General features: G+C 43.6%; 3 protein-coding genes across 3 annotated transcripts; 1 reads left to right on the top strand and 2 right to left on the bottom strand.

The window, feature by feature from the left end:
- Nucleotides 1-21731: 21731 nt before the first annotated feature.
- On the bottom strand, nt 21732-32737 carry QRSL1 (glutaminyl-tRNA amidotransferase subunit QRSL1). Its single transcript, XM_054393081.1, has 11 exons — nt 32704-32737; nt 32266-32425; nt 30875-30973; nt 29061-29157; nt 27708-27884; nt 25183-25358; nt 24954-25066; nt 24054-24246; nt 23516-23633; nt 22593-22798; nt 21732-22127 (listed from the first exon to the last, which is right to left on the bottom strand). Exons 1-11 carry the CDS (start codon nt 32725-32727, stop codon nt 21916-21918), a joined length of 1575 nt encoding a protein of 524 aa, XP_054249056.1. The 5' UTR covers nt 32728-32737; the 3' UTR covers nt 21732-21915.
- A 271-nt stretch (nt 32738-33008) lies between these two features.
- RTN4IP1 (reticulon 4 interacting protein 1) lies at nt 33009-49299 on the top strand. Its single transcript, XM_054393101.1, has 9 exons — nt 33009-33264; nt 34739-34890; nt 35726-35794; nt 36035-36159; nt 38703-38751; nt 39673-39809; nt 41871-42054; nt 43907-43999; nt 49183-49299. Exons 1-9 carry the CDS (start codon nt 33009-33011, stop codon nt 49297-49299), a joined length of 1182 nt encoding a protein of 393 aa, XP_054249076.1.
- Nucleotides 49300-51886: 2587 nt separating this feature from the next.
- On the bottom strand, nt 51887-93781 carry CRYBG1 (crystallin beta-gamma domain containing 1). Its single transcript, XM_054393147.1, has 22 exons — nt 92322-93781; nt 87371-87421; nt 85468-86932; nt 85204-85380; nt 83721-83768; nt 83483-83601; nt 81958-82120; nt 80878-81017; nt 77878-78004; nt 77535-77570; nt 76748-76890; nt 76274-76400; nt 76034-76179; nt 70012-70138; nt 69807-69839; nt 65164-65273; nt 64761-64890; nt 60918-61057; nt 59328-59451; nt 57495-57653; nt 54482-54644; nt 51887-51975 (listed from the first exon to the last, which is right to left on the bottom strand). Exons 1-22 carry the CDS (start codon nt 93071-93073, stop codon nt 51887-51889), a joined length of 4569 nt encoding a protein of 1522 aa, XP_054249122.1. The 5' UTR covers nt 93074-93781.
- Nucleotides 93782-144179: the final 50398 nt, after the last annotated feature.

Raw genomic sequence — 144179 nt, forward strand, 5'->3', positions numbered from 1 at the left:
CTACAAATCCCTTGGGACTAGGGGCAGTGAGCAGCATGTGGAGTGAGAACCCACTACAAATCCTTTGGGACCAGGAGCAGTGAGCAGCATGTGGAGTGAGAACCCACTACAAATCCCTTGGGACTAAGGGCAATGAGCAGAATGTGGAGTGAGAACCCACTACAAATCCCTTGGGACTAAGGGCAGTGAGCAGCATGTGGAGTGAGAACCCACTACAAATCCTTTGGGACTAGGGGCAATGAGCAGAATGTGGAGTGAGAACCCACTACAAATCTCACTGCAATGTTCTGTTGCAGAAGCTTGGCTGAGAGCAGACAAGGGGAACACCTGCTTTGAGAGACACAGGAACCAAAACTTAACTCCCAGAAAATTAATATTTATGCCATAGTAGTATCATCAGTGAAATGCAAGCTCTTAGTCCCCCCAACAAGGGCTAGATAGAGTTAAAATGCAAGTGCCTCCTTCCTCAGCCCAGTTAATTTAAGTGAGCTCCTGAAACTCACATACCATGCCTGCAGACCTGAGCCAGCATAACAGCTTCTACTTACAGCTGCCATTATGTCTGGTTTAACCTAAAAAATGACAGAACCTCAAGTATTGATGTTGCAGGAGGCTAATCTTGCTGAGCCAAAGGGCCTGTGGATTAATCAGGAGTTCCATGACAAAGAGCAAGCAGAATTTGCAGTGAGGGAGGTCCCTAAGAGGATTCCCATCTCCAATGGGATTTGTGCAAGAAAAAAAATTACACAAACAGGTTAAAATGATACCTTTAGAAACTGAGTGTAAGACTTGTTGGAACACATCTAGAAAATGAATTCCCTGGTTAGGCAGGGCCAGCAGCCATCTATTCCCCATAGCTTACCAGGCAGGTCTGTGTGCAGGCTGAATTCATCGTGGTGGGCTCGAGCCCACACCTCACGAGCCGTTGAATTTGTCTGGGCCATGACGAAATGGAGGATTTAAAAGGCAGCCTCCCTCCTTTTCCCCTCTTTTTCTTTTTAAATCTGTGTATCTGAATCTCTCAGCTGCTGATGGAGGGAGGGTAGAAGGGCTGTGCTGTGTGGCTGGGTTTCAGCTGTGTGTGATTGCATCTCAGGCTGAGACATTACATACAGTGTCTAATCCTGTGAGCCATAAAATCTCACCTGAATGCTGCCATTGACGAAGCCTGCAGGTAAGGGCTGCTTGTGTGAATAACTGCTTGAAGGACCCAGCCCTCTCGTTTCAGTCTGCAGGAAAGTTTCCTGGCTGTGTTTTGTGTAAAAACACCTAAAAATCAGATGCTAATAACGCTTCTGGCAGACTTGGTGCTGTAGTGTAGGAGGTATTGCTGATATTTGGCTAACTGCTATGGCCTTGAAAAACAATGAAGGGATTAAGATCCTGGCCAGGCTCCCAGTGGAGATGATAGGTTTGCACTGGGAGCAGAAGCTGCTCCCAAATATTAGTGAGGTTGTACCCTGGGAGTTGGGATAGAAAACGGAGGCAGTCCCTGCAAGCCCTGTGAGATGCAGTGAAGCTGACCTTCCAGTCTTGGTTTTATGCCCTAAGGAGAAGAAGGTGGGAGGCAGAGAAAGGGGAAAGACTGTAGTTCATAAACTTGTGTTAATGATGTGAGTCATTCCTCCAGTGTCTGCAAAGAAGTAATTAATTCATCTGCCAGGAATAAATTAACACTGTAACTGCTTTGCTGCTCTAATTACCTTGCAAGCTGAAAGGAAATGAGGGCTTGTTGCTCCTTAATAAGTTTTTCTCCAGTGAACCCCGCTTCAACCATTGGCACTAAAGGTAATGGAGATGAGGAGAGGTGTGTGGAGTGACAGTGGTGTTCTGCTCCATGTAGCAGAGTTTGTTCATTCTTACAGAAGCTGGAAGGAGGAAAATGTTATAACCTGAATTAAAGAGGTACATAGATACAGGTGGAAGAGAAATATCTCAAGATAAGATACTTGCAGAGACTTTTTCCTTGTTCTGTTCTATAAAAAGAAGATTTAATTCTCCTCAATTTTTTACATATTCTTTCATTCTCATTTTTTTGCACATTCTTTCATTCTCATTTTTTTACACATTCTTTCATTCTCCTAATTTTTATTTACATATTCTTTCATTCTCCTTAATTTTTTACATATTTTTTCATTCTCCTAATTTTTATTTAAATACTCTTTCATTCTCCTAATTTTTATTTACATATTCTTTCATTCTCCTCAATTTTTTACATATTCTTTTATTCTAATTTTTTTTTTTTTACGTGAGTATGAACTATTGACAATTCAAGCCAATAGATAGATGTTTTTGTTGGGTTTTTTGTTGGTTTATTTTTTCTCTTTACCATTCAAGACTATATTCTGTGCACAGCCTAAGCAGAGAGGTAATTCACTTCACATCATCATTTGGAATTATGTTCCAATGCAGCACTAATTTTTCTTTCATTGAACATATTTCATTTTTTTTTAATGCACCTAAAGAAAGTAATATTAAACCAAATCCATTCCTAGGAGAGCACATTTGAAAGTTCCAGCTATCCAAAACTTGAATTCTGTACCTGTCTGCTCTTATTGTGAGGTTCTACATGATGCCACAAGTGTGGCTGTGGGCACCAGCTGTGGAATCTCTCACTGGCTGCAGCATAGGCAACCTGATTTGAGGAAGCATTTATCACACAATAACCTTTATTTATCACACAATATTCCTAGGCATTCCTCTATGCAGAATCAAACACTCTGAGCTCTGAACAACCTGATCTTGTGGCTCAGAGCAACCTGATCTAGTGTGAGGTGTCCCTGCCCATGGCAGGGGAGTTGGAACCAGATGATCTTTGAGGTCCCTTCCAACCCTAACAATTCTACGAAACCCTGGAAGTTTGGACCAGATGATCCTTGAGGTCCCTTCCAACCTGGTGTTCTATGAATTCTACAAATACTGTGTGATTATAAAGACCTCTGCAGGCAAGTGTTGTGGGGTTTAATATTTTTCAGCTGCAAAATCCCACAGGATGAAAATGTCACAGCACTAAAACGTTGCAATGTACACAAAGGAGAGATGAGCTTATTTGGAGACAATAGCTGAAGAAGAAAGCATCAAGAAACTCACACTGGGAATATTTGTACCTGCAGCTTCCCACTCAAACCCAGTATTTACTGTGAAGAGGCTTTCAGAGGCTGTCTAATGTGACAGTTGGTTGGATTAAGTGCCAATTACTCATTAGTCACTGAAATGTCTGACAGTACATCAGTTTCTTAGCAGTTGTACAGCTGGTTAGGGAAAAAAATAATCAATAGAACACCTACTCAGCAGAATTGATTGGGTTTTGTCAAAATTAAAACGTTATGTGGAAAAGGCTCTGATTCAGTGGAAGCCACAAACATATTTTTCTCCCAGGACCACTGTGCTTGGTGAAAGAGATTGTTGCAGCACTTCTGCCCTAGGCTGCTTCCCCAGGTGAGATCCTGGCCAGGTGTTCCTTGCAAAATCAGTCCAGGGTGGGTGGGGAATAATAAGCTTGATTGTTTGAATCTGGTTTAAATTGGCATGAGGGAGTGATTAGGTAGGAAGACCCTGGGGAAGAGTAGTTTTTTCTACTTGTATGTCTGGAGAGGACAGCTAGAAGTGTTTCTTGGTCAGAAGTCTTGCCTCCAAATTGCAAGCAGGAATGAAGGTATGTCTGTGTGCCCCTGTGGGGGGGATTTTTTTGATTAGTGGAAGATCTCTGGGTTGGTAGGGTTTATAAAGTGGTATGTTTAAAGATTGGATGTTAGGAACAAGTTCTTTACCATGAGGGTGGTGGAGCAGTGCAACAGGTTGCCCAGTGAGGTAGTGGAGGCTCCATCCCTGGAGATATTCAAGGTCAGGCTGGCCAAGGCTCTGAGCAACCTGATCTAGTGAAGGATGTCCCTGCTGACTGCTGGATGACCTTTGGAGGTCCCTTCCAACCCAAACTATTCTATGATTCCATAAGGAAGCTCTGGGTGCTGTGCTGGGAGTTGGATGATATCTCCTCATCATATCTGGAACGGTAGCTCCCTTCCATCAGGACAAACCCCATGGGGACACTTTTGTATCCACTCTAACATGAGGGCTGAGATGGGCATCAACTGATTCTCTTGGGAGAATGGGGCAATAAACCAGAAATTTTATGAAACTAGGAGATGATGTTAGTAAAGCTGGTCAAAACCTGGTAATTTGTTACTGCTGTTTGCAGTGTTGGTGGCACTGCACCTGGCACACTTTTAATTAACCAACTTGAATTACCTCAGGCAGAAAGGTGTTGTCAGAGCTTACCAGCCTAGAAGGTGGTCATAAGAAAGTTTAATGGTGAAAGCAGAAGGGCTACAGCAGAAATAAAACACACAGAGCTGTTGAAAATGCTTCCATAAGTATAAGTGATTATTCATTTATAAAAAAGCCTTGACTTCAGTAACATATCTGCTGTATAGGAAAGGCTGGAATTTATATAAAGGTTGCTCTGGGACTTTAAAGCTATTAGAAAGACTTGTGAATAATTACTTGCAGTAAATATCACTGACCTCAACTCATAAGGGCTGATGTACCTTGGCTTAAGTGTTCCTAATAACAGGTCTTAAAATCCAGATTTGTCTGCTTTCAAATGTTCATAATATCCTGAGAAATGAAGTCTTAATTTAAGAGTTTGTTGGCTTAAGATAATCCAATCCATGCTTTAGAATCTCTTTTTCCAGAAAAGCAATAAAAGAAATAAATTAAAATAGGGGAAATTAATGATGAGTTTTGGAAGATGGGAATCATCTCCTGACCTCTGAAAGATGAATTAGATTTTCTCTTTTGTCTTCTTGTAGCACCATTCCCTCTGCTGTGCAAAAAATGGGTGCAGGGTATTTGTGTGCCTTTAGCTCAGGAGACAGACAGCAGTTGTTGTAGTGCATGGAGAGAGCAGAGCAGGAGGACCTGGCTGGAAGAGCTCAGATGTACCTTAGGATGGAGGGCTGCCACTGCCAGCCAGCCTTTATCAGTATGGGACATGCCCTCTGTAACAGAGAGATTGAAAAGAAGACCTTGTAGAAAAAGAGGCTGTGGTGCTCCCTGCCAGTGTGCTTGTCCTGCATGAGGAGCAGTGCACTACACAGGGGCCCCCATCACAGTGAGCATAGGGAAGGGTTCATCCCACATGGCAGGCAGCTGACAGATCAATGAAGAAGCAGCCCCCAGACCAGCAGGTCTTGTGCATGCAGCTGAAGAAAGCCAGAGCTGTGTGGCTGGAAGGCTTGCAGGATCTGCTAGGGCTGATCTGAGCTCAGTGGGAGAAGGTACCTCCATGTACTGAGGGTGTCAGCCTAGCCACTGCTTATTTTCAGGAGCATCCCTTGCTTCGTGGTGTGAGAGTGGTTATGGGTTGAGGATCTACCTTTGGCTGTCTTCTCTCAAGGCACTTGTCTGTAGTGTGAGAAGCCTCAGAGTTTGGATAAAACCAAGAAAATCTGTCTTCTTCTAAAGAAAAAAAATCTATGAAAGCAGAGCTGAGGATGCCAGACTTGACTCATGACATGACCACATTACACTGTGCCTTTAGTGTTGCTCCTGCACCCTAGGTAAAGGAATCTTCTGTCAGGAGGAGAACTTCTGCGAGGTTCCTGCTAGTGACTATGTAAATATGCAATGTTTTATTGCACAAGCCAGTTCAGCCTCTCAGGAAGTGTTGTGCTAGAGTCTGATGGCATGCCAGTCTGCTCAGGCATGGCATGGAAACTTCTGCTCAGGAGTCATAACAAGGCTCTCTGGAAATGTTCACCTTGCAGCCTGTAAATAGGTGAGGCTCCCAGCCCATCAAGAGTTCCTGGGGTACTGGCACTTTCTAAGCAGGGGGGGAAGCTGTAAAATTGAGAGTTTTGTGACTTGTCATGGAACTGGAAAGAGAAAAACTTTGCTTTTAGGGCTGTGGAGAAGAACTGAGCATGAGCTCAGAAAAGACATGAGGAGGATGCTTTGGGATGACCTGGAGCAGAGGGCCCAGGGAGGTTGTCTGAAGCTTTGTGTTTGAAAGCTGAAAAGCCTGGCTGGGTGAAGGACAGAGCAGGGCTTTGCTTCTCAGGAGAGGTTCTCTGACTCTCTGTCACAGTGAAAGAGGGCAGGGTGACCATTATTACTGATTGAGACACCAAGTCTTTTGAATTTGATCAGACAACAGCTTGCAGTCCAAGAGATCTGAAATATTATTTAGCCTGAGATGGCCTTTGAAAGTCCCTTCCAGCCCAGCCTATTCTGTGATTCCATTCTATGATTATTTTCAGCCCAAAATATGCTTTCCATTTATTTACATATCTAAACCAGCTGTAGCTATGAGCTCTAGGCAAGTGGTTGGACTTGATGATCTCAAAGGTCTCTTCCACCCTTGGCAGTTCTATGATTCCAGAGCTGTGTGGAGCCTGATGTGCCTTCCTTAAAGCAACTTGGCTTTGTGTGGTTTTCATTTCAAGCAGAGAAGTGCTGGTGGCTAGCAGTCAATATCTGGTGCTGAGATCTTCACCGCCTTTGGCAAGATGTCATTCTTGGAGCAATGTCCTTCTGCCTCAGGACCAGGCTTTCACCCTTTTGTTTCTCTTTTTCAAAAAGCATGCCCAAAAGGATGATGGAGTGACCAGGGCAAGCACGTTGATGTTGAAACGTATTCTAAAGCATTTTGATGTCATTCATTAGTCAGAAGTTCTGTGCTTTCAGCCACATCTCACCAGGTGGCACCTGGCTTAACTGACAGTGTTCTGTCAATCCCCTGTGATTTACTTGGATGCTTCAGCTTTTGGAATGGAGCTGAATGGCCTTGCAATTTTCTCAGGTCCTACCTAGCAGCCTTCTTTGGCACTCGGGTAATTCCCTTGCTTTTGTCTCTCTTCTAAAGGTTTTAAAATTGACTTGTTCTTTCTTTCTTTCTTTTTTTTTTTTTTTGAACAATGATATTTTGATGATCCTTAGACTTTGTTTCAATTGCTTAGTGCAATTTCTGTTGCATTTAACCAGTGACAACTGCAAGATTGCTCTCCTTCTGTCTTTGCAAGCTAGCAATTATTATAAGCAGTTATAATTATTGGGAATTATCTTACAGTGTAAAGAAGCAAAGGCAAGCTCAGAGCACCAGAATCGTTGCAAATGAGTGGAAGTTTACTGATTGATTTATAAATAGGGAAATTAAAGCTAATTTAGAATGGCTTATTTAATCCCTAACAAATGTAGGCAGTGACTTCCTAATGAGAACAAATATGCATATTAAATAGAAGAGTTCAAAAATAGAGCACAGATGTTCAGGGCTTTGTTGGGTGACCAGTCTGGCTTTTTTTTTTTTTAGCCAGTGGCTCCAAGCTAATAACTAAATAAGCACTTTCCACAGTGTTACAGCTGTAGGACCTTTAATGCTGGCAGGGGAGAGCTTAAAGAGATGAAGGAAGAAGCTGCCTTTGCCTTCAGACTGGCTGCAGGCTGTGGTGTGGCTAACACAAGGATTTTGGCAACTGCTGCTGCTGTGCTCTTAATTGGAGGCTACACTGAAGCAGAAATTCAGATCACTTTGGATTTCCATTGTATGATCTCTCCCTGCTGGAGATTCATATTGGAATCTGACACTGTGGCTGAGAGAACAGGGTCTCTCTGAAGAGCTCATGATAGGCACAGGGATCAGGCAGATAGAATGCAGGATGCAGGAACTGTTCCCTGACAATTAGTTGTTTGAGCCACAGCCACACCAAGACTTTCCTCCTCTTATAGGCAGCAATAAATCTATGAAGATTAAACTATCATTCCCATCTTGAGTTTTGCCAAGCAGTTGCACTGAACTTCCTGATCAGCATTTTTCTTGTCACTGTCTGCAAAGCTTGGTTTTATAACTCCTCTTTCTTTAAGCCTGAAGGGTGCCAGAAGGATTGCACCTTAACCATATCAGGATGCAAAATCTTACTCTTGCCCAGTGCAACAGAACAACTTCCCAAAATGTTTATTGGCAGTGACTGTGTAGTTCCTTGGGACTGCAGCCTTCACACTGGGGAGAGTATGGAGCCTGCTTCCTCCTGGTGTCTCCAGGTGGGCACACCACCCCTAAGGTGCAGGGAGGAGGTGAAACTGGGGTGGCACTGTGTCTCTCCCAGCATTAATCCAGAACAGAATGAATAAGGCATTACTGAAGCAGATGGCAAAGCCCAGCTTCTGCTGCTCTGCTCCTCTACACCTCCTGCAGGTGTGCCTGCATCCTTTGATATCCTTAAAATCAAAGGGAGCTGCTGAAAAGTTAGCCTAGGACTTGCTGAAAACCTCATCAGCAGTCTTTGCAGGCCAGGTAAGATTGATAGCTGGGCATGCTCCTGGTTTCATCTCTCTTTTTGTGATCAATACATTTGCATCAGAAGCTGCTGGTGCCTGGAGGTAGGGAGCTGGGTGCAGCACAGTGCACACTCCTGCATCTCAATGAGCTGTGTGACCAGAATAGAGCAGCCAGGTGTGTGGGATCCACAAACCCTTAGAAACAAAGGCTAGGAGTGTTGAAAAGGATCTAATTGTTGAGACCTCCAAGTTGAACAGCTCTGCAGCTTTTTGGAGGTTACATTTCCAAGCCCTTGTATTTTATGAGCAATGCTTAGGCACGGTAGAAGTGGCCAGGATATGAAAAGAACAAACAGTTCAATGTCAAAAGCAAATCATGTGGCTGCAAGTCAGCCTGCTTGCTCACCACACTGAAATTGCAGCCAAGATACAGCTGGAAATTCCCACTTGGGGCATTAAATTGGAAACTGTATTGCCCTGAAAACAGAGCAGCACAGGGGGAGACAGCCATCCATGACAGCAGGGAAACTCCTGTGTTCTTCAGAGGCTTTCAAGAAGGTGGAAAATCAGATTTTGAGATGAAGGTGAAGCAGCAAAGGTACCTTGAGACTTCACTGCAGTCCACTGAGAACCCTGTGTTGGAGCCAGCTATTGCCCATGCCACACTGCCCATGCCTGCTTCCTGCAGCAGCAGCTGCTCTTCCACTTGGGCACCACAGTCCTGCCAGCTGTACCCAATGTCCCACCAGCATGCAGGGGATGGTAACAGCAGGGACTGGCCAGGCAAAGTCAGTGGGGGCTTGGTGCCAAAGCAGAGGCTGGCAGAAGCAAGCCAGAAGGGCCCAGGGAGGGTTTTTCTGCAGGACTCTGTCCATTCTCCTTGGTGATTTTTGGCAAAGATGTCCCTTAGAGTGGCTTTAGCAGAGGGCTGATGAGATGTAGTGATCCCTCGCTGAGGTTGTGCTGTGCTCAGGGCAGCAGGACTCACTGCTTCTTTCTCTCCTGTTTAACAGTTAATGATCTGGAAAAAGAAACAAGGGGTAAGGTGACATTGGCAGCTGCTGGGGGAGACAGGCTCTCTGTGGGAGCTTGTGCCTGTCTGGATGTTGGTGGCCAGTCATGATGTGTGCTGGGGAGGCAGGTCTGCCCCTACAGCCACCTAACCTAGGGTCTGCACTGGCCCCACAGTGCCCTGGCAGCTTGGCTGGGGCAGAAAGGGCCTTCACTTCCTGCCCTGGATAAAAATGACATGATAATAGTTAGAATATTCTGCTTCTTCAGCTCACAGGACTGAAAACAGAGGCAGAGGTGGCAAGGAAGCATAGTTCAGTTTTACCCTCTCAAAAATATCTCCAGTACATTTATAATTTGGAGTTGGCTGAAGTGCTGGGAGATTAAAGGCTTCACTTTTTGTCCCTGAATCTAAGTGAATGCAAAGCTCTGATTTAAGAAGACATCAGCATGAATCCCTTCAGCCACTGTCTCTTTAAAACTCACAGTGGCAGTGCTGTCTGGAGAAGGTAAAGGCTGTGTTTTGTTGGCTTTTCAGTTGCACAGCAGAGAAGATGAAGCTCTTCCTGCTCAAATTCTTGATGGTGCACTGCAAAATGATATGATAATTATATTACATCAAGTACCTGTTCCCAAAGTCAGCAGCTCAGGTTTGCTGAGCTTGCAGCATGCAGAGGGCTCCTCTCCTAGGGATGCTCTTCTATTCCCTGGTGGGATGGGATCTTCTGGAACCAAGTGTGGCTTTGGCACTTCACTTTGGGGATAATCAGAAGCTATCTGCATGGTCAGACCTTCTCCTGCTGCTGCTTCAGCCAAACCATGCACCTATGGTCTCCATACTAACATTTCTGCTCCAGTGCCACAGAATCATGGAATGGTAGGGGTTGGAAGGGACCTCTGGAGATCACTGAGTCAGTCTCTTTTGTACTCACTTTGCTCCTGAAGAAAGGTTCTACTGCATGTGGTTTGGAGGGGTGGTAAAAGTATGTGGGTCCCTAGATTTTGAGAGGATAAAAATGTCGTTGGTCCAGGTGCTTCACTTCAGAAAGGTGAAACCATAGCAATTCAGAGTTCTCAGGTTCCCTGTGTCCCATCATGTGAGACACCTTAGGTCAGGTTACTTGATATGGAAGGGCAAAATGCTTGCACAACCATCACGTGCAGGGCTGCTCAGGCACAAGGACACTTGGGCTGGCATGTCTGTACCTCTGTACTCACGGGGAAGGACCTGGGACTCAGTGCTTAGTGATGCTGCAGTGGGGCCAGGAGAGGCTGTGGCACAGCCAACACAGCTGAGGCGTGCTTGCAGTGCTGGAAGAGGAGCACAGAACTGCAGCCATGGAGCTGAGCAGGCCTGGGGGTTCAGGCATAAAGTTTCTTTACAGCACATGTGGTACTTGCTAAGTGAGGAGATCTTTGCTTGCCAAGCAGAGTAATCCATTCCAAACCCCTGATCCTCAGCTCAGGAACAGTGTCCATGGAGGCTGCTGAGAACTGCCTGCATCCTCCCTACCTGTGCCCATAGATTGCCTCACCTGAGGGGTCCCTGGCAACCTCAGTAAAGGAGGTGGACAAGGCAGGCTGGTCAGGGCAGCTCTTTGGAAACACTTAGGAGTTTTAGGAAAGGTATTGCCCTCTCTGTGAGCTGGAGGAGGCAGCTTAAAATGCAGCAGGAACCTGTTCTGGTTTCACCTTTCATGGTCCTTAGGACATGTGCCCAGGCCATGGCTTATTCTTTGGAGGATGTCCAGAGAAGGGCAATGAAGCTGGGGAAGGGTCTGGAGAGCAGGTCTTGTGAGGAGTAGCTATGGGAACTGAGGGTGTTTAGTCTGGAGAAGAGCAGGATGAGCATTGCTCTCTCTACAACTCCCTTAAAGGAGGTTACAGGGAGGTTGGGGTTGGTCTCATCTATCTATCTATCTATCTAGTGATAGAAAGAGAGGAGATGGCCTGAAACTGTGCCAGGGAAGGGTTAGGTTGGATATTAGGTAAGATGTCTAAATGTCTTTACAGAAAGAGTGGTCAGGGACTGGAACAGGCTGCCCAGGGAGGTGGTGGAGTCACCATCCCTGGAGGTGTTGAAGAAACACATGGACGATGTACTTTGGGACATGGTTTAATGGCTGTGGTGGTGTGAGGCTGACAGCAAGACTTTATGACCTCAGAGGTCTTTTGCAACTGAAACAGCTTTATGGTTCTGCTTTGGCCTGTCTGGGTAGATAAAGTGCTCCAGGCTCATTAAGATGGGTACAGTATAAAGCAAGTTTTGCAAAGAAAAGTAACAGCCCTTGGTAGAGCCCCCAGTGTGCTGGCACAACCTGAGCTTTCAGGCACTTGGGTCCTTTTCCTTACACAACCACAGACATGGTTACTACAACACTGCAGAGGAGCTCAGGAGTACATAGCTGTTCCCATGTGGAAAAGGAATTGAAAACAGACTTGTATACAACAGGTAACCAGCTCTGCAGTGCTTTGTTGTATTAAAAACCCCAACAAACAGAAGTAAACCACACAAACTGAAACAACTGAACCCTTCCCCAGCTCAGGTCAGCTTTAAATCAGACTTTAAAACCTTTATGCCCACCCTGGATGTATTCCTAACACATGACTCTGCAAACAAGTCCAGGTCCTCTCTCTCCACTCCTGCAGGGCAAACAAAGGCACAATCTTTTTTTCATTATTGATATGCAAAGCTGCTCCTTTGTTTTGCTTGCAGACTGATTTCCTAAGGCAGGGACACCTGGATGCTTGGTGGCAAGCAGGACCTGACTTCATGTCCCAGCTTTAATGCTCCTGACTGCTGTGGCATAAGGTCAGGGCAGGCTGGGAAGTACAAGCAGCCACTCTGAACATTGAGGAGTTTCTGCATGGTTATGAGCAATGTGTTCACACACTTGCTCTCCTGATGCTCCACGGTTTATGCCATGGCTGGGCTTCATGCTGTCCAGGAGGTCCATCTTGCTGCTTCACTGATGCTCCATAGGAATTGTGGAGGGTGAACCTGGAACGTTTTGGCCACTAACTAGACAGAGAGGACTCTGTTTCCTCACTGGTTTTGGCAGCACCACCAGTGATGCAACAGCTAAAAACCTCATTGTCCAAATGGCTGTCCACTGCTTGGTGACCAAGCAACCCCCTGAATTCCATAAGGTAACTCAAGCTTTGCAAACACCACAGACATAGTCCAGCTGCCAGCTTTGGCCATCAATGCTGTAGTGATTTACACTTGATTCATGTTCTCACAGATGCAGATCTGGAGGCAAACATCCAGAACAAAGAGAAAATCACTTAAATTTTGGAGGACTGGGGGATCCTGAGCTCCATGGAGAACTGGTGACAGAGTAGAAAGTCCTGGATGTCATTCAGCCATGCTTATTAATGCAGCCTGGACTTTTGTACTCAGTGCCTATTTTCTAGCCTTATTTATCTCCTTTTCTTTCTTCTAGCAGACCTGCAAAGAAATCTGTTAGACCCACAATAGCCTTGCAGTGGCATTGGCTTTGAATTCAATGAAGTTTCTCTAGGCATTTGAAATAATGAGGTCATTAAACGTGAGATTTGTGTTGGGCTGAGCAAAGTGAGTAAGAAGTGGTTACAGAGAATGCAATAAGCATCTCCTAAGTAAGAAAATGCTTCAGATGTGGAAGAGGAAAAAATAATCCAGGCTTTTACAGTGGCTGTGTAGACAAAAGTTCCTTTAGGACACTCAACTGAGAAGTTGCTTGTTTGATCTCCCAAGATGATGTGAGATCGCTCATCAAAAAATGCTGAGCCGTTAGGTGTGGATTAGGAGGGAATCATTTCTGTTCTGAGAGTAAGGGAATACTGCAGCTGAGATTTTCATTCTGCAAAGACACATAAAGGGCTAGCAGCAGAGCATTGTGCTGCTGTGCTGGCGAGGTGACAAGATCTGGAAGTGGCAAGCATTAAATAAATAGGTGGAAGTGCAATTACTTGGAATATGTTGCTTTTCCCTTCCTTTTCTTTCACTATTTTTTCTCTCTTTCCTCATTGCTGTTAAGTACTAATTACACTAAACTTTGTATTGCCATCTGTAAGATTAATTGCTCCTGGTTTTAAAGCCCAACCTGTGAAAGGACCTTTTTACAAGGTGTTGACAGGAGATTGCTAAAGCCATTCTCATTTGGTGCCCAGCACAGCTGTGATAAGACACAGCACTGCTTTCAAGAATGGGCTTCTGGTGATTTGTGCAAGGCAAGGATCCTGATGAAATTTTATATCACACTAGAAATCAAAGGACAGGACTGATGCCTGAATTTATGTGCAGTAAGACAATTCCAACCTTTAAGTGACCTCTGATATTTTTAACACCAGGTTACCTATAAAACAATGAAAATGAAGAGCAAGGATATGGCTAAACACAAAGAATGATTTTGCTTCAAAAGCTCATTTCTGTCTACCCTGCTCTAAGGTGCAAAACTACTCAAGGGGCAATGTTTTGGGGTTTTTTTAGGGAGGGAGAGAGAAGCAAAGCAACACACAGTCAAGCATTAACCAGAGTAACAACAGAAACCACTTGTGCATGCCAAAGAAAGGCTGCAGGCATAAATTGTTTAATGTCTCCTGCCTTTGGCTGTGGGGGAGAAGGGACACTCCTCTTCTTGCAGGGTTTTTGGTCAGTGGGCAGCTCCTGAGGCTGATGGGGGAAATTCTGCTGCCTCTGGCCTTTGTGAGAAAGGGACTGACAGTGGGGAGGGTGGAACCTCCAGCAGCCCTGGCATGAGGAAAAAGCGAAAAGGGGAAACAAATGAGCACTCATTTAACTCCAAGCCGTGCCCTGCTGAATAAAACCAACCCCAAATGCCGAAGGGCAGCATAAGGAGAAATTACTTAGCTACTTAAAGCAGTGCAAGGGGCCTAGCTAACAAACAGAGGAACTGGAGTTGCTCATTTCTGAGCATAAATTCAACAGAGATGGCATTGCTAGCTGGAATGTGATGGATAATGTGTGGTGACTGAAATCTTTAAATCACTGCTTATAATCTCTTAAGAATGGTTTAGTGGGCAGAAGGGGGTAAGAAATGACACACTGTGACCAGAAAAAAAAGAAAAGAAAAAAAAGGGAGTGTGTGATTTATTTACTAGACAAGAAGAATGACAAAGAAATTGATCTAATGGATTGATTTCCCACGATGAAAAGTGCAAAATGGAGTATGGGAGAGAGCTGCCCCCTTTTATGGGGGAAGAGAAGTGGCCTTTTCAGTTACTGTCTATTATGTAGAGGAGGAAAAAGCAAGCTGCATGTTTGGGAAGGACATTAATCTAAATGACATATGCTGGCAGTCTCATGCTGCCACACTGAAGCAGCTTCAAAACCACTGAACATTCATAATTTGTTTTTTTCTTGGCTAGGATTGCAGCAGATAGCAGGGAAATTCTAGATTAGACTTTTCCCTCTGAAAGAAAAAATTAGCAGTACAATAAATAAATGAAAATGTGTATAACTTGATTGCATTTGTTGAAGGCAAACAAAATCCACATCAGTAGTTTTAGCTGCTGCAATTTCATGAAGTGCAAAAGAATTCTGATCTGAGTAATTTGGGGTGGCGGGGAGGGAATGTAAATGGTAATTAGGAAAGTCTGAGAATATTTTACAGATTGCCTCATGAGTCATAACTGGGGGAACAAACAAAGGTACAGTAGTTTCAAGAAAAACAACAACATCCTGGCTGGAAGGGAGCTGTTACAACAGCAATCCCCCTCTGCATGAGTGTATATATAAGAAGCAGAAGAATGGGAAAGCTGAGAACGACAAATAAAAGACACAAACTTCTACCTGGAAAAGCTGATACAGCTCTTTGCAGAGGGTGAAGGACTCAACACTTGAGATAAGATATTAAACACTTGAGATAAGATATTAAACACTTGAGCTCTAAGCATTCTCAAACAAAATCAACCTTCCCTTCTCAGCCCAGCTGTGCTCCTGCTCACCTGCCAGTGCCATTGGTGAGGCAAAAGCTTTGTCACTGACAGCAGAGAAGGGACCAAAAGAGAGCTGTAATGGGGATGCTGTAGCTAAATGATATCGTATCTGTAGGATATCTTCCCCACTAGTAATAATTTGGGGGAATGCTAAATTGCAGCTAAACGTCTTAAAATTCCTACAGGGATCTGAGGGGTGGCTGAGAGGCTGTCCTGAGCCTTGGCATGGCCACGAGGGGAGCCCCAAGGAAGGAGAGGAGGAAGCCAATGTGCTGGACCTGTTGGCATCTCAAGGGACACAGCCAACCGTAAGTCTGTTGGGTCTTAGTTAAAAAGAAAAGGAACTGTGATGGAGGAACTGTTCCAATAATGCTCTGAAAATACTGTAATGAGTGTCAACAGGCTGAAGGAAAAATGCTTCCTGTCAAACCAACCTGAGAGCTTTGTGATGTTGTTATAAGAGGTGGCTGGTGAAATAGAGAGAGAGAGTGATTTTAATTTCTTTTTTTCCTTGGATGGTACTTGACACTTGTGTAGGTAGTGGGAGGGATACAAGCTCAGTGCAGCACACTGGAGTGAAAAGGGCCTGCTTCAGCAGAACAGCAAGAAAAATTATTTATTGCAGAGGGATGCAACTGCCATCCCCGAGTGTTGGCTTTGTCCTTGCAATGTTTCATCAGGCTCCTGGAAGACAGCCTCGGGTCTGATGGCTGCTCAAGCTTTCAGAAGGAGGTGCCCTGAGTACAGTGCTAAGTCATTTCTGAAAACAGATCAGTTCAAAAATACCATCTTCAGTTTCTCTGGGCAGCTGCTTCTCCTCAATAAAGCAAATAAAACTGTTGCCTCCTACCTGTTGCTAAAGATCAATACATGGAAAAACAGAAAACCATAGCAGCTGCCATGAAAGTGGCATATGTGTAGGGACCTGGCAACAGCAGCCTTATGGAAACAGTTAAGACCTCTCCGAAGGCTCTTTATGAATAATGAAACTCATTTTCAGATTTCATCTTCAAGTTTGGAGAGTCCATAATTTTTCAGAAGTGTTTCTTGCCAACCTTCTTTAATGGTAATTACAGACAAAGGGTAGTGCTTGCAGCAGGTCCTGGGAAGAAAAGACTTCAAAATGGAATAGATCAACAGAATAATTAAGTGGTATTAATTTTTTCCCCTATTCCACCCCATCCTCTGTGCTAGATGATACTGAAGGCAATGACAGGAATTTCTGCCTATAAGAGCTGGAGTCTGGGATGATTGAAATTCTCATATCTCCAATAAGGCTGAAATCTGCTCTAAAAGTGTTACTAATTCAACAGTACCTTTGTTCCAGTAACAGCAGGCTGAGTGGAAATGTGATGTTTGTTTAGTGAGCTTACTCATGAGAGCCACAGGCAATTGTTCAGAGCATGTCTGTGCCTTCAGAGTGAAGCATGGCAGGAGAAGAAAGCTCTGAACACCTTTGGTAGGCCAGCAGGCACATTGCTGTGTTTACTGCTGGCTGCTCTTGCCAACAGCCAATTCCAGCTACTGCAAGTAGAATCAGTTTTCTCCTCAGTTGTGAAAGGTTTCTTCCACCACCTCTTGGCTATCAATGAGAAATCTCCTCCACCATCTCTTGGCTATCAAATGGATTTCATGTTTATTGGCCAAACTCATTAGGAGATCTTGCTTTTAAATGAAATAAATATTTAAAGGAAGTGAAGTGTCAGACTGGAAGGACAGGAGTTGGAGATGCTCCACACAAAACCCACAGAGGTTACACAAGGAGGAGCAAATGGTTTTCTGCAGTTCCTCTATGCCATTACTTGTCTTAGAATCATAACTTAGAGTCTTTTAAAGGAGAAAGGGAAATAATCTGCTTAACTACTGTGAAGTTAGGTGTTTTCTCCTTCAAAATGGCATTGCTTGACATGCTGGATGAAGAAAGCACAGCACAAACTTTGCAACACACCTGTGCCTTCCCCTTGTTTTTTGGAGTTGTTAACTGCCACAGTGCTACCCCTGCAGTAACTTTCGACAGCAGTAACATCTCCCCTGCTTGATGCCATTTTCCTCCATGCTTTATCCTGGCAACTCTTCCAGGGAGAAGCCTTAATTTTAATCATTAAACAAAATCCTGCACTTTGTGTATGAACAAGCAAGCAATGTAGTGCCCCCCTCCTCCTAGCCCCAGTTGCAGTGACCATCTGGAGACTTCCCTGTTCAACTCTGGATGAACTTCAGCTGAAGTACAAGGCCCAGTTTGGTTCCATACAAGCTGTTCCAAGCCTCATTGTTGCTATGAGCCGTTTGTCTTGGTGACAAGGCTGCATTTTGCCTATTGAAGGCTTGGGTTTAGTGATTCAGCGTGTTCCCATTGTTCACAACTGAGTGTAGCTCATTCAGGCTCTTACATTTGCAGTGTTGTGGATACCAAGCAAAAAAAGGCAGCTCTTGTTCACAATGGCTTATTATCCTGGGATGGGTTTTTGTTGGTTTTAGGGGGGATTTGGGATGGGTGCACAATAGATGCAAGCTCTTTTCAGGGGCAGGTTCTTTTCTTGGTATCCTTGCACAGTGTTTGATGTAAGGAGGCTCTGTTGGCTTGTAGCCTTCAAAGCAAGCCAGCTGTGTGTGGTAGTTTTAGGTATCTGCCCTGTGAGATTATTTAGAATTTATCATTATTTTCCTTTTTACATCCCATGGTAATTTATTTACATTCTACTGCTTTCTGTTCAGGATCTGTGGGAAAATTTTCTAGGCACAGCCTAAAACTACCACACTGTGGAGTGAGTGAGGACTAAACCCCCAGGTTTTTGTTGAGGGTGACTGCAGCTCCTCAGCCTGTATCTAGCTGGTGTCAACATGCAGTGCATCAGCACCACTCAGCAGGGCAGAGGTGAGATCTACAGAGGCCACACAAGCTGGATTTTACTGTCCTCTAAGTCCATTGGCAACAACAGCTTGGGAAATGATTGCAGTGAGGGTAAAGTTATGGTGGTGGTAAGTGGTTATTTGAAGGACACATTGTTTGTTTCTGATGACACGAAGCTGGGAGTCACTGTCCAAACAGCAGCCAGTGGGACTCCACAGGGAAAAACTGGAAACCACTAATAATTTGTATTGCAGGGATGAGGAGGAGTGCAGGGTCATGAACTTAGAGGCTTACTAATGAGCTCTCAGCTCATCCCAGGAATGCTTATCCAGTGAAAGCAATGGAGGCAGAGAAAGCCCTGAGTGCAGTGGTTAATCATAAATTGGCTTTTGAGCTACTGCTGTGGTGTAATGTGGCTGAGTAAAAGGCAAGTACAATTCCAGACTCTTCTGGGGAGGACTTTTTCAGGAGTGGTGGGGAAATATTAATGGTGTTGCACTTGTAGAAAGGCTGCAGCTGGAAAGGTCTTTACAGTGCTCCTCACCCATGCTGGAAGGCAGATGGATTCAGCTGGAGCAGGTGCAGCCAGCAGCTCCAGAGATTAGCACAGGACACTCTACAATACAGGAGTAAACTGGAAGAGCTTGACTTGTTTGTCCTAGCATAGAATAAAGGCTAAGGAAGAATGCAACTGTGCTTCATAAATACAGCAGAGAATGCAACAGGAGGAGTGAGGAGGAATATTTAAACAAAAGAACAACATTGCCTTGAGCAAATAGGTGTGTGTGGCTTGGCTCTGCTTACAGCTTCTAACAAAAGGTTCTGGAACACCAACAGCAGAAAGAACCCAAAATAGTTTTTTGCTAGATTTTAATAAGTTTATGTAGGTGACTGTGTGAAATGGTTACCTGTGAAGAGGAACGGAGCTCAAAGATCCCTTTTGGTGTGTTCCTAGGCTTCCTGAGGTACATTGCTAACGTGTTTCCTTTTTGATCTTTGTTAAGCACTTTGTGTCTGTGCCAGGCGCTATGTGTGCCTGAATGGGACTCACTTTGGCACCAAAAACTTGCAAGTTCAAGTCTTAAACACCCTGGTGCCCCTATCTTGGACTAAATCAAACAGACTCTAGTTCAGAGAAGGACACTTCACAAGGTACCCACCTTCCAAAATGTCAACTTAGGAACATGAAACTGGGGCCTCTCCTTCATCACAATACTTTTGCTTCCTCGTCTCACAGTCTTTATCTTTTCCATCTTCCTCTACTACACCTCTGACTGCTTGAATAAGTTACAAGTTTCTGTGACTTAATCCTTGCCCTCTTCCGTGTGTTTTCTACCTCCTGATGTTTCACAGCCTGCCTAGACAACCTTTCTGTGCTTCACTGTCTCTGCTGAAGCTGAAGCATCCCCTCTTGGGTGGCACAGTGAAGTGCCCAGTGCTCTCACTGCACACACCACACTGCAGGAGCTTCTCTTCTCATTGGGATTAGGGCAGTCAGAACCAGCTGCTGGCCCAGTTCACAGCACAGTGCAGGCTGGTGCCCAGTTGTGACCACTTACCACCTCTGTTACTGCTCCCTTCTTGCTGTGTCTTACACCTGCCTACAGCATATTTTCATTCAGTCTTTCTGCCCTCTTAAGAATTCTAAGTCCATTTGATCTCCCACCAGCACAGACCCTCCTCTGAGGAGTGGCATCTAACCCAGGAGCCCCCAGTGCTGCCCTGGGTGTCTGAGCTGGCATGCAAGGTCCTTCTAGCCACAACAAATTCAGTTCCCAGGGCTTTGGAGGCTGTTTCATCACACAGTGTGCTGTAGCAACTCTCAATAGCACTTAAAACCTTATTGTAGGGGTATCAGCCAGAGCCCAGGCTATAAACTGCAGGCAAAAGCTGCCTGGCTGGGTTCCTGTGTTTGCTCTGAGTGTCCCCCACCACGGAGCTAAAACCACCTTTTATGGCTGTTCAGCAGCCAAGGGGAGGATGCCCACGCTGGGTGGGGAAAAAAAACCTTTCTTGTTTACAGAAAGGTTACCTTGGGATCCCTTAATTGCATCTGGATATTAGTCAAGCAGAGGTGTGGTAAGCCAATTTAGATGATTATGAGTGGTTTTAATTTCCTGCCTCTTTCTGACATTCCAGTAATTGGTTACCTTCTTTATTTGAGAGACCTGCTGAAAAATAACAAACTCAGATAAACATTTTTTACTCCCCTGACTTGCCCTTTTTTTTAAAACCAGTTTAAAATGAAGCATGACTGCTCCATAATCCTAGCAGTCTTTTTCAGACAGGCTCTCTACATCCCTTCATCCTTCTTCAGCTGTCCATCTCCTCTGAGTCCAGTTGTATTGCCCTGTATTCTGGGGAGCAGAGCTGAAGGAAGAGGGGACATCCCAGGTAGGCTACAAAGCCTCTGCACCTCTCCCCACTGCAGCTTTCCAGTCAGGTTGGTTCCTAGCTGAATCATAATAGTGATAGAACCACAGATAGGCTGGAAAAGACCTCTAAGATCATCAAGCTCAACTGCCCACCCAACACCACCTTGGCTACTAAACCATGTCTGTACATTTTTCAACACTTCCAGGGATGGTGACTCCACCACCTTCCTGGGCAGCCTGTTCCAGTGCCTGACCACTCTAGCAGCAAAGAAATTTTTTCCTAACATCCAATGTAAATGAAGTGATAGCACTATGCAAGTGCTACACTGAAGCTGCAGGAACTATTAAGTGCCTGGCACCTGAAAACTGAGAAATGTGAAAACAAAGAAGTAGCAGAACCAAGTTAAATTTTGGGTTGAATTTCTCTTTACCATGTGTCTGTTAAAGAGGGTGAGGGGGGGAAAAACCCAGAAACTGCAACACTGGATTGCAGGAACATTCAAAAAGCTTCTTAATCAAAAGCTCTTGACATTTTCATCTCAAACAGCAGTTTTGCACTATACAATGTCCTCACAGTTTCTCATTACCTGAAGCAACAATTTTGCACCCCCAAACACTTCAGGAGAGTGCTTGTTTGCTAAAGCTCTAGCTTTGTTTCCTGCAGGAAACACTGGAATTATCTGGGTACACTGTGTGCTAAGGTTACACCTACCCCCTGCTGTGGCTATGCTGCACTGCCATAAAACTTTTACTCTGTTATTACAGCAAATTGTTTTTCAAGGCAGCTGTACGAAATGTATAGGCAGGGGTTTGTTTTTCCCTTTTCTTTTTTTACTCCTAGATCTTCCATCTCCCTGGAAACTCCTCCACTTCTGTAACAAGGTGGTTTTGAGAATCTAATTATCCATCAGAGCAACTTTACTGTTTGTAACCCCAGAGCCATGCTAGTTCCCAAGCTCTCACCTCTAGCCTGGTGAAATTCCAGCATTAGATAGGGGAAGGCAGCAGGAGCACACAGAATTGTTTTGCTTGGAAGGGACCTTTAAGATCATTCAAGTCCAACTGTTAACCTAGCACTGAGTACTCATCAGAGGATGCTGGAGGTTGGGATCAGAGCCCTGCTCTAAAAAAAATTCAGGTTAGATCTTCACTGGGCCAGACACCTTAAGCACATTGGAGGTGGAAAAAGGCAGCTTCATGTGGGTAAGATACATCATTCCAGCTTGGTGTTTTTAGTATCAGTTAGAAATGGTTCTTCATAACACAGAGGAGTTTATTTAACGATTCACTTTGCCTTAATTACACAGTAACAAGCTCTCATGATTCCACCCTGCATTTGGGCTTCTTAAAATGGATTATTTAAAAAACAACAACAACAAAAAAAGAAATTAACTGCAGGGATGCACTTTCTGACCATCTCTTCCACAGCTTTCCTGCTTTAGCTGACTACCAAGTCCTGTGTTATGAAAAAGAAGCAGATTTCTGATGCTGAAAGACACCATGGTCATGTCTCTTCACTTCTTCTAGCTGGATCATGGGGAATTTCACTTCTTTTTCAAACCATTTGGCTACAGTGAGAAGCTGCTTCTCCTGGAATGAACGGCCAATGAACTGCAGCCCAACTGGTAAGCCTCTCTCTGAAAGAGCTGCAGGAACGTTTATAGCTGGCAGGCCTGAAAGAAAAAACAGACAAGTGCCAAGACTTACCATCACACAAATCCAGCTGGAGTAATTTTTGTAACCATTCTAAGTGAACAATAGAAAAAAGATCACGTGGAGTAAAACGATGACCTAAAATTCAGCCAGTGAACTAAAGATACTACTTGGAGGACCAGGAGAAATGAATTAATTTCAGGAGTTAGCATCCTCTGAGGAAAGGATCAACTCTCTTAAGAAAGAGGTTTTTGGCCTTCTGGACTTGAATGGACTCATCTGCAGGCCCTATCCAGCTCCAAGGTGCCTCACTGAAAATCTAGTCTTACATTTAAAATAATTTCATAGCTAAACCATGATTGTAAGAGCTAAACCACAGAGGTGAAATATCCTGACTCTAAAGAGGAGGTTAAATAGCTGAAGGGAATGGAGATCACAAACAAGTAGGTAGAGGCAAACACAGCTGAATGACTGTCTCTGCTCACCTGCCATGTTTGCAGCCTGTGTCAGGATGTCATCCTGTGCACTGCGGGTCCTGTTGTCTTCCTTGATGAACTCTGTGTATGGTGCTGCCTGGCTCAGGGTGGTAGGAGTGAGCAGAACATCAACACCGCTCCCAAAAACCTTCCCAAAGTCCTGGGCAATCAGCCGCCTGACTTTCTGTGCCTTGACAAAGTAATTCTCATAGTTCCTGGAAAGGAGTGGGGAGATGAGGGTCAGGATCCAATGCCAAGAATCACAGAATGCATCTGGTTGGAAGAGGTCTCCATGCTCATCCAGTCCAGCCTTTGACTCAGCCCTGAAGCGTCAACACCAAACCATGTCCCTAAGCAGCAGGTCCACGCAGGGGTGGTGACTCCACCACTGCCCTGGCCAGACCATTCCAGTGTTTCAGAACCCTGTCAGTGAAGAAATATTTCCTAATATCCAGCCATAACCTCCCTCCTGGCACAGCCTGCAACCACTTCCTCTAGTCCTGCCACTTGCCATCAAGGAGGAGAACTTCATTTCTTAGTTGTTGTGAAAAGGACAAGGCCAGGACCCTTGGCTGAAAGATCTGAATGTTTGATGTACCAGAAGCTGTCACCAAACCTGGTGTTTGTGCTATGACAGCAATGAAGCTGTCAGAGCAGGAGGAGATGAGGACATACTGCTGAAGGAAGGTGAAGGGAAACCAAAAACCTAGTTTACAATAATGAACTAAAAGTCAAAACAATGCTTTTATGACCTTTCTGAAACTAAACAGCATATTGAATTTCACTGCTGGGCAGCACAGCAAAGCCTAGAAACAACAGAGAACTAAGCAGGCCTGGAAAACAGGCATTCAGCATTTAGGGTTGTCCAGCAAGACACTTAAATCCTGTCAAAAAGTCTCACCACCTGTGGAATTTTAAGATGCTGTGCTTACTGTTTCAGCAAGAAGTAGTTCCCTGAAAGGATTCTTCCCCTGACAACAGCGTTGAAGCCCTCTCGCCGTGTGGCAGCATACATACTCTCTGTGGACTTGTTCGTGTCAGAACGGTGTCCTGAAAGGAAAAAGCAATTTGGGAATTAATGTTTTTTTGTAATCCTTCAGATTTAACAGCAGAAGGAAATGTTTTACATTTACTGTGCTGGACACAGTAGCATACAACAGGCCCCTGTTTGTTGCAGCCTGACACACTGCTGCTCTGGGAAAAAGAAAACCACCAAAGCACATTCCTGTTTTGGTATGGGAACATTAAATAGATTTTAAACCCAGACCCTCAGAAGTCTAAAAGTGAAGTGCATGACCATAGGTATTTATTTACCAACTTTTCTAGGGATAGGTTTTTACTCTACTCCATCTTGAAAAATAAATGCAAATATTCAATCATGAGAAGCATATCTATTCAAACTAGTCATTTTGAATGGCATCCAGCAATGCTCTTACTTGCCTGAGAAAAAGGTTTTTTCAAAGGCCTTACCATATTCCAGTCCATCAAATCTGGCCATATTTGATGCCACTTCTGCTGTGCACAGCACGTGATAGCAGACAATCGAGTAACGAGTGTGTGGTAGACTCACTTCAACGACTTTAGCACCTGCACTCTTGAAGAGATCAGCAGCCTTTGACCAGAGAGCCAAAATCTCACTAGAAAGCCCTGGTGCATGATATTCCTTGGAGAGAAACAAGAAAGGGAGTAATATTGCATACTAGTTTACCTCTGACGGCAGCCAAGATGCAACTCCTCGTTGCAAATTCCCTTCCTTGTACCACTCTACTGCCTTTAAAGTTCTGCTTCACATGAACAGGGAGCCATTCAGACAAGTATCTCAAAGCACTGCACAAGAAGGCACTAAGAGCAACTTGGTTGTGCCTATAGTGGTGACTGATCAAAGAGCAACAGAGAGAACCAAGAACTGAAATTCCCATTTCCCTTGGAGCTTCCTGACAGTGCTTGCTAAAATGACAACATGTTTTAGAGAAAGCTTATGCTCACTCCAAATTGCCTGCACAGGCAACAGACCACATACTGCTCTCTCCCAGGAGCTGCTTGTGCTGTCTTCACTGCCTGACATCATTGAGAGACTGGGAGCTAGTGGGCAGGACACAAATATTTTTCGTTTGGTGTCCTGTCTGTTGGTCGTGCCCACAGTTATTGGCAAAATTTGTTTTCTGAAAAAGAGTGGTCAGGGATTGGAACAGGCTGCCCAGGGAGGTGCTGGAGTTACCATCCCTGGAGGTGTTCCAAAAACATGTGGCCATGGCACTTGGGGATGTGGTTTAGTGGCCATGGTGGTGCTGGGTGGACAGCTGGACTCGAGGCCTTAGAGGCCTTTTCCAACTCAAACAATTCTATCATGCTGTAAGACTTAAACATTACCTTTGGAATTCCTATTGAGAGCTTGCTAACATCAGGCAAATTGGGTAGTTCAAATGGCTTGAATTTGTCCTGAATTGTGGTAGAGTCTTTAGGATCATGTCCAGCAAGTGAACCTGAAATCCAACATGACACAGAGAGAAAACATGCAGCGAGCAGCCAGGATTCCATTCGTCTTGAGACAATGCTGCCAACAGAGTGTTGCACAGAAAGACACATGAAGCAGGAATACCTAACACAAGTGCTGCATCATCCACACATCTCGTTAGGATTCCTGGCACATCCATGGAGTTCACTAGAGGAATGAGACCATGGCGAGAGATCAGTCCATAGGTTGGCTTTAAACCTACTACACCACAGTGAGCAGCAGGGTTTCGGGTGGATCCTCCTGTGTCTGACCCTAAGGCTCTATGGTTTCAAAAGGATCAGCATTAGTGAAAGAATTCAGAACATTTCTAAGTAATAAAAATGTAGGGCTTTAAGGATGCAAGGATTTAAAAATGTGTGAATTCCTCTAGATTAGAATCACACAGCCTAAGTTTCAGTCTGCTCCCTGTGCTTGCTCTTATTCTTCTGTTCCACTTTTTATCTGTTCTCTGACTTTCCTTTGGGCCTTTGAATTAGCCCCCAGCAGAGCCCAGCTCTCTCCACACAGCAGAGCTAAATACAATTTAGGCCCTCAGAACATCATCTTCTGCTTTCTCTGTTGTTCTGTTCCAATTCTGTGGACTCTGAAGTTATGTTCCATGCTATTTAGAGTGTGATTTTCAGACATCGATATCTTAATTATCCAGTAGCCAGTACACTAGGAAGCAGCATTTTCCAGTCCACAAGTAAGTAGCAGCAAAGTGTATTTTTTACCCTTATCAGAGCATACTTTCCGAAGTCTAGAATATTTTTCCTGTTCCCAAACCTACAAAACAAAGCATCAGAACTCTCAGTTTAGAGTAACTTAGAGGCATTTTTATGGTTGGACTTGATCTTGGGGGTCTCTTCCAACCTTAATGATTCTATGACTTTTAGAACACAGTATTTTTTTTTTAAGTTGTCTTCTGGTTTGGGGCTTTTTTGTTCTTTCACAGGTTAAACTTTGTTCTTTCTAAACTGAATTTTTTAGCTCAGAAAAAAAAAAGTAATGGAACTGGAAATTCACAGTGAAATGAAACCTGCTCCTCTCTTGTTTTTAATAATTTTAACTCAAGCATCACTTAAAAAACAATCACTTAAAAAATAAGACAGAATTAATCCAAATCTTTGCCAAAAAAAGAAATTAAAGTTCAGGAGGAGTTATTACTTTTATTGAAGGGAGTATGTGGCTTTTCCCATAGGCATCTGTTTTTGAGGTAGCTGAACCAATTCAATTGATTTTGCTCAAGATTTTTTCAAAGCTTTTGTGTCCTCAGTTTTGTAGCATTTCTGTACATCCAAATCTCAAATGGAAAAGACAAAGGCTGGCAGCATTCCTGATGCTTGAAACAAACTAATAAGAATGGATACAGGCAATAAAAGAGCTGGATGTAACACCTCCCTGACTTGACAAAGTGCTGAGCAGTGCAAAATGGGAGCTCAGCGTGCCCAGCAATGTAAGAAAAAGTGCCAGACCACATCAGGATCAGGCCAGTCTGCCCAGGATAAGGACCAGCAGTCCTCAGGAATGGCTGCACTGAGTTCATTTTCAACAGCATTAAAACATTAATTATACCACAGCCTAGCAAAGGGCAATGAGATGGAGAGAAGCATCATGTAAAAAATAAATACTAAAATAATAAAAAATAAAATCAAACAAACTGAGTTTTCTAAGTGAAAATATAGTATTAGAAAACCCCAAACCCCCTACAATCAACATTATCAACAAATACTTTAGTAATAATTAGCTTATAAGATACAGTCTATGGGTAATCAAGAGCAAATAAAAAGCATCCTTAAACAGCTTCCAGTTAAGAGCACAACTAAAATCATCTCTCTAAAAGGTGCTCCACTATTCAGCTCTAAAAACTGCAGAAAATAGAAGGTGTGAAGTTTTGAGGGGCAGATTTAACAGTTGGATAGGGAAGACAATAGAGACAACTGGTTTGTTAAACAGTATGTTGTTATTCCATGAAGATAATAATTGCTGTAAAAAAAAAAACCCTCTAAGACTCTGCCTTGTTTTAAAGTCTTTAAAAATATAATGATCAAGCCACAAACAAACAAAAGAAACCCTAACCCCAAAAAAATCTAAACTTGTCTTCTGACTTTTTAAACCAGACAAGACTGCAAGTGTCTATTTGTGGCTCTTTCTGAGTGCTTTTAGATCTCAAACTTTTTGTATTACTAACTAAATCTTCTGTATTACTATAACTCTGCTATAAAAAGAAAGGAGAAAAAATGAATTACTGTTGCAAATTAAGTGATGTCCTCACCTGCTGGATTACATTTTCAGCTTGTATTTGTGCACTGAAGCTGTGTCCCAAACCCCATGCTAACTTTAACAAAAGTATGTGGGAATAACAGAAAGATCTGCCACTCCTTTACTGCCATTATCATTTTATTTCATGCTGAATGACACTTAAAATGAGTAAAGCCTAAATTTGCCTGTTTGATTTCAGCATAGTTTATTTGTTACATGTCATGAATCCAAACTCTTGCATGCCAGAGCCAACAACTTTCCCCTTTCAAATTAGATGATGAAATTATAACCCCAGAATATGATCAAATTAAAACCCTGCAAAATATTTTGAGACACTTAATAAAAAGCTGTTTTGAAAAGCCTCTTACGCAAAACAGGTGAAAGACGACACAGCAGCTGCACTGCCTCCTGAGCTCCCTCCTGCTATTACCCACTCAGGCTCTTTGTCCTCAGAATGGGATTTTGGGGCAGATTTTTCCTTGTACTGCCTTGAATAACTCCAGGGGTTTCTGACTGGTCCAAATACCCCATCTGTGCTCCCAGATCTAAAAAAGACAGGACAAATAGAGACAGAAGGGACAGATGATGACACACTGCATTCACCAAGATTTTCTTTATCCCATTCCTCATCCCTCAGTCTAGAAAACTCAGCTACAACACACAAAGACTTAAACCCTCCTGCAGTTAACTTCAATGTTACACACAGCTGTCAAGTTAGTAGATCTTCATCCCTTTCTGACATAGGACCTGAACAGTACATCTGATTTCTGCTAACACCACTGAAGAGAATGTCACCACAAAGGCATGGAACTGATTTCAGCTGTGTACCAGTAAAGCTGCACACATGCTTCAAAACAAAGGTCTTCTGCTTTCCTAACCCTGCATTTGCAAGAGGCAAAAGATGACCCCAGTCTTGTGGAAAATCATGCTGCTAAAGCTGGGGGGAGAAAGCCCTGCAGTAGGAGGAACAAGCACTTCTCTGTAAGACAGACAAGATTACTCACTCTGCAGTCCTCTCCTGAGGCCACACTTCGCTGGTTCAGAGCACCAGACTGGCTTCTCAGAAACCGGTTTCAGTCAGCTTGTGGTCAGCAAAGTGTGAGCAGCCACTAGAAGTGGGAGTTGGGGGGGGATAGTTTCCTTCTTCCTCACAACCTCCACTTCATGTTCCCCCTGACTCCACTGTCATTAGCTAAATCATCAGCCAGAGTGGGCAGCTGACATAGCAGGTGAAAATTAACCTTACTGAGACATTGCTTCAGGGCTTCACCCGCTCCCCCCTCAAGCTCAGGGTGCAGCTGTGTTGGTGGTAGCATAAGAGACCAAGCAAACACAGAGGGATGAGGCCAGTGGTGGGATAAGCCTTTTCAGGAGAACTCTCTGCTTTAATAATGAGCTTAGACCAGTTGCAATACAGCATAGTATTTTTTTCTCTGTTCTTCTTCTTTCCCCACCTCTTCTTCTGAAGGGTCTCTTTGACATAGAGATGACTTTATCCAGACAAACAATATTTTCACAAATCCCAGCACTTAAGTAATTTACACAACAGTATAAGTGCTCAGAGAAAAAGCCATGCAAGTCTTGTACTCTTCAGGGTTAAAGTATTCATTATTTTCTGACCTCACAGCAAGAGGAGTTAAGGACTGCAGGCAGATCAGAGCAGATGGTGTGCATTCTATTTAATGTGCAATCACACACTGGAAACAATAAACATCACTCACCCCATTGCAAATTCATCTAGGTTTGTTTTTCCTACAAGCACAGCTCCCTGATCCAGTAATTTCTGAACTACTGTAGCATTGTAAGGAGAAATATAACCTGAAAACAATCAGAACAGTTAAGAGTGATTAGTGAGATACTGATTTGTACAAGTAGCTACTCTGAACGCTTCCAAGTTGGCATCATTTCTGCATAAGAAGTCTCAGTTCACAGTGCCAAAATTCTGCTTCAGGATAACATGAGTAATTTCCAAAATGCAGCAAAAGTAAACCAAATGCTGCTTTGTTTGTAATGTTTGGTTTGTTTTTTCTTCCTTCACAACTCAGTACCTCTGGATTATGTATTTCTCAAATGTGGAGCCAAGACTTCACACACAGATGTTACCACAGGGTAGCAAGTTCCTGCCTCCAGCCAATTTGCAGGAACTGTCTAAAATAAGAAAAAGAGAAACAGCTCTTTACGGAATAGTGCTAAACTATCTTGAACTGCCTCCCTCTGCCATAAGAAAAAGGAGCAGATGGTTAACCACAAGCTGAAACAGTAACCTGCTATCCTCTGATCAGACATGTGCACCCCTGACCACTTAGACCTTGCACGAACTAGGATGGGAACCATGACACTTCCATGAGACCTTAGGAAGCACCCAGGATCTCATGTGAATATTGAAAGAGGCTTCTCCACCCTCAGTGGGAACAAGGACAATATCCCTCCTAATAACTCTCAGATATTACATTACAATCAATCACAACAGGTCTGAGACTATGCTTTAAGGAGAAGTAGCTCAGGTAAAGTAAGACATTAATGGCAGAGTCATCTTTCCTTTCTCCTGTTGTTAAACACCATCATCAGGTTAGGGTTCTGCTAATCCACTAGAGCTAACTTCCACAAAACTTTGCAGTTTTACTCTGTGTAGAATAAAACAGATATGAAGAGGGACTTTTCATATGGGTGTCTGGCAACAGGACAAGGGGGAATGGTTTGAAGCTGAGGGACAGCAGGGTTAGACTGGAACTTAGGAAGAGGTTCTTCAGTATGGTGGTGGTGAGACTCTGGAATGGGTTGCCCAGAGTGGCTGTGGATGCCTCCTCCCTGGGGGTAAGGCCAGACTGGATGTCTTGGGCAACCAAGTCTAGTTGAGAGGTGTTCCTGCCCATAGCAGGGAGGTTGGAGTGGATGATCTCTGAGGTCCCTTCCAACCTGAGCCATTCTGATTCTGTGAAATGTTTTCTACTTTTGCTTTTACTATGAAAAAATTCTGACACCTTGAAAATGTTCATGGCAAGTTAATGGAAACAGTGAGCTTAGGAAATCTCAACAAATTAAGACAGCATTATAGAATGTGTTTGTGTTACAGGAACACAGAGTCAAGAATTGTTAAAGTCTACTCTTTTTACAGCCATATGAAAAAAATGCTTAAGTCAACAATTATCAGCAGAACAACAACAACAGCAAAAAGACTGTTTTGAATTTTGTAAGGCAAACAGTGTTGGAACAGTACTGACTGCTCTCCTGGAGACCTAAAAGTAACCTGAAGCAAAATGCAAACTCTAGAAGAGTTCTACTTTAGTATATAGGCTACAATAAACATTGTGTTGTTAAAAGCATGGAACTGCATGAATAAAGAAGATACTGTGTTTCCACAAGAAAAAAATGCATCTGTAGTGCCAGATGAGCTTGGCAGAAGAAATGAGAGAAACATTTTCTCAGATGAGCTCAGATCCTGTTTTGAAAATACTTCAGATTTCTAGAAGACTCCACAAAACCTTTAAAGAGAAGAACAAGAGCTCTGAACTTTACTTTAAAAGCTCTACTGTACCTTTTAGCATGTTTGATGCACATGTTGTCTCAATGCCAGCTGTATTGAAGTTGTCTTTTACTGCAACAGGAATTCCATCTAACACTCCCAAGGGCTGACCTGCATTGGGAATTATTCCAGAGACAAGAGCAATGAAAGCAGTGTGCTCTTCATACAGAACCCTATCAATTACCATTCATCACACATCTGAGTGTTTACTGGAAGCACTTGATGGTTGTCAGTTACATTTTCAAGTACTACATTACATTCTAACCATAGCACTGAACACAAGAAGGATTTTTTTTGAGTGTGGCAGAGCTGAACAGGCTGCCCAGAGAGGTGGTGGAGTCTCAGTCTCTGGAGACTTTCAAGGCCTGCCTGGATGTGTTCCTGTGTGACCTGCCCTAGGTACTGCTGCTCTGGCAGTGGGGTTGAACTGGATGATCTTCAGAGGTCCCTTCCAACCTGTACCAGTCTGTGATTCTGCCCAAACCAGACCTGAACCTGCAAAGCAGAGCTCTGCAAACGTGTCCAAGCCCACAAGAGAGGCAGCTGCTTTCATATATGGAGTGCTTACCTCTTCAGCTGTGACTATGCAATGCTTATTTCAGCTACAGGTGCTGCGTAAATCTACTGCATCCCTAGGCTAGGAGCCACAAATTCTGCCTGACATACACACTAGATAGGGCCTGATTAATTACTTAATCAGAGAAAATTTTCCCTAAGTGATTGATTCCACCGTCGAGCGAATAAAGAAAATGCCTGTGTCAGGAAGCAAAACATTTGGCTGGCAATTTTCTTAAGCTGCCAGAGGGCAACAAGTGTCAGTCAGGAAAGTAAAAAAGCATCCCAGCTGGGTGAAAATTACCCTTTTTGCCTTCCAGGGAATGCAAAGGTAAATGTGGATGGTAAGCTTTCAGATGCTACAAACAACAAGGCTGAATGCTGTTCTGTTCAACAACTAATTACTGCAATAACAGCGCTGCTTCAGTTTCATTTGATTTGTTAACTAAAAACCTAACAGCTGAGCAAGGTCTTCGCCTATCCTTGTCAACAGGCCTGCAAAAGACCGCTGCATCTTCATGTTTGTGGTAGCTGTTACCTACCAATTAAAATAAAACTGCTGAGGGCAAGATGAGGTAACCAGCAGCAGTGCGTTCAGGCAACACTGAGCTCTTTCATTCTCCAGTGCCTCGTTTGGTCCAGGTTTTGCCTCTGATTCTTGAACTGACGATACTAATGGGTGCGAAGCATACATCCACCAACATGCACCCACAGCAGCAAGCCTCAGCCCCTAGCAGTCAAGCAATAAGAACATACACCTGCTTGGAAAAGAAAACGCTTTTCATTTAGCAGACAGCTCCTCCACCGCAGCTTTTTAAGGGCTAACATCAATCACAAAGAAACGTTACCTCTTCTGAATCTTTTCTCTGATTCTTCTGCCTGCTTCAAAGCAGTTTCTTCCGTTACGGTAATGTAAGCGTTAAGAAACTTGGTGCTTTTGATGAGGGAAAGGCACCTCTGGCAGAGCTCCGTCGGAGTGATTTGTCCTTCCCTCAAGGCTGCCGAGACCTGAAAGCGCAACGTCCCTTTCACAGCCAGGTGGCAGATCCCGCTTCGGGGCATTGAAGGAATAAAGTGCGATCCCTGCTGCCACTTCAACAGGGAACCCCGCTAGAAATCCCTCTCGACCCTAGGCTCCGCTAACGTCTGGACCCCGCCGCCCCGGGCTGCAGGAAGCGGGGACACTGCGGCAGGCCCGCTCGGTTCGGTCACCTTAAAAGCTGCTGCACCACCGCCACCCCGCTGGGCTGCGACAGCTGGCAGCGGGAGTGCTCCGCTCTACTCACCTCGCGGAGCGAGGCGCGCAGCATAGCGACCGGCTTCTCCCCGCCGCCGCCTCACGCCAGCCGGCCCGCAGCCACCTTCACCCCGACGCGGCAGCTGGGCGCTGCCATCTTGCCGCAACACCGAGCGGCACCATTGGCAGGGGCCGCTAAGAACGCGGCCGCCCATTGGCCCCGGCTGCCGCTGGGGCGAGTATAGGGGTCAGGCCGGGCTGTGCTCCGGGGTGAGGGTAGCAGCGCGTCGGAGCCGCAGCCTGCGGGGCGCCGGCTAACACGCCGGCTAACACGCCGGCCTGGCTTCTCCGGCCATGCTGTCGCGGGGCTTGGCGAGCGGGCGGACGCTCTGCGGAGCGCTGCGGGTGAGCGGGCAGCCGCCGGTCCGCGGCCTCCGCGCCTCTCCGCGGGCGCGGTCCGCCATGCCTTCCTGGGTCATAGACCGGTACGGCCGCAACGACGTGCTGCGCTTCACCAAGGACATGATGTTCCCCATCATAGACTTCCCCAACGAGGTCATCATTAAGGTTCACGCTGCGAGCCTGAACCCCATCGATCTTAGTATGAGAAGTAAGTGCCGAGCCCGAGCGGCCGGGGCCGGGCTGGCGTGATGGCAGGGGGTGTGCTCCGAGTGTGACTTCCACGTGGCCCCCAGCCTCCAAACCCCTGCGGACACCGGCACAGGCCTGCCCCGGTCGCAGCTGCCTGGGCAGTGCCAAGAGGGCTGCTGCAAAGTTGCCCTGAGCCTTTATTAGCAACTGGGGTGGGGTGGGGGGGAAATCCGTTCCAGAGGAGAAGGCCACAAAAAGCCATTGCCTTTCTGGAGCGAAGTGTGTGTGTTGCAGGGGTCAGACTAATTCCTGTCCTCCACAGGCTTGCAGCTCCTAAGTTGGTTTCCTTTTATTAACATAACCATGGTGGGGTTTATTTCCTGGCCACCTACCCCATCCCCAGCATCTCTTCTGACCAAGAGATTAGCACCTCCCCAGGCAGCACTGTCTCCCCCAAGAGGTGCTGGATTTTCCTGTCTTTGGGGTGAATGAGGCTGAAGGTCAAAGGTACTGCAAAGTTGGCACCTGTGATCTAATCCAAACCATGCTGTTCATTGCCATGCTCTTCCTTTCTGAATCGGTATAGATTCATAAAATAGTTTGGGATGGAAACGAGCTTACAGGTCATCCAGTTCCAACCCCCCTGCCATGGATAGGGACACCTTCCACTAGAGCAGGTTGCTCAAGATCTCATCCAACCTGGCCTTGAACACCAGTGAGGGGGGCATCTGGGTACCTGCTGTCATTTTGCCCAGGAGATCTGTCTTTCACTGACCAACTCTTTGTAGTTCTAATCAGATTTTTTTTTTTCTCTTTAAGTTTCAAGCTTTAAAACACAAGAAGGAAGTGGTGGTAGTGGAAGAGCTTGTGTTTCATGTTGAGCAGTGATCCTGGCATATCAGTTCAGACTCAGTAGTGCCTGCAGAGACATCTGCAGGAAGCCTGCCAACACAGCTGTAATTTGTGCCTGGGCTCTCAAATAATTCAGAAAAATCTTCATACATAGGTGTGAGTTTGATCAGGGGGCATTTGAGGGTTCTTGTTGAACAGCCCACTTCAACTGTTGGGCTGCAACTGGTGTTCTGGGTCAGGGTGGAAGTCTTGGAAGTAACCACATTTTCATACTGCTTTGAAGTGCCTCTTTTTGTGCTCTTTCTTTTCAGTATGGGAGGGAGGTTGGAGTAGATGATCTCTAAGGTCCTTTCCAACCTAAGCTGTTCTATGATGTTGCTGCTGTTGGAAAATGGAGGATTTCCAGCATTTTTAGTGGACTTCATCTAAATATTTTTATAATAAAGAGCCATCTCACGGACAAACGAACCAGAAGGAAACCTGCTCTTCATTTGTAAAAGGATAAATTACTGCAGAGTTTTTTGCATGCTGAAGTTCTGACAGAAATGAAACACAGGAGGTACAGGCAGTGCTTTCTGCTTGGAATTGTCCAGTTAGTAAGTGAGAACTCCTTGTGTTGTGTCCTGGTTGGTGTGTTGCAGGTGGTTATGGAGCAGCCGCGTTAAACATGAAGCGGGATCCCCTGAAGCTCAAAAGCACAGAGGCTGAATTTCCACTCACACTCGGTCGAGATGTCTCTGGTGTCATTATGGAATGTGGGCTGAGTGTGTCTTATTTCAAACCTGGAGATGAGGTGGTAGCACCAATCTCTTTTTCTGAAATGTATAGTTAAAATGCACTGTGAGATGTTCTTCTTTTCCTCTTCAGAAAATTCTTTTTTTTCCCATGTTGGTGCCCACTGACTGAGGCAGTAAATTCCAAGAATGCTTTTTCCACTACCATTTTTTTCTCTGCAAAACATCATCTTTCTCAGATTTGTTTCTGCAGTTTATTTTACCTTCTGTTTGTTTGGGGTTTTTTGTGTTGTTTTGTTGTGGTGGTTTGGTTTGGTTTGGGTTTTTTTGTTTAATTGTTTGTTTGGTTTTGGTTGTAATTTCTTTTTTAACATTTCAGTGGTAGCAAGAAAGGAGTTTGTTTATTTATAAGTGCACACTGGAGATGCTTCATTTTTGGCTGAAGATAGAATTCTAACAGGAGGGGATTCATTGGCTTTTTTCTTTAGTAATTTAATTAGGATGAGAACTGGGGCATAACCTGAGAACCACTTTGTGAATCCCACCATGAATATTATTTTCTTTCAGCTTCACCAGGTGCTTCCAGTTTTAGTACAGCAAATTCTGATCCTCACCCCTGGCCCCATCCTTTCCAATCTGGGCTTTCTGGGCATGGAATCAGTTGAAGGGTTTTTTAAATTCTATCTTCTGCACAGCCTGGTACAATTTGTTTACGTAGCTCTGCAGTCCTTCATTTAGTCAGTCTGGCAATGAGCTAAAACTGGTTTCTGATAAGCAATAGTGAAAACATTCTGCCAATTGGGAAAAATCAATACTGAGGACAACTTTGGTATGCAGGCATGGAATCATGTGCGGAGCCACAACAATTGATTGTTGCTTTCTGTTTGGTTTTAGGTGTGGGCAGCAATTCCTCCGTGGAAGCAGGGCACTCTGTCAGAGTTCGTGGTAGCTAGTGGAAACGAGGTAAACCTTCAGAAATGTGGCTAGCAGCCAAAAACCCAAAGCCCTAAAGACTGGCTCTGTTTTCCCCTTCACTAAGTAACCAAGTAACTTATTTCTTGGATTGATTGAGGCTCCAGCTGGTTATGAAGATAGGTGAAAGTGTGGGATACACAATCCACACTGCAGGGGAGCGTGCTGAAATATTCCAGTGTCTCACACAGCATCTGCTGTGTGACTTAGACATGGCTGATTCTCTTTCAGGTGTCTTTTAAGCCAAAGTGTCTCACTCACATAGAAGCTGCCTCCTTACCATATGTAGGCCTCACAGCGTGGTCTGCAGTGAAGCAAGTGGGAGGACTGAACCAAAGTAATTGTAGTGGGAAAAGGTAAGTAAATAATTCTGGTGCTAAAGCTTAGTGTTTTATACCTGGTGAGCTGCTTCTAAGCAGTGGCCAACAGTTACACCACCCTTGTACTGAAGAACTTCTTCCTAAGATCCAATCTCACCCTGCTCTCCCTGAGCTTCAAACCATTCCCCCTTGTCCTGTTTCTAGACACTCTTATGAAAAGTCCCTCTCCAGCCTTCCTGTGGGATCCCTTGAGGTACTGGAAGGCAGCTCCAAGATCTCCCTGGAGCCTTCTCTTTAGGCTGAACAACCCCAGCTCCCTCAGCCTGTCCTCAGAGCAGAGGTGTTCCAGCCCTTGGATCATCTTTGTGGCCCTCCTCTGGACTTGCTCCAACATCTCTGTGTCCTTCTTTTGATGAGGATTCCCTCTGAAGTGCTTTCTTGAAGTCACAACGTATGGAGAGAGTTTGAATAATTGGGAGGCTTTGTAGAAAATAGCTCATGTAACATAGGAACAAACTGTACCTGGAAGGTATTTCTACCTGAAGAATCTCAAAGGGGAAAATAAAAAGAAGTCCTAGCCAAGCAGCTCCCCCAGACTGAAAATGTTACCTAAGTCCTGGAGCAAAATGTACATTTTAAAGCAACAGCTTTCTCCAGCATGTGTAGTGGAAGAAATGCCCTTTAAGCAAGAAGTAGAGCTGGAAAGGCAGTTGGACAAGGTTTTTCTGAAAGGATTTATTGTGGCTGTCCTTTGTAAGGCTAAAGATGGGCTTAATCCAGTATCTGGAGTGCAGCATCCTTGAGCCTTTTCAAGTGTAATAAGATCTAAATAAGAATGTTGCTTCAGGCATCTGTTGTCAGCAGCATGGTTCTGAGGATAAGTCATTTTTGGCAGATCTGAAAGCTGCAGGCATTGTGGTTTCAGATTCTTAATCTGAATTCTGCAGCTTGGATCAGTGAAAGAGGAGGGACTGGAATCTGATCAGTTACAAAAGAGGAAGCATTTTAAAATGGATACTGTGACCAAAGCCAAGTCTCTTTGGTTACTTCAAAGAATTTGTGTAAACTGAGACTCCAGATTGTGTAGTGCAATTTTGCACTGTGAAAAGCAATTTCTTTTAACATCCAGCACAGTGAGATTTAGAACAGGAACACCACCAGTTTCTGAAGATAATGAAATTTTTCTGGCAAACAGAAGTTCTGAGGGACATGATGTTCCCCAAATCTATGCCAGGACTTGGATCTTCCTTTTGCCCTGGAATTAGCAAATGGCTCCAGAGTCCAAGCACTGTTCATGATTTCAAGGCTTTCTTACTAATTCACTGTGTGAAGTTCAGTTATTCAGTAAAACACCCAGGTGAGATCTGTGAGCAGTGGCTAGCTGGCTGGCAGTAAGGTGCTCACACAGCTAAAGTGGCATTTGGTTTTGTGACATTCAGGGTGGTGTGCTCAGTTCAAATGAGCTCTCACTCAGAATCTGGTGAGAGGCTCTTGCACTTTCTTGTTTGTCTGTCAGTTTGCACAACGTGGCATTTCCAGGGTCTTGCTGAGATGTGCTGAGCTAGAAAAATTCTACCTATTTTCTAAAGAAAAGGGCAGATAGCTTAATTTAATAGAACTAAAACTTATTTATGGTGAGGCTTCTTCATTGTATTTTTGTCTTTCTTATAGATAAATATTATGTAACACGGAAAAATACATTCTGAAGTTCTCAGCCTCCCTTAATAATGTGATGCTGACCTACTTTTTCTTACAGATTAACACCCATCTGTGTAAAATGTTGGTGAATTGGATTTTTTTTTTTTCTTCAGGAGACCTCAACAGTGGAATCTGGGAGAGAAGTCTCTTAACTGTTTCCCCAAACTTAGCAATTCTCTTTGGAAAAGTGAGGATAGGGACAGGGTTTGGGGATGAGAAATGCTACGCCTGCAGTTAGTGGAAAGCACAGGTGTGGAAGTCCCTTTGGCTGTGCTGAGATGATGCTATTGGCACAGCCAACATGATCAGCAGTGTTCAGTCACATTATTGCCTGCTGAGGAGTCAGCCACTAACACTGGACAACAAATGCAGCCTATTGCTAAAACTAGCTGGTGTCAGAAATGTATAAGAAGCATGTCCTGGTTTTGCTGGGACAGAATCCCAGCCCAGCTGTGGGCTGCAGGCCATCAGCAGCTCTGAGTCAGCCAGGACAGCTGACTGGAGTTGGCTACAGGTGTGTCCCAGACCATCAGCATCACCCAGGATATAAAGGGGGAAGTTTGCTGAGGGGTGGTGGTTTCTTCTTGTGCTCTGCTTGGTCCTGGGGGCTGCTTTCCTGTTTGTTGTGGCTGCTGTACAGTCACTGGGGTGAGTATAGCTTTACACGTTTGTATTGGTGTTAGTTTTGCTATTTCATTAAATCCATTTTCATTTCAACCCACAGCTCTCTTCTCCTTTTCCTGATCTCCCTTCCCTGCTGGGGAGGGATCGTTTGGTGATGCAACTGCTCCAGTTTAGCCCAGGATACAGGCTGAATGTAGGCAGCATTAGAATGCATAGGAACTGTAGATTTAATGTATTTAATGTGTTTTCTCTTGCAGAGTATTAATATTAGGAGCTTCAGGAGGAGTTGGTACATTTGCTGTACAGGTAATAAACCCCAGCATGCCCAGGATGCATCTCCAAACTATTCAATATGAAAAAAAATAATGGGAAGGAGTAGTGAAATGGCAAGGTACTGATCCATCTGATCAATGTGAACTACTTTCAGAATTATTGCTTTCCATTTGTGCTGTTGTATTAGTTTAAAACAGAAAGCTGGGACTTTCAGAGGAAGGAGCTGTGAGAGATTGCATTTAACAGTTTGGTTGCAGGAAATCTCTGTGTGATCTGTGTGACTCAAAAATCTGTGGCTTGTTTTCATTATGGAGCAGAGCTGACTGAAAGATGAATAGGGGAAGGACTTAGTGTATGAGTAGAAAACCTGATGGAGAATGTAGCTGTTGTAGATGGGCAAATGGTGAGAGAGGCAGCAGTGTGTGTAAAGCAGTGGCTTACATCAGCCTTCCTTCACTGTCTTTGCCCTGCTGCCCTATTCTCTGTCCTCATTCCAGTAGCTCTAACCTCTGGAGTCAGCCTGCTCTTTTACTGATCCTTTAGTTGTGGAATGTCCTTTTTTTTTTTTTTTTTTATGCTTTCATTTAATTTTGGGGGGTTTGATTTTTAACTGCTGTCACCTCATGTTGCAGCATCTTTCTGTTGTGGCTGCCCCCTCCCTGGGGGTGTTCAAGGTCAGGTTGGGTGAGGCCTTGAGCAACCTGGGCTAGTGGGAGGTGTCCCTGCCCATGGCAGTGGGCTTGGAACTAGATGATCTTTAAACTCCCTTCCATCCCATAGAAGGATTCTATCCATCTATGAACCATTCTATCAATCTATGAATCTCCCTGCCCTCTGCTAAAGGTGCTCATCTCTTACATAAACAGAGTGAGATTTTTGGCTTGTTCAACTGTTCTCAGCATTTCATTAAATTTTAAACTTTGACTTTTTTTTTTTTTTTATTCTTGTTTTTAGCTAGTGAAGGCCTGGGGTGCTCATGTGACAGCAGTTTGTTCTCATGATGCCAGCACACTGATGAAAAAGCTTGGAGCAGATGAGGTGATTGATTACAAAGCTGGAAATCTGGAAGAGCAGCTGAAAGCCTTGCCCTTGTAGGTGTCTGTGTTGCTCTCAGACCTCCTGCCTTTTGATTGCTTGACTTCAGTCTATCAAAACTCCTTTTATTTGGTGACCTCCTCCATTTTTAAAGCATTACTTTGTAAAGCAAATTCACCCCAGCCCTTTTTTGAATGCAGTGAGTATCCCAAGCCCAGATTTCATTGTAAGACTAAGCTGGTTAATTGGGCTTGTGGAGGCAGGCTCAGCCTCACTTGCTTCTCTTCAGTGGCACTGATTTGAATGGTTCTGTCAGCTTTCAACCAAGACTTGGAGCATTTACAAAGCTTGAATGAATTAAAATGAGTCTCAGAAGTCCTGTGTGAGGTTAGCAAATGGTAAAACTGATCTTCTAGAGGGATGAACTGTGTAATGAAGCAGTTAAATGACTTGCCTGAAGGTCTTTAGCCACTGTGCAACTCAACTGGGAGTAAATTTTTCTTCTGTAAGGTCAGGTATGGCTACCTCTGATAAACAATCACACTTGTCACAGCACTTATGTTTAAACTAGCTTGGGGGGTGGGTTCTCTAGAACTGAAGTATTTTTTTGCTTTTGTAATCTTTCCATCTGTTTAAACTCACTCTACTGTGACATGTATTTGAATATGGTATTTATGTTGCTCTTTTTAGCTGGACTGAGTTAACTTTCTGGGAGAGGAAAGAAGCTGTTCAATCTGTGAAAGAATCCTAGTGGTGGCTGTGCTGAGAAGTCAGGAGCTGTGTAACTAAGTGTGGTGTGATTGTCAGCTCTGAGGGGAGCAGCACTGTATGGGCAGGATGTGCAGCAACTAACCTTGCAGTTTGCAAGCAGTGCTGAGTTTGTCTTTGTGCAGTTCAGCATCTTCAGTGCTAAACACTCATTCTAGGCAGTGATCCTTTTTAGGAGGTTGCAACAGCAGTGTCCTAGGGTGCAGTTTTATGATACAGCTAAACTGATCAGGAATACTGAGGGAGATGTTCTTATTTCCAGCCCCTTTTCAGTTGTACTGACTCTTCAGCCTCCATTGTGAACTAGTTTGGTTTTTTTCTGGAGCATTAGTTTTCATTACTTTAATTTCTCCTGCTGGCAGTTAACTGTTAGGCTGTCTGAACTTTAAGATGAAATCACATCTTTGAAAGACAGGCAGGAAAAATTTCCAGAGGTAAGAATTTTTCCGTTTAATTTGCATGAAGTATTTTCCCTCTATGTTTATAGGCTATTTGGCTGAGATGTTTGTGTCTATACAGATCTGCTGCAATCTGGAGATTGCTGGTAACTTACAGATGAAAATGAGAATGAGCTGCATCTAGCAGAAGAGATGCATAGCTCCCTGTTGCCCTCCTCAGTTTTTACAGGCTTACATGCTGAGGTAATGAGAAGAAACACTGGAACTGTGGCTTGTTGCCAGAGGCTGCATATGCCCATTCCATGGAGGAGAAGGTTTTAGACCCTTTTCATTGTTAGGTTCAATCTGGAATTAGGTAGATGTGAAGAAAAGAGCTGACAGGAGAGGTAAAATGGCCTCAAAACAAATAAGGTCAAAAAAGACTTTTAGAGTGAAGCTGATAATTAGCTCACAGAAAAGATCTGAGGAGATAAGGGTGAGTAGATTAATTTGTTGGCAAAACTTTGCCACTTCCACCTGAGCACAGCCTGTACAGGAGATAGTCCTAGTCAGGGTGTGAGTCCAGACTGGTTGCCACATGTACATATGTGGTGTTCAGGGCTAGCACCAGACCTCAAGACTGTTGCAGCAGTCTCAGTGGGAGGGCTGAAGAGCCCTAGAAGGCTTTAAGCAAGTTGAGGATGTAGTTGTGCATCTAAGAGTCTGCTTTTTGGAGTCTAAGTTATCTAAGCAGCCTGTGTCTGCTGTGCACAGGGCAATGACCTCTCACTGCACAGTGCAGCTGGGGTTTAGCAGAAGCCTTGGGACTTTCTTGCAGACAGATTATTGCAGTGCAGCACCATGTAAAAATGGGAACTCCAGCAAATTTCTGATATGAATTAGCTTAATTATGATGACTTTTTTTCCCCCCTCCATATCGTGTTTTAAAACCTGTCCTTTACATGTCTGCAGATTTGATTTCATCCTTGATAATGTTGGTGGCTCCACTGAGAAGTGGGCTCTGGATCTCCTGAAGAAGTGGTCAGGAGCAACCTATGTTACCTTGGTGACACCTTTCCTGATCAACATGGACAAACTTGGGGTGGCTGATGGCATGTTACAAACAGGAGTCACTGTTGGTTCCAAAACTCTGAAGGTAAGTGACAAAAGCTTTTATTCTTTAAGATGATTTATTATTCTAGTGGCTTCCTTCATGGCTTGGATCCTTGTCCTGTGGCTCATCTAGAAGCATCTGTTGCAGCATTAAGTGTACTTCAGATGCATTTGTATTCTTTCTTGCACTGAAAAGAAACGTGTGGGGTGGTGCTGATTGGGGTATGTGGTGGTTTGGGGTGCTTTGAAGTTTGGATTCCTTACTGTGCTTTTCATGGTGACCTTTTCTGTGTGGGCTCCCTGGTGAGCCCTGCTGACAGCTCGTGTTTCTTAGTCAGCAGAGCAAATCCCTGCCTCATTGAACCAAGGGTAATTTTGCTACTTGCTTTAGGCTGGTCAGGCTTTCTCTCAAAACATTGTTCCATGACTGATTCTCTTTATCGTGTTCCAGCACCAAGGAGTAATAAGTGGTTGAGGGGTGGCAGGGAAGTCTTTCATCTCTTTCATGCCCATGTGTCTGGGTGGTGATAGTGATTTTTTTTTTTTTTTTTTCTAGTTTTCCTAAGTGGATCTTAAAGCCTTCTGCTAGTGAGGCTTTGGGGAACTTTCCTTTCTTCTCCCAACATATGTGCTTGCTCTCCAAATGAATGCTTTTCAAGCAGTTGCTATGGTATTCCTGTGATGGCATGGCTGAATGAGATTTGAAGACCTGCAGCAATACTTTGAAAGGAAAGCTCAAAAGCAGCATGAAAAGGCTGGGAAGAAATACCACACTCCTTTTGCTCAGTGTATGTGTGTCTGATGAGGAGCATTGGATGCCATGCAGTAAAAAACCTCTCTGGCAGGTGTTGGCTCTTACTCCTCTAACGACTCAGAGGAGGTGCTCTTGACTTGTGCTTGTGAGATCTTCCCAAAGTGCTTTTCATGTCAGCTGCCATCTGTCAGTGGATGGTGATGACTTTGCCAGCTGTGATGCTGGAAAATTATTCACTGACATGGAGGTGGAAGGTTCTAGAGGTCACACTGCTGGGTTTATTTCACCCCCTTTGTGAGTGTGTATAATCACACAGCAGCATTTCTCCCTGGTGTAACAGCTCATGCTGGTTCCAGCTGCAGAGTCAAGGTGGTTGTTTCACTCAACTACCTGACCTGTGCAGGGCAAGGGAGGTGATTCTGCCCCTCTGCTCTGATCTCATGAGACTTCACCTGCAGCACTGCATCCAGTTCTGGTGCCCACAGCATAAGAGGGACATGGAACTGCTGGAGCAGGTCCGGAGGAGGCCATAAAGATGATCAGAGGGCTGGAGAACCTCCCCTGTTGGGACAGGCTGAGAAAGTTGGGGCTGTTCAGCCTGGAGAAGAGAAGGCTCCAGGGAGACGTTTGAGCAGCCTGAAGGGGGGTGCAGGAGAGCTGGAAAGGGACTTTTTACAAGGGCTTGTAGTGATAGGATAAGAGGGAAGGGATTGAAGCTTGAGGACGGGAGATTTAGTTTGGAGATTAGGAAGAAATTCTTCACAGTGAGGGTGGTGAGACACTGGAACAGGTTGCCCAGGGAGGTTGTGGTTGCCCCCTCCGTGGAGTTGTTCAAAGCCAGGCTGGATGAGGCCTTGAGCAACCTGGTCTGGGGAAGCTGAAACTAGATGATCTTCAAGGTCTCTTCCAACCTAAACCAAGCTATGAATTGGACACAAAATCCACCCTGGTGCTGTTGTGGTCGTACAGCATCCCTCTCTGCACATTTAATCCACACATTTAGGTGACTACTTTTTTTTCTTTCAGACACTGGCATGTAATTTCCGTGTCTTTAAGTTCCTTCTCTAGTGCTTCTGTTGACTTTAGCTTCTCTCTGTGTTTCTTCTGATGATTTTAGATGTGTTTGTGATCTTTCTTGCAGCATCTCTTAAAAGGAGTCCATTATCGCTGGGCATTTTTTGCACCGAGTGGGCCAAGCTTGGATGAAATAGCAGCACTGGTTGACGCTGGAAAGGTATGGAAATCCTGGGTATTTGTGCTGGAAGAGGGAATCACAGTGGGGGGATAGAATGTTACTAGAGCCAGGGGAGGTTTAGGTTGGATATCAGGAAAAATGTCTTTACAGAAAGAGTGGTCAGGGATTGGAACAGGCTGCCCAGAGAGGTCGTGGAGTCACCATCCCTGGAGGTATTCAGGAAACCTGTGGCCATGGCACTTTGGGGACTTGGTTTGATGGCCCTGGTGGTGTTAGGTTGATGGTTGGACCTGATGATCTTAGAGGACTTTTTTCAACCCAAACAATTCTGTGATTCTATGACCCTGTGACTGCATCCAACCACAACAGCTGAACTGTACTTGTCTAAGAATCATCAATGCCCTTGTCTTTGTTCTTGTCATTGCTGTCCTGATTCTTAAGCAGTCGCAACTTGTTTTGTGTTCTGCTCCTAGCTTGTATGCAAAACAAATGCAGAATATGCCTGTGAAAGCCTCTTGGGAAACACTTGTTTGGGCAAGAGAGAGAGGGCTTAAGCTGTGCTCTCTACCTGATGAGCAGGCCAGGTGAAGAGCTGTGCCTGTTGGAATGCATGTCATCCATCTATGGATGTCCTGCTGTAAGATGATCATCAGGACAAAGATGTTTGCTTGGTCTTTTATTCTCTGTGCAAAGCCAGACTGTTGGTCTGCACAGTCATCATTCTAGCAGCATTTGGCTCTGTTTTGTAAAGCATTGTAAGCACCTGAGCTAGCATCAGGGTTTTTTAAGGCCCAGATGTGTTCCATTTAGCCAGATGTTTATAAGACTATGATCTTTTGTTGTGTAGACAGAAAAGCTCTCTGAAGTGGACAGCTGGTCCATTCAGAAGAGTGGCTGTTTGGAAGGAGACAGCGGAGAATTACTGGAGGAAGTGTACCATAAACATTTCTTTTCATAGTTATGGGAAATTGTGTTTTGAGTAGAGGAGAATAAATGAGAATTAAAAAAAAATCCTCAACAAATAAAAAGCATCACAAAGCAATAGAAGTGTTGCGAGAAGACTTGGGGAAGCCTTCAAAGTGAGGTCATGCAGTTGAACTTCTTAGTTTTGAGTGAATACAGCTCTAAGTAGTTCAGATTGTAGTGCTTTTGAAATGTCAGTGAATTGTCTTTCTGCTACAGACAGCTTGGAACATTCTCCATGTCTGCCATGTCTCAGTGTTTCCTTCTCTGCAGTTAATTCCAGTCTTTGTCTTTCTGGCTGTGCCAAGGTATCTTAAGGTACCTGAGGTGACTTGCCCTTGGCTGGTGCCTGCTTTACTCTCCCTGTCTGAAAGAGGACCCTAGGGTAGCAATTCTGTACTTAAATGTCAACAATTACTCGAGATCATGGCTCCTGCTCCCTCTTGGTCACTCACACTTGTTCTGAGGACCAGCTTTCCCCAGGCTGGATTGCAAAGCTTGCACCTTTTAGAAAACAAACCATGTTTTCTTCTTGCAGTGCCTTTGCTTGCCAGGTTGCTTGGCTAAAGCTCAGGGATGTTGATCAAGGAGAGGTTGCCAAAAGCTGTGATGAGCTCTTTTCCAAAAGGAACCTCTCTCCACCCCCAGAAATGTGTCTGTTAAAACACATCTGCTCCTCTTCCTGCAGGACAGGGTAGCTTGGTTATGCTCTTTATGGAAGTGCTGTGTGATTCCATCAGTAGCTTCTTTAAAGAAGACAAATGGGAAGTTTGAGATAGGTTTGAGTACGTAAATTCACATAAACCACAGGGAGGGCTGTGAACATTTCTTCATGTAGCAGGCATTTAATCAGCTGTGTTGCCTCAGCCTGCTCTAGTGGCATGTTCTGTAGAGCACTGGCCCTAGTCTTCTGGGCTCTGGTCCCATGGAGCAGGAGGGAGCTGTGCCCAGCACAGCAGTGACATTGAGGGGTCATAGCTCTGGTTTTGAGAGTTTAATTTGCTGAGGAGACCCTAGAACCTAATGTTGGTAAGTCTGAAGCTCAGCATGCAGTGTTGACCATTGTTACAAGGGGAAGGAAGGATGAAGAAAGGGATGGATGGGATTAAGATCCAAAGAACATGGAACTTGATTAGAGCAGAGGAGATGCTCAACTCTAGGGAAGAAATAGCAGAAACAGCAGTGTGCCAAAGGAGCATTTTCTCCATGAGATGCCAAAGGGGTAACTCTTCAGCTACAGGCCAGGGGCTGTTCTCTTGTTGACTTTAAAAGGAGACTTGCTGAAGGATAGTATCAAGCTGTGTGTTGGTGCTCAGAGACCACACTTGGGCATGGTGGTGATTTCTGCAGGGAGATAGCCTTTTTGTTCTAACTCAGCTAGCCAAAAGGGCAAGCAGGTCTTTGCCCTCAAGAGGATTGTGCTGTCTGGTGGAGCACATCCCAGCTGCTGTCTGTGCCAGTGTCTTTCCAAAGCAGGTGCACAAGCTGTGGGCAGACTCAGGGGAGGCAGGAGCTGGGAGGGAGGCTCTGCAAAGCAAGGCTAACCTGCAGTTTGGACAGGGCCACCCCTTACAGACCTGGGGGACAGCCAATGCACTGTCATTGCCCTTGGAGTGAGAGCACTTCTGGTAATTATTTTTTTTTCTTCCTGCTTTGGGTTTTTTTGTCTCCTGAGAGTTTAAAGGCCCCAGCTCTCCCTCCAGTGGCAAGGTGCAGCTCCACACCCACTGGAGGGAGGAACTTGTTGCTACTATGGAGGTTACTAAGGGACTAAAGATAGATTTATTTTTTTTTTTTACGTAATTGTCCCCCCTGATAAATTCAGGCTGTGCCCTTGCTACCACAGAAATGGGGACCTCCAAGAGTGGGCTTGACTTTGCCACTAGTGGGGCTCTGTTCCTGCTGACCAGTCAGCTCCTGCCAGTGACTGTGTGCTGCCTACTGTGTTCAGAGCTGGGCTGGCTGGGATACCACTTCTCTGCTCCATGGAGGAAAGCCTTCATCAGCATCAGCAATTGCTCTTTTTATTTTTCCAAACACATGAGTTCATTTCAAGAGTCGTGAGATTCATTTCTATAGTGTGTCCTGCATCAGAGAGGATGAAGAGGAAGAAAAATACCTTTCAGGCCCAATCTGTGTTCAGCTAAAGATTTCAATGCGGGGTGCATGCAATCCTTTCTCTCCCAGACTTTAGCTTAATCCCTTTTTCCCTGAACAAATAGGTGTCCTCTGGCAAGGAACTGATGGGTGGCTGTAAATAGGCAGTGTTTTTATTATCCAGTTAATCTCCATTTATTATCACACATTCACCAAACAGCAGACGCTCTCCTACTTGTTTGTCTGGTCACAGGAAGAAATTTTATCTTAGTCAGTGGATTATGGTAAAGGCTGAGTGAATCATTGTGCTGGAACAGGGTCAGCCCTTTCAGGGTGGTTCAAACAATGGGGCTGACCAGCCAGCCAGATAAAATGTTTAATGCTCTAGATTGTCAGGATCATCAATTTCAGTATTCATGCCTCTCTATAGCACTGCCTAAAGCCAGTGTTTAAACGGTGCTAGAGGTTACATGGATGTAGGGATGGCCTTTGAGTGTGTGCTAGCTGCTGAGCAGGGTTTGGAGCTGGGAGGCTGAATTCAGGGCTCCCCTGAAGCCCTATGTCACCACTCTTCAAATGCAGTGTTGGAGCTCTCCCTAATAGGCCAAGGGTGTAATGCACCTTGTTCTGGCAGGGTTAGAAGCTGCAACCTACCAGCAATGGCTGTAGCTTGCCTTGGTCCTTTTTTTTTAACTGCTGCAGGTGTCTGAAATGAGCTTCTGCTTGCCCCTTCACATCCCTTGTGCTGCTGCACTGCTTTCTTCCCTGAATACCTTTCCCTTTCTCTCAGCCTCTTGCTCTGCTGGGGTCAGCTGTGTCCATGCTCCAGCAGGTTGAGTTTCTGTAGTCCTTTCTGTTTTTTTCCTTTAACTGAAGCACAGCTTTGTGTGGAGCTGCCTTTAACAATAAGTACTTGTACAAGTGCTGCACTTGTGCTTGGCTCAACAAGGTTACTCACTTGTTTTTACCCAAGCTTCTGCTATGAAAGCAAGTGTTTGGTCTTCCTCAAAACAGTGGCTGCTGATCAGCAGCACGTTCCTCCTGCTGATAGCCACAGCAGCTGCAGTTTACTCAGAGGCTCAGTTGACCCAAAGCCATTGTCTCATTGTTTATGCTGCCTGGGGTCCATGTCCATGACTTTGCTGATGCCATTCTGTGCTGGATGCTGACCAAACATGGGTTTGCCTTAAATTTGATCATTGACACTTTGCATTTCTTCCTCAGTTGAAGAGCAGAAAGTGTTACACAGTATTTTTGTGGCTTTGGGAGGAGGTGTGGTAGGTTCTTTTGTGCATGGATCTTACTTTGGCCTTTGGAAGGCTGACTCAGAACTTGACAACAGAAAAGGCTCTTCCCTTGGACCAGCAGTGACAGGTAGCTTTGAGAAGCAGCTGGGCTTTCTTCTGCCTCTGTCAGTGATGGCTAAAGCAAATGCTTGTAGGGTTTTCAGGCTCCTTAGTTATTAATGGGAACAGCAGAGAGGGTAATTTCACCTTCATTATTAAGAAATGAGACTAAAACAATCCAGGAGACTACTCTACAAAATTAATGCCAGGGTAGCAGTTGGTGCAGGCTGGGCTCACTGATGTATGGCTGTTGGAATAAAGAGGGGCTGAGTTCTTGAGTGTAGCTAAATGACTCAGCAACAGATGTGGACTTCTTTGTATTTCATTTGTGGCCAGGTCTTTTAAGGGTACCAAAGCAAGTCCTGATGCAGTTAGGCATAGATTCATGGTAACCTTAAACAGCTGACCTTTTGAAACTTCTTGGGATTAACAAGAAAACCAGTAGAGAAACAGGAGAGGAAAAAAGAAAGTTCTTCCTTCCCTCAGTGTTTCATTGTGGACAACAAAAGTTGAACCACAGTGTCAGCTTTTAAAAAGACTTAGAGCCTTGTGTGGTGACTAGAGCCCTCACCTTGGACTCTTAGAAACAAACTCTGCTAGCAGAGATGTTTCAAAACCTGGACAAAGAGCAGCAGAAAGCTTTCTCTTGCATTCAGGTGGGTATCTGAACACAGTTAAAATCCAGTGGCTGCATCACTGGCAACTTCTGCCCTAAATACTATAAAGCAAGCTCCCCCTTTCTTCCTAGAGGTCTGAAGGGTGACAATGATACATGATTTTATTCCTAATGCAAGACACTTGTTCCTTGTTCTGTAGATTCAACCAGTTATTGATGAAGTCTTCACTTTTTCTGAAGTTCCAAAGGCCTTTCAGAAACTGGAAGGAGGACATGCACGTGGGAAAACGGTGATCAATGTAATTAGTAAAAAATAAAAGTATCCCTAACCTTTCTCCTGCACACTGTCAGTCCTTGCTGGTAAATTCCACTTGAATGTGAACTGGAACTTGGTACCTGTTTCATCTTTCAAAGCTCACACAGGATGCATACTTTTTTTTTTTTCTCCAGTCTTGTTTTAGAAAAGCCTCTTGGATTCTTTCACAGTCTGCCTGTCACTAACTTTTAATTCACAGACAAGAAATCCTAGTGGCCCTTAGGTGACAACAATCAGACTGAAGTTGTGGCTTTTGCAGAGCATCCTCACTGTTGGGTAAGAGGAACAGCCAGATCCCTTCTCAGGAGGTGCTGTTTTCCAGAATTTTTAGCTAACTCCTGAAAAGGTGAGCACACTTTAATTGTCCACTGTCCTTTCTCCCTTGGCCTTCCCTGCTTCTCTTCACCTTGGTTAATACTGATTATTCCTCAGTATAGTTCATGCTCAGAACCTGTGAGCTTCTCCTCTAGTAAGTGGTCACATTGCTGTTTCTAGATCAGCACTTTCATCCTGATATGGCAAATCTTTCATGGCATGACTAATCTGAGTAGAAGCATGGAACAAAATCAATCTGTAACTGCTAATTATTCTAATTACCTACCCCCTGGCACAGATTCAGCTGGTGACAGTGTTGATGCAGGTAGGCTAGACATGCTCTTGTCAGCAAGCAGGAGACTCTGTTCCTGCCATGGCCCTGTCACTGCTGGTGGGGGTGAAGTGTCTGCTTCCAAACTTACCATTTTTCCAGGGATGGTCTGCAGAGTGGTCTTCCCTGCAATTACACAGGTAAGTGGTAACCTCTTCATTCAGAGCTGCACACTTTCTGGGCAGTGCTTCCATTAGGGGACAGAAGAAGCAGCCAGGCAACCTGTGGCCCCATGTACAAAAGCATGGGGCCACAGCTGCCTGTCTAGGAGCATTCAAGAACAGGTGCTTGTCTAGGAGAAGCATCCATGCCTCAAGCCACACCACATACTCACTCATGAGCTAGCTGTTAGAGCAATTATGGACAGAAAAAAGGCACCAGACAGAAACAAAACTAAGTGGAAAAGGTCAGCTTTCTACCTTTTAAAAAGAATTTCCATAAGAAGTTACCTAACTTCAATTTATTTGTAAAATGCTATATTATATATAGCAAGAGCACATCAATATGACAAAGTACCACTGTTTAGAACCAGTAACAACACATTTCCTAGGAAGAACTAAAAGCAGCACATTTCAGAGCAACAAAACTTCAGTAGGTCTGTACAGAAGGAAGAAAATGAGTAAGGCACTTCCTCAGAATCCTTTGATGCAAGACAATAGTAGTGAAAGTGTTGTTTTTAAACAGGCTTAACTATGCAAGACAAAGGCCTGGGTGCTCCTAGGAGCAGCTTGTAGTAACACTGGTCTAAGCCAGAACAAAACACAGCAGCATGGTGCTAAACTTTGTTTGTATTTTACCTTTCTGCCAACATTATTTAGGAAAACTTAACAAAGCCTGGTGACGAGCAGGGCAACAGAAGAACCTCCTGTGGCCATCAGTGTGTCTTGGCACAAGCTCTTTACTAAACCAGTAACACTTTGAACAGGCACAGCCCTTGTGACTGGGGACCTCTCTGGGCTTGCCTGTGCCCCTTTACTAGAGCTGCTCTCCAACATCACCAGCAGTCCTTGGGAGTCTGACATTTCCACAGTGACCACAAAGGGCAGTGGCTGAAACATCACTAACCATAGCATTGGTGCTGTTGCTGTGTCTTTACTTTGCCTGAGAGTTTTTGTTTTCTGTAGGTTTTGGAGCTCAGGAAGGCTGTGCCTGCTGGAACTGGTTTTAAGAGGTAAAAATTTTGTCTTGGCAAAGAAGTAAACCCCTGTAACTCAGAAAGTTAAGACAGCCTTGAAGCTGGGCAAGTTCTTCACATTCCAGCCCTCTCTAACAAACACCTCTTAATTTACATCATCTCTACATGAGAAGATCTGTATTTTTTCCCCCTTAATTTAGGACTTACTCTATTAGCACTAACTATATTTGAAGCCAGACATTCAAAATTCTTTGGTTGTGCTGTGTGCTAGCAGCCTTTAAACTTTCAGTAAACATAAGTGTTTCAGTGAAACAAATATATTAATTTCCAGTAGTGAATATTTCTCTGTACTACAGCCAAGTTGCTCTACCCACATACACACTGCACTCGAGTCCTTTATAAAATAAGCTCTTAGTTAATTTTTTTAGCCCTTCTGTCACTTGAAAGCAAACCACCTTTTAAAAATAATTTAACTTTATGCATATTGACTATTCTGGGTTAACTACTCACTGCCACAGGTGTAACTCCATGGGGTCTCTCTCACCTTTAGTTCTTCCACTCTAGCCTGAGGCACACTACCTCTCTCTGGTACATTAAGCTGTGATGATGAAGGACAAAAAAGAACTGGTTGAGAGAGAGTCAAGGGTTTATAGGGATAATAATTGTGGAGGTGAAATCTTTCTGTTGCTTGTTCTTTTCCCAATTGCAAAAAGATGACAAAAGCTCCCATGGCTGATCCTGGATGCCTCAGAGATGGCAGTGCCTGCAATAGTGGCTCATTCAAGTGTCACCTGTGCTCAGCTGGGTTTATACAACCAGGGGTTCCCAACACTGTGTTAACTTCTCTTCGCTGACTGTGTTGACAACGACGTGGTCACGATCGTACTGCGCACCCCCTGCAGAGAGAGGGCAGAGGCCAGGTTAGCCTTGGGAGCAGAGAGAAGTCCTCCAGGGTTCATTGGGATCACAGACAGCTACTCCAGGCTTCATTCATTCATTCATGTATGTTTGAAAAGACTCAGGGTCACCAAGTCCAACTGATCACCCTACTTGACAAGGTTCACCCCTAAACCATATCCCCAAGCACCACATCCAAATGACCTTTAAATGCATCCAGGGTTGGCATCAGGGACAGGTGCTCCAGGGTTCAGGGCAACTCTACCAAGTGCCAGTGTGGACAGTTTCTCTTCTCCCCAAGGCCCTTAAAACACAAATTCATTTCTAACACTGCCTGCTTTTGGAATTCATTTTCAAACAAGCCTGCTCCTCTCCACATCCTTCAGCACCTCAGCTTTTCCAGCTGGGTGGGAAATGGAGGCCATACTGCAGAACAGCCAGGTGTAGCTCCTTTGAGCCTGCCACTTCCCCCAATCACACTTGGCTGTTCAGTTCCCCTGAGCAGTTGTCACTTTGCTCTAAAGATGATGTCTCTGTTGAAATGAGCCCTGCTGCTAACAGACAATACAAGCATGGCCACACCAGGGACAAGCTCTGGGACTCATTTCCTCTTCACCATGGTAATCTAGTGTTGTGAGCAGCTGCATCACAAGCTGCCATACACAGAGGCTCACACCATGTTGAGCTGTTTCTTCTGGCAGCTGAATGTACCCCAGTGCAAAATAACCTCCTCTCTTAGAGGGGCTTCATTTACCCACATGCTGCAATGCCGAGCATGTTCTCATAGAAGAGCACCATTAGTATTCTGACTCCAGAAATGTTCAACTAGAGCTGAAAGGCAGAACTGACAGTTTTTCCTCAGATCCAGTACAGACTACAGAAGTGTAGGACACGTGCATCCCATCTAATACAAGACATCTGCAGTAACAGGCAGCATTCCCACTGGAAGCTGCCGTCTGAGCCAACCATTGCTACAGAGCACCAGGACACTCCTATGGACACTTTCATTCTGCACCCCTATAGCCTCACCCTCCCCAAATGAGCTAAAAACAAGCCCGGCAGCTGAGAGCATTTAAGAGTGGAACAAACGTGGATTCTAGCAGGTATCAGACAGAAGTACCACAGGCACCAGCTGTGCTGCACAGGCAGGCACTTCAAGAGCAGCTCTTTTGTACCAAGGAAATGCCATCCCAAGCACCTTCACTGTTCTCTACCTCAGGAACTTTCTGCCTCAGTGGCTTTCTGGAGCCATTGCCTCCAACCAGAAAGGTCTGATTAACACCAAAATTATTTCTCTCCTCGCTATCACCAGGCAATTATTAAAAACCAGTAAAGACACACAGCAGAAATACTTGCAAAGTTCTTGAGAAAGAGGGGAAAAAGCAGGGAATACCAGGTCAGAGACTGCCATAGGAAAAATAAACCTAACCAGCAGCTACAAAAACCTAACATTAGCTACACAGCTCAATTATCACTTTGTTGGCAGGGTCTGACAGAATGTAAAACCTGTTTTCTTGGGAAAAGATGGGATTTCTGTTCAGTGGAACAAGGGAGTTTGTTTTGATAGAGCTCTGGGCAAGGCTGGGTGCTGTGCCAGTGCATCCACATGGTGGCACTGGAAACTGCATGGTTAACTGCCTTCACCTGCTGGGAAACTGATGAAGAATCTAAGAGTGGATTGAAGAACGGAGCAGCAGAACTGGCACAAACAGGTGATGTTCCTCAAATATGAGCTAACTGTACTTGTTCTTTCATCTTTAGCCTTTTGTTTTTAAGCTCAGAGCACATCTAGACTTTCATCACCAGACCTGTTTAGTGTGAAGTCCTTCAGTTTGAAGTGCAGAACACAGAACTGTTTTACCATGGTTAACTGAAGGCAGCAGAACAGAATTTCTGCTTGTTTGGTGCAACTCAGAACTGACATTAGAAAAAGATATGCAGCACCATTGTGACTAAATACTCTCCCTAACACAGGATGTTAGGGGTTGACAGGGACCTCAGGAGATCTTCAAGTCGTGTTTGCAGTGAGGGGATAGCTATTAATCAATAAATGTAAAAACTCCTTGCATCTAATCACATCAGTGTGCAAGCCTGCCTTGGCTTTCCTAATATCCTTTGGCTACTGCATCTACAACTACTCTGTAAGGAAATCTGCTCTATACAAATGAAAGTTAATGAGAAGCCAGGCTGCTCTTGCTTCAGCATTTTAAATAATTATACTCACATCACCCACTGCCACCTCAAATTAACTGAGGATATCTACAGTGAGTGGACACTGGGAATACAAGATAAGCAAGTACTGTGAGTTACTAAACTGTAGGAAAAATGAAGTGGAGTCCTAGGGCCTGTATAATTCAGAGCTCAGACAAGCTCATCGAGTCCTTTTTGCTTCTAGATGAAAGTCACTAGAACACCATCCTTAATTTATAGGCACGTTCAGTGCCTAGCCCACTGTAAATAGCAGGTGATTAAGACACAATGTAATGAGATAACACATTTGCTTACCTTTGATATCTAAAACCAGCTTGGGTTTCATCTTGCTGTAGATCCTGCCATCAGGACTGATGTGCCAATACTGTTTGTCTTCGTTCCGCTCAAACGACAGCCCGAGCTTAGAGCCAGGGGTGATGAGGTTCCCAACGATGGTCAAGCAGCAATCCTCTGCCAGCTGCATCATCAGAAAGGCAACAGCAGTTACTCAGAGTGCCCTTACTTCTGGTGGCCACTGGTTTTCAGTCAGATAGGAGGTGAGAACAGGATCAAGGAAGTACTTTCCCTAAAGGAATGTATTTTGCCCCAAACACAAGACTCCTTGTTTTCTATTTGGGTTTCTGAGTCCACTCTCCACTCCCTAAGCACATCCAACTAACCATGCTGTATCAGATCAAAAGGCACAGCACCTGCCTCTAGCAGTGGCCAATGACAGATGTTAAGAAGGTTACACATTCCCTCTGCTCTGGGATGTAGCATGGTCCTGGTGACCTCTCCCAGTCGACAGCAGTTACCAGTCCAGAGACCTTTCCATGCAGAGCTGCTGCCTTTCATACTCAGAAGGTTTCTGTCCTATATGTGAATTTGGTAGTCACTACCCACTGAGATCGGCGTAATAACCCTTTTACATGAACACCCTTCTGTGCTGTAACTCTTTGCTTCCATATCTAAACTACCTCTATTAAAAAAAAATTCAATTTTAAAAATAACTCGATAGGCAACTACTAATTTTATTTGATGCTCTCCTCACCTGCCTTCCCCTCCCTTAATTAAAGGGATGTCTTGTCCATGCTGTGCTTGCAGAGACTTCAAGCAGATCATCCCTTAAATTGCACACTAAGAAGTCCTGGCTATTTCATCTCTTCCTTGCATAGGAACCATCCATCTCCTCTGCCTATCCTTTTTTCTGGTTTGTTTTTTTTTGGAGTGTTTTGGTTTTTTGTTTGTTTGTTTTAAATTATTTTTAATCATTTCTAGTTCTGCAATAGGCTTTAGAGATAAAAGACAAAACTGCACAGGATTGAATTTCACAGTGTATCATAAGGCATTTTCTTCTGTGTTCTCTCTACCTAATCATTTGTACTGCTTTATTTCAAAACTCTGCAAGTGCCTTTATGTTAAAAAAGCAGAACTGGCTAAAATCGAGCTTAACCAAAAGGAACATTAAGGCTGTAACAGTAGTACACTAGAGTTCATTGTTCTGTGTGAACAGTGGTTTTCAACAGATCACTGTAAGCCACCTTCTAACTTCTGAATGGACATGAGTGGCAGACCCATGAACAAGCACCCATCTGCCACTCTTGGTATGCCCCTAGATTATGAAACAGACAGTTCTGAAAAGTGGCACTTCTTACTGTCACTGCCTAGAACTAAGGTGCTTTAGTTCTGCAGTTACAGAATTCTTACCTGTATCTGAAGATATTCTCCAATGGGACTTGGAAGACTCAAAGCTGTTAAGTCCACAAGCACACTACTTCACCCAGCTCCAAGAAACTCATCAGGAGTGAGGAGGCCTGAACTCACATCTGCTATTCATATCTGGGAGCAGAATGACTTCCATACCCTGCTCACTGGTTATCCCACCTACCTACAGCAGCCCTTCCTTGAAGACCTCAGGCATGGCTGGAGGTACCATGACTCAGTCCATGAGCTGACCTAAACTCACAGGAAGAAAGGCACAAGTTCTTCCAGTGACCTGTCTGCCTACGTGCAAATGCCTGCCTGCTCAGGAGCTTAACTGTCCTCTTAAAATGTAGTGAAAAGCAATTGTTTGTGCAAAATGCATTTACTGCCCTGCAACAGAGAGATGGCAGAGGTCTGGTAGAGCTCAGTCAGTTGAGATCAACACTGCAAGCTTGCAGGCCACACCTAAGCAATCTAACTGCTGGGTGTTCTCTGTGCACTGAAAAACTGCTTTGTGAGACCCAGAGATGGGGACAAAACCCAGCAGCATTTACCCAAAGCCATGTAACACCACACTGTCTCAACAGGAATACTTTCAGTGCAAGGTTTGAGAGGCACTTTCAAGAAAGAAACCTTTTGTGTGCGATGTTATTAAAGCTTTCAGCTTAACTTTGCATCATTTTGCTGTCTGCATAAATCCCTTTTACTCCTGCATGTGTCCTGCAAACATGCCCAAACAATGCTTGAGCTTATTAACAGTCAGATTCTTCCCTCCAGCACAGATGACATAGTAATAAATGGCTCCCTTTGAAGTTACACAGTCCTACAGAAAAAGTTCACATGATTCTTTGCAGTCAAGCTGCTTAACATTATTATAAAGTAACTTAATTTTGTTTGGCCAGCTTTCCCTACCTCATGCTTCTAAACTGCACATACCTCTGATCACCTCCATGACAATTTGCACATGGTTAGTTTTATGGACTCTGAGAAAAGAAGAACTTCATTTGGAAACTTTGTACAGAGGAATAGAAAAGGGATGAACTTGACAAATATAGGAATAATGAGGGAAAAAAAAATAAAGAGAAAAACCCACCCAAACCCCCAAACCTCTAAAGAGGAGGATTTTATCTTTAAGCTTGCCTGAATGCAGAAGGGGAGAGGATATAACCTACATTCCACTAATCAATCTACTACAAGGTGTGCACAGTTCAAACCATTAGCAGGAAGGGGCTGCATTTTAAAAGGTCTCCCCTGCTTTGACACTTCTGTAGTATTTTCACTGTGGAGAAAGAGGACATGAATGTGGAAGGAGCTCATGAAGAGCAATCTGGTGCTGATTGTACTTATGAGGCTACTGGTCTATAGAGGAAAAGGAAATCATACCTTAAATCTCTCAATTTTTTTCAGTTACATCAACAAAGGTAAAGTACAACCAGCTTGTATCACCTGACAAAAAGCCAATAAAAAAAAACTTCAAACACCCCCCCCCAAGCCTATGAAAAGATATTACACAGTTGAAATGGAATAAGGCTATAAAAGAAATGAAGGTGATTGAGTAGCAAATTAACTCAGAAAGTCTTATTGGCGAGGAAAAGGGAAAATTCACATTGAACTTGAGCCTCACCCGGCTCCTTATGAATCCGTCCTGATAAAGCCAGATCTGATCATCTGAGTCTGTATCTTCTGTAGCCTGTATTCTGAGGAGGTTCAGATTGTCCAAGTTTCCATCAGCTGACATAAACTTTCCCGTTTCCTTGTTCCGAAGCCTGAAGTAGACACGTTTCTGCAGAGAACAACAGAGCTCCTGAGCCACAGTCTCAGCACAGAACACATCCTGCAATTGCTGTGCACTGCTGAACCTCTTCCTCTTAGAAAGCTTCTTTTGTCTAGCTGAAAATTTAATCCCAAAGTCCATCAATGCCTAGGACAAGACAAGCTTTGAAGATTTGCCATTCTGCATGGAGAGCTTTAGACTTTCGTACGCTCTGACATCACCAGAGAGTGAAAAGCTAAGGCATTTTAATTCTGAGCAACACGAACTTCCCTCTACTGACTTCCTGTAGAGATGTGCCCAGTTCTGGAGCCTTCACCATAGGAAGGACACGGACCTGATGGAGCTGGTCCAGAGGAGGGCCACAAAGATGATCAGGGGGCTGGGCATCTCTGCTATGAGGAGAGGCTGAGTGAGCTGCGGGTGTTCAGCCTGGAGAAGGGAAGGCTCTAGGAAGAGCTAATAGCAGCCTGCCAGTGCCTGAATGGAGCCTACAAGAAAGCTGCAGAGGGACTGTTTGCAAAGGCCTGCAGGGACAGGACAAGGGGCAATGGTTTAAAATTAGAGGAGAATTAACCTGGATGTTAGGAGCAAGTTCCGCACCATGAGGGTTCTGGAACACTGCAACAGGTTGCTCAGGGAAGTGGTTGAGGCCCCATCCCTGGAGGTATTCAAGGTCAGGCTGGGCAAGACTCTGAGCAACCTGATCTAGAGGAGGATGTCCCTGCTGACTGCAGGGGGCTTGGACTTGATGACCTTTGGAGGTCCCTTCCAACCCAAACCATTCTATGATTCCATGCCCTTAGCTTTCATCAAGGCTGCACTGATGCAGTGCTGCTTATTTTACTTGCAGCAAGTATTAGGCTGCACATTCATGATGCAGCTTAATACACATTAGCATGTCTCTTGAGACAAGCTCTCAGCCAGGACAGCCAAAATATATGATTCCTAACTCTGCTCAAGGCTGTACAAAGGCAACACCATGACAGCAAGCAAGTGCATTTGGTTACAGGCAGGAGCAATGTGTGTAATAGAAAAAGTTGTTTCCTCAATAAAGATGGCTCAGCAAGAATCTCAAATGTTGAAACTCACAGGAGTGCTGGCTGCAGCACTGGACCAAATCACATAGTCCTTATTTAGAGAACAAAATGAAAAGGATGCCACAAGAATAAGTTTTGAATTAGATTTGCAAATTATTCTGGTAAGTAATAAGCAGGGAAGGACCTTCCCCTCTAAATCACCACAAAATCATTGCTAATTGAAGCATCCAGTTCTCTTGTTCTTCCCAAAATAATGCAGGCAGTACAGCCAGCAACTAGTTGGGTGCTAATTATTAAAAAGAAAAAAGAAACCCTTTAAAATATTTTTTTTAAATATAGTAGTCACAGGCATTGTTTGCTAAAATAATTTAGCCAAACTTTATATATGCTGTCTTCAATAATTTCCTTTAAAATATATGCTTCATGAAGAGCTCAGGCAGCAGAACTGCAGAGCCAGGCAGCAGCAGCAGCAGCAGCGAAAAGCTTTTGGTACAAAGTGAAACTGTAAAGCAATTTCTTTACAAAAATTTCCACTGCTGAAGCTGGTGACATGCATCAAGCACTGCTTTCAGCTGTGTAATATCCCCCCAGCTCCATGAGAAAATATAAATCAGCACCTGACAATCTCCTGCCAGGGCCTGCTCACCTGCAGCAGAGGTCTGAGAGATCCTATCTGACGATAGCCACTCACTTGATGCCAGTCTGGAATCTCGTGTGGTGAGAGCAACATCTGACGCCCCCTGTAGTTGCTGTGCTCATAAATTATCCATCTGGGGGGGGGGGGGGGGGAGGGGGAAGAAAATGAAATTAAAAAAAAAAAAGACAGAATGCTTTTATTGCCAAATCCTGCTTTGGAATCAGTAAATAGGTTTAATAGGAATCTGTCCAACAAAGCAGCAGTGTTTGGCTATGGAAAGCCAATGGACTTCTTTATAACAGCTCTTCAGAAATTACAAAACCACATCCTGGTGTAGATCAGCCACACTCAGATGAGTATACTGGAGTTCACAGTTTGAAGTTATGTTCTTTAAAAATCACTGGGGAGACCTAACAGCAGCCTTCCAATACCTGAAGGGGGCCAAAAGAAGGCTGCAGAGGGACTGCTTCCAAAGGTCTGCAGTGATAGGATGAAGGGCAATGGTTTGAAATGATGGAAGAGCAGATTTAGATTGGATGTGAGGAACAAGTTCTGCACCATGAGGGTGGTGGAACACTGCAACAGATTGCCCAGGGAGGTAGTTGAGGCCCCATCAACTATCTTGTGGTTATGGAGAAAGAGGCTGAAGTCCTAGAAAGCTTATGGATGTGGAGCATGTACCTTTTCTTATGCCCTTAATATTTCAAACTCCAGTTCAATGTGCTGAGGAAGCTCCTTGACCAGTTTGCCTAGTGGGACACATGGTTTGCTCTCCAGCTCTCCTGTTAGCTGTCCACTTGAGGGCAGTCTTAAGCTAGCCAGCAGCATTTCTCTAGCACACACCTTGGAAATTTGCCTCTTCGAAGGAACATATTTAAATGCCAAGCAACAGAAACCTGGATCTGTTGTTGAAAAATGGAAGTCACATCCCTCACGTTAGCAAAAAATCCTGACCATATAGTTGGGGCAAGTATCTTAGAGGCAGAGGTAAACAAAAGGAAAAACACAAAAAAGAAATTTAGCAGAGCTGCTGGAGCACTGGAAGCACGCAGCACTATAGTTTTCAAAACACTGCCAGGCAGTTTTTAACCTGCATCACAGACTATTTGGTGGTTTTGTTTGTTTGTTTGTTTTCATGATCTTAAAAACTAGAGAATATGACTGCTTAAACAGAGCTGAAAAAATTTAACTGCTAATTTTACAACCAATATTCTGATTCAATTCCTGAAGTAAAAGGGACCATTTCAACTGATGATACAGATCACAAACTGAATAATATTTTTATGACTGAGACCTAGGCCAAGAGCATAGAAGTTGGGTTTATGATGCTGTGTGAGCTGGTTTTTATCATATGAGTAAAGGCATCACTTTCCTTGTGAGCTTTATCCAAATTCATTTAATTTTCTAGCACAGAGCACTGGTCAGTGATGACAAAATTGTTGAACCAGAATGTGAAAAAGTTGGGTAATAAAAAATTGTATTAAAGCACTGCACACATGGTGATATTCCAGTTTCACACTCCTCTGTTTCCAACACCAGTAACTTTTCTGGTGAATAGGTAAATCATTTGAGAGAACCAACAACTGACTTTAAACTTACATGCCACCAAGGACTTGAACTGAAGCTACTTGAGGGCTGTATCCCAGGAACTGCAGATTTAAGATTTCTGTGCTGAATTCCATTTTCTTTCCTTGGAAATCCACCTTCTCAAAAAGAGCTATGCATGGCTCAGACAGCTCCTGCAAAAGGAAGAAAAGCACTTTCAGAGGATGTTACAACTCCAGCTGCTGACTGATGATTACTCCACACATCCCTTTTATTTCAGAGGTTTCTTCTTGACTGTTTAGAATCAAAGACCCTCAATAATGTTTTTGCTCTGCAATAGGCTACTTAAAAGAACCTCAAAAGGCAAGAAAAAGCCCTTCTACAAACAGGAAAGTGATCTGCTTGCATGGAACATAAATTTCCCTATCTTAAGGCATACACCAATGTCTCTGTGGTTGATTCTTGCATAAGATCTTACCGTGTTTTAAAATACATCTTAATCAGTGCCATACCCCTCCTCTAGTGCACTAATCTCCACTCCCTGCAGGAGCTTTCACCTCAGATCTGAGCACACAGTAAGGTAACACTGATTTCTACAGCTTCAAATGATGACAGTCTTCTCAGCATTGCTTATAACCTACCGCTCTCGTTTTTAACCCTTGTAAGTAGAGGATATGGGAATGTGAGATCTCTGACTTAAGACAAAAGCTTGAAGATTGATACTTCTGACATAAGATTCATGACTCAGGCAAAATCTGTACCAGCCAAACTGTCTGGATTGCCACAGGGAGGTGATTCTTCTCCCTCTCTGACAAAATGCTTCTGCTGTCAGGTATTCTGCCCACATGAAGCTCTCTGCATCACTGAATCCATTTTAAATGTCTTCTGCATAACTAACCTTGGACTCTTTTCCATGTGGCAAGGTGGACTGGAGATAACCTCTCACAATTAAGGCTTTCCCCTGGAAACTCTAAGAGTTTGACATTCCTCAGGGTGCAGTCAATCCAGCTTGAGTGTCCTAGTGTGACAGTTTATGCTCACAGACAGAAGTGACCCTGCCACTCCCTTTCCTGCAAGCCTTCCATCAATGACTGCATAAAGCCAAGGCCACAGCCAGAGGAGCTCCTTCCTGCTGCCATGCTGCAAACACATCAGCTGGCTCGGGAGCGCCTGGCGTGCCGCGCAGCCTCGACAGACACACCTGGCCTCGGGCGTGGAAACAGGGCCCCCAGGCCAGCAGATATCCCTGCTCCCATCTAACTTTGTTAGGCAAGACCTCATGTCTGCCCATTTCTAGATAGTGCCTAAATTCTCTTTAATCTTCCTTTTGATGTGGAAGGGCCTGGATGACGAGGTTGCAGGAGCGTCGCCATCGCCTCCCCAGCGCTCCAGGTCGTTGCACAGCAGCTGAGCTGTGCTTGCCAGGAAAAGGCCTTTCAGCTTACTCCAAAACCAGAGTCTGATCATCCCTACTGTGAAAGGCTAACACCAGTTAACTGTCATGTGTCATCACAGCTGAAGAACCCAAGAGGAGCAGTCACAGCACCGTGATGTCCCAGTGTCTCAGCTCCTCAGCCCTTCCACAGACTTGTACCTGCACTCTGAGACATGCAACTGGCCAGGCAGCAGCCCTTGAGCCATATGGAGTGCTTCAGAAATAATGTGCTTCCAAAGAAAACATAGACAGAAAAGGAAATCCTCCCAATTTCTGCCACACCTTCCTCTCTGGGCACTTTTTAGACTTAGCAGCCAACACTGTTATAGAAAAAGCTCCCTGCAGAGAGACGTGCAAGGTCAGCTCAAGAGTTTTCTGTCTACTTCCCATGTACTGCACTGCTGAAGCTTCTGGGAGCTACATTTAGTTATTTCACAGAGCTGCTTATTAAGAAGTATTTTCAACATGACTGCTCACAGACAAACCACAGTCATGGCTGGCTTTTGTAGTATGTTCAGGAAAAAGAATTTGTAGCAAATTCAAGAAAGAAAGCTGTTGGTTTATAGCTGCAGCATGAGGATGCAGAGCATGCAAAGCCAAGATACAGCAGTGTGAAAACCCCAAACCCCTGAGCTAATGAACAGAAGGCCTTTTCACTTTCACTTCCAAGTTTACCAGATATTCCTTGCATTTCCTTTCTTTGTGATCCCTTAGAAACTGATCCCTGCAAAGGGAAGTCAAACTAGGTAAGCACAGCAATGTGACATATTAAAATAGCATTGTATAGAAATGAGAATCATGACGAAAGTTATGGGAATGGCAGGTGGTGGGGGAGGAATCAAGATTGGCACTGCCCAAAGGACCCCAAATCCCCAAAGAAATCTGACAGGTAAAACCAGTATCTAGAGGAGTAAGGTTCAGGCTTTTGTAAAGTTATTGGAAAATGAACAGTGCAATATGATCATTTCCACCTAACTTGGCCTCTGTATGCTGTTTTGCTAAGAAACTGCTGAGCAAAGCAACCTATTTTCCTTTTCTCTGCAGGTTGTAAGCTCTAAAGAAGGAAGCAGCAGCCTGGGACTTGCAGACAGGTGCAGCTGCACACTGCTGTCTGAAGTGTGATAAATTGTAGGGCCCTACAAGTTTCAGAAGTTGTGAGAACTTAAAGAGGTACAGAACTGGCACAGAGCTGCTTTAACACAACAGCCTGTCACAAACAACAAATCCTTCAAGATTAAGCTTGATTCTTGCAGTTTGAAACAAGCATTTTAAGCCCAAGAACTCAATCCTGGCACGTACAAAAGAACCTGTTTGAATTTGTGGTGATCACTCACCGAGCTTGGCTAGAAATATTTCTTAACCTGATCTGTCTCCTGGACAACCAAAGAGCTCAGAAGGCAGATGTACTCGCTGCAGATGTTTGTTTATGCTCTACATCAAAATGCTCCAGAGGCATGAAAGAGGATGACACAGTTCTTCATCAACTGCTGCATCACTGACAGGTTACCAAAATTACAGTGGAGTGCAACAGTTGCCAGATTTGAAGAAAGGAGTCCATAGTGTACTCCTCCTTTTTAAAAACTTCATGCAGCCCTGAGTTCCTGGATTCTTCACCACATTCTGCTAGTAATTACTTTGATCTTACAAGATACTTGCAGATTCCAGAAGTGATCCATCATAATGATTAGTTCTAGACTTGAGCAAACTTGTTGCTCATCACTGATGTGTACAAAATACGTAAATGCTGTTTAGTTTGTAACCACCACACACAACACCACCACCACCACTGTCTGATTTTGCCAGCTGGCACTGGGTGTTGCTTTCCTTTATCTAGAAGGGTGCATTATTTTGTGATTAACTCTAAGTGCATTTCCCTGCTGACAGCAATAGTCTTTTTTAATTACATGTATGTCATGCAAAGTTGCTTGGTTAAGGCTGCTTTTTAAACACACAGATATTTCTTCACACTGTCCTACTGACATTTCCCAACCCAGTCTAAATGGTCTCTCCTAGGGGGAAATAAAGAGTCTGTCTGATACATCCTCAGCTCTTTTTACTGAATCACAGGAGGGCAGGGGTTGGAAGGGACCCCCAGAGATCATCTGAGTGCAACCTGCCAGAGCAGGATCACCCAGGGTAGGTCACACAGGAACCAGGCAGGTTTTGAATGTCTCCAGAGAAGGAGACTCCACAACCTCTCTGGGCAGCCTGTTCCAGTTATAAGCTGTTACTAAGAAGTGCGATTCCAGGCAGCTGCTTCTGTGAAGTCCTCTCTTCTGCAAAAACAGAGGTCAAAACCACCTGGCGGCAGTTAGACATTTAACTGCTACTGCACAAACCCAAACATGGGACAAAACCCTTCTCTGTTGTTTGTGAGTCTCCAGCATTTTCCCTGTTGCAGGAAGTCAGAGCCACCAGAGAACTTCTCTTAACTTCACAACGTCTCTAAGAGCTTTACTTACAACGATTATAATCCGCAGAGATTTTAGCACTGCTTGGGGCGAACATCCCATCGCTGTCAGATCAGGATAGATTCCTTCTTCCAACACATACTGGTTACCAGAAAATTCTTCCTGGTCATACATTATGCAGCTGCAGGAAGAAGGAGAAGAAATTGCCTCTTAAGAATTCTGTGCAAGTAACATGCTGCTAAGAGTTTCTCAGCCTTTAGCAGGAGCTGCTGCCAGAAATGTTATTTACAATGGTTTGTCCTGACAAGCTGAAGACTGATGTGCAGGCTGCAAAGCATTGTTCTCTGTCAGCCCCCACATGTGAAACCACTTCAAGTGTTAGGAAGCTAGGAAAGTTTTTCCACAAACTTTCAGCATTTGAATGATTTTGCAATATTCATTCAATAGAACTTACCTGCCACCCAAAATTTTTGAAGACTTCACAGTGAACGACTCAAGACACCTTGTGCTGTTTTCAAATATTTGGCAGCTGCCCTTGAATTCAGGCTCTGAAAATAACTGGACCTTTAAAAAGTGATAAAGATCTTTAAATACAATTCATTCTTCAACCCTCAGTAATACCTGTCTACCATTACTTCTACAGTTAGATTCAAACATCCTCAAAACACCTCAGCCACACGTGTGTTATTGTTACCTCTTCACTGGTGCAGCCCCTGCTGAAGACAGCAAGGTAGCAATACCAATAAGTTCCCCCTGCTGTAAATCGCTCAGCAAAACACCAAATCATCAAACCACCACTGACAAAGAGCCTCCTTGGTCTGTCTGCTGGTGAAGAGTTGGAGTTCAAAATTCCCACAGAATGGCCAGAACGGGCACAACTTCACCAAAGGGCCAGAAAAGGGGTTTGGCTTGGATTACTAATTTTCAAATTTCAATTCCATTTAATGATTGAATTTAATAGATATCATTTAGAATATTTCTATATAGTAATATATATAATTTAATTTTCAAATTTCAATTCCATTTAATGATTGAATTTAATAGATATCATTTAGAATATTTCTATATAGTAATATATATAATTTAATTTTCAAATTTCAATTCCATTTAATGATTGAATTTAATAGATATCATTTAGAATATTTCTATATAGTAATATATATAATTTAATTTTCAAATTTCAATTCCATTTAATGATTGAATTTAATAGATATCATTTAGAATATTTCTATATAGTAATATATATAATTTAATTTTCAAATTTCAATTCCATTTAATGATTGAATTTAATAGATATCATTTAGAATATTTCTATATAGTAATATATATAATTTAATTTTCAAATTTCAATTCCATTTAATGATTGAATTTAATAGATATCATTTAGAATATTTCTATATAGTAATATATATAATTTAATTTTCAAATTTCAATTCCATTTAATGATTGAATTTAATAGATATCATTTAGAATATTTCTATATAGTAATATATATAATTTAATTTTCAAATTTCAATTCCATTTAATGATTGAATTTAATAGATATCATTTAGAATATTTCTATATAGTAATATATATAATTTAATTTTCAAATTTCAATTCCATTTAATGATTGAATTTAATAGATATCATTTAGAATATTTCTATATAGTAATATATATAATTTAATTTTCAAATTTCAATTCCATTTAATGATTGAATTTAATAGATATCATTTAGAATATTTCTATATAGTAATATATATAATTTAATTTTCAAATTTCAATTCCATTTAATGATTGAATTTAATAGATATCATTTAGAATATTTCTATATAGTAATATATATAATTTAATTTTCAAATTTCAATTCCATTTAATGATTGAATTTAATAGATATCATTTAGAATATTTCTATATAGTAATATATATAATTTAATTTTCAAATTTCAATTCCATTTAATGATTGAATTTAATAGATATCATTTAGAATATTTCTATATAGTAATATATATAATTTAATTTTCAAATTTCAATTCCATTTAATGATTGAATTTAATAGATATCATTTAGAATATTTCTATATAGTAATATATATAATTTAATTTTCAAATTTCAATTCCATTTAATGATTGAATTTAATAGATATCATTTAGAATATTTCTATATAGTAATATATATAATTTAATTTTCAAATTTCAATTCCATTTAATGATTGAATTTAATAGATATCATTTAGAATTTTTTATATATTAATATATATAATTTAATTTTCAAATTTCAATTCCATTTAATGATTGAATTTAATAGATATCATTTAGAATATTTCTATATAGTAATATATATAATTTAATTTTCAAATTTCAATTCCATTTAATGATTGAATTTAATAGATATCATTTAGAATATTTCTATATAGTAATATATATAATTTAATTTTCAAATTTCAATTCCATTTAATGATTGAATTTAATAGATATCATTTAGAATTTTTTATATATTAATATATATAATTTAATTTTCAAATTTCAATTCCATTTAATGATTGAATTTAATAGATATAATTTAGAATATTTCTATATAGTAATATATATAATTTAATTTTCAAATTTCAATTCCATTTAATGATTGAATTTAATAGATATCATTTAGAATATTTCTATATAGTAATATATATAATTTAATTTTAAAATTTCAATTCCATTTAATGATTGAATTTAATAGATATCATTTAGAATTTTTTATATATTAATATATATAATTTAATTTTCAAATTTCAATTCCATTTAATGATTGAATTTAATAGATATAATTTAGAATATTTCTATATAGTAATATATATAATTTAATTTTCAAATTTCAATTCCATTTAATGATTGAATTTAATAGATATAATTTAGAATATTTCTATATAGTAATATATATAATTTAATTTTCAAATTTCAATTCCATTTAATGATTGAATTTAATAGATATAATTTAGAATATTTCTATATAGTAATATATATAATTTAATTTTAAAATTTCAATTCCATTTAATGATTGAATTTAATAGATATCATTTAGAATTTTTTATATATTAATATATATAATTTAATTTTCAAATTTCAATTCCATTTAATGATTGAATTTAATAGATATAATTTAGAATATTTCTATATAGTAATATATATAATTTAATTTTCAAATTTCAATTCTATTTAATAATTGAATTTAATAGATATAATTTAGAATATTTCTATATAGTAATATATTAAATTTAATTTTCAAATTTCAATTCTATTTAATAATTTTATTTAATAGAATTTATAATTTTTATCTATATTAATATAAGAGATATAATCTACTTTTCAATTTTCAATTCTATTTAATAATTTTATCTACTATGTAACTTATACTTTTATATATATTAATATAAGATATATAATTTAATTTTTAATTTTCAATTGTATTTAAGAGATATGGTAATTTATTTTTCCATTTTAAATTGTATTTAATAATTAAATTTAATAGATATAGTTTATAATTTTTATATACTAATATATAGAATTTAATTTTTAAATTTCAATTATATCTAATAATTGTATTTAATACATATAATTTTATATGTATTAATATATATAATTTAATTTTCCAATGACATACTCTTCCCACTAAAGGGGAACTCTCTGTCTCTCAGAGCATGAGTGGTGCCCCATCTTGGCACAGCGCTCCAGCAGCATGCCAACAGGCATGGTGTGTGCTGCCAGGGGAGATGGGCTCCATGTGCCTGCTACAGTCCCTGCAGCTCTTGCTCTCTTTAGAGGGTAAGAGAGAATACAGCACCCATACACTTTTGTCCTTCTTAAGAAATAAATAAATAAAAGGAATGGTGAGCAGCAAACCTGCTAATTTGGCTAGAGGGTAATTAACCCTGATGACATAGGAGTCACATTATCACATGCCTACCAGCTGCACTCACCCTGAACAGATACACAGAGTGTGGGCATGCACAGCCTTGCCCAAAGAGGAACGTGCTGACGAGGGATGCAGGCTGTTGACTACAACCACTGCTTCTTTGTTTCCTTAGGATAAGCTCTCAGTAGCCACATAACATAGAGATGCAAATCATTTTTCATGCACATGGCTGGAAACAAGCAGCTTTGAGATCTGTGTTGCCCATAGCTTGTACATTACCCCTATGCAGGAGATCCCAGAGGAGCATACTACTAATTAAGAAAGCAAACCAAGACAGCTAAGACCTTTTCTCCTTGCTTTTTAGTTCCATGACTAAAAAGCATGGAACTAAATGGTTCCGTGAGTATCACCGTTTTGACTGGGGGGGGGAAAAAATAGTAACTTTGTACAAGGACAAACATGACAGGTTCAGAATTATGATAGGATGGTGAAAGCCCCCATTAGCCTCACTCTCAAAGCTACATATTAATATTGGCACATAGGAGGCAATTCAACATAAAATACATTAAGTCCCTGAGCAGACAAGTTCTCCCTGCCATTTCCTCCTCTTAGTTATTGACAAAGGTGGCACTGACTTAAGCACAACTCAGCAGCATTTGTGAGCAAGTGAGATTCCCTTGAAGTACAACCACCATTAACCACTGTTAACCAAAGAGCTAAGTGCAAAAGGAATTAAGTCACAGCTGTAGCATGAACAGCAACCTGGTCTAAGTGGGAGGTGTCCCTGCCCATGGCTGAGGGTTTGAAACTAGATCATCTTCAAGGTCCCTTCCAACCCAAAACATTCTATGAATCTAACGTGTAAAGACTTTGCCTCAGCAACAGAATCCAGGCACCTGGATCTCTGCATAAAGAGGGCTCCAGCTTCTCAGAACAATCACTGATACCCCAAAAGAGCTCACTGGCTGAACCAAAACATTGCCTGTGCCTTGAGACAGTTCTGATGGCAGCTGTGTATTAAGTCTCACCTTCCTTGGGCCTTAATGTGCCTTACTGAAGAGGTTTGGAAAGCAGCCTTCCTTCACCTGCAGCTCTCATTGTCTGACTAGCCAACCAGCTATGCAAATACCTGGGTGCCACACTAGACAAAAAGCCATTTCTTTATTCATGCAGGTCACAGACACTACACAGTGTGTTTCATGCACTTAAAGAAGGATCTTACCTTGACTTTACCCCTCTCGCTTCCAACAATATCCTGTAAAAGTTTGAAGGGGAAAAGAGAGAAAAGAAAAAAAATAAAATGTATTTTATCTGGTGATGAAATAAAGAGCACACAAAAAGTAAATAAACTGCATTTGATAGAAAACAAATAGAGATTCAAATACTTCAGAGAAGCTTGCAAAACCAGTATAAAATTAACTCCTTACCATAATGATAGGTTGAACTGAAGATATTTTGCTGTTCTTTCCCCCCCATGCCTCAATGCTGGGATACAGCCCTTTAGACAGGATGTACTGCTCTCCTGTAAACTCAGGATTCTCATAAGCCACCCACCTAAGGGAGACAGAAGAGAAAGGTAATGGGGAGAGGTCACACTGCTTTTCCAAAACACAGCTGTGGACATTTATTGCTCTCTTAATGTAAGAACAAATGCAAATTTTCTCCCCTCAAGTGCCAACTTGTGATGCTAATAAAATCCTAAGCAAACCCATGGATCTGATACTTCAAACCCCATGCAAATTTCACTTCCTTCACCCTATTATGCCAATATGAATCCTGGAATGGTTTGGGTTGGAAGGGACTTCCAAAGGTCATCAGGGACATATTTCATTACATCAGGTTGCTTAGAGCCTTGTCCAGCCTGACTTTGAATATTTCCAGGGATGGGTCCTCAACTATCTCCCTGGGCAACCTGTTCCAGTGTTTCACTACCCTCATGGTGCAGAACTTATTCCTAATACCCCAGCTCCTGCAGCCTGTCCTTGCAGGAGAGATGCTCCAGCCTCCTGATCATTTTTCTGGCCCTCCTCTGGATCCCCCTCCACCAGGTCCTTCCTTTGTTGAGGGCTCCAGAGCTGGATGCAGTACTCCACATGAGGTCTTAACAGAGCAGGGTAAAGCAGCTGGATCACCTCTCTGCATCTGCTGACCACGCTGCTTTTGATGCAGCCCAGAATGCCACTGGCCTTCTGGGCTGCAAGTGCACACTGTTGGCTCATATCCAGCTTCTCATCCACGAGCACCCCCAGTCCAAGTCCTTTTCTGCAGGGCTGCTCTCTATCTCATCATCCCCCACCCTGTATTGGTTATCTAGGATTGCTCCAACCTAGGTGCAGGACCTTACACCTAACCATCTTCATCTAAACCCACACTGAGCAACTGGATTCTCACAGGCTTACTCCAGAGCCTCTGCAGATGTAAGAAGAGGGCTAACTTCAAGCTGAAATAAAGCTGCATCAACAGGTCTGTGCTGACATTATGAATTCTCCATTACTTGCCCATGGCCAACGTTCAGTGATTCATATTTATCACTCCTCACATCTCTTGGTTTGCCTCAGATATAATCAATTATTCTAACTCGTTATGCACTAATTACTTAAGGCATATTTGAAGGCACACATTTCAAAATCACCTGATATTAATTCATCAAAGAGACACTGGTATGTACAAGAAACTGAGCAGACATCTCCAATGTCTCAGGTGTGTCTCCAGCTGTATGCCACACACACCAGAACTGTGAACCTGGGGGTTCCTGAACTGCAGCAAATGTTCCTTAGATGTCTTGGGTACCAGCACAGGGCATGACAGTTTACTTTGACTGACACCTATGCAAACAAGTGATATCAAGGGACTGATACAACATGCCAGATGCCTCCCAGGAACCTCTTGGTAGCAGTTACTTTGTTTCCCCCAATCTAGAAACAAGCCTGAACACAGAAGTAACCAAGGTGCCTCACTCGCCTGTTCCCGTTAGAATCAAGGGGACTGGAGCACCAGTCTCCTGTGCAAGTCAGCACACACAGTTTCTAGATAGTTTCTGGAGTCAGGACTTACTGGAGAAACACTTCTCCTTCTCCATGTCATTCAGAAGCCCATACAAGCTGCTGAGAGCTGTAACAACGTGAAGGTCAGGCAGCTGAATTCAGCACCAGCTAAACCTGACAGACAAACCTGCTCTCTAGGAAGCAGCAGTGCTTTAATCCAGCTTCATGACTTAAGAGGATGGCCTGGAGAGAGAAGACATCACCTCCATATCTGAGCAAGAGTCACATCCCAGCTGCCAGGCACCACAAAAACTGAAGTACTGCTCTGCAGCATGGTAACAACAATTCTGCCCCAGAGGGAGTGAGTTCTAACACAGCAGTTTTGGTAACCTCTAGCCCTAAAAATTGTTTTAGTAAGGCTGAGCAAGAGCCTCATCCCAGGTTGCTAGCAGGGTGGTGCTGGAGACCTTCACACCTCTGCACCATCCATGCCCCTGGAACCAGAGATGTAGAGAAGGCCATCACTTACATGTTTTTTGCACTGTTACACATAGAGTAGCTTTCCTTTCTTACCATGAGGGTGGTGGAACACTGGAACAGGTTGCCCAGTGAGGTAGTTGAGGCCCCATCCCTGGACATAATCAAGTTGAGGCTTGACAGGGCTCTGAGTAATCTGATCTAGTTGAGGATGTCCCTGCTGACTGCAGAGGGGATTGGACTGGATGACCTTTGGAGGTCCCTTCCAACCTAGACCATTCTATGACTCTGTTAAACGTGGTATCTAGGAAATGCAGTGTCTGGAAGAAGAGCCAAGAAAAGAACCCCCACACAGACAACCTGCCAGGTACCAGCTCTGCCCATGGTTAGCCCAGGATTCATCTTGCCTGTCTATCTTCTAAAACACTGACCATTTCTCATCAGGTATGCTGAGAGAGGCAATCCCCCTTTTGCACTGCTCATTCATTTTAGGGTAGGACAGATTATCTACACCCTGGAAAGACCTCTCTCAGCTGTAGAACATTTACAGACTACCTCCTACAGAATGTAGTAACATTTTCATTCAACTGAATGTCAGAGCTGTAAAGAGTAAGCTTTCAGGCACTCTCTGAGGTCTGAAATAGAAGCCACAATCTTTAAAGCTTTACTACATAGATGCAATAGATTACAAGTGGCCTATACATGCTCATCAGATAGGCCATGAGGGGCACTTGCAGATTTGTAGTAGTATTAATAACAGAAAGGACAAAGTAATAAAATTCTGTTTATAATAAGGAAAGAGAGAAAACAGATTCTTCCTCATCCCCCGTTGTGCTTATGTTTCCTAGTATCCCAGGCACCTGTGAACACCAATTTCCTGAATTCTTGCATGGATTTCTTGAATGCCAGTTTATCTCAGCTCAGAGATGGAAGAAAGCGGAAGCTTTTTCTGCAGTGCTCTCCCACAGGCTCCTGCCCTTTTCAGCTCCTAGTGAGGTTTGTTCCTGTACCTCATGTCTCCTTAGCTTCACCTATGCTACCTTCCCAAGTGCATCTATATTAAATTTACTACCTTCTGGCTCCTGTATGAACAACTCATCACCTAATTTCCTTAATATCACCACCCATATGCACAAAGCAAACAGCCAAATGTGCACTGTGGGCTAATGACTTGAAAATCAGGGGAAACCCAGGCTGATTACAGGACCACAAACACCTATGTGGGAAAAAAAAAAAAACCCAAACAGATCCAGAAAAGCTCTTCCACCAAGTTCCAAAAGGATCAGCTAAAAGACAGAGGCTTTTTCAGTAGTTTTGGCAGAAGTTCAGTGAGGTTATGGATAAAGAAAAGGCATATTTCAAACATGCAGTTCCTGGGATTTTGATGGCCGTTAGATGTAAGCTTGAAGAGCTTTTCAGCAGAGGGGAAATCAAAAGCGTACAACGGTTGATTTTAGTACCTGCTTAAACTTGTGCAGGGTGTTACCTGTTGCTAGTAAATACTTCCATTTTACACTGCTTACAGCTCTGCCAATTTGGAAGGAAACATCAAACACTACTTAAAAGAAGAAAGGCTTCTCTTACTTTCAGGCAGTCCCAAATTCAGGAGAACAAAATTTCCTGGATTTTGTGCTTGGCCAGTCTCTGAAGAATGCTCAAGAGCAAAACATTTTCATTTTTCAGAAGTCAGTCCTCATCACCTGAGGATATCATTTCTTGGGGATGTCTTTACAGTGGGTTTAGCAAAGATGGTTAAAATATTGCTTGGAAACGTCCTTCAGAAACATTATAGCTGGAAATTGTAATACAGCTACTGCTCTGTCACCCCCAAATGGAATATTGACTCCAACAGAGCTGGCTGGCTGCAGCACACAGTTCAGAGATGCAATTCAGCCTAGAACTTGTTGAGTGGCATCTGTGCACTGCTGTGTCAGGCTTTCCTTTCTTTGATATACCCTTTATATTACAGAGCAATCAAGTTAATTATGTGAGCAATATAGATCATCTGTTATCTCCTACTGCAATAACTGCTTAGCCCACATACCTGTAGTTCAAAAATCTCTAGAAAAGGGGGAAAAAAAAATCTAAGAAGCCTTGAACCTTTTTTAAAGTATTTTCAATATGATACCAGGAAGGTCACTTGGAAATATTAGGAAAAGCTTTTACTTTTACACTTCACTATGGCATCACCTACACTGCAGCCCAGGAAATTGCTCAATGGATTATTCATCACTCTATGCCTGATTTCTTGGAAGGAAAGATAGAAAAATTTTCTACCTGCACACAGTTGGTTAGCATTTAAAGTAAAGCATTTTATTCCCAAGCAGAACTCCCCATGAATCATTCAACCTTTCTGACACACTAGCAGTTAGTAAGAACACCACCACAAAACCCCAAACCCTCTTTGGGAAGGAAAAGGTCCTACAAGACTGTCGAGAGCTGAGGGCTAGTCACCTGCTATGAACAATGGAACTAAATGTTTTAAAAGCTTCTTGCTACAAATGACACCATTAAGAGGCTACCAGGTGAGATTAGAGGAGCAGGAGCACAGTCTGCGGGACAGCAGTTTTGTTTGTAATGACTTCTGGCTGCCTTTACCATCAGAGTCACCCTTAATTACTGGAACACTTGAACTCAAGGATGATTCCTATCTCAGCTGCTCAGACACAGCTACACAAAGGACATCATAGGTAACCCACAATTTGTTTCCCAACCTTCAGAGATGACTCTTTCCCCTGAATCTCCCTTGCACATTACAGAAGGCAGGAGGACACAGTGGCTTCAAAGGTCACCAGGCAGAAGGAAAACTGTCGTCACACCATATCCAGATACAAATGAAACCCATTCCTCTGGAATGCACTGAGCTTGGTTCTGCAATCTTTATCCAGACAAAACTTGCAGAGATATTGCACAGATAACACACAGAAAGGTTCAGGGTGTGGCTGGGTAAGGCAGAGCTTTCAGCAAGTCACTTGCATACCAAGCAGGGAGGGAGACTGGATGTCTCATATACTTTTGGTTCCTCTACCTTAAGTAATTTTGTACATTTGGATACTGGACTGCTAATGCTTGCTTCTATTTCCAGAGTACTTTGATGCAGTCTCCTAGGCTGTGAAACTCTATCTGCAATTGATGTACTGAAGAAACCCCAAAAAATCAAACCACAGAATCCTAGAATGGATCAGGTTGGAAGAGACCTTAGAGATCATCTACTCCAACCTCCCTGCCATGGGGAGGGATGCCTCTCAAATTAGACTTGGATGCTCAAGGCCTTCTCCAGCCTCACCTTGAACACCCCGAGGGAGGAGGCAGCCACAACCTCCATGGGAAACCTATTCCAGAGTCTCACCACCCTTGTACTGAAGAACTTCTTCTTAAGATCCAGTCTAAACCTACTCTCCCTCAGCATCAAACCATTCTCCCTTGTCCTGTCTCTAGACACCCTTATGAAAAATCCCTTTTCAGCCTTCCTTCCTTCAGCGTTGAAAGACAGCTCCGAAGACCCCCCAGAGTCTTCTCCTCTCCAGGCTGAACAACCCCAGCTCCCTCAGCCTGTCCTCACAGCAGAGGTGTTCAGCCCTTGGACAGCAAAGCCGATGGACTTACCAGCTGTGTGTGACAACACATGGCATGAAGTATGAGCTGTTAATGGCCATGCCAAAGCAAAGTTTTGGGAACCACTGTGCTAAAAAAAAGAACCCAATATTCCAGAGCAGAGCAGAGGGGGAGAAGAACCTTTCTTCTCACCACACTCCTCTACTGCACCCCAGGATGTAAGCCAATAGCTGATCTTCTTATGAGAAGAAAACTGTTTTTCAGCACACACTCAGACAAACTTGACTGGTCACATTCTGCAGTGAAGGGCAGAAAAATGTTACCTGAAGACTGCACACTGACATGAGGAGTGAAAGTGCTGAAAAACCTCTGCAAACACTGTCAAATTCTCCAAAGAACAGCACATTGAACAGCAATTAACAGCATCACTCACACGCCACTCAGCACGTTTATAGACTGAGTCCTCAGCCCGTATCCAGTGTCTTTCAAATTGGAGATGATTCCTAATACATTGATGTTGGAACCCTTGGATCCAAAGTCTTTTTCACTGTACATTATCATGTGGGAGCTGCTGAAATCCTGTTTAAAACAAAGAGAAGCATCATCAGGAAAATGCAACAGGTCCCCTCTGGGTGCACTCAGGAGATGCCCGCTCCCTCTTCTTTCAACTCACGCCGAGGATGGGTCGCAGGGACTGCAGCTTTTCATCATAGCCACCCCAGTCTCTCCAGTCCTGATATGCTCCTTCTTCCAGCAGGTACTGGTGGCCTTCAAACCCAGGCTTCTCATAAGCAACCCAACTAAACAACAACAACAACAACAACAGAGCCTGTGTGTGAAAATGGTGGTTTGAAGGCTATGCCTTTAATTTCTTTTCAGAGTTGGAGCAGAAAAGTAAAAGAATGCAAATAAGTCACAATTGGATGTAAGAAAGCAAAATACCCCCCCACCCCCTGTTGTTATGGAGCAGATACAGATGTGTGACATTTGTTCTCTTGCACATTTAACCCAGGCATGTATCTTACACCCAAAAAACTAGGAAAAGAGAGAAAATAAATGGGCACTGAATACGTTCACTGCTTTTCCAGCCTATGGAGTCATCACTTCAAGGGAAGGGGTAATATTGCTGGTATTTTCCCACACTTACACTCCTCCTAGTACTTTCAAGGATCCCACTGATGCAAGTGGAAGTCTTGTTTTTTCTTCTGATTCTTTGTCATCAAGCATAAGGATCTCTGATTCTATTTCCACATGCCTCCCTTCAAATAAAGGCTTCTCATAAACAATGACCTGTAGGAGAAATGAAGTTAAAAAAAAAAAACAGAGAGAGTTGCAGAGAGCATGATAGATTCTGATGAGTTTATTTTTGCATGGGCACATAGAAGGTGAAGGCAAGACTATAAAACTAATTAGTAGGACCTCACTGTTCTCTCCAAGAGGTCTTTCCCTTAGAAAGGCAACATGAGGGTTTGAATGTTCAATGTCCATCTGCTGTTCATACTGGCATGTAAAGATTCATAGAACGGTTTGGGTTGGAAGGGATCTTAGAGATCATCCAGTTCCAACCTCCTGCCATGGGCAGGGACACCTTCCACCAGCCCAGGTTGCTCAAGACCTCATCCAGCCTGGCCTTGAACACCACCAGGGAGGAAGCATCCACAACCTCCCTGGGCAACCTGTTGCAGTGTCTCACCACTCTCACTGTAAAGAATTTCTTTCTAATATTCAGTCTAAACCTCTCCACTCCCAGCTTCAATCCATGTGATGGATACATAAACGTGACACAAGTTGCAGTTTCATGCTGTGGTCACATACAGCAGGACCAGCCACTAGCCACCAGCAGGTGGTTCCCAGTCAAGATCTATTTATCTACCCATGTACATTGCATGTGTTAAAAAATACCTTTGGACAATCAAATAAATATTGACTTTTACCTTTGGCTCTCCACTGAATTCAACTTTGCGACCACCCTGTTAAAAAAAAAAAAAAAAAGGCAAAAGAAAAGGGGAAAAAAGTAAGTTGTCTGTACTTAGACAATTTATATGCAACTACAACTCTTCACAAAAAGACAGAATTAAGGTGAAACTCTCCTTGAAGAACATGAGTGAAAATAAGGAGGCAGAAATGGATACAATCATATGCTGAAAGTTCAAGAGTTTTATAGGCTGAAACATTTGGGTTTTAAAGAGTTTCCTTTTAGTGAGCCTTGAAAAAACACAACCACTTGAACACAAGCATAGATCATGGAACTTGCGAATCATAACAACAGTATTTTACCATTTTCAAGGGCCTCATGGACCTGATGTAGGCTTCCTTCTTCTCCCAGAATGCCAAATTAGGATATTCACCAGGCTCCAACATTAAAGGGACCCCCTGGAAACCAGGTTCTTCATAAATTAGCCATCTGAAAGAAGAGGGGTGGGAGGAGGAAAGCAAGAGATAAAAACCTCCAGAACATTTCTGAACAGTGAAAAACAAGACAATATGGTTACTTTAACTAAAGACATCACTGCACCCCTAATAAAACTTTGTTTCATTACTGTCAAAATTGCCAGCTACAAGCTGGCATCTGCCTGTGCAGGAACCAGTAACAGAAGTGTTTTGTTTCAACAGGCTGGGAAAAAAAGTTAATCAGTGCAATGAACACACAGGTAAGGATTTGACTCTGTCTTATCTGAAGGCAATCCAAAGTTTGGACTGAAGTTTCAAGGCTGAAGTAAGTTTCAAGTCTTATTTTTATTCTAGAAATATCCTGCATCAGAAATAAGAGTGGCCAACAGGACTAGAGAGGTGACTGTCCCCCTGTAATCAGCACTGGTGAAACCACACCTTGAATACTGCCTTCAGTTTTGGGCCCCTCACTGCAAGACATCGAGGTGCTGGAATGCATGCAAAAGAGCAGTGAGGTTGGTTAAGGGCCTGGAGAACAAGTCCTGTGAGCAGCAGCTGAGGAAACTGGGGTTGTTCAGCCTGCAGAAAAAAGCAGGGTGAGGGGAGACCTCATTGCTCTCTACAGCTCCCTGAAAGGAGGCTGGAGCCAGGTGGGGGTCAGCCTCTTCTCCCAAGGAACAAGCAATAGTACAAAAGGAAAAAGACTCAAGTTGCAGAAGGGGAAGTTTACAGTGGACACTGAGGAAAAACTTCTTCACTAGAAGGGCTGCCAAGCACTGGAACAGGCTGCCCAGGGAAGCAATGGAGTCACCATCTCTGGAGGTGTCTAGACAATGTGAAGATGTGATGCTGAGGGACATGGTTTAGTGGTGGCCTTGGTAGTGCTAGGTTAGTGCTTGGACAATGATCTTAAAAGTCTTTTCCAACCTAAATGATTCTGTGATTCTAACTTCACTGCAAGAATTTAAACAGATGGAAGACCAAAGAGGCAGCACAATCAGAAGATAAAGGTGCACTGACTCATTTTTATTGGCAGCTCTTAGTAAACAACAATTAAGCATGAACACTGGGAAACTTTAAGATGATACAACCACACCCACACAGCAAGGTTACTCAGAATCACAGCCTCCCTCAACTGCCAGTAAAGTTGACTGTGCCATGCCTATAAACTAGAAGAAAGAAAAAAACCCTGCAGCAAGCAAAAAAAGCAGCAGCAATTTACTGACTTTCTCATGCAAGCAAGTGGCAGAAGCAACTTCCTTCTACACTGGACTAATGAACTGACATTTGAAGAAGATTATTTTTCAGCTCTCTGTTTCGCTTTCTGGTGCAAATATTAGTCTGCTTTCCTTCAAGGGATCCAAATGCAGGACAAAGAAATTAAGGCTGTAAGAGTTCACACAGATTTAGTGCAAAAAAAAAAAAAAAAAAAAAAAAGAGGTTGTCCCACTGAAGCAAATTAAGAAGCAGTCTGAAGTCTGAGAGATGTGCCCAGGCTCTGCTGCCCTTCCAAACATTTTGTCATTTCACTATTCACAGAAAAGTTTTAAGTGAGGGATAGAGATAAGGTGAAGAGGTAGATGGAGTTAATTACTAATCAACCTCCAGATAATACCTGATTTCATTACTGTTGGCAGACATGTCATTTGGATTAAGCTTGCAGTTCAACAGAAATAACCTGTCAGAGAACCAACTACTTCAACATCTTAAAATTCCCCTGTATACCTGAGTGCTTCCTTTTTACCCCAAACCAAGGTGTAAAGATTTAATCAGAAAAAATACCCTTCAGCTAGCAACTCAAATGCCCCATCTATCCTGTGGGCACATCTGAATACAAGTTTGCAGTGGTATCTAACTCTTGTCTGCAGCTGGGCAGTTTTTGATAGCTAAATAGACCACCTGCAGTGAAGCAAAAGCTATCAGTACCCAAACACAACACAGCCAACAGGTACCAACCAAGGTCTGTATACCCTGTAAAAGGTTCTGCAGGACCTAACATCATTGAAAGTGGCTCCATTCTCTCACTTTTTCCAAAAGAAGCCTCCCTTTTCTGCATATTTTCCCCAGGACCCCTTTGAGACATGTTTTCAGTACCAATTTAGTTTCAGTTTGTTATTAAATTTCAGTTTGTTATTACAACTACCACTGGCACAGCATCTTGGCCTCCTTTCTCATCAAAACTTACTTAGTTCATGACATTACACTCCTGACTCAGATGGAGAGAGATTTTCAGGTGATACACACGTTCTAAACATCACCACTGACACACTGTGAAATACAAGAATGCTTTCCAGTGTTCACACATGACATTAAGCCTTATTTTGTAGCACAAAGGCTTGAGAATGTCCTTTGAGTACAATGATTTCAAGTTCACACACAGATTCACAAATTGCACTGGGTTGGAAGGAACCCTCAAAGCTCATCTTGTCCAACCTCCCTGCAGTGAGGCATGGACACCTCCAATTAGATCAGGCTGCCCAGGGACACATCAAGTCTGATCTTGAATGTCTCCAATTTAGAGCAAAGCAAGGAGGAAACATGATCCTATCATAACAGCTCATGGCACTGCTCTCATTTATGATAGGTTTGCCTGAAGGAGAAAGAGCAGGAGAGGCAAACTCATTCTTTTGCTACAAATACACGAGAATCACTCTCTTTGCTACGTGCAAGCAGAATTCAAACTAGCTCTAGCAAAACATTTTTAAGAGGTCAGCCTTTCCAAGGGTGCAGCATTACAATGATGTCCTAATGATGCTGTCAACGAGGAGCACCAAAATATAGGACCAGGGTAAACACAGCCTGCTCGCATGTCTGACAGGTGTAACTCATGGCTTAGAGCAAATTCCTTTCATAGCAGCACACGCTCACACAGAGCTACATACTCACATGCCCCAGTGCACTTTGATTGAACAAGTCTTCTGAGTGGTGCCAAACACCCCTGTTTCCTCAGTGTCATCAAAAAAGGAAGTCACAACTCCCAGCCCTTCCGCTTCTGTGTACAAATCAATTCGACAAACTCTGTAATCCTGAAAAAACGAAGATGGCCATCATCACTCCACCTCTGCTGCCACTTCTGTAATTATTGTACACAACCAAACACATTTTGAAACTGTTTCCCCCCCATTCCCCAATTGCTACTTCTGTTGGATGCCCATAATAAAAGCCTAACTAGGCCAGCTTGCCTTTGGACCGAGACGTTCACTCACAGTCAGCATTTACACTGTTTACATTCTGCCATCTGCATCTTCTTTCCTCAGTTAAGATCTCCTCTAGCAAATTAAACCCCAAGATAACACCAAGCAAGCCATTCTTGAAGAGAACAGTTTAATCAAGAATTGTAGTTGCAAGCCACACATATTCCTCCTTTTTCCTTTCAAATAACTTCATCGCTCACTCTTGGGTTTGGCAACATGCAAAGGCAGCTACTTAAGGATAGGTTAAAAATGCATGCAGGAAGGCTCTTCCACCACGTGTGAAAGCAGCTCCCTGGTAAGTCTGTGCATATGGGGCTATTTTTTGAGGATCAAACAAGGTTTGGTAGGTGACACTAAAGCTCGAGTTGAGCATAAATTTGGTTTATATTGAATAATCAAAAGGGAAAACCAGTACGTCTTTTGAAAACATGAGTCTGTGGAATTACTGAAGGGTTTTTGGGATGTTTGTTACCCTGAGACACTGACCAGGCTACAAAACATATGCTCTACATATCACTTTGAAGGCTATTCTAACAAAACCCACACAGTTTTTTCCCTGCCCCTTCCTTCCAGTGGATGTTTGCATAACCCCCACTGTGCAAACCCCCCACACTTATTTTGTGATTAAACAAGAAATTGAACATGGAAGACTCTTTCACACATTTACAACTCATGTTACACTTGTGTCCTAATGCACCAATCACACTTGGGATCAGTAAACATCACCTAACATTAAGACCTATGCAAAATGTTCTTTACTTCTACTACTTGCCTTAACAACATGTCTTATTGATCCAATCACTGCAGGCTGTGGGGATTTGCATTCATTTTCCTCTTCAGAAGTACCTGTGCCCCAAATATCTGGGAGCTCCAGCTCTCCTTCTTCCAGGGGAATAGAGGGGCCTTCAAAATTTGGTTTCTCATAGAGTATCCAGCTTAAAAGAAAAATGCCTCATTTTTAATGGTGCTTTAGCAAGTGTGGTTTGCAAAACTCATGTTCCCATTTAACAAATCCTTTCATAAGTAGTGTTTCCAGACCCTTCCAGCCACCCCAATAGAGCTTCTTTGCCCAGCAGAGCTGATTCAAGCCATTTCTGGTCTCTCTGAGACCTTTTAAAGCAATGCTAAACACAAAGATGCCTACTGCTGACTTTGTAATTGAATCAGAAACTTCTCCACCTTTTCAAATTGATGATTTGGGGCAGCAAGACACCTGTCTATGGACACCAAAGTTTGCATGAGATGCTAATCAGAACCTATCTGCAGGTCAGAAAACGTTGACACTGCAGATTGCTGTGTCATGTATAAACAGAGAAGCTACTTGGATCCTTTGAATCACAGCCTGAAGTTCCACAGGGGCTGGAATAGGTGTGCCAAAGGATGATAGGAATGCTCAGAGGACAAGCACAACTTTGTTTTTAATGACAGGTTTGAACATAGAGCTAGATAAAAACTCTATCTGCAAATATAAAAACCTCTCCTGGAGATCTCTGTTGAAGAGGGGTTAGGAAAAACCCCAGTCCCCTAGGTTCATGCTGGAAAAGAAGACTTCCTTCACACAGATGGATTTTCATTCAAGTTTTCTGAAACTAAACAGCAATCAGTGTGCTCCCCACTACCTCCTACTGCAGCTAGCCCTTGCTTCTGCAGCTTACTATCAGATCATTTGAGAACCTGCTGGTTGGCCATGTTATAGCCTGCCCATAACTTAAACTTGCCACACTCTCCACATGAATAATGGCTGTTCTGCTAAGGCTATGAAGAATGTAGGAGATTAACTGCCTTGAATTACTCTTAGGCAATCTAGCTTGTAGAGAAAAATTCCCTCCAGAATCAGGGAGAATTACCAGAGAAGCAGCTGATTATCTCTACAGTACCACCTTATTGCTTTGGGTATGGAATTCATCTTCTGCATCCAAACCCATGTCAGACCTGGCTTTAAATTCCTCTGTTAGACTTTTAGTCAATCCAAATACTATGCAAAAAGGGGAGAGGAATCAAAGGGCAGCACAGCCAGGTAGAATCTTCAGTTCACCCTGTGCCTGATGAAATGATGCATCCCTCCAGATGCTAACATCTTGTCAGATGGAGCTCCCAGATGCTAAGATGCTTCTCAGCAAAGGAAGCTTAATGGCCCAGAACATCCTACTGCAGAGGCAAAATGCCACATTTCTTGCTCACAGGTGTCTACACTGCACTGCCATTTGCAAGCCAGGCTTATTGTCAACTGCATGCTGGTTCTGCTTCAAAAGATTCTTGGACAGACCAATGACAAAGAGTAAAAGTCTATGTCTTACCATCCTCTGATGACTTTGACTAAAATTGTTGGTGACAGAACCCAAGAACTGCAATCCAGAACATCATGGAAAACTTCAATACCATTTTTTTGGCAGTCTGATTCACAGTATATCACCAGCTGTTTGAAAAAAAGACAAACAACAAAAAAACCCAAAACAAACACCAACAAGATGTAATTCTGTATTGCTATGAGTTCAGTATAGAGAAGAGTAGTGAAGATAATGAAACTGATCTCACCTTGCCAGGCCTGGGATTGATTTTACTTTGTCCATTTCTTGAAAGTGCCTAATAGACAGTGGGGAGATAAAAGTCACCATAACAAAACCAAACCAAACCCAACCCCAAACCAAAAACGTAGTCAATAAAGATGCTCAACTATAAAAAAGAACCAGAGCTAGTGAAAGAAAATCAAATTTAGCCTGCATAGTAGAAAGCTGTTAACGCTTCAACTACTCACACTTACTGCTTCAATTCCTTCTTCCTGAAGAGCAATAGATGTACAAATTAACACTTTTTTTTTTGTTTTCAAACTCTGAATTAGCATCACATTGAAGCCAACTCAGACTTGAAAAGCTTCAAAATCCTTCTATCAGCTTCCTCTATGTATTCCAGGAATTTTATAGCAAAAGGACTACTTTAAAAGCTGCCATAACAAAATACACACTACAATGATGAAGATACTGATGAAAGTTTTAATATCTGCTAACCATAAGGGAGGAAATAATTCTGAAGGAACATAAAGACAGGAGGCAAGATAGCATATACATGTATGAATTAACTAGTGGAATCCAAGTGGTGCTGAACACCTTGGAGCAAGAGAGGTTTCCCTAAAATGTGTGAGGCTGTGTGATAAGTAATAGCCTAAAAAAAGCTGAGAACAAAGAAAGCACATGGAGGTATCCAAAATCTAAACCAATGCTGTAGCCAGTGGTAAATTACATGACACAGAATATGTGGGAAAGTTGTGGTTGCATCACGTCATCCTAAAACAAATAAAGCAAGCCTTGCAATTATGTGTTCAGTTTCCTAACAAGGGCAGGACTACTCATTCTAGAACAGGGTCCTGGTCTCCTAGGAACTATTCATACAAAAACCCAACCAAACCCCCCAAATAAACATCTTCTAAATATGTTAAAGCCTAAGGTAACCAGCAACATGTGCAAGGGACTGAGGAGAACAGATTAATCAGCACCCAGGACAGGCAGTGGTCTCAGGACAGAGCTCCTAACCACCATCAGATTATTGTAGGCATCATCAAGACATGTTGAAGCATGACTGGGTTTTTTTTTCAGCCTGTGCTTCAATTCCAGTTAGAACTTGTACTGTGTTTTAAGGAATGCCACAGTCATTGTTTCGGGCTGTCCTTACTCTTTTCCTTCACATTACCCATTAGCCATTGCATCATCATTTCTTAGTGGAAGATGCACAGTAGGTATGCATCACACAAACATTCTCAGTGCCTAACTTGAGCAAGACATTTCAGGACCAACAATAGTGCTGCACAAGTACTGGGACTCTTTGGAGCCTAGTGGGCTTCCCTGAAGAGCATCCTGTGTGTACACACCCCCTTGCCATGCCAGGCCTCTACACCCAGCTGTGCCATCCCTATTTGTATGTCCCTGAAAGGGGAAGCAAAGCAAAATGATGTATGTGCAGCATCTACAGAAAATATAGAAGCTGGATAAATTTCCAGGCAGATTTTAAACAAAGCAATACTTACATCCACATCTAATAAACCAGTGGGGACATTTGATTCATATCTGCTTGTCCCTAACCAGCTGGAAAAGCTTTTCTCGGGGTTCCCATAGCTGGGCATCTGTAAACTGAGCTCGTTTGTGGCACTATCTGCTTGCATGTACTTCTCCACAAAACCTGGGAACTTCATATCTGAAAGAGACTGAATTGCAAAAAAATCAAAATTAACAGTCATTCAGCAGGCAGCAGAAATGTTATATGGCTGCATTTAATGAATTATCTTTATTACCTCAGGCTTTTGAGGCATGCCAAATGGCCCAGAAGCATCCTGCTGCAAAGGAGGCAACCCTGAGGAGTCGGTTGCAAAAGCTGCTGGGGTGTTATTTACTGAGGTGACAGAGGGATTAAAAAACTTTTCTTTAGATGTAGAAGAGAGCAAGCTTGAGAACAGGGAGCTTTTTTCAAGGCGGGATCTCTTGATTTCCCCATCTGTGCCATCAAAGGTCTCTTTCCCATTCATTTCCTGAGCAAAGGCAGGTTCCTCTCTGGTGCATGACTGCAGGGCTTTGAATATGATGCTCTGCTCTGTCGATGCACGCTTGGGCCTGACTCTGGCTATCGTTTCCAGGCTTTGCAGTTTAATTTGTTGGGCTGGTAACAGATCCTGAGCTTTTTCCCTTCTCAGTCCCAAGCCAAAAGTAAACACACTAGGATCAAATACTTTCTCCAAGTTGTCTTCATGGATGGGAGGCATTGCGAAGTGGGGTGCTGGGGACTTGGGAAGCTTTGATCTCTTCTTTTTCTGGGGTAAGCACACAGAGCTGTCCAAGTTTTTGATTGTTTCAGCAAACTTCTTCATGTCAGATGGGGAGTCAAAAACGCTGTCCTCTTCAGCAGATCCATTGCAAGTTCTGCCTGGGCTCTGCTGTGCATTGATGTTGTGCTCTGCTATCAATACGCTGTCTGGACTGCTGTCATCGTACTGCAGTGCTGCAAAGCTCAAATTTCCTGGCTTTGCCTTTTTATCTCCATTTTCCATCTTCTTAAGGTCTGACATAGAAGCCTGATGAGACGGTAGAGGGTATTTATCATCACTGGAAGGCAATAAAACCTCTGTGTTTGGCAGCATCCTTTCCTCATTGTTGTGGAGCTCTGGGCTTGTGTTATTTCTTTGGTAGGAACTATCCTGAGTGTTTTCACTTTTACTGGGCAAGTGCAAAGATGGTTTAAAAGGTGAGCTTTCTTTTTTGGCTGTGATTAACTCTTGATCAAGCTGCTTCAGAGAAACACTACCAGCATCAGTTTTGCTGTTTTGGTTAAAAAGGGATATTGCAGCTTTCACTTTAAGTTCTGTTGTCTTCCCAATATCTTCATAGGAGGCAGAGCTGTCTTCATGTCTGCCTTTTAATTCTACAGCGCTTTCTTTCTCTGCTGTGCCATTCTCAAATAGCTTCTGGCGACTGTTTTGCTTAGTTAAGGTTTTATCAGGCTGCTCACTCTCCTTAGGCTGTTTTCCAAACTTCAGCTTTGCTCGACCAACAAATGTGTTCGGTACAATGCTAGTTTTTGAAGCAGGGATGTCACCAGGCCTCTGGCTTTGGTTAGCACATTTATTCTCAAACAAGGAAATTTTGTTGGCAATGTTGTTGTTGGTTTTATTAACTGGTTTTTCAAGAGTATCCTGCTCACTTTCTAAATTTTCTTGATTTGTAGATGCTTTAAAATTCAGCTCTATGTTCTTCGGTTTGGCTGGACTACAGGAAGCAAAGTGACAACAGAGTTACATCTTTGGTTAAGTTTGAAAGGCCTTGTAACTATTTTCAAACAAATTTTCATTACAATGAAATTTTCCATAGGCACTCTCAGTTGCAATTTTGGAATCTCAAAACCAATTGACTAAAAAAAAAAAAAAAAAAGAGTAACTATAGGAACAACAAAAAAAATGTGACTTTAAGTAAGGAGAATACGTTTCAAATGTGTATGTAATTGTTTAATGTTGTGCAAAACAAAAAACACTGCAGCCTACAGCATCTCCAGTTGAGGCAGAGAACCTACCTACTTATGACTGACAGACAATAAAATTTAGTAGTGAACAGGTAGAATGAATTATATGCATGCAATTCCCTACAGAGTTTAGGAAACAAATCCTAATTCATTAAGGTGATAATGAGTTGGTTAACATTTGAATACACTTTTCCAACAAGTTTTGAAGACATCTGCCCAGGTTCTTTGTAGCCCTTCCACTGCAGAAGCAATCTTAAATGGAGTGAGAAACCTCTTCTGGCCTCATTAGCGCTGGTGGAAAAGGTAACTGCTCCCAGTCACTGCATCACCACCTTGCCAAAGGAACACTGTGCAAGGGCTCTGCCACTTCCTACAAGGGAATATCAGCTCATAATTTAAATTGTGTGCACTAACCCCGCTGATTTTACAGGCAAACACAGAAATTTCTCCGTCAGAGTGGGAGAGTGCACAGTACGCAGCACACAGTACTCATGTACAGTGGCGGAAGGCTGATGATGTGTAACTCAGAGTTTTAAGCCTCCTTCCTCTCTTCTTTTCCTCCAAGAAAATTCTTTTGTCCATGTCACTTGCTACTGCAGGAAGAGTATGAATTGCTGTGAAGATGCAGGGCACACATCTTCAAAATGTCTCAGACAGATATAAGGAGCATCAAGGAGTTCACCATCACCTCAAAGACAGATCTGTTCTCCAAAGAGGGATCTGGAAATGCTCAGCAGTAGGAGAACAGGCAGAGACTGCACTATGTGAAAGCTGAGGATGGTGGGAGAAAAAAGAAACTAGCTTACAGAAAGAATCTCCAGGACCTCAAATGCTCTTGCAACCAATGGATGGTTCTGGTATTTAAGTGATTTCTTCTTTTTCTTTAGCCTACACAGGCTAGGTTCCCTGAACTCTCAGCTCTTCATCTCAAAAAAGAAGTATGAGGTACAAATGAGTTAACATAACCCAAACCTGAGATCACTCCTTTCTCCTCTTCCTCAAGAGATCCATCCCAAGTTAAAAAAGTAAGTGGTACTAACTTAAGACCCTCCACTGCACAAGCCTCTTGGGGAAAGGATGAGAAACAAACTTAGTGAAATAACAGAAGGAGCTCACAGTCTGTGAGAACCCATATGGAAAGCAACCATTAAAAGTCACTTCTCAGAGAAGACTTCTCAAGAGTGTTCACTGTAGCTACACCAACCTGCTCACATGGGTTCACAACTGGAAGGCTCTTATGAAGAGCATATGATCAATAAAAAAAGGGACCAATGAAGTTGAAAATGACTGGCCACACTTCAGATAGGTGCTAAGGAAACACACTTGGAAAACTTAAGTCTAGAAACAATGTTCCTTCCCTGCCTTCCTCCTTTCAGGAATAATATCAAACAGCATACAATTAAATATAATTAGATGTGACTTTTCATTTGCAACACAACTGTTTTCCCTAAACTTTTCAAATTCTATTCTTTTTCTTCTTGGCAAATGAATGTAAGTTGGAAGGGGCCTCTAAGGGGCAGCTAGTCCAACTGCCTGCTCGAAACAGGGACAGCTTCAAAGTTAGATCAAGTTCTTGAAGGCTTTGGCTGACCAAGCTCCAAGTACCTCCAAGGGTACGGATTTCACAACCTTACTAGGAGAGCACTTCAGCAGGTCAGCCACTCTCACTGTGATTTATTTTTGGCTTTCTATCTGACTGAAACATCAGTGCTGTGACATGTAACCATGTCCACTATCCCTTCATTGTACACCTCAGGGACCAGTCGGGCTCTGCCTTCTCTATAATACCTCTGTAGGTAGCAAGAGATGACTGAGGTCTACCCATGTCCTTCCCTTCTTTTAGTGACCAAATCCAGCTGCTTCAGCTTCTCCTCATACACAGTATGCTCCAGTGTCATTACCTTCCTAACAGAGAAGGGAAGGGTACAACTTGGTATAACGCCCCAAAAACTGAATTTGCTGTTCACCAGGACCTTTCAAGTTCCTTTCTGATCAGAAAAGGGTACTTATCATCCCCTTCTACCTGCACTTGCATGAAGTATTGCTAATGGCTTAGTTAACAGACTAATTTCTACATCATCCTTTCATCAGTCTGTCACTTGCACTGCTATGAAATGCACTACTGCATTTCAACATAGCACAATACAATCCATCTCTCCTTGTATGCTTTGATACAACCCAGTTTAATGGTTAACACTGCTAAGTTACCAGCCACACCTAAAATCTCTTCTAAATGAACAGCTAATACCTCAAAGGTGTAATTTCAAACTTTGCAAATTTAGGCAGAAACAACTATTTCAGCACTTGACATTCTGCAATTATTTTTTTTTTTTTGCAAATCAACAGCAGCAGCAAACCAGCTGAGACCAAAGAACAGCAGAAAGGTCAGCTGGGGCTCCATCCATGCCAGCTCAAACTGATCTGTTCATTACACCTTTTTCCACACTAAGAAATACTGGGTTTAAATATAGCTGAAAGATGTGTCTCTCTGCAAGAACTGAGTTTCTAAGCTAGTTTAAAAGGAGCATATGTTGTTTGAGTATCCTCTGAGCCTCCCCTCTAGTATGAGGGAAGATGGATTCACCCAACAGTACAAAAGCTTTCTTATGAACAGCCCGGTGTGGCTGATCCCTGCTACCCCTTGCTGCTCTGCAATGCCAAGAACAAGCAGGCACAAGAGAAATACCAATGCCCTCTTCAGCTAACACCTTGCAGCTAACCTGTGGAAGCAAGCAGTTAAACCTCTCCCAACAGAGTCATAAATGGAAGGTGAGTCACACAGTTGAAGCACGCTGTCCAAACGACCATGTCAACTGATGCCAAGAAAACACTGATGCCAAAACATCAGATTGAGGTGAGCAAAGAAAATGGCATGTTAACAGGGCAGAATAATTCAGTAAGTGGGCATAAATGCAAAGGTGAGTTCAAAACCATGTCTGAAAGCCAAATACAACAACTGAAGCCAAGTTTTCTGGTAAGCACATCAAAGTAACTGCTGCCTGTGGTTTTATTTGCTGATTAAGATGTACCATCAATCTCAGCTCAGACTCAAACCTGACAGGTTTGCCTTTCAAATCCCAGAAGCAACATATCCTCTGACTTCCAAGTTGCTCAGTGCACGGACACAAAACAAAGACAGCAAATCCTGTCATTACTTGCAGGGAAACAGCAAAACTGACACATTTTGAAGTTGTATCCAAAGAAATTTGATTCCCAGAATTGACACAATGTCATTATTTACAAGAGCCATTAGCCATTTTCATATGTGAATTGCTTTGATAATACAAAATCTGAAGTGAACCAGCCTGTGAGTAACCTGGAAGGGACTCAGATGAAGTCATCGAACAATAATTTTTTAACCTTTGAAAATAAAGGAGTTATCTGTTCTCTAGTTCAAAGCAATAACAAGAGGACAAACCCACACCTTCTAATTAATGGCACCATCTTTTCATTCCCCATTTTACAGAAGGTTTATATCTCACCTGTTCCCATGGACAAGTATGAATTATACCAGGTAACCTGACCCTATCAATTGGTCTGGCTAAAGAAATATTCTGGTATCCTGCAATGACAGCTATCAGATGCATCAGGAATATTGCAGGAACCTTGAAAGAACTTTGGGGACACCGCAGTCCCCACCCAGGGCTAAAGGTCCTGTAGCAGCAGATAAGGCCAAGACAGTGCCACACACCCCACAGAATCAGGTGAAACAGAACAGGCTGTTTATTAATTAAAACTACATCTGCCAGAAACGACATTTGGCTACTGCTTTGAGTACAGCAGAGGGCAATTTGCTGTGCAGCAAGCCAAGGAGATAGCCATAAAAATGAAACCTGACTATGCAAGCATTTCCAAGTTCATCATCACTAATGACTGAAACCAAGAAAAAAAAACCACCTAAGCCACCTTTCCTTTGAAGTTGTGAAGATGCAGAAGTTTAGAGTTTCAGATATGTGAGCTATACTGTCAAATGGCAAGGTACCACCTTGCACAAAACTACAATTTAACTCTGAGGTGCTTTCAATTCAGTTATGAACAAATGAGATGCAGAATATTACTACTTTTGCAAAGGAAATGGTTTCTAATTCTCCTACGCTCCTCAGATACGGGAATCAGAAATGTTTTTCTTCAGCCATAACGCTGAACCTTCACACCCCTCTGTCACAGCTGAATGACAATTCTGAACACTTGTTGGGCCTCAGGTGGATCTATAGGATTGAATGTACTCTGACACTTATAAATGAATGTACCAGAATGAGGTAAGCAACAGCACTCAGCACATAGCTGTGACAACAAAACCACAGAAATGACGAGTGCAATAAAATGATTCACAGAACGTGATAGACTCCAGGAAATCAGACACTGGACTGGTACCAGTGATGACAGTGACTTTTATAAATGCATCCGCTTCTTTGTAATCCTAAGGCAAGCAGCACTGATTGCTTCAGTTTGACAGATAACTTCTTTGAGTGTAAACCCAAACCCTGCAAACTAATATATGCATAATTCTGCAAATGCCTGATGTTACTCACATGTATTAAAATTTACATGATTCATCCTGCACATCCTTACGAAAGCAACTATATGCATTCAAATTTCTGGGGTGGGATTTATCATATCATTTGAAGGATCAAGTTCCACATAGCATTCGAAGTTTCTCCATGAAATAATAGTAGACCTTACGTTGCTTCAAAGAGCAACTCTGGCACATTCCTCATTCAAAGATTTTCACATACAAAAAACCTTCAACCACATCCTCAGTTGGTTACAGATGGCACAGCTACATTAAAGGCATCGATAACTGAGCTAATCTGAGCAACAACCACTACTGATAGTAATGACAGAGTAGCTTTCACGTATGTTAAATTATTCCACACAATGGAACTGACATACTAAGAAATTCCCTATCCATGAAAAAAAAAAATGGAAAAAATAATTTTTTTTCTGACACATGCAAATGACAGTGTTTGCTATGTGGTAATTGTAATTATCATTTTTATGTTTTTAAAGGCAGTTCTTAATTGAAAGTGATCTACTGAGATAACAGGTGGGTAGCCAGGGTTGCTTTAGAATCCTAAAGAGAGATACAGGCAAAATTAGGGACCAGGAACAAAGTAAACTTAGTTTTATGTTACTTACAGGCTAATCTTTGTTGTGACTGTTCTGGAAGCATCCAAACTCTTCAGTTTCACACTGTCTAACTCAGAACTTGTTTGTCTCTCAGCTGACATGCACAGGTCTCCATTTTTAATCCCATCAGTACGCAAGAAAGCTCTTCCATCTGAACCATTACCATGCTTTGCTGCTTTAGTGTCATTTCTGCCTTCAGCAAATACCAAGGCAGTGTCTTCTGTCTTAGCAGCCAAGGAAGCTTTGGGAGACTCCAAGCTGTCTTCCCCAAAAGCCACAGGTATTGTTCCCCTTTCCACTGAAGTTCTTTTTGTCATTGGGTTACTCTCTGGTGATGCTAAAGGTTGCCTTTTTGAGGAGTAATCTTTCACCTGACCCTTCAGACCAGTAGGGGAAATGGGGACAGCATCTGATTGATTCTTTTTATATGATCTTCTTCTTGCAGGGGTTGTGTTTGAGTTTTGCTGCTTGCTTCTGTCAGCTTCAGTTTTAGATGCTCCTTTGTGAGCTGATGCAACTTTCACATCTTGATTATTACCTGAGGAAGAGGAATTCCTTTCAGGAGTCTGTTGAGGAGGCTTTGTTTTTCTTTCAGAACTTATTATCTTGTCTGAAAACACCTCAGAAGAGGCATCATCCTCAAAACCCGATTCTTCTCTTGCAGTAGTCTCAGTCTGGTTTCTCTCTCCATTTGGAATGTCACCAGACGACTGAGATTTTCTCCTTTTCCCAGATCTTTTATTAGCAGATTTTTTATCCATTGCGTCCGAGTCACTACAATTGTCTTCTGATGTAGCAGTCACAGATTCATTAAGGAGATTGTCTGTTTTTCTTAGATAGATATCAACTGTTAACACTCTAGCAGAATGTGTGTGCTCACACGCTGCAGATTCCAACTGGTATGGCAAATCCTTTGGTTTTGCATGCCCAGGCTCCTCAGACACCCACGTGCTTACAAGCTGCTTGTGGCTTAGGATACTCTTTTCTACGTCTTCGCTAGACAAATTTCTCAAGCTTTTTATGAAATCTGGAGTTGTGGAATTATTTATATCTGTGATGGATTCTTTCTCCAGTTCCAGGGTTTCTGCATTCAGGCTGCTTTCAAAGAAAGAATTCTTAATGGTTTCACTGCTGCCGCTCCAATCTGCTGACCACTCGCTGTCTGAAGAGACTCCCCTACTACTCCATTCTGAAATGGTGTCACGATACAGCTGTCCTCTTTCCCCACTGAAATTGTAGTCCTGTGCCTCAGAAACAGCACTGATGTTCCTCACTTGATTCTGCACCTGAGGAGCTTCGTGTCCTTCCTTTATGTGCCTGCAGTATATCGGCTGTGCTCTGTGAGGGGAAATTGACCTCTCCCCTTTCTGATGTGAAGTGTGTTCTAGTGAACTTTTGACATTTTTCCTTCTCCCTGTACCAAACAGATTTCCAAGTCTTTCCAAAACTGGTTTCTTTCTATTCTCTTCTCTGGAAGAATCTGGAAGGTGTGAGGTGGACTAAAAACAAACAAACAAATAAATATTTGGTTAATGTCAGAGTTATTTCTAGAGTAAGTTGTTTGTATTAACACCAACTCTAAATTGAAACAAAAACAAACAATCAATGGGAACAAAACAACTTACTAAACAATGCTTGCTCTCAAAAAAGAGCAAGAAAAACAAAACCCTCAAAACCAATCAAAATCCCAAGATCCTTCTGTATGTTTCTGCCTATTTTTGATTACAAGTACACTCACCTGGCGTTACACACAATGCTTTAAGTTGGAAGGGACCTTTTAAGGTCATCTAGTCCAAGCCCCTGCAGTGTCATCTTCAAGTAGAGCAGGTTGCTCAGAGCAACAAACAACCCAATGCTGTATGTCCCAAATGTCAAACTTTTGCACAATTCATTAACACCACCCAAAATAATACAGGAATGCATCCTGCTGTCTGAAAGCCTAGAGACAAACTACCTGGTTAAAATATTCTGTACGAAAACAGGAGTGGGGAATTAAACTTTTCGTTTGAGCTGAGTTTTGCCACTTGTGCGGATAAAGAAGACTTTCTTACATTTGATATTAATGATGGCCGATAAATACCTGGTTTGCGTTTTGGGCTTGAAAACCCAGAACTATAAAAGCCACTGCATCGCTCAAGGAGCCTTACTAGGTCAAATACCGTCCTGGATTACTCTTTACTGGTGAAGTTTTCCCTTACAACTGCTAATTAACATGGTAAACAGGAAACACGCAGCAGCACTGCCGACTATACATGCCTATTTGCATTTTAATACATTAGCACTTCTTACGTGCCGGTACGATGAATACTTGTTTTGAGATGCCTATTTCAAAACACTGCCAGGATTTCTTACCTTCGGCGGACCAGACCTCCCGACGGCAGCGGGACCCCTCGGCAGCACTGAGGCTGCTTCGGCACATTTGTAACTTATTTTATTAATTCCACCCCCCTCGCTGCTCGAGGGCAGGCCGGGCAGCGCCGAAACACCCGCGCCCTCCGTGCAGCCCCGCTGGGGCTGGCACCGCCGGGGTCGCGTCCCCCCTTGGGCCGGTGCCACCTCACCGCCCGCAGCTCCGCGCGTTACCGGGAAGGAGCCTCCCTCCACCCGGCGAGGCTGCCGCTGTCCTCCCCCGTCCCAGAACGGGACAAGCATCAAGAAGGAGCCGCGGCGGCCGTTACCCGCTTTACCTGACTTCTCCGCCCTACGAACGAGAAGCCCCTCCAGCAGCCCCGTCTCTCACCGCCTGGCCCGGCTCGGCGGTCCCGGAGCAGAACTGCCCCACACGCACCACACCGCTACCCGCGCCGCAGCCCCGGCGCCGGCTGTCTGGGCGCTCCGCCCAGGCCCGGCCCCGCAATGCCCCTCGGCCCGCCCCTCGCCACCGCCCCGGCCGCGGGCAGCGGCTGTACCTGGCCGGGCCACCTCCTTCGGATGCGGAGGGAGGTGCGGTGGCAGCAGCAGCGGTGCACCGGCCTTCAGCGAGGGCAAAGGCTGAGGGGCAGAAGGAAGTGAGTGCTCTCGGCCGTAGGAGGGGGCGGCGGCGGGCGAGTGGGCGCCGCATCCCCGTACGTGCCGCGGCGGCTTCCTCGTTATTGAGGGCAAAACGCCGCCGCGGGCCAAACCGACAAACTTTTGATGTCGAGGGCAAAACGCCAAGGGTTGAGGGCGGGCAGTTCGCGCCGCCACGACGGCAGGCAGCAATGAGAGCCACCAGGCATGAACCAGTGCCCGGACGGGGGAGGGGAACGGGGGTCGCGGCCGGGGGACACGTTCCCGAGAGCTGCGGGCGCACCGGCAGCCCACGGGCGCGGTCTTACCGCCGCCTGCGACGGCTGGAGGGCGGGTAGGGGAGGAGAGGGCGGCGGCCCGGTGTGCCGCGGAGGTGCCGAGTCCCAGCAAGGGCCCGGGAGTAGGCGTCGCTGTCCCCAGCCCCGCGGGCCCCGGCAAGCCCTGCCCGGGTAGGGGAGGCGTGCTGGGGCCGGCGCCGCCCGGCGGCTGGGGCCGTCGTGGTGGAGCTCAGCTCAGGGCCCTCCGGGGAAGATGAACCCTCATTTTCCACCCCGCAAGGCCAGGTGCGCCTGCCGCCTCGGCCACCTGCAGCCGGGGCCCCGGGGCAGGTGGCCGAGGCGGCTCCCCCTGGCTTGCCCCCGTCCCTCAGCTGAGACGGCGTGAGAATGATTCCGTGGCCTCATGGTGCCGGCGCTCTCCCCGGGCGCTCAATTAGTATTTAATGTTTGATGGATGCTAAACTAGTCCTCTTCTAATTAACCCTTAATTACTTCTATGAAGTGGAACAGCCTTGACAGGAAGGACCACGCAGGTCTCGCTTCGGCGCTTCTGAGGACCCTGTGCGGGGGTGGCAGAGACACCAGGTCAACCTGCCTGCGGCTGGCTGGGCGGTCCGGCCCGCAGCGTGTCTGGCCCTCGGGCTAGCGAAGAAAATATAAGCCTTTTTTTTTACATGGTCGCTTCCTCCTCCGGGTGAAAAAGTGCTAAGTTAGTTATTTCTGCTTCATCGACAGACGGACGTTTGGCTTCTGTTCTAAAAACTTCCCCAGACGGGAGTTGTGAAACATCGTTGCAGCTCTAGGAGAGCCCCAGAGCACCTCCTTGCTTGAAACTGTGTGCCCAAACCCATTAAAAAAATACAGAAAACAAACTGGGGAATACACAGAGCTAGCTCATCCTGCAACCAAACAGAAATGAATGAGGACCTTTCTCTTTGCTCACCTTCCTTATCTGTGTTACACAACTCATTACCACCACCTGAGTCTTTTCTCTACAAATAGTGCTCTTCCCCTAGCTGCTTTCAGATAGGCAGGTCTGATCATGACCTTGAGCTTAAGTTTTTTGGTTGTTGGGGTGGAATTTTTTAGAGATAGTGAAATAATCTGCAAATGAGAACCTTTGATACTGGTTTTTGTTTTGCTCCCCTTTTTCTCCCCTCCTTTCAGCAAGTAGAATCAAAACATTCAATTAAATGAAGAGTAACATTAGGGTTGTGTTGAGTTCATACAGCTCAGACAGTTAAAGTGCTTCAGTGATAATAAAAACTATAAATTTCCCTATCAGGTGCAACAATCATGACTAATACAGCCCAATTACTGCCTAATTCCTTGATTCTATGCATGTATTACCAGCTACTAACTAATTGTGGGGAAGGAATGAGGAGACACTAATGAATATTGGTAGCTAAAAAAAAAGTAAAAATGCATTTTCAGGAACACTTAAAGCAAGCCAATAAGCAAAGAGTGACACTAATTTCTCTGAAAACTCATCAGAACTACAAGTTTGAGAGGGATGCTTCTATTGTTCATATTAAAACACAAGAACAGGGGAAATTTAATTTCATTATGATGTCAATCTGCATATTAATATTTTGATGCATGCTAGCTGCCAGCTCTAACTTAGTTGGGATTACATTATCAACCTGACAGTCATTACCACACTTTCAGCCAAGCTTTGGCTTTGCAAGATTACACTTGGGGAAAAAAAATTAAGTTATTTGAACTGTGGATCTGGATTTCTCTCTTCCCAGCAGCTGATTTTCATAAAGTCCATGGGAACTCAATTATCTTTGAGACGTCTCCCCCTTTCAAATGTAGTTTTAAACTGTCCAACAAGTTCAAAAGGTGTTGGATGGAAGGGAGGAGGGACAGACACCCAGTCCAGTCACATAAGCCCTGTTTCCTCAGGGAACGAGGCTAAAGATTTTTTTCTTGATCTTGAAATAGCTGCCCTATGTAAACTGTTTTGAAGTAATTTCTCCATACAAAGTACCTTAATTATATATAGCTCTTCCAAAACACATAAAAGGCCAGGCACTTGCCCTGAAGAGCTTGTATTTTAACTCAGATAAATGTTGGTGAGCCAGTATTGCCAGTACAAGAGGGCACAGCCAGTATTGCCAGTACAAGAGGGCACAGAGACTGAGCTTCCCAAGACTCCCCAGTGGGGCCCAGCCTGACAGAGCAGGGTGCAGGAATGCTTCGTTTGCACGGCACAGCACTGAAGTGTGTGATTTTCAGGAGGGAGAAGTACCCTTCCTCTGCAGATAAGCTGTTTCAGCTGTGCTTCTGCTCAAGCATTCTTACTCTTGAGACATTAGCTGTTTCAGAAATCCCTGATCAAAGGCAACTGAAACAACCAGAGGACTTGCCTATCCATTCCCTGGACAGCATGGAGGAAGCTGCTTCAGGTACACTGCATGAATCTCTAAAGCAGTGTTCTCATCTGAAAGCAAAACACCACCTTCTTAACCAGGAGATGTAAATCTTGTTTGTATTTATATTCATACTTGTTTATGTTAGCATTAAACATATTTCCTCTGTTTTTGGCTAGGGCTTTTTTTTTTTTTTCTCATTAGCTAATGTAAGTTGCCAGAGCCAAACCCCTAATTTGACGACATAATTAAACATGATTTGTTGAATCAGAACTTCAGGCTGTGTCTCAAGGGATCAATTGGATGTTATTTTCTTAGATTAGTTTATCTGAGTCAGTTGAACATGACTGCAAACACTTCTTAGAGCACACATGATATGGAAAGGTAGTATTTTTACTAAGTCATTAGCAGCTTTGTGGTAACTAATAGGTAGTGATACTAGCCTGGATGCTTCTGGAATTTAAACTAGTGGTTTTCTACCCTATGTTCACCTTCAGATGAGGGGAAAAAAAGGAACAAACATTATTTAGTGAAGAGTAATCTTGAGTTTTATGATTCATTAGAAGGCTATAAATACCTGGATGTATATAACAATAACATGAAAACCTCTGAGACCCTTCTGTCTTGAACAATGCTAATAAGGCAGGACCCTTCTGAGCTCCTACTGGAGCACCAGCAGCTTTGGTTATCTCCAAATCACAGCACTGCAATTCCCCATGAGAAGCAGAAAGCCCTAGAGTTCTAGCAGCCACGTGATGTGCCCAAAAGTGCATTAGCCAAAACCATTTAAATAAACTACTGCTCTTCAGGCTCTGGCATTCTGCAGTGACTGAGACTCAAATATTCAGCACTAGCAGCAGCAGGCTGGGTTAGGCTAAAAATTCATCTGGAGCATTGCTGGCACAGCGTGCTGTGGAAGTACTAGCTTTCCTACTAGAAGGAAGGATGTACAAATAAAGGCTAAGAGAGAAAAGTCTGAGATGCACAAGACCCACTCAAGTCCCTGTTTCAGGTCCTCCAGAGAGAAGATTTTGTACTGCTCTCCTACAGGTGAGTGCCCTAACTACTGGCAGAGAGGGAAAGAGAGGAAACTGTAGATGGAAATAAATTAAGGCTCTCTGCTTTTGCTTCTCTTCCTATTTTAAAAGCATGGGGGAAACAAAATATACTTAAAACATTTGACCAGAAACAACTTTTGTGATTCACCAAGGGGAAAAAAAAAGTAGTTCTGTTTCAAGTTAACCTAAATGATTTCTAAACTTAACTAGTATAGAACTAAACTTTTAAACTTAACTACCCTGCCATCAGTCAGCTAGAGTTACTTCACTGTAATCATTTTTCCTTGTTTATGCTGACCCTTCACAAAGCCACAAACTAAGGTGTTACTATGATGAAAAGTACAACATTCTGTCTTAACCCACACACTGTCTTCTGAACACCCAGAGTTTGGCATATACACACAAAACTTGCTTAGCATTTCTTTTGACTGTATTAGATTCCCTGTTGACAGTGTCCTGTTCAGAGGCAGAGAAAGAAATACACTTAAATGTACTTTTAACAAGTCCACTCTAGCATGGAATTTGCTCCTGCCTCTTCCAGCTCTTTGCCTGTTACAGAGGATAGAAACAGCAATAGTTGGATTTTAAACAATTACAGCTTTACTGGAGCTCTGTATTCAGTTACCTAGATTGGGGAACTTAATAACCAAGGAACTATAAATGTGAGACACTTGAGCAGAGTGAAGTGAAACAAACATAATTTTTCTTAATAGTCATCTTTCCCCACAAACTCTATTTCCTACCAAGTCTGGATATTTCAGGAAAGCAGTTAATATCTTCAAGAGAATAGAAGCCACCTGCTTCTATAATCTATTTTGTTTTTCCACTGAAAAACTAAGTTTTTAGTTGAAATGTGCACTGAAAAGTTTGTATGCAACAGCATATAGGCTAATGAGAACACTGAGCCGGCATGCAAAGAAAGGAAACAATCAACTTCAGAAGCCTAGATCCAAGTGTAAATCCAGTATTATTTCTTAGGTGCCAAACACAAGAGATTTGAATATTGGATGTCTCAAAACACCCCTCCACCCCCCCCAGCAAAACTGAATAGAACAAATCATGCAAAAATGAAATAAATCAAAATCTTTTCAGAAAGCTGAGCAAAGACAAAGAAGCACAACTAAAATGGAGCAGATCCTTACATGAGTGTTTAGGAAAGGAGGTTGATAAAAAAAGAGAACGGGCATGTCTGCTCCCATCTCCTCTTCCCCAGAGCTAGTTATTTCCATATACTAAAATCTTTACCCCCTCCCCTTCTGTCAGCAGTAGCATCTGTCAGTTAAAGAGACACTCTATAAAACTACTGGAGATCAGTTGATTTTATAATTTTTTTTTTTTAAAATCCATTGTGTAGTAACCCAGAGATTTCTGGTGGAGTCTAAAGAGAGAAAAGAAGAGAGTGCTGTTGCCTTACCATGATGATGATAATTCTTTTTGCTCTTTACAGAAGAATAAACAAACTATGGTGTGTGAGATGCAGTCCTGTGTGTCATTAACCAAACCCTTTTTCTTAGCAATCCTCCCACGCTTTAACCCCTTCTTTCTTCTGGGAGCACTCAGTTAAAAACAAGCGAAAAAAGGAAGCAGTATCTGACTTGAGCCTTTCCAACCGATAAGTCATTTGGCTGCCAAATTACAACCATGAAAGGGACTCAATTAGAGGAGAGGAGAGGAGAAAGAGTTGCAGAAGGGTGGCAGCAAGTCCTGCAGTAAGCACCTCTATGGAGGTAGAGAACCTGTGGCAAAGAACTCTGGAGTTAGTGTTGGGCAAATGCCTTACGTGCATTAATTAACATGCAATGCTAGATAAGCAACAGCAGGAAAAAAAATATACCACACACGTTGGTTCTCACAAAATCAGTTGCTGTTTTCTGATCCACATTTAAGAATGGCTAAAGGAAAAAAAAACAAACAAAACCCCAAACCCAACCCAAACCACAAGTTCCTTTATTCAGTAAGAGTTATGCAGGCATCCTTGGTTCTTTGGCTTCCTGAGCTGGTGTATTAAATCTGTAATTCTGGCTTTTTCCCTAGTGACTTGTGGAAATATGATATGAAAAAAGGATTTGAAAAAGCACCAAAAGCAGGTGCAAGGATCATTCAGCACTGAAGAACTGAAAGAACATTGATTCTCCTGAGCTTGGAAGACTTCTGCAAATAAAATGATATGCAAAAACACAGATAAAAATCACACAATGTAGCTTCTATTGCACATTATACCCGGGGTAGTTTTTGGTACCTTTAAACAATCAGAATCTTTCAACTGAAATGTGTCTCAAGTCAATCCCTCAATACGAAGGCACCCAATACAGCAGCTGCACTGGAAAATTTGGGCTTGATAGTTTATATGCCTCAAAGAGCCCTTCTGTAAAATGTAGAAAGTGTTTACATCCCTTGATAGCTTCTTTGATGATCAGATTTGGACACAAAGATCTCCAGAGGTCCCTTCCAACCCCTAACATCCTGTGATTTTTCCATCAAGTAGACATGAAGGACACTGTTAGCACTAAAATACCTTATCCTGACTATAAAAATGGCTGGACATCTCATTTGAATGACAATGCCAGAGTTTAGCATTTATTCTAAAGAACAATGTTCATCTAAGGCTTTCAGGATTCCCTCAAACTAATTATTATGGTAATTACCTTATTATTAATTAGAACAGACTTAATAGAACCAGTACAGAGAAGGTAACAGGCAACCCTGCCCATGGTGGGGAGCTTGGAGTAGATGATCTCTAAGGTCCCTTCCATCCTAAGCCATTCTATGATTCTATGAAGATAGGAATGACCCAAGACCCACTGCTTCCATGCAGTGCAGTGGACAAAAACTAAATCAAGTGGAATAGTCCTGCAAACTCTTTGCTCTTAATCCTATTACTGCATCAGCATCACCTAATATTAGTTGTTTAGCAAGAGAAATTTCTAAGGAAAAATACTTTAAGGAAATGTGGTCTAGTTGGAGGTGTCCCTGCTGATGCCAGGAAAGTTGGAACTAGATAATCTTCAAGTTTCCTTCCAACCCAAACCATTCTATGAATGGAGGAAAACTGTTTTATTCTTAGGTGTGTTTGTTTTAGGCTCTGAACAGAAATAATTACATAAAATCATTAAAATAAATTATATGCCTGTCCAGAAAACAGATACATTATTACTCCTGCAGAAAAGGGGAGATGTCTGTTTTCCTACTACTCCAGATACATGATTAGAGACATGCTGCACTATCCCACTGTGTAGCCAAAGGGGTATAACTACAACAGCATTTAAATCTTGCTACTATCACTAGTAACTCATTGGATGAAAGTTCAGATTCCTACCTGGTGTTCTTAAGAAAGAAAAATCAGGTCTTGCCTCCAAAAATGTGGCTTGTTCGTAACAATAATGCAACAGGGACTCTGATCCAACTGGTCAGAAACCCCAGCATTTGCAGGAAATGCCAAGCAAGACACAGGATTGTTGATTCTGCACTTGAATTCCTGAATAAGATGTTAGTTTAGGCATAGGCCACTTCAAAATACCCTAGGGCTGGCTTTGGTGCCTATGGCTTGGAACAAGAGACATCATAAAGGAACTTTTGAAGATAATCCTTAAAAGCATCATGATTAGCCAAACACCCTTTTAACTACAACAGCTGTATTTGAGATCCTTTGTAAAGAAAACATGGGAAAACCACACCACTGACAGGTCCTGGGGACCCCTTAGCATAAGCTTGCTCCATGTTTTGTCAGTGCCTGAGAATGCAGGAGGGAGCTGGTTGTCTGCTGTTAAAGCCTAGCAGATGAGAAGTGCTTCCTGTACACACAAGGCAGCTGGGTGTCTTCTCTGCCACTCCTACTCTGCTGCTTCCCTCCCTTGCCTTCTTGGCACCTGGTGGGAAGGGGGTGGGAAGGCAAATCTCTGCTACTCTGGATGGTTTTCCTCCAGCTACCTACCCTTTTCATCTGCAAGTGACTCCATCTCTGCTGCAACTCAGGCTTTCCCAGCCAGCCACATGATCAACCTGACAATGCTCTTCAGTTTCCCAGCTGTGCACCAGGCTCTGATGGCAGCCAGGAACAAGCAGGGCGAGCTCCTGCTTCACTGGGTGGCCACTTAGGAAAAGCCTCTCACAAACTGTCTGTATGTCTTCTTTGTTTGGAAAGTGGTTTTCTTTTTTCAGGTCCAGAAATTTATCTGATAAAAATTAAGTTTTGCATGCCAAATCAAAAAAACACACCTTCAACATTCCCAGAAGCAAACCACTCAGAACTCTCTTGGAGGAAAGGGAAGGGGAATATGGATTGAAGCTTGAGGAGGGGAGATTTAGACTGGATATTAGGAAGAAATTCTTTCCAGTGAGGGTGGTGAGACACTGGAACAAGTTGCCCAGGGAAGCTGTGGATGCCCCCTCCCTGGAGGTGTTCAAGGCCGGGTTGGATGAGGTCTTCAGCAACCTGGGCTAGTGGAAGGTGTCCCTGTCTGTGGCAGGGGCTTGGAACTAGATGATCTTTAAGATCCCTTCCAACACAAACCATTCTGTGAATCTATGGATATACATATATCCAGAATTACCATTGATAAGCCTTCTAAAAATCACAAGTTCCTCTAGATGAAATACAAAGGTGTAAAGAGATCTTGATGTTCTTTCTATCTAAATTCTGGTTGCTAAACATTCAGAGTGAAGTTAGTGCAGATTTTTCAGGCAGTGAGCACAGCTAGCTGCCAAGCTCCTGAAAACCATTCCAAGAGGTTGCACAAGCGTGGAAGTGGTACAAGAAAAGCATGATGCAAAACTGTCTACAGCTCTCCACACAGATCACTGCACACTAGCCCAGCATGGAGGCCAGAAACAAACCCCTGGTGACTCAAAGACCAACTTCACAGGGCTGTGCTCACCAAGGGAAAGAGAAGGGAGGAGTGTGCCCTTTGGGAAGAAGGCAGTAAAGTGCCTGGTGTCATGCTAAGTGACACCAGCATGAGCAACACCAGTGAAATGCTGAAATACCATGAAGCTAGGTGCTTGCCATGATGATACACAAAGGTGGGGCAGATAAAGGATGGCCACGGATAACATTGGCCTGCCTGGTGCACACTCCCATGTCACCATCACCAGGCTCATTACATCCTGTCCATGACTGATCGCTGGTGACAAACTTCCTTCACTCTCTGCAATGCACGAATGGTTCCCTGCCTTCCCCAGGCAGGAGGCAGGTGAGTGCTCTCCTGAAACTGTGAGGGGTTTTCTCCTTTGAGTGAACCTACACCAGCAAATATTCTCAGCCCCTGCATGATTCACTTTGTAGGAGGTTCAGCTTTCTGGTGCCAGGCAGCAGGAGGATGCCATCTCTTCTTTCAGTCTCAAGGTTTGGGAGGAGATTGGTTAACCACTGAAAGGCCTTATCTATAAAAAACTGTGGTGAACCTTAAGGCAAGGACTTGTTCTCCTCAGGGTAGGCTCCTCTCACCTCTCCACAAACTGGTAATTTTGTTGTCTGTTACTTTGCAAAGTGGCTCAACTGCTTGCTCATTTACTTGGTATTGGAAACGTGTCACGTGGCAGAATGAAATGTTTTGTTTCTGCCATTTAAACATCCCTCAGGAAGGGAATTTGTAACCCCATGGAATCCCAAACATACCTTGGGTTTTGCAATTTCTTCTGAAAATAAAGCACAGTAAGGAGCAGCAGTATGAGCACCTAGGCTGGATGCGTTGCAAGTATTTCTCTAAGCAAGGCAGAAATGAAATTAGAGAAGCAGATGAGGAATCCTAAGCTGAAATATGCTAGACCTTGACAGGCTATCATCTTGAAAGATGAGTTCAAAGAGCAGGAGGAATCAGAGATCTGCATATCTGCTGTCCCGGGAATATGGCAAAGGCAGCGATAGAATAAACTCAATTAATCCAGAAATTTGACAGAGAATCAAAATGGGCTTCCACACCTGGGTGTAAGAAGCACTCCACCCAGTTCCCTTCATTAAATATTCATGTTTAGGACTGAATCTTTGTGTGAAAGGCAGCGACTGTGTTCAGGTAGCAGGTAGGTGTGAGAACTCTTATCTAGATGGAGAATCCTGAGAAACCTTTAGGTACCTGCCTATAGGTCTGAAAATATGACTAATCAACACCTGAATATAAGAGGAGAGGCAGCACTGGAGCACAGAGATGTGATTTTGGGAAGAAAAAAACCAAACCAAAACACCAAAACATTTACCTAAGTACCTCACATGGAATTCTAAAGCCTAGGTATTTTGTGGTCATTCGTCCTAGTGCCCAGGAAATGCCTGGATAATGAAGGATTAAGAAGTGTCCTTTCCATTCACTCATTTTACTATCAGCAGAAGCCAATCTGAATTTGAAATTGTTCTCCATGAGAATTAAATGCCTTTCAGCATCACTGTATGGAAACTATCAGCTTAAAGGATCTTTAACTTCATAATTGAAGGTGATTTGAGTTTGCCATATGTCATCTGGGACTCCTTCTCAGTTGGTACTAGCATCTTGTCACTGTTGAAGCTGTGTGCCTGCAAAATACACATTTCTCTGTGAAATGGGATTGTTACTTATTCAAGGAGGACAGAAGGAATCAAACACTGAGGAAGTTCTTTCTTCATTCATGGTGAGAGCATTGGCCACATTGTTTTAGGAATTAAACAGTCTTGAAAATAAGGAAAAAAAAAAAGTCATAAATTTATGGCCACAGTTATCTACTTCATGTAGTGACGGTTATATGACAGCTCAAATAGTTTTCAGTGAGGAGCTGCAGAGACATTCTACATATATCAGGAATCTACTCAAGCTATTTTGTCTTCAGTTGCAAACAAACTCAGACACTGAATAGATGTGGACCAGATGGAGTGGGTCCAGAGGAAGACCAACAAGATGATCAGGGGTCTGGAGAACCTCTGCTGCAAGGACAGGCTGAGGGAGCTGGGGCTGTTCAGCCTGGAGAAGAAAAGGCTCCAGGGAGACCTAATAGTGGCCTTCCAATACATGAAGGGGCTACAAGAAAGCTGCAGAGGGACTGTTTACAAATGCTGAAGCGATAGGACCATGGGCAATGGTTTGAAATGAGAAAAGAGCAGATTTAGATTGGATGTTCTGCACCATGAGAGTGGTGGAACATTGCAACAGGTTGTCCAGGGAGGTAGTTGAGGCCCCATCCCTGGAGATATTCAAGGTCAGGCTGGTCAAGGCTCTGAGCAACCTGATCTAGTGGAGGATGTCCCTGCTGATTGCAGGGGGTTGGACAAGATGACCTTTGGAGGTCCATTCCAACCCAAACCATTCTATGATTCTGTGATTCTATGAGATATTCCTCCTCTTTTGCTCCACTGAGCTGAAATGGATTATGCAAATGTAACCAGGGATGCAATGCATTTTTTTGGAAAAGGAATAAGCTGAGCTGTAGAAGTCTAGAAACAGAGTACTGGGCAGAAGTGACATCTAGAAATTATTCCTGGGTTGATTTTTAATAGTCTTTAATAATGTGTTGCTAAGCTTCTATCTGCCAAAATACTAAAAGAGAAACTGCTAACCTTCATTTTCAGAAAACAAATGTTCGGCAGGTTAAATAGGAGAGGTGCCTTGAAAGTGAAATGTATATTTAAATGTGTATGATTAATTAATTTCTCAATCTGATTGCCTCCACTGATTTAATAAGCATATGCTATTTGTGTATTTGATAAGAGCACTTTAAAATCTGTGTCACTGTTACATAGCTGACACTTTCAGTTGTTCAAATCAGAAGCTTAAAAAAAAAATAGTGATACATGCCAGACAGCCTTGCCAAGGGAAAAAAAGAAAAGGGGGAAATCTTTGTACACAACTAGGAGTACATCTGAGGTATCTGGGAGGCATTTGATGAGAAAGCAAAAAAAGATACAGAAGGATGTTGCATTTCCCCCCTCAAACAGTGATGCAGTGAGAGGAAAATATTTTGTGTTTCAATTGTGTTTAGACAACTTTTACTCCCTAGCAGACAAGGGAGTGTAAGCATTGGTTAATTTCCTGTCCTTTTACCACCACAATGATGAAGCCAAGAGAAAGAGATACGAAGTTGCACTGGATATCAAGAACAGGAACAGGTGAGATGAAGATTTGTTAAACAATCTTGGAAGAAGATGAAAGGGGAAACCTGGGGTATGTTATGATAGAAGTTTATTATACACTGGTTAATTGGGTGCAGAGAAAGCTGGGGTTTTGATCAAGCAAGGGAAGCATCCAAAAGGACTGAACCTGACAGCTTTAATTACTTCTTGGAATTAATTTATTTTTTTTCCCCTGTTGGAAAATAAATACAAGACAGAGACAGTCCAACAAGTTCTTGGAATATGCTGGGGACAGCTTTTTCTTCAGAAGGCAAAGAAAGCCATTAAGGGAGTGGCTATTTTAGATCTTCTGCTGACTAGTAGGCATGAACTGGTTGAGTGGAAGGGAATTGAGGTGAAAGCAAACTCCATCGTTTAATGACCACTACTTACAAAAACGAAAGGGAAACCAGCAAAATAAAATAACTCTTAGTTTAGTTTTTCAGAAAACAAACCCAAATGTTAACAACCTCCAGAGACTGATAAGCAAGGTTTCTGGTTTCTTAGGAAGACTGTTTAATTAATAAAAGAATGCAGGAGAGCTTGTCTAAGTCAGTGCTGGAGTCAGCTCTTAATTACCCAAGGTAAAGGGAATAAACCTAAATTAGGCAAAAAGAGAGCATAATACAAATTGGGCTGTGTAAAGTAATCTGCAAGGCTCTACTTGGTGCCTTCACCTCTGAAAGGTTTATGAGCAGATCTCCAAAGAGCCACAGAGAGGAGCCTGCTGCAGACAAGCTTATGTTCTGTGCAATGGATCATTTTCTGCTGCTCTCCCACAAGAAATGCTGAGGGAAGACAGGGCTCCATTAAACCCCAATGCCCATAAACCATCCATCAGCAGTAAGTGACTCTCTATTATTACACAGATTATCCCAGTCCAGAAGAAACTGCTGAATTCACACCCACACCACATGCAATTTCCTTGGCTTTTATGGTTTATCTAACAATCAGACCTTTGAGTTCTGCATCAAAGTATAAAACAATGTGGCCTGCTGGAGTACTCTTTTAGATGCTTCATTGAAAGTCTTATAAATGTTCTTAGAATAAATGGATCAGCTCCAGGTTACAGGAATGACAACCTCAACAGTTTAACTTAGCTGTAAGTATGGACCATTTCTTCTAAAAGAAGATCAAAATGATAGCTCAGAAGTTGCTATAAACCAGATGAATTCTGCCACTCTTAAATTTTCACTTGGGGGGAAAAAAAAATAATCAAACATCTACTTGCTTTTCTAAGAGAAGTCCTTGCAAGGAATTAATACACAAGCCCAACCAAGGCAGCAACAGGGTGAGCAGCAGTTGGTTTTTTTTTTTTCTGTAGGTAGCTCTACTGCAATAAAAAGGTCACCCCATCACATTTTGTTGTTTTGTAACTGTGAAGAACTGAGCTCTTTCTGCAGGCATGTTTCTAGAGTATCAACAGAACAAAGATGCTGAATGAGACCACAAGGGATGTTTGGGGTTTGTATTATTTGTGTATTCAACTGAAGACCAATGAGTCTTTCCCCAAGGCTCCTCACAGAAATTAGGAGGTGAGATTTTCTGCCTTGAGAAGACTAGACAACAAATGTATTAGTTTTGAAAGACAGAATATTTTAAGCCCTCATCAAATATATTCAGATGAATCTTAGTTCCACAAGCAAGCAAAACCAAAAAGCAACTTTTCCAGTTACTGGCCTGCTGTGTACTTTTGTTAATATGGAAAAAAAAATAAAAGTAATATTTCTCTCTCCATGGAAAGATTACAGTAAAGACAGGAACAGCATTGCACAACATTGTCTGCAATCTGAAATTAAGTTCTCACATTAGAACAGAAGTAATTAGCATTTTCCCTAGCTTGCTTCCAAGCAGCAATGCTGCTGCCAAGCAGATGAGTAACACTACATGAGCTAAATGAGCACCAGAAAACAAATGCAGAGCCATTCCTCCTTCTCTGCAGTAAAACTTGGCATAGAAAACATAACAGGTTAAGTGAGAAAGTATCCAAGGGGAGGTGCTGTTCCTTTATTATTTTGGGTTATATATATTTTATGAGCAGAAGGAAAAAGCCATATGGTTTGTGAGAGATGCTGAAGACCTCCTTGAGCCATTTCCTTTGTTGGCTCTTCGTGCCAGCTACACTCATTCTGTACCTTCCTTACTTCCACCTATGATGCTCAGTTGAACATTTCCCAGTACTTCAAACAGAGGTCTTTTAAAGGGAGATTGCAGCTATCCCTGGTGTTAAATTCTGTTTTCAGAACAGTCACCTTCTTTATGATACATGCAAGAGTGTGTACAGATTTCTGTAAGCACAGATTGTTTCCTCTTACCTTTCTGAGTGCTGCTGGTAAGGAGGCAGTAGACATTGATATTGCTGGAAGAACATAGGAGTGTGGACAGGTTACTGCTGGTCTTTGGTTTTCTGGAACATCATAGTGCCTGCTTGATGTATCATAGTACCTGAGAAGAGAGTAAATATTGTTTAGTTAACACAGAATCCCAGAATGATAGGGGTTGGAAGGGATCCCTGGAGATCATCTGGTCCAACCTCCCCCCTTGCCAGAGCAGGTTCAGCTAAAGCAGGTTGCACAGGTTGGCATCCAAGCAGAAAATACTAAAATATCCTCACCAAATGCTTTGCTTTCAGAAAGCAAAACAAAAGAACAAACCAATCAACCAGAAACCCAACACCAACAAACAAAACCTGAACAATAACAAAAGCCAAAGTAAAAATGTTTTGTTTGTCCTTAAAATATGCACATTTTTCATTTCAGTTGGACCAGAACTCCCTTTCCCATAGGCTTCTTTTCCAGACTCATCACAAAGCCCCAAATCCAGCTCTGTTTGTACAGCTTTTAGTTGCAAATGTAGTTTTATAACTGACTGCCATACAGAAGTTTCAAAGAGTAAATGAGGGAGCAGAAAAGCCTCAGGCATATTTATGGAAGTGTCAAGTTTATTGCACAATTGTGGTGAAAATGTTTTGCCATTTTAACACATATCCCAATAACCATGTGCAATTATTTTGTTTATTTACCTAGTTCTAAGGAAGAAAGTGCATTGCTCTCAGGAACTGGTTACCTTCTCCAAACCAAAGCTGACTTGGAGCTGTCCATCTTGATTTTAATTTTCTGTCTCTGCCAGTGGAGGCTGCTTTTGGAGTCACTCCACACACATTGAACATGAGAGAATTCAAAAGTCGTGTTAACCAACTGCTCACCTACTGCTGAAAGATCCTCTTGCACCCCACCCTGTCTAATGCATAGACTGGAGGCCTCTGTAAGACTGCTGAAGGAAGCAAAAGTAGACTGAGGACTGTCAAGTCAGTGACTCAGAGCAGTGGAACAAGTGACACAGTACAGGCAGAACACCAGGAAGGCTCTTGATTCAAGTCCAGGTAAGGAGGAAAATAACAGCACACCATGAGAAGGGGATGGAAGAGCTCTACAACAAATGTGTCAGAAAACAAGATGCCACCCATCTCATATGTCACACCACCAAAAGGAGGAAGCTCTGGGAGCAAACACAAGTCATGGTGTTTCCCCAGGATACTCCATGTCCTGCTGCAGAAGAAGGCTGTGCTGGTCCCCAGGCGAGCCTGAAGCATCCATATGTGAGGCAGTGGTTGCCTCCCCTCCAGCAGTGAAGGAAGGGTCCCTGGAGGGCACCCTCACACCTCACTCCCACGGGCTCACTCCTGATGGACCATCAGTCCCTGAGACATGGTTAGATCTCAGGGTGCTGGCAGGTCCACCTCCTGGAAGCCACTGTTTCCAGAGTATGGACAAGCAGCAGTTTCTTTCAGACATCTTTTTTTAAAGGACAGAGTTCCCCACCAAAAGCTGAAGCTGGCAGAAGCAGCCTGAGAAGCTGCAGCCTGAAGATGGTGTGGTAGAAAACAGACAACTCCAGAGTCCCATCAGATGAGCAGGGGCACTCTTTGCATCTCTTCATGGTTTAAGGTCTGTCCTGCCAACAATCTTCTGATGAGCTGAGCTCACCAGAGCCTCCCAGAAGCTTCACTTTACGGCACTGGGCAGTTTTCCAGGGAAAGGCTTCCCAGCTGGAGGCACAGGCACACACACAGCCCCCAGGAGCACAGCGAGGTGTGAAGGCACAGCTGCACCTCCTCTGCCCCGACTGCCCGACAGCCAAATTCCCTTCTTCCAGCCCAAGTGTGGAGCAGCTGTGCCCAGCTCACCATGGAGAAACTCGGTGTGGGGCAAGGGCAGGTGGGGGGACAGTTACTGCAGAGGAGCTGACGCAGCCAGCCCACACCCTGCTTTCCTCACCCCAACCTGTTTGTGTAACCATCCCCACAGCTCCAAGCCCCGAGGGCCCCAGGGGAAAGGGCTGCTTTCAACAGGCTGGGTATGTTAGGAAACACTCCCAGACATTTTGCAAGGCCCATCAATTGTTGGAGACTCCTGGAGAGGAGCTTCATCTGTGGAGGTAAGAATTTGTAGATCAGGAGAAATGGTGGGGTGCATATTTATGACAGACTGAGTAGTTTAATGTTTGCTCTGTGTTTGGCTACTAAATAGCACAACTAATTATGTCCAAAAGGCTCAGAGTATGTTTACCTGGTCTACAGCAATGTGTGTCTGGCATGTTTTCATACAGCTAATGAAAATAATAACTAATTTTACAGTGAAGCAAAGGAAGAGCAGGAAGGAGTCCTTGGAAATTACCAAGTGTTTGAAGAGAGCATGAGGCACCAGAAGGAAGGAGGAGAAGCACAGGAGAAGATGTGGGAAGAAGTACAGGGATACTGGTTCACAGCAGAACTATTGGCTGGAAAAGGAAACCATCAGATAGGAATTAAACTGGGGAGTGCTCTCTTATGCTGCAAACCATACAGCTTGGTCCCCTCTGTGCCTAAGTCACTAGCAGTGACACTATGCTGGCCTATTAACTGTCTTAAAATAGTAATTGTCTTAAAAGATCACAACTACAAACCATTGTGATGGGAAGGAACCTGAAGAGAGAAGTGTAGGAAAGCACTAAGACAGGACCCATAAGGAAACAGCTCACAAAGAACAAGAAGAGAGGATCACATTGCCATAAATGTTAAACTAATGATGTTTCCTAAACTGAAATCCTTATCATTTTATAGCCACAGCTTCCCTCATAATCCATCATGTCCAGCCCTGATATCCATCTGCAGTCTGCTATTTTCCAGAACAGTCTCCAGTGTGTGCCCAGGAGATGGTTCTTGCCTATTAACTCCCATTTTCAATCAACACTTTTTCACAGGATGAGATCATATTTTTAAAAAAAGAGGGAGCATGTAGGAGCAGGAGCAACTTGATTGAAACGAAAAAAAACACATTTTGTTTGTTTATGCAGATCCTCTGCCCAGCCACCCCCTCCCACAACGTATCAGCACTTGAAATTTCCCCTGGGACCAGCAAGTATCAATTTGATCAGCAAAGTGTCTGTGGTAAAGATTCACTGCAAAGCACAGAACAACCCTAAGAGCCTTTTCCCCAGCTTGCCCAGCACCTAGGTGCTCATGACCGTGATGGATGCATCTGTGCTGTCAAAGAATTTACCTCCCTCTTCACTCCCTGGTCCTTGTCCCCTTGTCAGTCATACTGCACAGGCATCACTTTGTGCTGAGACTCTCCTCTGGAGGAACTTCTTTCTGAGGAAAAGCCTCAGTGCAGCTCAGTGGATGGACTGTCCCATGGATGGGACTGCACCAGCTCTGGCTCCTCCTGCCCTCAGACAGCCCCTGGATGCCCCACACCCCACAGCATGCAGCATACCTTTGGCATAATGCTATAAAAACACCAATCTTGCAGGCAGCAAAGCAGCCCTCACATTACCTCAGACACTTTGAACTGAAGCCACCAAAATATAATTATGGTCTCAGAGCCATGGGGGCATCAGACCCAGGTCAAGTGCTAGGCAGCAAAATCACAGCCAGTTCACTCCAGAGGTGTGTGATCTTGAGAGGTGTGGATGCCTAGAGAAGGATTGCTCCCTGGGGCAGATCCTGTGGCAGTGCAGACTTGACTTTAAACAAGGTTTTGGGTTTGGGTTTTTTGTTTGTTTTTTATGGCACATTATTCGAGTTGCTGTAGTTACAGCCTGAATATACTCTGAGTGTTTCAAACAGCCTGATCTGGGCTCTGGAGTTTCCCATACGAAGCTACTGCTCCTTATTCCTTCTGTCATCTCTGCCACAAAACCAGTATGTGGACTTCCAGAACAGTCTGAAGTGAGCTACATACTGAATTTAACATCATCTCTTCCCACTGCCTCTGCAGTCCCATCACAGTTGTAAAAGAGCCTCTGCCCTTCGTTTGAGCACAGTTCAGACCCCTTGCAACTTCAGCTCCTGCACAAAGGGTTTGTGACTCTGGGGTAACCAAAGCCCTCTTGTATCTACCTACCCACACAAGGCTTCAAGAAGTGAAAAGCCAGAGCAGATGCACACATCCTTGAAGGGACATGTGCTTGGGACACAGCTTCCTGCCCTGGGAGTGACAAGGAGGAGTGTGTGTGTGATTTTTATATGAAAAACAGCATCTCAAGACTTCTCCCAAGCCCTGGGCTCTGAGCTCCTCCTGGGGCATGGCATTGGGAAGTGATGGCGAGGCACACATCCTCTTGTGCCAGCACCCTGCCATCTAATGGCCAGGCTTTGGAGTCACAGGGGAATCGAGTTTTACCTTTCTGCCTCCACCTTTCCAGATCCTAGAGATAGAAAAGTCTGTTTAAACTACCTTAGGTCACATCTTGTCAGGGCAGGTGTATTTCAACTGGCTTGCTTCGAAGTGTTTTGTCAAACAGCTTAATAATAGAGTTAATAACTCACCTGAAAGTGCCCTTTGTTATAGTTGCTCTGCCCTGCCTTACTGTCAGCCTAAACAATTCCTTTCTTTGTTTGACAAATTCACATCATTTAAATATTTGCAAGCTTCAGCTCTATCTCTCAGCCATTATTTAGCATAATGTTCCCTTTTGTAAGTGGAATTCCCATCTGCTCCTCTCTGTTTCTTTCTGACAGCATCTCACCAGCAATCCTGTGTCCAGAGCTGGACAATGTTCCCATTCTAGTCACACCACAAATCACAAAGAGCCTCATGGCTTTGTTCCACGATATGTATGCACACACAAACACTGCACAGAGCTTCTTCTGACCCACAGCAACACCACAAACTTGTTGTACTTGCTGGCCACTGCTCTACCTCCACGTGTTTGTTTTTTCAGCCCTGCTGCCTTCCCAGTCCCATGTATTAATTTCAGGTTATTAAATGTATTTGTTTGCATTTAGCAGTTTGTTGAAGCTCTGAACAACTGCTCCTGAGATGAAATGGTTTCAAGATTCTGGTTTTCTTCCACTTCAGACAGCTTGCAGTTGTAAATACAGCATGCAGTTGTAAATACCAGGGTCACCAGTCCTCAGAAAGTGTTTTTCCCAAGTCCTAACACAGGTTTCTCTGTAGCCAAATCTTTGCTAGAGTGAATCCAAGCAGCTACTGGTCTCTTATTCCAAGTGACCCTTTTCCATTTTAAAATCAGCAAGCCCCACTGCCACAGAAATCACAGCAGCCACTCATTATGCTTAAAGTTAACTTCTTTAGCATCTCTACTGATTGGGAAATAAACCCAATACAGACACTTCAGACTGAGAACAGCTACATTTGAACTATGAGGTTGTCACCTAAATAATCTGGAAACACTGAATAATGATTTTAGGGGCTCCAGCCATTGTGTAGCCAGCTAAAAATCTTCATGAATAGTAGTGTAGAACTTCATCTACATCAGGCCTGTACCAGATGCTCATCACCATTTCACTCTTTTGCCTCCTGATAATCTCAGCTAAGGAGTTTAATCCCTGTAACAGATGTGATTTTGTATCTTGGTGGCATCATAAACATCTTCAGAGCAACTCCACTTTTCCCCTTTTTACACCCACAAACCAGATGATTATCTTTCAGCATTAATGTTGATAAGAGGAGATGCATCACAGATATCAATTAGCACCCACCACAGGCAATCACCTCTCTTAAAGTGTACTTCTAGCTCTTGTTTGCATAGGAAGCAACCACCACCTAACCAACCCAACAAAAACCTTGGTTTGGTACAAAACCCACTTGAACATATACAGATACCAAAAAAAGGTCCTGGTTTCAAAGGAATTTTGTCATTGGGTTACTTGGAGACTCTTGAAATTAACAAGCTCTTTTTTATTCTGTCATTTGAATCACAGAACACTAGGAGTTGGAAGGGACCTCAAAAGATCATCTAGTCCAAACCCCCCTGCCAGAGCAGGATCACTTCTATTTCTCCATGCTGAATAACCCCAGCTCCCTCAGCCTGTCCTTACAGCAAAGGGGTTACTGCCCCCTGACCCACCCATGACCTTCTTGTGCTTGGTCAGTTACTATTTTTTTTTTTTTTGAGAAAAAGAATCTTATATTCTAATCATGAAGACTTCACCAAAAAAATGTAAAGCATGCTTGCAATATGTCCTACTTTGGGAGTGGTTTTGGGTTGGCTGTGGGGTTTCTGGTCAGAAAAAAAATCCTTATTATCATCTGGCCACTGGGTGGCACCTCTACACAGATGCCAGATGTGCCCCAACCAACCCATGCTGCCTGTGACAACCACTCCATCCATCCTCCCACTGCCGAGTGCAGGCATAGATTACTTTGGGTTGGAAGGGACTTTAAAGGCTACTAGACAGGGCCCCATCTAACGTGGCTTTGAACACTTCCAGAGCTGAGAACTCCACAACCTCTCTGAGCAACCTGTTGCAGTGCCTCAGCACCCTCATGGTGAGGAATTCCTTCCTACTGTCCAACATAGAGTTTCTTCCACTTTGAAGCCACTACCTCTCATCCTACCACTCCATGCCTTTGCCAAAAGTCCCTCTCCAGCTCTCCCATAGCCCCTTTCAAATATTACATCAGCTCCACATACACAGCCAGGTTTGGGAGACAGCTAAAGTTTGTCACTGGAAAATGACTTTGCAAAATATTCCTGACATTTTCCACTGTCATTTCTCCATTCCTAATTTTGGGGAAGAAAACCCCAAAGCTGTATAAAGAAGCCTAACAGTGGACACATGATCCACAGTATCACAGTGCCTTAGAGGTTGGAAAGGACCTCCAAGAGATCATCAGGTCCAAGCCCCCTGCCAAAGCAGGATTCTGTATAAGTATCTAACATTTAACTGACAGATGTGACAGAGGAGACACACAACAAACTTGGTTACTTTGTGTTTATATGAAATAAAGTGTCTTTGACTTTGCAGTAGCATCCAGTGAGCCTTTGCAAAACCTAATCCCGGTTTGGGTGGGCAATGAACAAGTAGATACCAGTAAGATCCTTGCCCCTAGAAAGGATTTGTAACCCTGCTGCTGCTGGACTAACTCACTGAGTGCACAGCTAATCTTGATATTTATATTCTGACCTAGCTTTAAAGCATTGTATAAACAATAATCATCACACTGACTTACCTAACAAAGCTAATATCTCATTTTATGGAGGAAGAAGGTCAAAGAACCAGATGAAGCTGTTTGAGGAGACAGAAAGCCAGCATCACTCATTTCTTTAAACACATGATGCTTTTCTCCCTTTGTTCATCTTGACTCACCACGACCTGATGAGCAGAAATAAGTTACTGAATAATTTTGCTACTTTCTGTAGCTACAGTGAGAGATACAGAAGGATGTTTATGAACGCAGGGACATGAAAATGCTTCTGAACACAGACTCACACTTGCAACATCTTCCCCCCACCCTGCTCTTTTATGTCATTTGGTTCAAAGTGAGAGCTGGGGAAAAAATGGCAAGGTTTGGGCTCTTTGCTCTTTAAAGTTTGCTGTGAGCACCTAGTAATCTGCTTGAGACTGAAGTTCCACTTTGAAAATGTCCATCTGGGCATTTATAAACACTCTGCAATCCCAGCAGTAAGTAGGAAAGACTTTAATTGCTAGGGGAAATGTTTCTGTCCACAAGAGGAGATGAAACAGGTTTATAGACACCACTTCTTGAGTTCCCACTAACCAAGTGCAGGGGAGCTGGTGCAGGATGGGTACAGCACCAGCAGGGAGGGATGCACTACCTGAACACCTGGACACCAGCTCTTGTGGCAGGGCCACATCCTGTCACACAGCAATAGGACAAGGGGCAATGGATGGAAACTACAGCACAGGAGGTTCCACCTCAACATGAGGAAGAACTTCTGCACTGTGAGGGTCATGGAGCACTGGAACAGGCTCCCCAGAGTGGCTGTGGAGTCTCCTTCTCTGGAGGCTTTCAAGACCCATCTGGATGCGTTCCTGTGCTACCTGTGCTGGATCCTATGGTCCTGCTCTGGCAGCGGGGTTGGACTCAATGATCTCCAGAGGCCCCTTCCAACCCCTGACATTCTGTGAAATGACCACAGCACCAGACTCAAGCTGAGGACTGCAGGAAGGTCCTTTTCATCATAAGATCCCAGAGGATTATACAGCCTTGCAGCAGCGTAATGCTCCACCTTCCTCCTGCCCCAGCCTCCCCTGTGCCCATCTGGCTGGCAAGGAGATTCAGATGCAGGTGCTGCAAGCTGAGTGGCATGCAGGGGGGAGGCAGCAGCACAGCCTGAGATAGAAGAAAAGGGTGAATGAACAAGATGTGTGCAGGAGGTGTGAGGTTTGGCTGGTGCTTCCTAAACTCATCGATTTATCTATTCATCAGAATCTTCATAAACCACACCCTGCAATTATAGCAGAGGAACTCGCCTGAAAGGAGTTGATTTCATGAGCTAAATTGTCCCACTGTCTAGAACAAAGACACCCAATGAGTGTGGGAGCAGCCAGCTTAGATTTGCATCAATTACACTGAGCCTCATTGAAACTCAGGCTTTTGGCAGCAAAGCACCCAGCCACCTTTTTCCTCAGAAAATGAGGGAGTCACTTCTGTTCCATGGAGATGTCTGATCACAAATTGCAGTGCTGGAAGTTTATGATGGCATTTCTGGATACCAACAATCTAAAGGCTTAGGAAACCTACAAAACAGTTATGTGCTGCAAGGAAAAAAAAAAAAAAAAACAAAACAAACAAACAAACCAAACCAACCAACCAGCCACAAACACCCCCCCCCAAACAAACCCAACAAAAAGACCCAAACCAAACAATTTTGTAAGCTTTTTTTATTTGGAGGTTTGGGGGAGAGGGTGGGCTGGGGGGATGGAGAGGAGTAGTTTGGTTTTGTTTGGAGATGTTTTCTGTTTGGGTTTTTTTTGGTTTAATTTGATGGTTTTGTTTGGAGATGTTTTCTGTTTGGTTTTTGTTTTGGTTTAATTTGATGGTTTTGTTTGGAGATGTTTTCTGTTTGGTTTTTTTTTGGTTTAATTTGATGGTTTTGTTTGGAGATGTTTTCTGTTTGGTTTTTTTTTGGTTTAATTTGATGGTTTTGTTTGGAGATGTTTTCTGTTTGGTTTTTGTTTTGGTTTAATTTAATGGTTTTGTTCAGAGATTTTTTCTGTTTGTTTTAATGTTATGGTTTTGTCTGGAGTTTTTTTTGGGGTTGGTTGGTTCTGGGTTTTGTTATTTTGGGTTGAGTTGGTTGGGGTTTTGTTTGTTTTTTTTTTTATGGTTGGTTTGGTTTTAATATGGCACTAGAGAGTTCTCAGTTAAGAATGCAGATGGGGAAATTCAGCTTTGAAAAGCAGCCACTAAATTTTTACTGAGCTTTAAGCAGAAAGCAAGAACAATTTCTTACAATGATTGAGCAACCGAAGTTTTATTGATGCCAGGAACGCAAAATTGAATTAAAATTATGTATATTCAGTAAGCAGTAATAGGAAAAGGTGAAGCTGTACTTAGATAAGTCAGCTCATGTAATGTGAGATGTGTTCCTTCCAGACTTAATGACAGACTCTGTAATTTCAGGTTTCAAACAATGATAACTCTGTTGCAAAAGATAGTAACAAGGATTTTCTCATTTGCCTAAAATCATGCACCTGCAGAGACTTGAATATAAATCCCTCACCTTTTACTCTTTTGGGTTTAAGAAACCACTAATTGCTCTCATTCAAATCCCCTGCATATTGCTATATGGAACATCTAAGTGATGATGGAATTGTGCCTTGAAGTAAAAGGGTGACAATGCTCCACCACTACTGATGGATGTGTGCGAGGGGCCAGGGCCATCACTCTCATGTCTGAGAGCAAACAATCCTCCTCTCATTTTTGCATTTACAGTGATAGTTATGAAAACAATTTAGAAATGCTTTAACACAGCTGCCTTCCAGTACCTGAAGGGATCCTACAAGAAGGTAGGAGAAGAACTTTTCATAAGGATATCTAGCAAGAGGATAAGAGGGAATGGCTTGAAGCTGAAGGAGAGCAGGGTTAGACTGGATCTGAGGAAGAAGTTCTTCAGTACAAGGGTGGTGAGACTCCGGAATAGGCTGCTCAGGGAGGTTGTGGATGCCTCCTCCCTGTGAGTGTCCAAGGCCAGGCTGGATGAGGCCTTGAGCAGCCAAGTCTAGGTGAGAGGTGTCCCTGCCCATGGTGCGGAGGTTGAAGTGGATGATCCCTGAGGTCCCTTCCAACCTAAACCATTCTACGTTAACTCAAAAAAAGGAAAGAAAAAAAAAAATCTGTTTTCATACTTCCTATGACTTTTCAAGTCACAAATCTAGGGAAAAGGAAAGAAGGAGTTTGGGGAAATCCTGGAATTTATCAAGCCTTTTGACAGGAGAGCAATGGAGAAGGTGAAAAGGTGACTCAAAACCAATGTGTACAAGCCACAGATGCAGCATAGACAGAGGTTCTGTCACAAACTCTAGCACAGCACCAACATGAGACACCATTCCACAGCACACCCTGTAGCTCTACAAATTCTTTATTCTTACATTCTTTTAAGGGCAATTACTATGGAGATTTAAACTGTCCAAAGTTACACATGAAAATAAATACATGGATGTGGATGGGCTTTGCTTTCCTCATCCCTCCACAGAGGTCAGGCTTGCTGCCAGCTCAAGCAGACATCACCACACTGATTTACACTATGAAATGCTTCTTTGAAGGCATACTGGCTTCTTAAGGAGGATTAGCTTACAGAGCAAGTAGCAGCAGACTTCAGGAGTCCTCCTGCATACCACCTCGCTGCAAGGCAGCTTAGCTGTCTCTCTGCATCCTCACTCTACAGAGCCAGAAGATCACAGGCTTCACTTTCACAGTTTGTTTTACTACACCGTTTGAGAATGAGAAGTTGTTGCCTAACAGTGTTTTTGCCTCTTGTCAAACCCATTTATCACTCCCCTCTTTCACCTTCTTCTCTGTTCCACAGTTACCAAAACTGATCTTGCAGGCAGTGAGAGGAGACAAAAGGAAAAAGGCAAAAAAAGAGAAGAGAAGGGGAAATGAAACATTAAAATGAGAAGCTCCTGGGAAAGGAGGTACAGACAAACTAGAGAGAATGTTCTTTGAACTGGGACACTGACAGCCCAGTTAATTTTGTGTAAGGCTTTGTTATTTAAAACTAGAAGCATTTTCTTACAATTCAGAACACTTACTTAAGGCTGCTTCCACTTTGCTCATTAACAGCTCTCTGCTGGATTACTGACCCACAAGGCCTTCAGCCATTGCTTAGGAACAGCTCATCTTCCAGCCTCAATGCTTATTCATCCCAAGATGTTTAACCACCTTCTGAGCAGGAAACACCTTCAACTTAATTATATTAAATGTCTGGGCTGGAGCCTGCCAAGCGGTTTTGAACACAGGGAAGCAGGCAGGGACACTCTGCAAGGAGTAAAAGCCATCTGCCCCTTTAATGAAATCAGTTCATCAAAAGAAATATCCTAAGGAAAAAGAAAAAAAAAAATACCCTAAGTATTTAACTTTGAGGAAGCTTGTTAAGACAAACTCTATTTCTATCTCTTGCACTGATCTGTGGCCACACCTCTAAAAAAGAAATCCCTCTATTTTGTCTCTTAGATGTAAGTAGCAGATAGCCAGAGCAGAGGTAGCTAAATCACAATGCACAGGCACCTCTGAGTGAGAACAAGGCTGGTTTCTCCACCTTCAGCCACACCTGCTCTTCTGATTGGGGCAGGTCTGTTATTGGTGAAAGCTCCCTCTCCACAGGACAAGCAAATTTGGATATAGTCCTCTCCTTATCTCTGATTCAAGGTGTCATCTATAAAATGATAAGATTACTACAGTTGTGTTTGAAGCTGAATTAAGAATAAAAACTTAAAGGAGTCAACTTGCTCTTACTAGCCTACAGCTATAGAATCACATATTGTTACCAAGTCTGCTTGACCTGGTCTGTACCTAGCTGGTGTAACCTCCATGGGGTTTGCTGGAGGAAGTAATTTTCATCTTGGAAAGTGTGATGCTTCAGCCCTTTGTCATCCAGAAATGAATTGTTTTGCTGTGGCAATAAGTGACAAACTCTACTGTTCAAGTGTGCACACACACCATCTCCTGGACTCTGATGCTTCATGTGCTGCCAGTGTTTTCCACACTGGAAAGCTTCTGGAAGCTCCTGCAAGCTTCTAGTCTAAAAAAAGTTCACATGACCATCTAAAAACCAACCAAGCAAACCCCAAAAGCTCCACATACAAAGGTTTCCAGAGGACTTTATGGCACCCTGCTATAAGTTAGGTAGCTCAGTTTGGAGCTGGGTCTTACGCAAGACATCTAATTGAGAGCTGAGTACAAAGAGTAATTAAGTAAACATCTTGAATCACGCAAAATGAGGCCACAATTTCAATCACATTTTAATTTTAAAATAGTTCACACATTAAACTTTATCCTAAAGCATCATTTGGTACAAAAGCATTATGAGTCTTAGACTTCACACATGAAATGCAAGTCATCCTGGAGCCAGTTCAAAGACTGACTTAAGTCATCGAGGATGTCCTATTTACAAGAGCTTACTACAGAGTCATCTGCCAGCAAGTCTGTAGTTACCTGCTAAAACCTTCTACTTTAATTTCTGCATTTGCCTACTTTCAACCCTCTAAGGGCCAGAACCAGTTGAACAACACATTTATCTTGTCATTTGTGACCCAGATGGGGCAACTCCTTCATAAGGGACAAAGAAATTAGAATCTCCTGCAGATAAATCCTCAGGTTTTGGAGGCAAAAGGGGTTTGGTACTCGGTGTTAGACAGCAGAGTATTTTGGATTGAGGATTTTTTCAAAGTATAACTAGAACCCCTCCTTTCTTCAGCAAACTTTTCACAGCTCAAGAAGCCACAGATTCCTTCTCAAAACCCTAAGTCATCTCCCTACAAGAGCAAGAGCAATCAGCACTCTGTCACTGGAACTGGTTGTGCAAGGGCAAAGAAAGTGATCACCTCTTTATTGTGTACACAGTGAAACAAGCAACAGTTTCCAAATCTCTGCACTCAGCCTCCAAATGCAGACCTTCAAGCATTCTAAAAGCCTCCCCTAGGCTGCTGTGTGCTGCAAATGCACAGGAAAGTTGGCAGCAGAACCTCAGGGCTGAAAAGTTTCTTTTTGCAAAGATACAGACTCTCAAACCTCTGTAAAGAGATATTCATTATCCAGAATGCAGAACTATCTTCATGTGAGATGATATTGACTTCAAAGAAGCCAAGGATCAGGAACCAGCAACTAAGGATGACAAGTCCTAAATATTCAAAGATTGTTTTCAAGACAGATGAGAATTAAGTATTGTGAATTGCTAAGTTACAGATGTAAAAATAAACTGGCATGATTTTGCCAAAGCATAAAGAAATGACTTTATTAAAAGACTTGATCTGAACTGTTTCCATCAGAAGGCAGCACTGTAGCCTGCTCTGTAAATCTGCTAATTACAAATCTTTCACCTTAAAAAAGTAAATGCAATATTTACTTGAATGAAGCAAGTGAGTGAATCATATAGTTTTCTATTCATGTTTCCATTCATTAATCTGACAAAATAGGAGCTACAGAAACAAGAGGACACTGAGGTCTTGGTTTCCCTAATTAAAGCTAGTTCAACATTTGAATAACTCAGGGCTGACTAAATAACATGTGCAATAAAAATGTTAGGATCTTCAGAGAAACAGTGGCTGGACCTGTAAGCCAGATCCTATCCTTTCCAGGGTGGTGAGACACTGGAACAGGTTGCCCAGGGAGGTGTTCAAGGCCAGGCTGGATGGGGCTTTGAGCAACCTGGTCTGGAAGGATATGTTCCTGCCCATGGCAGGGGGGGTGGGACTGGATGATCTTTAAGGTCTCTTCCAACCCAGAGCATTTTGTGAGTAGATAAATACAGGAAGGGGCAAACCAAATGGATTATGTTACACTGTGCTGGTTTTAGCATAATTCTATGCCCTTAGTAAGTCTTTTTTGATGCTCTACTAGGCAAACAGTCAAGAGGTGGCTCAAAAAGTAGTTTTGCTATAGAAATCTTGGCAGGCACTTTGAAAATTCTTTCTGCTAACAGAGTCTGCTCAGCCCAAGTTAAAAGGCACATTGCTTACATTAAAGCAAAGCTTCACTCCCCCTTGGCTTCTGTCAGCCATATTTCTGCACCTCACTCTCTGCACAAGTCCAAGAACACAAACAAGCACCCTGGAAAGCCTGAGCAGACTGAGCCCTAGACCACAAGAACAGAAGGTACAAGATGACTGAAGGGTTTTGTTTTACAGCTAAGTTTTGCAACTAGAACTGTCTCTCCTCCACATCCCTCACCTTCATTATTCAGTTGTAATTTGGGCTGGATTAAAGGACAGCAGAGCAGCATAAAAGGAGGGGTGGAAAGCTAACCAAAATAAGCACATCTGTAAAGGGACTTAGAGGAGACAAAAGATTATTGAGCAGATGGAAATAATTAGACTGTTCCAGGCATATGACACATGCAGAAATCAGTGGGATAAATAAAACACTTCTGAAAGTGTGAGATGAGAAAGGTACTTCAAGAAAGAGAAAAAGAAAGGAGGGTGAAGACTTCTTTAAAAGTTAATAGAAGGTTTCCTCAAACTGCCTTTTTTTTTAACCCATATAATTCTTACTTAAGGAGGAAATGGAAAATAGTTTTAGGAAAGATGAATTTGTATAAACATTAAAAAGGTCTGTACTGATCCAAGCTTTTGCAGCCATGCTGTGTAGGCACCATGTAAAACCTCAGACCAAAAGAGGCAATATAATCAATGTAATCAACAGGTGAAGTGTGTGAAAGGAAAATAGGGTAGAAGAGGGAAAAATCTAATAGCATTTGCACTGCAGTTGTGCTGAGACTCTTCAGAGTCTCACTGTGGTAGGTCCTGCCCCCAAAGTGGGTATGCCCAATAATTGGGAAGGGAGGAGACCCAATTAAGCTGACACATCTGTAATTATCATAACAGTTCCAGAACAGCTGCTGCTTCATCAGATTTATCATCACCAAGACCCAACATCTGACAGGGAAAGCTTGTGGCAGGAGGCATCAACACCAGGTAACTGCAGGTGTGAACATCAAAGCCAGCTGATAGGATGTGCCCAAGATTCTGGGAGTCATCCAAGACACAACATAGGTACCTCTATGGCTTTCAAACCAAGAGCACAGGACAATAGCGGCAGTCACCCAAACTTGATGGCATTAGCAATGACCTCCAGGATAAGAGATCTATCAGTGGTAGCAGCTCATTGTGGAGCCCTCAGCTCAGGAAGGTCATGGACCTGATGGAGTGGCCCCAGAGGAGGGCCACAAAAATGACCACAGGGCTGGAGCACCTCTGCTATGAGGACAGGCTGAGGGAGCTGGTGTTGTGCAGCCTGGAGAGGAGAAGGCTGCAGGGAGACCTAATAGCAGCCTGCCAGTGCCTGAAGGAGTCTACAAGAAAGCTGCAGAGGGACTGTTTGCAAAGGCCTGCAGGGACAGGACAAGGGGCAATGGTTTAAAATTAGAAGAGAATTAACCTGGATGTTAGGAGCAAGTTCTGCACCATGAGGGTTCTGGAACACTGCAACAGGTTGCTCAGGGAGGCAGTTGAGGCCCCATCCCTGGAAATACTCAAGGTCAGGCTGGCCAAGTCTCTGAGCAACCTGATCTAATGGAGGATGTCCCTGCTGACTGCAGGGGGCTTTGACTTGATGACCTTTGGGGGTCCCTTCCAACACAAACTAGTCTATGATTACTAGCTAAGCAATGATGCAGGCCAGTAGGAATGTCACACTATGGTAAGATGTTCATACACAGCTTCATGTTCTTCACACCAGTGCCATAAAGGGCAAAGCATGCCCAAAGTGTCAGTTTCCTTATTAGCATGTGATGCCAGGTTGCCTGCTGTGTAGGAAGAGAGGTTGCAGAAGTGCCTATGGACAACATATCTTCAGGAAAGTTAAATAACACATTGAGGGGAAAAAAAAAAAATCCCTTCTATCTGTGGTTGTCCACAGGCACACAGGTGAGTAACTACAAATGAATAATCAGGCAGCTCAGAGGTGAGAAGTAGAAGGGAGACCTGAAGGACTGTTTTTCTTAACATCCCATCAAATTTGGATGCCCTCAGAAACCATGTAGGATTTTATGAATATGAAGCTGTAAGACTGTCCTTTGGAACTCCTATTAAATAAGATAAATACAGTTCTGGACCATGCTGGAGGTGCTGCTTGCAGACCCCAGCAGCCTTAGTCAGTTGGGCAAATCCATCATCCAGAGGTCACTTGCTATAGGCACAGACATTGTTCCCAAGGCTGTTTGCTGAACTCCCAACAATCCTGGCTGGCTCTTTGACATGGTTATCCCTTGCTGTTGCCATCACGTCTTAAGCCTTAACTCTGAAATCTTCTCCTTTGCAGGGTGATTGTCTGTAGATGAACACTGTCTTGGGAGGATGAGCTGGGAACAGGATCTCCAACATCTGTGAACTCAACTTCCAAACACTCTGTTGCCCTGGGGACTGCTGCTAGGTAGATGCAGGGTGGAAGGGTCTCTTATTGGGCCACCCTGCCTACCACAAATGCTTTGCATCCCTAGACTGCCTCAGAAACCACATTTTCTTTCCAGGACTCACTTGTACTGGCAAAGACAGAGCATATCTACATTCATCACATCCTCCTTGATTCCTGCAAATGGTGAGGAGTCAGAGAGAAGGGCAACACCCTTCCTCCACAGCAGTCACCCTGGTGTCAAAGGCAGCAGGGCCATCAGGGGAACTGAATGCCATCCGTGATGTAATCTCAAGTCCTGGAGCATTAGTCAGTGATACTTGCAAGCAGATGCCCTGGTGTGTCCTAGGTTCCCTGTCAAATATAACCTGGCACCTTGGGCTGTGTCGGCACTGCTACTGAATGCCACAGTGGCAATAAGAATCAGATAACCAGAAGCTGCAGGGAGGATCAGTGCTCAGATTGTTTCTTTATTGTCATTTGCTTGTGGTTCAGTCCTGGGAGAGAAGCAGAAGGCACTGGCAATACCACAGCACCTGTTCCTCACCCAGGGACTTTGGAAGCAGGTCACCAACACCAGCAGCTGCATGAGCACAACTGGAAAATATTCATGCTTCCAGTTCTGGGAGGTGCTCAGAACTCCTCCAGATGCCCCTGATCACTGCCTGGTTTGTTTATGCTTCCTTCTTCAGCACTGAAATCTGTGACAAAGGACCTAAACCAACCAACCCAGGCTTATAAAAACTACTGAAAACCAAGGATAAAAGGTCCTCAAGAAGAAGAAACTTGCACTAAGGCTGAGAAGTGACTCAAGCACATGAAAGAGTTTCACCCTCTGTTCCTCTGATGTGAAGCACAAGTGGCAGCAGTAGATCTATGGATGGCTGTGCATGCTGCTAGATTAGAAAGGCATGGAACCATAAAATGGTTTGGGTTGGAAGGGACCTTAAAGATCATCTAGTTCCAATCCCCCTGCCCTTATGTCTGAGCACAATAACCACACATCCACACCTGAACACAAAACAAGGACAGCTGCTCAAAAGCAAACCAGTCTGTTTGGAACACACATGCAGAAAATAAAAGGTTCATGCAAACCCTCTTGCTGAAGTGCCATTCATGGTGATCATGTTTCCCTTTCTGACCCATTTCTAACACCTGTAAAAACCTGACCCTAAAGTTGAGACAACAGCATGATCAAAAGACTCTCCAGAGTTTTGGTGTTCACAGACTGAAATTAGAAGGAAAGGAGAGGCAAGCAAGGGCAACCCAGGAAAGATCTAAGAAATGCTAAATCAGGTGAGCCTGTCCAGATTTCAGTGTCCACTTCAGTAGTATTTAATTTCCTGACAGCCAATATCCTTTATTTCACAGCTGTCTCCCCTGACACTCTCTAAAGTTCAGTACTGAGAAGTCAGTCTGGGATTTTTCTTTTTAGTTTTATGAGTGGCATCCAGAGCATCATATGAAACATTGGGATTGTTTTGAAAGCACAGTGATGAACTAATACTACCAACAACACTCCATTTACTGAGAGAGATGGACATGCCCGCAGAGAGTTCAAAAGGAGAGCTGGGTGCTGCGCTGCCTTGAAAACATGGCAAACAGAAGTGAAGGCAACTGCATGGGTTCCTCCTACAAACTGAGTAAGATGCTGCTTGGGAGAGGGGTAGAAAGGTAGAAATGACTCAATGGAATATTGTACACACACACACAACACCCTCCAAAAACAAACCAAGCAACCAAAAAGCTCCCCAAAGCACCAAACAACAAAATCAAGCATAGGAGAAGCCCCCTGATTGTTTTGGAAAGTAAAATAAGCAGGCACATGGACCTCACCCAGAGCATGGCCTGCTGCTGCCAACACATGGCTGGTCACACCTGCTTCATGGGGTGACACAGGCACCTAATTTGTCATCAGCAGTAAAACTTATTTATAACCATCTTCATGTGTAATGGACATCCTGCTAGCATGAAAATGCAGCCAGTAAAGCAGAATGACTCTGTTACAATGCAAACAACTATCATGTGCTCTCTATATAAAATTAATTGATGTATTATTCATTTATATCCAATAAATCAACTCTGTGCCTCAGTGTAGGCTGGAAATCTGTGAGTCCTCTGGAAGTAGGTAAAAATATATTTCAGAATTATGTGAGAAGGAGAGCAGAGGGGGGACAGCGAGAGGAGGAGAGCAGAGGGGGGACAGCGAGAGGAGGAGAGCAGAGGGGGGACAGCGAGAGGAGGAGAGCAGAGGGGGGACAGCGAGAGGAGGAGAGCAGAGGGGGGACAGCGAGAGGAGGAGAGCAGAGGGGGGACAGCGAGAGGAGGAGAGCAGAGGGGGGACAGCGAGAGGAGGAGAGCAGAGGGGGGACAGCGAGAGGAGGAGAGCAGAGGGGGGACAGCGAGAGGAGGAGAGCAGAGGGGGGACAGCGAGAGGAGGAGAGCAGAGGGGGGACAGCGAGAGGAGGAGAGCAGAGGGGGGACAGCGAGAGGAGGAGAGCAGAGGGGGGACAGCGAGAGGAGGAGAGCAGAGGGGGGACAGCGAGAGGAGGAGAGCAGAGGGGGGACAGCGAGAGGAGGAGAGCAGAGGGGGGACAGCGAGAGGAGGAGAGCAGAGGGGGGACAGCGAGAGGAGGAGAGCAGAGGGGGGACAGCGAGAGGAGGAGAGCAGAGGGGGGACAGCGAGAGGAGGAGAGCAGAGGGGGGACAGCGAGAGGAGGAGAGCAGAGGGGGGACAGCGAGAGGAGGAGAGCAGAGGGGGGACAGCGAGAGGAGGAGAGCAGAGGGGGGACAGCGAGAGAAGGAGAGCAGAGGGGGGACAGCGAGAGAAGGAGAGCAGAGGGGGGACAGCGAGAGAAGGAGAGCAGAGGGGGGACAGCGAGAGAAGGAGAGCAGAGGGGGGACAGCGAGAGAAGGAGAGCAGAGGGGGGACAGCCAGGGGAATATTATCTCCAGAAGAAGAAATGAAGGAATTGAATGTTGGTTAATTATAAGCAGAACTACTGATGAGACAAATCTGTTAGTTACAGAGAGGCACAGCCAGGAAATAAATGTAAAACTCTACCTTACATTTGGTAGAACCAAGTCAGAACTGATGCCCCTCACTGTGGCAACCAAAGAATACATGATAGTAACTCTTGGGATTTTTAGCAGGGTAATGACTGGGGGATTCAATTTCAACTGGAAAAGTATCTCCAGCTCAGCATTGCAAGAGGAGGAATTAGGAATTCCATGGACCATAATAATAAGGAAGAGCAGGAACAGAGAATTTCTGGATTTTGATGAATCTTATGTGCCACAAAGAAAAGAACTATCAAAAGGTGGAGTCCTCAGAGGATGAAGGACTTGATTTAAGGTGGGTGCAGAAAAAGCACTACTTCTGCAGAAAACAGCACAGGGAGGCAGAAACACTCTTCAACAGAACTACACCAAGGAAATATGCCAAAGGTTGGCAAATCACTCTGATCTACCTTCTAACTTGGAAGAGATTAGACATGTCCAAACAGGTATAGAGAGGTTTCTTTTTCCCTTGAAACCAAACAAAACCAAGCAAAACTAAACTGTAGAATATGGTGAGTTAGTTACAATTGTAGTGATATTAAGGAATCACCCTGATCATATTTAGTAAAACCACCAAAATAAAGCAATTCCAAGAAAACAGCTGCTGAAGAAACCTAGGAAGACAAACTAGTCAAAGAAAACTGTCAGCCAGCAGTGAGAAGTGATGTGGAGACCTTTCTAACAGGAATAAACCACACTAGTTTTAAAAGCATCTTGTCAGGATATTAAAACACAAGTAACCATCACCAAAATCTGATTACATCAGGTAACACTACAGTGTCATCAAACCCACTGTGGTGCTCAATGTCTGAACTTCATTTAGACAGGGAACTTGATTTAGACAGAGAATTTACACACAGAGTTTAAGAGTTTCAAGCTGCCAAGTTTTTGGTGGCTACTTCCTGCTCAGTTCCTCCTCATCAGTCACAGCAAGCACCCTTGCAAGGTGTAATCATCACTGGAACACCTCTGGGTAAGCCCTGAACTGTTATTATTCCCTCCAATGCTGCCCCACTGGTTTAGCAGCAAGTGGGACATTCCTCCTGCACCAGCAGCCTGCTCCTGATAGGCTCCTGCACAGCTTCTGAGCTCTGTGCTCCAAAGAGGGTAGAGAAAAGAGAGGTCCCATTAAAACTAGGTTCATTTAGGATGCAGAGCATTTATAAAATACTCAGGTCTAAATTCCTACACAGCTGCACATACTAGTAAGCATTTGACTGAGGTCACCTACTGCTGCTGGTTTTAAAAGCAGCCTTACCATCACGTTGTATTCACAAAATGGTTTGGGTTGGAAGGGACCTCCAAAGGTCATCAAGTCCAACCCCCTGCAGTCAGCAGGGACATCCTCCACTAGATCAGGTTGCTCAGAGCCTTGTCCAGCCTGACCTTGAATAGCTCCAGGAATGGGACCTCAGCTACCTCCCCGGGCAGCCTGTTACAGTGTTCCACCACCCTTATGCTAAAGAACTTCCTCCTAACACCCAATTTAATCTCCTCTTCTCTAATTTCCCCTTTAATCTACCCCTCTAAATAATTCCATTGTTTGCTAATATTATCCATCTAATCTAAAACAATATCTACCATAATGAGCCAGCAGAGAGTACTGTTGTTCCTCTACCCATTTTTTCCCCTTTTATAGTGAATTATAGTCAACACAGGAAATCTTTCCCAGAGAGCTGAGCTTACTCATAAATTTATCTCATATAGAACACTTAAAAATTAAAACTCTGGCTTTAAACTATTTACTCTACCTTACCTCAAAGGCCATATAAAGACTTCTACATGTCCCAAACAAGGAAGATATCATCTACATCTTAATAAAGAACTGCTTAGTTCCATCATCAGTGGCTCCAAGCCACAGATACATGGCCTAATATAGTGCTAACAAGGAGACATAAGACTTACATAAATCACACTACAACTCTGGCTGCCTTTGGTTTCTGCTCTGCTGACAGACAGGGCAGAAATTTCCATAACTCAGATTTGTTAGAGGTTTAAAGACGAGCACCTTGCTGAAAACATCAGCAGGTTTCAGCCCCAATACAGCAGAGCCTTCCTGAAGCTCTGGCTAGGCTAAGCTCTGGAAGGTGTCCAGAGAAGGGCCACGAGGATGATCAGAGGGCTGGAGCTCCTCTCCTATGAGGACAGGCTGAGAGGGCTGGGGTGGTTCAGCCTGGAGAAGAGAAGGCTCTGAGGAGACCCTATTGTAGCCTTCCAACATCTGAAGGGGGCTACAAGAAAGCTGGTGAAGGACTTTTTAGGGTGTCAGGTAGTGACTGGGGGGAATGGAACCAAACTAGAGGAGGGGAGAGTTAGATTAGATGTTAGGAAGAAGTTCTTCACCATGAGGGTGGTGAGACACTGCCCAAATAGGTGGTGGGAGCCTCATCCCTGGGTGTTTTTAAGGACAGGCTGGATGTGGCTCTGAGCAACCTGATCTAGTGGAAAGTATCCCTGCCCATGGCTGGGGGGCTGGAACTAGATAATCCCTGAGGTCCCTTCCACCCCTGACAATCCTGTGCTTCTCTGAGCTTCCACCAAACATGACAGAAAGGAGCATGGAGCTGCTCACTGGGAATCAGGCAGCCAGCTTCACCTGAAGACACTTATCACCTGCAGGACCATCACCTGTGCTGTGTTTCAAACACACCCCCATGGAACGTTTATAAGCCTCTTGGTCTCTTTTTAATTCTTCACCTCACACACACCCTTTAAATTATACAAGGACTATAAAGCCTGATGAGTTCCACTCTGAAATTGCAAATGATACATATTCATTCAGAGCTTTTGAAAGGTGCCAACTCCTCCTCTTCTTCTTCTTAGGTCCTACATGCTGTTATTTACTATTTGCATACAGAAACCATAGTCAAAATCTGACTCCATTATCCAGGACAGCTGATAAAAACACAGGCTAAGCTATGGGAGCCCGAGAGAGATTGCTCTGTAAACAAAGGACACAGACAAAAGGTGTGAAGAAAAAGTTTCCTGCTGCCTCCTGTTGAATAAGTTAAGGAATCCAGCCTCAAATCAGAAGAATCCCACGAGGTTAACTCAGAACATGTCTGCATGGTGGGGTGAGGCAGATGTGTGCTTGTTCAACCTGAAAGGAGGCTGTAGCAAGGTGAGGGTTGGTCTCTTCTCTCTAGTAACAAGGGATAGGGATGAGAGGAAATAGCCTCAAGTTGCACCAGGGGTGATTTTGGTTGGATATTAGAAGAAATTTCTTCTCTGAAAGGGTTCTCAAAGACTGGAACAAGCTCCTCAGGGAGCTGGCTGAGTCCCCACACCTGGAGGCATTTAAAAGACAGAGAAGTGGTGCTGAGGGACATGATTTAACACCAGCATTGATCATTAAATAAATGGTTGGATTCAATGATCTTAAAGGTCTTCTCCAACTGTCACAGCTCTGTGATTCTATGATTAAATGTGTTCCAGCTGAAATCAGCAAGGTAAAAAGCAGTTCTACTTTGCAAGCCAGGAGAGTCTGTTTGTGGGGTGCTGCACCTGCATGTTTGCCCTTTCAGGCTGACTTTGTGAGCTCCTCAGGGCTGTAACAAACCAACCAATCACCCAATCAATCTGTCTGCCCCTATGGGATGTGCTAGTGCAAGCTGTGTCTGTGCTGGCTATCCTAGACAGCTATGTTGCTTCCACACAGAAGGTACTTTGCTCCTAGACAACTTCCAACTAAGGAAGACTGAAGATGAATAAATCTCTACCTCTTCTGCATGGGTAAGAATGCAGAGCTAACACAAGGCCTGACATTTCAGCAGGTCCACTAAATTATCTGCAGTGTTGCTCTCAAACATATTTAAAAAAAAAAAAAAAAACAAACTCTACAATTCTTTCCTCTTTGCCAAGTACACAAATATTCTCCATAAGGCAGATAACCTTTCATTTCATTCCTATTTTCTCTTCTACTGCTTCAGCTTTTGCATATAGCTAAGGGAGGTCTCAAAGATGTTGCTGCAGCAGCAGCAGGGGACAAGAGGTAAATTTCAGCTTGTATCTACAGATGTCCTCCCTACACCATAGAGTAGGAATTATTTGTACTTCATCTAGTTCATCATCACAAGCTGGTAATCCTGAGTGAGTGGTCTAAACACTGTCCTTGAAGACAGAGATGGCACTGTGATGTTATAATCTCTTGTTAGTAATCATATGGTATGGGTTTATGCCAAAATCTGTCCCCAAATTCTTCCCCCAAATTCTGCATACATGTTCAGTCACAAGGATCACCAGGTACTCACTAAATGATTTATAAAAGGCACAGGATTCCGAGCCCAAGGAAGGAAAAATGTGTCAGCACTGCTAACCACAGAGTACCTCCCTGGCTGTTGTGGAATATCCACTGGGAAATCCCAACAGGTGGTTTCAAGGAATTAAAATTATGGAAATCAGAGCAAACAGATCAGTAAAACCTTCTGGAAGTCAAAGAATGTATACAGACACTCCCCCCAGAATCCACAGAGGCACTTGGAATTACCTTGTACTACCTTGTGCCGAACCTCTGCAAGTCCTTAGGTCTTGCATTACTCTAGTATCAGACCATACCAGGTGTGTGTCATTGTCATAATGAAGACCACCTGCACATTTTCAGTACAACAAAAGTGCACAAAATGGCCTGAGAAGGGCCACCAAGATGCTTAAGTTCTGGGGCATGAGCACATGAGATCTACCTGAAATATGAGATTTGAGGAATTCATCAAACATCTGTCTTAAACTGTCATAGCTCAGGGCATACAATCACAGAATGGGTTGGGTTGGAAGGGACCTCCAAAGGTCATCTGGTCCAACCCCCCTGCAGTCAGCAGGGACATCCTCCACTGGATCAGGTTGCTCAGAGCCTTGGCCAGCTTGACCTTGAGTATGTTCAGGGATGGGGACCTCAGCTACCTCCCTGGGCACAGGAGCATGGCATCAGTGATTCCCCCCAAACATCCAGGCTGAAGAGTAAGGTGTAAGAGTTTATTTCTCCTCTCTAAACTTAGATGCTTTAAGATTCTACTGCTCAGACAGAAGTGAAAGAGATACAGAAGCTGACATTAGGCTGTGCAGTTATTCCCTTTAACATACAGCTCAAGTGACTATTAAAAGTTCTCTCTTACCACTCAGAAAAGTGAAACCAGAGGAAAATGAGAGAGATTAAGTGAACTTTTCATTCTATTTAATTAGCCCTTTTTTTTTCAGCACAGCTTGAAATAAACCTTTTCTGCTCAAAGCTAACAAATGGTACTAAGAAGGGCACCACTTGCCCTGGCTTATGCCACAAGTTCTATCCCCATCTCCTGAGAGTATTAGTAAAATCAGTATTAATTTCTTTGTACACTAGAGAGGTATTTTTATGACTGCACTGTGTTAAGATTTGGGTTGGTTCTCTTTATAACTGCAAATGCCAGGTGAACAAAGGATTCCCATAGCAAAAAGTCCTATTTTAGCCAACTCAAATTCTTCTATTTCAGAATTTCCAAGCACAGTTCCAATGGAAACTGACAGTACTTTTGCACACTGGGGAATGAAAGAGATGGATGATAATATGAAAGATGATAATTTATTTCCTTTAAATGAATATTAAGCTTTTAGGTTTTTTTTTTGGGAGGGGTTTTGAGGGTTGTTGGGGGGTTTCCTTTTAGCAAAGGGCACCAAGGGAAATGATTAATCCCTCATATTGATCAGTCTTTGCCTATCTTTCCCCTCCTAAGAGAGCACCAAATGACGAAACATTTGATGACAGATTGTGTTAGCTCACAGTATTTGGCTGCATGAGCAAACATGTGTGAGAAGGGAAACTGCAGAGCAGAAAGCTTGCTAGGTGTAAGGAGTGACTGATGCAAGCACAGCACATGCAAAGATAACACTCTTATCAGATGCATGGCATGCATGCAAGCCACTGATGGCTTCTTTCTGTTTTGAAAGCTGAAGAAGGGATATTTTCTCTTGCACAGGAATCTCTGATCATAGAATAGGCCCTCATGTTTCTGTTTTCTTTTAAAATGCAAGCTGCTAAAGGAAGAACAGCCTAGTGTCAACCATTCTCTGTCTTTCCCATTATAAAATTACATTTCCAGCAGCCTTTGACTTTCCTAAACATTTGTCATTTTGGCATTTTGATTCTGCAAATCAGACCCCAGGTCAAGTTGTCTGCCTTTACCTCTGCTTCCTCCCTTCTCTCTCTGTAATTACCTGTGAAACATTTGTTTTCCATGACTTAGCTTTGGCTTGCCCAGCTTTCCCAAGGAAACAGCAGAAGTAGGGATCGACCTTAGTTCCCTAAAGAAACTTGAAGATTCTTAGCCACAATCATAGAATGGAATCATGGAATGGTCTGGGTTGGAAGGGACCTCCAAAGGTCATCCAGTCCAACCCCCTCTGCAGTCAGCAAGGGCATCCTCAACTAGATCAGGTTGCCCAGAGCCCTGTCAAGCCCCACCTTGAATATCTCCAGGGATGGGGCCCCAGCCACCTCTCTGGGCAACCTGAATCAGAAATTCTGCAGAACATGAGCCTTTAGAAGCAGACTGCTTGTGAACAAAGAAGATGCCTGAAAGTTGTCCCTGAAAAAAAAAAACAAAACAAACACATCAGAACATAGCTTTGGAAGCTTACAACTCTTTGACTTTTCACTGTAGCCTCTCCTCCATGGAAGCAGCAGCCTGTGGACTTCCTCAGATTCAGATGTTTGGAGGTGTCACCTTCAGGCAGCTTTTTTTAAAGTCAATGAGGAAAAGCTGGCACTTCTAAGAAGCAATTCATTTAGCCTCTGTTAGCCACTCACCTTAGGGTGAAGTGACTTCCACAGCAGACGTGCCTATTTGCCCTCCTTGGTCATGAAAGGAGTAACTAGTTTAGATGTAGATAGCTGGAATTAGAGGATATGGATCTCATCCTCCACTCGTATATGAAGCAAGTCAAAGTAATTATAGTCACCATGTCAGTAACAGATTCACTTCTCTCTACAAACATTGCTCTGCCTGTGCTCCAAGGCCATCACAGGTACAACACAGCATCACTCTGCTGCTTGCTCCATGTGAGCAGGAACCCACAAGAGAATGAAGGCTGAACTGCCTGATGCAAATATGATAGCTTAAGAGAACTTCTTGGCTCTATAAACCAAAATTAAACTCATAAACACTCCTAAGGCATTCTGCTTATGTTACAGAGCACTAAGAATTAGACTTCAAACGTAATTATCCTTTTTCCATTTCCACCTCTCATAAAGTGCGTGCAACCAGGAACACTTGGAAACATCCACACTCAAGCTTGCAAAGAACACAGGGAAACAATTCCATTTTTTTCTTTCAACCAGACAACACACAAATGTGAAGGCACACTCAAAAGGTACATTGGATTGAAGGTTGATCTTTTACTGTTGAACACAGCTTGCTGTACCACATTTTCCTTTGCTTTGCTCTTGGCAATCAAGCAAGCTACTAAATTTCTGTGTTATTCTAAGCTCTGCTTTTCACAGGGTGAAACATTTGCTGGTTGGGCTGTGAAGCATGGTTCCCTCACCTCTTCTAATGCAGAAGTTAAAGAGTAACTCTAAGAATATGAAAGCAGAGAAGAGATATCAGATCTTGGTCTCACCCCTGCCTTCTCCACTCATTTCTTCACATTCACCATATCTCCTGAATGTCTGTGTTCCTCTCCAAGGAGAAGGTGTAACTATCCTACAGCCTAACTTTCCTTGGATGCAGCCTAATGCTGTTTCCCTTTGGTTATTTTTATGCTGTTACTGAACACTAATTAATTTTTGTTTCCCTGACAAGTATTTGTAGAATAACAGTCACGTGGGATTCTTTACCTTCTCATGTTTAATATGTTAATGAAGACGAGGTGAAGTGAATTTAACCTGAGGAGAGGAAAGTGGAAAAAAACAGGAGGTGTTCCTGATGGTAGCAGTCCTTACCACGCTCAGCATCAAGTACCAAATTATCAGTGTTTCTTGAAACCAAGGAATTAATAAGCAGCAAATTGTCTTTTTTGTTTGGTTTTTTTTTTTTGTGCTGGTGGTCATTACATTGACACATTTTGGGCAAGGACCTAGCTGCTGTATTTATGTGTTACCCGGTTCATAACTAGACTGAAGTAACTTGTCTGGTCTTGACCTCCAAATACCAAAAGCTCCAGATTCACAGAGCAGCACACATTGTGAGAAGGACTGCTAAATAATCTCACCCCAAAAGACAGACAGTTTTCTTTGTCCTCCTGTAGTCAACTCCCTGCTTCAAAGTTCAAACCCAAGTCACCATCTTCATTTTTTAAAGTTGCCCTCAGGTGGTGATCAGTCAATGTCTAAGACATGACAGCTTTGTTGGGACATAAGAAGAATCAGTCTTACAAAGAGCAACCGAAGGAGCTGGGGCTGTTTACTTTGAAAATACAAAGGCAGAGAGAAGACCTACAACTACCTGAAAGGACATTGTGGAGAGGCTGCTGCTGGTCTCTTCTCACAGGTAAAATGTGATAGAACAAGAGGGAATGGCCTCAAGCTGCAACTGGATAGGTTTAGACTGGACAGTAGGAAAAAAAAATTCACAGCAAGAGCAGTCAGGCACTGGAATGTGCTGCCCAGGGAGGTGGTTGGGTCAGCAGCCCTGGATGTGTTTAAAGGTTGTTTGGATGTGGTGCTTGGGGATATGGTTTAGGGGTGAACCTTGTAGAGCAGGGTCAGTGGTTGGACTTGGTGATCCTGAGGGTCTTTTGCAACCAGAATGTTCCTGTGCTTCTGTGACATGACTTCAAAAGCTCAAGTGAAGCTTGGGGTTTTTACTAAGGTGCAGTTTGCTACAGCACAGTGACAGCTATCCTTCTTTTTCATTCTTCTTTCACTGCACCTTCTTCTGTGTAGGGGCTCCAATTTGTAGCTATCATCTCTAGGAAAGACACTCTGGAAAAAGAAACCAGAGGACTTGATCTGGTTTCCCTGATTTAACCCAAGACAGCCACAAACCTGTGTTCATGGTACAACACAAATATCTAGGCAGGAGCACACACACCTGTAACCTCAAGGGCTAAAGATGCTGGGCTGCTTTTTTAGGTATCAAGGCAAGGTTGTTTTGTGTTATATTGACTGCTGCTCTTAAAAATAAGTAACTAAGAGAAAAGTATTGACTACCTGAAAAGAAATACAGACGACTATCAGAACAGCTCTTTAAATCATTTTTTAACTGGAGTATCATGTAAATTGATGTCTTTAAACTGCCACATGTCATGCCAGCCATGGCCTTTAATTAAGGATCTCCAATTTTCCAAACAATCACTGTTAAAAGTATACTTTTATTTGACCCACACAGCCTTCTTGCAGCCACAGATTACAGCCCACCATGCAGGCAGCCAAAATGAAGTACGTCAAACAACGCTACTGGAATCTTCAACATGTTGAAAGCAAATGCACTGAGTGTTTGTGGCTGTGTATCAAAGGCTTTGCTGTGCCCATTTTAAAAAAAATAAGGGGAGTAGAAAGTTACATAAGATAGAAAAGGCCAGCCCTGACCAAAAAGCAAAAAAATAACAACCCAGTGTTTTACCACAGGAGTTACAACCCTTTCATTTCAGAAGCCTTGCAACTATTAGTCTTAACTTGTAATTTAGGCACAGAACTTGATAATAAATTTATGCACTAAAAGCATCCTCCAATTATTTTTTTTTCAGTTGTGAGAACTGAGACCCAAATCCCATACAGCATTTGTTTGTTTTGGCAGTGTAGACCCAGCAAAGTATCCAGAAGGGAAAAAACCTCACACCCAGCAAAGTATCCAGAAGGGAAAAAACCTCACACCCAGCAAAGTATCCAGAAGGGAAAAAACCTCACACCCAGCAAAGTATCCAGAAGGGAAAAAACCTCACACCCAGCAAAGTATCCAGAAGGGAAAAAACCTCACACCCAGCAAAGTATCCAGAAGGAAAAAACCTCACACCCAGCAAAGTATCCAGAAGGAAAAACCTCACACCCAGCAAGTATCCAGAAGGAAAAAACCTCACACCCAGCAAAGTATCCAGAAGGGAAAACCTCACACCAGCAAGTATCCAAGGAAGAACCTCACACCCAGCAAAGTATCCAGAAGGAAAAAAACCTCACACCCAGCAAAGTATCCAGAAGGAAAAAAACCTCACACCCAGCAAAGTATCCAGAAGGAAAAAAACCTCACACCCAGCAAAGTATCCAAAGAAAACTCACCCAGCAAGTACGAAAAAAAACCTCACACCCAGCAAAGTATCCAGAAGGAAAAAAACCTCACACCCAGCAAAGTATCCAGAAGGAAAAAAACCTCACACCCAGCAAAGTATCCAGAAGGAAAAAAACCTCACACCCAGCAAAGTATCCAGAAGGAAAAAAACCTCACACCCAGCAAAGTATCCAGAAGGAAAAAAACCTCACACCCAGCAAAGTATCCAGAAGGAAAAAAACCTCACACCCAGCAAAGTATCCAGAAGGAAAAAAACCTCACACCTAGATTAAAAGACTTATCCCACTCTTCTTGCCATTCATTTGGCCATGTCTAGATACTTCAGGTTTGGACCCACTTTCAGATGTTGATAAACTGAGACAGGTTGAGAATAGGGCCCCAAGACACTCAGGGGCTGGTGCTGTTGCCTTGAGAGGAAAGGTTGGGGTAGCAGGGCTGGTTCAGCCTGGGGAAGAGGTGAGCTCAGAGAGGACCCATCATCTGCCTGCCAACACACATGCAAGGGCCACCAAGGAGAGCCCAGAGTCCCTCCAGTAGTGCATGGCAGGATCAGCAGTGGGCATAAAATGAAAGGAGAAATGTTCCAAGGAGCAACTTTCACACCTAGGCAGTGATGAGTCTTGCCCAGAGCTGTTACATACTCTCTGTTCTTGAAGACTTCAAAACTCAGCTGGACATGGTTTTCAGTGACCAGGGTCTGAACTCAGAGCCAAACATGCTAGGAGCTCACTTACAACCTGAGCTACACTAGGATCCCCTTCTGCTTTATTTGGCTTCTGGAAGGCAAAACAGGAGTCTGCTCCTCATTGAGGTCACCTGCAGCATTACCCTGAGCTTGGCCACTCGACAGCACTGTGAAATATATAGTTTCCTGGTTTGATAGTCCTGAAAAGCAGATCTCATTTTCTTATGTCAACACAAGCTTGGCTTCTTTTCTGACAGATGTTGGTGTTTAAAATTTTCAACAACACATTTCAATATCAAATACAGACATCATTAGGCTAGCCAAAGCCACATATCCAAGGATGTCTGGTTTTAGGCAAGTACGAGTATTTTCTATATAACTTACATATACAAACACATAAACCCACACAGAACCAGCCACCTTCTGCAACTTACAGTTTTCAGTCTGAACCAAACAGCTGAGAGAAATCACTCACAACTTCTTTTCCTCAGATCCATATAACACCAACATCTTCTCACTGCCTAGGTCTTGCTGTTCAAATCCGAGCAGCGTTAACCACACCAGCTTCTGACGTCACTCCATATTCACCTGCTGTGAATTACCTTCACCTGGAGAGGCTCTCCTGTACACTCTGAGTTTCCCCATGCTGTGGCCACAGGCTGTAAACAGCCCCCGGGGAATACTTGTGTCCTTAAGAACGTACAAGCCAGCCAGCATGCATTAGATGGCTATTACTCATGGGAGACTTCAAACCACCCTGGGGAGCAACAGCTGTGGGGTTTCAAGCTGTTCTTTCCCTCCTTTATAATGTCCAGGAAAAGCAAGCACAGAGGAAGGCCACTGCTACAAAGGGAGACTGTTTGGGGCCAGGAAGCTTCCCTCTGCTTCAGGCAGAGGGGGAACTGTTACTTATGTATTTAGTTCTATATACTTTCTGCAACTACCTGAGAGGAGGCTGGAGTGAGGTGGGGGTTGAACTCTTCCTCTGAGTAACAAGTGACAGGATAAGAAGAAATGGCCTTAGGTTGCACCAGAGAAGGTTTAGATTGGATATAAGAAGAAACTTCTTCACTGAAGAGGTTCTCAAACAGTGGAACAGGCTCCCCAGGGAGGTGGCTGAATCCCCATCCCTGGAGCTGTTTCAAAGAGGCAGAGATGGGGTGCTGAGGGACTTGATTTAGCACCAGCCTTAGCAGAGTTAGAAAATGGTTGGACTCGATGATCTTAAAGGTCTTTTCCCACCGAAACTGTGATTCAATGATTCTGCGATTGATTCACATGGACGCTGCCGCCTGCCAGCACCGCGGACGCTCCGCTCCGCCAGCGGCAGGGGCAAGCGCTGAACGGGAAGACGCTGCAGGAGACCCGCACCTCTCCACGGGCGACAAAACCCCCTGGCCACCAGCAATGCACTGCCCTAAGATCCCCGGCTACGCCGCGGCCCCAGAACTCCCGCTGCCCCCTGTCCCGCAGCCTCCCGTGGGGAGGGGTCGCGCTTACCGCGGGGCCGGGCAGCAGAGGGGTGATGCGGGCGGTGGGGTCCGGGCTTTCGGGGCACTGCTGCTCCCTCGGGGCTGCTGCTGCTCCTTTCTCTTCGGGCGCCAGTGGGGGAACGCGGGGCGCCGCTTGGGCGCGGCGTTGGCTGCAGGGCGGCGGCGGGAGGGGGCGGCCGCCCCCTCGGGCTCCGAATCCTCCGACTCGCTGCGGCCGAAGAAGCGCTGGAAGCGGCCGCGCCGCGCCATACTGGGCTCCGCACCTCGGGAGCTGTGCGGGGCGGCAGTGCACTCCCGCCGGCAGCCGGGACTGGAGCCGCAGCGGCAGCGGTGGGAGCACGGCGTTGCCGGAGGTTTCGGGCTTTCTGCGGGCATGGACGGTGCGGCGGTGGCAGCCGCCCGCCTCGGTGTATGCGTTTAATAAGGCGATTCCCTCCCTCCTTCCCTCCCTGCCCACCGCCGGCCGCGTCAGTCCCTCCCTGCCGAGGGAGCCGCGCCGCGGCAGGCTGCCCGCCGGTGCACAGGAAGGGAGCGGCTGGCGTGTGATCCGTGCCCAGGTGCGCATTATAGGCCATTATCTTGTTGTTGTTCTCTACTCGCCCTCAGGTATGCCCCGCGCCGCAGACACCTGTGCAAGGCGCGAGCAAAGGCTCCGCAGGGGCACAACCGGGGGACGCGCATTCCCCGACCCGACCCGCTGCTGCCCTCCCGGGCAGCCGAGGGGGCTCCTCGGGAGCCAGCACAGCCCAAAAGCCCGCAGCGCTGCTTTTTGTCCCGGTGCCCGCGACATTAATTAATTACCTGCTTATCCATCTGCCGGGGAATAAATTGGCTCTCACCACCCGGCCGGTTCTGTGTTGCCGCTGAGGAGGGCACAGCAAGCGATGTCCTGGGGAGGGTCAGGATGCGACACGCACCTCTACAGGCTGCCTGGACGTGGAGGTCCCGTGCGTCCTCCTAAACGACTCCTAACGCATCCTGGGGTGCATTAAGAGCGTGTCCAGCAGGTTGAGGAAAGTTCTCTGCTACCTCTGCTCTGCCCTGGTGAGGTCCTGTCTGGAATATTGTGTCCAGTTCTGGGCTCTCCGGTTCAAGCAGACAATGAAACTACCTGAGAGAATCCATTAGAGAGCCACTATGATGTGTAGGGAATTGGAGCATCTACCTTAGAAGGAAACACTGAGAGGCCTAGGGCTGTGCTGCCTGGAAAAGAGCAGACTGAGAGGGGATCTTATTAATGCTGATCAATATCTAAAGGGATAGAATTCAGGAGAATGGAGCCATACTCTTCTCAGTGATGTTCAGTGACAGGAACAAGGGGCAATGGACACAAAGTGGAACACAGGAGGTTCCATGTAAATATAAAAAAAAATTCTTCACTTTGAGGGTGGCAGAGCACTGAAGCAGGCTTCCCAGAGACTGTGGAGTCTCCTTGCTCTGGGTGATCCTGCTCTAGCAGAGGGTTTGGACTAGACAGATCTCCAGAAATCCCTTCCTACCCTCACCATTCTGTGATTCTGTGACTCTGAGGTCTTCTCCAGCTTATTTTAGGAGACTGAACTAGTCTGCCTGACAGGTACCATCTGTCCTAAACTGTAGCTAACAGTCATGCATTTGTCTGGTGTCAGGAGCTTTTGGGGTGTTTTGTTTGTTCCTATTTTGCTTGCCACTGATGGGACAGAGGTTATAATTGTCTGCTAAAAATGCTGACAGGAGATAATGCTAGAAAAACTGTCAAAAGAGTCATAATCAGCCAATAGGTGACAAACATCACATAAATGGAGATGGACATAAGTTAATGCTGGGGTTTTTACAGCAGGAGGATAAGGATGTGAGCAAGGCAGGGGGAGACAAAATACAGAAAGGGTTTGGCAGCTCAACCCTACCTTGTCTTAACCAAAGAAATATGTACACCAGTTTGGGGAGTTAATTCAGCTATTTTCCTGAGGCGTGTGTAGTTTATTTTGGGTAGTCATTAACCAAGAAAGTGAGTTTTCCCCAAATTAAATGTATGTCATGACAAAGGTAGCCAGAACTGGAAAGGTAGACAGTTGTAGCCTCAGGAAATGCATAGGTGGTCAGGAAAAACAATGTCAGTTTCAGAAAAGCAATTTACAGAAATCACAGAATACTTCAGGTGAGAAGGGGCCTTGAGCAATATTGGTCTAGTAGGATGTGTCCCTGCCCATGGCAGGGGGTTGGAACTAGATGATCTTTAAGGTCCCTTCCAACCCATTCCATGAAACTACAAAAATGTGCAGTCTAGAGTGAGACATACAAGCATACAACATCAGCTTTGAGGCACCCAGTACTAAAATCATAGAATCATTAAGGCTGCAAAAGACCTCTAAGATCAAGTCCAACTGTCAACCCAACACCACCATTTGTGCTCAGTGCTAACATATACTACAATATCCTGACATGCAAAAGTAGATGAGGGGGATTTGGTTGGTAGCACTCACTCAAACTCTGGCCAAAATGAAAATTAAATATGGCAATATCACACCACCACATGATCTTGACCTAAATAGACTTGTGGAGGGCAAGTCCTCATAGAGGTGCTTGTTCTTAGACTTCTTTAGAAGATCACAAGCTCACAGGATGTTAGGGGTTGGAAGGGACCTCCAGAGATCGAGTCCAACCCCCCTGCCAGAGCAGGACCATAAAACCCAGCACAGGTCACACTGGAATGCAACCAGATGGGTCTTGAAAGTCTCCAGAGAAGGAGACTCCACAACCCCTCTGGGGAGCCTCTTCCAGTACTCTGTGACCTTCACAGTGCAGAAGTTTCTCCTCATGTTTTGGTGGAAGATTTGGACCTCTTCTTCCA

Source organism: Indicator indicator, chromosome 27 (genome assembly GCF_027791375.1).
Source record: "Indicator indicator isolate 239-I01 chromosome 27, UM_Iind_1.1, whole genome shotgun sequence".
In the NCBI taxonomy this organism is placed as follows: Eukaryota; Metazoa; Chordata; class Aves; order Piciformes; family Indicatoridae; genus Indicator; species Indicator indicator.

Coding starts and splice junctions, on each gene's coding strand:
- QRSL1 (XM_054393081.1), bottom strand. CDS start 32,727: ATGCTGCGCGCCTCGCTCCGCGAG. Junction 32,426..32,703: donor TGCGCGCCTCGCTCCGCGAG/GTGAGTAGAGCG, acceptor TTGCGCTTTCAG/GTCTCGGCAGCCTTGAGGGA. Junction 24,247..24,953: donor TCTCAATAGGAATTCCAAAG/GTAATGTTTAAG, acceptor TTTCTCTCCAAG/GAATATCATGCACCAGGGCT.
- RTN4IP1 (XM_054393101.1), top strand. CDS start 33,009: ATGCTGTCGCGGGGCTTGGCGAGCGGGCGGACGCTCTGCGGAGCGCTG. Junction 34,891..35,725: donor ATTTCAAACCTGGAGATGAG/GTGGTAGCACCA, acceptor GTTTGGTTTTAG/GTGTGGGCAGCAATTCCTCC. Junction 38,752..39,672: donor TTGGTACATTTGCTGTACAG/GTAATAAACCCC, acceptor TCTTGTTTTTAG/CTAGTGAAGGCCTGGGGTGC.
- CRYBG1 (XM_054393147.1), bottom strand. CDS start 93,073: ATGGATAAAAAATCTGCTAATAAAAGATCTGGGAAAAGGAGAAAATCT. Junction 87,422..92,321: donor GTCACAACAAAGATTAGCCT/GTAAGTAACATA, acceptor TTGCTTCTGCAG/TGGAAGGGCTACAAAGAACC. Junction 61,058..64,760: donor CTCTGCGGATTATAATCGTT/GTAAGTAAAGCT, acceptor TTCCTTTTGCAG/GAGCTGTCTGAGCCATGCAT.